At 40.6% G+C, this 144179-nt stretch overlaps 1 protein-coding gene across 4 annotated transcripts; it reads right to left on the bottom strand.

Moving 5' to 3' along the window:
* Nucleotides 1-57992: 57992 nt before the first annotated feature.
* TECRL (trans-2,3-enoyl-CoA reductase like) lies at nt 57993-117178 on the bottom strand. Of its 4 annotated transcripts, none has more exons than XM_039710593.1 (12): nt 116899-117177; nt 103624-103675; nt 84470-84514; nt 83077-83165; nt 71114-71229; nt 68994-69099; nt 67837-67909; nt 66018-66061; nt 62373-62430; nt 61417-61502; nt 60953-60998; nt 57993-59852 (listed from the first exon to the last, which is right to left on the bottom strand). In XM_039710593.1, exons 1-12 carry the CDS (start codon nt 117130-117132, stop codon nt 59725-59727), a joined length of 1077 nt encoding a protein of 358 aa, XP_039566527.1. In that variant the 5' UTR covers nt 117133-117177; the 3' UTR covers nt 57993-59724. The 4 variants fall into 4 exon arrangements, with proteins under 4 accessions (XP_039566527.1, XP_039566526.1, XP_039566528.1 ...); XM_039710592.1 differs by having other exon boundaries at nt 83062-83165; XM_039710594.1 differs by lacking the exon at nt 68994-69099 and having other exon boundaries at nt 67833-67909; nt 83062-83165; nt 116899-117178.
* Nucleotides 117179-144179: the final 27001 nt, after the last annotated feature.

Below are 144179 nucleotides of genomic sequence, written 5' to 3' on the forward strand. Positions count from 1 at the left end.
GAATTGTGCACCCCGTGCTGTCATCTGAGGAGAAGGACTCGATTTCATGGTATCTCTGGCAATGTAAAGTAACAGTGGTTCAGAGATATTTGTTCAATCTCCTCTTGGTGTGGATATGCATATCTTTTCTGGCATCAGGGAATTCACCTGTTATCATTTCAGACCATGTCATCAACCAGAACTCTGCCTTTTCTCTTCCCTGATTTTCAGGTTTTCCAGCCTGAATGCTGAATCCAAGGCAATTTCTTGTCTAGCCACAGCAGCTTTTTGTCAGCAGTGTGCTTCCTCCTAATCCATGATTCTGTAGGTATTGTGAAAGCGAGGAATGAGCCTTTATTCCAGTGGTAGCAGACAGCACTGCTACTTAATTCTTCCCTCCCAAAGCACCTCCCAGCTGGCTGGGGCCCTGCTGCAAGGGATGAGCTGAGCTCTGCCTCACCCACTGCTGTTGCACAGGCTTAGCACAAGCTCTCGTCTGCCCTTGGGGACCTTGGCTCTGTCACTGCATTATAGGGATATAGGGATTATAGCTCTAGAGCTACTGCCATGCCAATTATCAGACTGGAATCTGTCTAAAGGCAGTGGATCTTGGATTTCATATCAACAGTAAAGGTCTAAAACTGTCACTGTATCCTGCATAGTGTGTCCAAACTGTGATCTTGTGGAATGGACTTGGAAACCAAGACCTTATGATACCTGCATTGAGTGCAGTGTAAAAGCATATTGTGTTAATCCTTTTCTTTTTGTTCTATGTCTTATGGTCGTCCTTGAAACCTTGCAGGAGGTGTTATCTAACTGAAATATGAGAGCTTGCTACACTGCACTGGGCTCTTTAGAAAGCTTTTCCCATTTCATAATTTAAATGTATGTTTGTTCCTCTTTAATTGAAAAGTTGTTGGGAGTGAAAGGTTTGTGTGTCTGAAGTGTTTGAAGGCTGCTTTGACTTTTGGTTGCCGAGGAAACTGTTTTAATGTAGAATTGTATTCCAGTGACTTCAGTCTCTGTTCTGTTGTGGTTCACGCATTCCTTGGGATGAGCACTGTTTCAGTGGGAAAATGTTTCAAAGTAGTTTAGTCCCATCTGGGTTTGGCATATCTAAAAAGTGGTGATGGGGCTTCAAAATTCAGCTGGCACTGAAATTTCTAGGCCAGTCCTGTGTTCCATATGGATCCAGGACTGGAATGGGCACCAAAGCTGCTGACTTGTGACTTTGGAATACATGCAACCACCATGTTACCCTGTATTCTGACTCATATCCTCAACTTCTTGTATTACTCTTTTGCCTGTGGAGTACAAATGGAGTATGCACCACCAATGTCATGGTTTACTGAGTGGTGATTACGTGATTATAATGGAGAATTTTCACATTAAAGCCCCTATGAAGATGGGAAAACTGCTTTGTACAGGAACTGATGAAATCTTACATGAAGAAGGCAGAGGAGGTGATGGGTCTACAGGTCTTCAATCCTTGTCCCTCTCATGCCCAAGGTGCTGGAAAAGAGAATCCATCCAATCCATCTCTTAGAATCCCATGTTGAGCTAGGATGCCTCTTTGCTCTCCTTTCAGGCCACTGTGTTGTCCCCAGAGATGGGTGACATTGGTGCACAGGATCTTCCACCCATAATTTAGAGCTGAGCCATCAATGTGTAGAATACGGATTTGCTGAAGTCCTTGGAAATATTAGCTTGACTCTGGTCAAATCTTGGGATTTTTAGGAATGCAGCCTCTGTCTTGGCTGCTATTCTCATTGTTCCTGAAGCTGGGATAAAAAAAATCCAGGTAACTTGACTGGACTCCTCCAGCAGCAGGGCCTCTTAAAGCTGTCAGAACTTCACAGCAAATAGATGCTGCTGCTGCTCAGGGGCAGGAGGACACAATTAAACCCAGTTCTGCAGGGAGGGCATTTCCTTTTCACAGGCAGGTATCAGAATGTTGAGTGGTACTTCTTCTTACCCCCACCGCAGCATTTAGCAGACTATCTGGAATGGTGTGGGAAGCCCATTGTAGTTCAGGCACTGGGCTGAGGAAATAGAGAGGAGGGGGAAAACTCTTCTCTCTCAGCAGCTCAGGCATCTGCCAGCCAGAAGCAGCTTCAGATCATGCAAGTTGCAGAAGTGCCTTTCACCAAGAGTTCTCTCCCATGTCAGGAAAAGACATCTGCAGTAGTGGTTATGGAGAAAATAGCTTATAAAAAAAGTGCATTTTCTCCTGGAGGCACATCCTTATATACCTTTTATGTGGAGCACGAATGTGTTAGCACAGAGGAAGAACTCACTTCAATAGCAGGTTCTGCTGCGCAGCAAAAGGCCACAGCTGCACGGACGTGAGCCTCCAGCCTAGAAGGGGAATTGCACATCAGCTTTGGAGGCTAATAAAGGCATGACCTTCTTGCTTAATGAAAGAAAAATTTCCCAGGAGATGCTGCTCCCTGCTGGCTGTTTTACATCTTCCCAGCCACAGGCCACAGTCCAGCCCCTCCTTGGCAATCAGCAGCCCTTGTGCTGTTACCCGAGCACCAGCTGTGGGAGGGAGGAGGTCTGGCTGGATGTGAAGCTCTAGGTGAATGATCAGGAAATATCTGTCAGGCAAAGGGGTCAATAAAAAAGTATTTTATTGCAAAGGAAGCATAGGACATGAGGAAGTTTAGGAAAGAGAATTCTCGAAGGTGGTTGGGAGATGTGGGTGATGAGCCCTGTGTAGCCAAATGTTTTAAATGTCTTGGAGTTTGTGCCATCAGAAGCGATGCAAGGAGGCTTCAGGACATCTGGGCTATTTTTTCAGTCCTAGTAAAACATAATAATTACTACATTGAATAAGTTTTGAAGGTTCAAGGGCTGAGCTGGACCGTAGGATTGAGTCATTTGGAGAAACCTATATGAAACTGATATACTCATTTTGATTTCATCGCAGTCCAAATAGTTCCTGAAAGTGAATTGATTTCTGGGCTGCTATTTTGGAAGTAGTGGGTGAGAAAAATCTTGACTAATGTCAAAACATCCCATTTTGAATCTGCAAAGACTCCATTTGGGTGGAGTTTTTTTGTTTGGTTGGTTTTTATTGGGGTTTTTTTTATTTTTTTTAATGGCATCATCGTTATAATGCAATGTATAAATGCAATCTAATTTATTTCATAGCACAATGTTAGATCAGTCCAAAGCAATTATTTTTCCCCTAAAATGTCATGTTTAATTTTGCCTGTTAATGAATTTAGAATTGGAAATCTCAAAGCTGTTGATGAAACCAAATGTTCATCATTTTTTTTGGACAGCTTTGTTCAGGTGCTCTACATTTGGCTGTGGTAGAGTCACTACATAGCACAGACTGCAGCGTCTTCTTCCTACCCTGAATCTTCACTGGTTGGGGTGAAATCACTTCAGAAAAGAAAGGCTTTTTTCTATGTAAACTGTGAAGTGGAAAGGAGTAGTAATTGTCATCAAGTTTTCCAGGGTTTACTACAGTACTAATTCAGGCCATGTATCTTGTAACAGGCATTAACAACAACTGTATATATAATAAGTTTGACACATTTGAGTTCTAAAAACCTTAAACTCCAGGGATTCAAGCCAACTTCATTAAAACGGTGGAAGAGAACGTTAGCAAGTCATTTTAAATGGTGTTGGCATATATACACCTTCTGACTTGAATCACTTACTGTTGTCCCAGTAATTCAGTCTGGGTTTTCTGGCACACTGTGTGAATGTAAGGAGTAAGTGGTAGAGTTCCCTTAGACTCCCACTGATGCTTTGGCTGCTACCTTTGTAGTACTCCCTCTGTGTATGTGTGAATTTATTTTTATTTATTTATTTATAATCCTTTATATGTTGGGAAAAGCTTGAATTTTTTCATATGCAAAGCATTATGGAGCACAAGCTCAATTTTTAATTCTTATGTCTTTTTAGGTATTTTACATCTTGGTTGCTATGGTAGGTAGTAGGCCTTAAATAATTCTGCTGTCTGGATGTGTATAATCGTCTGTCTAACAGTTTTTGAAGCTGGTGGCCAATTTCAATTATACTTTGAAGAGAAGCAGAGGTGTCAGAGGGACTGCACTCCTACAAGTTTTTAAGGATTAGTGGCTCATAGAGGAGCCACAGTCAAGGAAAGCTAACCCTTTGTTAGACAGCAGGAAGAGAATACAGAAGCAACTCTTGTAAACCTGGTTTACTAGTTCCTCAAATTCAAATTACTAGCTCATTCAAATTATTTGTTTAAACCTGAAATACACCTAATTTATACAGAGAGCAGTGTGTCTACACGTATTTGTCTGTTATACACATACATAATGTTCACTGAAATCCTTCCAGAAATTAATTGTACTCTCCCTTGCTCAAAGCAGAACCTCAGCTCCATCTGGTGGCTCTGTGATTGGCAAGGCAAAACTAATGAAATAGGTCTTCTCTGTGATTTTGCATTTTGTCTAGTGAAAAAACATAAGCATAAAACCAAGCACACAGATAAGTGTTAGCTCCCTCGAGATAGATTTTATCTAGAACAGAGAAAGCCCTTATCTTTTGATTCCTTTCTTTAAGGAGGGTTGTTTTTCTGAACTTAGTGCCTTTAGAGATCAGGGGGCTTTTTCTTCAATCATGAGCTAAAAACTATTCAGAAAGAAGGGGAAAAATCTCCCTCTACCTCACCTCCATCTCTTGAGAGCAGAAGGTAAGGCTTTATGAGAAAGGTCAGATATTATATCTGAGTTGCAATGTCTTCCTGATTTATAGCTCTTGTCACGTGACCCCTGGAACAAAGCTTCTAGCCAGCTCTAAAACCAGAAATACTTATGGACTGGTACAGCTAATTCTTCACTAATAACACATTTTGATAAAAGTCAATGCTAAGAAAATGTATTTTCTTCTTTCATGGCTTGTTCTCTGCTTATACTAGAAAGGCATTGGACCTAGATTTTCTGTTTTGTAGTTGATTTGTAGTAAGAAATTATTTTTATTCCAAGTGGGATAACAAAAAAATAATTCTGAAATTAATTTTTCATCAACAATTAGTGTTAAATCTGGCAGAGTTTTGGTTTTTATTTTGGTCATATGGTTTTAAAAGAAAAAATTAGGGCAATGCTAAAAATAAAAAGAAATTGTTCTGTTCAAACAATAGGCCAGGCTTCACATTTTCAGTAAAATAAGTGATGTAAGTGGATGAAACATCTTTTTGGTGAAAAATAAAATGGCTTGTGGCAGTGAGCTGTGCTGTCTCTGATTTTGCATGAACATGAGGACCTGGAAGTAAGGCAATGAGAATTAATATAGGCATGCATAAGGTCAGCTGAAAATTAACTCCTTTGCTCGTTTTCCATTATGAATTGATACAACAGCACTACTGAAACTCTGGGCTAGCTCATGTAATTTAAATACATTCTAAATTGAAAAAATTTGTTTTAAAAATGTTAAAATTAAGCAACTTGGTTCCCTCTGCCTTCCACTGTCTTCTGAACCTGACTAAAACTCAATGACTGTTTGGATAGGCTCAGAAACATGCCTTTAAATTTTAATAATGTGGCTGATGGATAATTCTTTACCCCCTTTTGGCAATTAGCAGAAGTGATGGATCATTGTTTAGCTTTCAGTTCTTGTTTTGTGTATTGCATGTGGCCATGAAAGTGGAAAACCTTACACTTAAGGTTCTGATGAGGAGGAGGAGATTGTGACCTAGTCTGATGGAGGAGGAAAGGCAAATCCAACTCCTTCAGTAGGTACTTGCTGAGAGAAGAAGCTAGGCCCAGTACTGTGGTATAGAAACAGTAATCCAAGACTGGAATTCATTATTCCTTGTACTGCCTTTGTCCTTTGGCACAGCCTGTCTCTATTTTGCAGCAGCATCCCCAATGCTCTTAGTGCTGCAAGCAGTGAGCAAACCTGAACCTACTCAGAGGAAGAATGGAGAAGGGTGGGTCGAGGCATTGTGAAGGGCAGCAAATACAGCCAGGTAGAAGGAACATATGAGTCAAGAGCTTGAGTAAAACCAGCACATCTTGCAGGCAATTTTAATCTTTAAGATTCACATTTGCTACAGAGGTGCCTTCACTGAGGTTTATGGTCTCCATGTGCTCCTGGCTTATGTTGCACTTACCCATCGCTAGGCATTTGGCAGTGGAGCAGTTGCACATTCTCTCCTTTTCATGCATTGCACTTCTCCATGTGTAGGGAAGAGTTTTATATAGCCACAAAGAGTTTTATATGCCTTGGTGACATTTAATCTACATACTCTCCTCTACTTCTCTGTTTTCCTAATGAACAAGCTGTAGGCTGCATATTTTGCATACATTAATGCTTTGTCACTTCGAACTCGAAGCAGAAGACTGTTCCAGGCAGAAATACCATCTTCTTCCTGTCACAAGTCTTAATACAGGAGAATATAAACAAACCACAGCATTTGGAACCTTTTAACCAGTTTTAAGCAGCACAGGGTGTTTTCCTGTCTCATCTGTTTATAATAATGCTTAAGATCTTAAATGAGAACTGTTTCTCCATGTGGGAAGCACAGAGTTCATTAATAATAAAATACAGCTTTTTCTTAAGCTGTGTACAGTCATGATGGACTATGGCCAGGAAATGTTCATCCCTCTTACCAGGAACTGGTGCAAAAATCACCAGATATGACCAACCACAGTGGTTGTGTCAAAAGGGAAATTTAATCTCTGCTTCCAAAAATAAGAACATACACACATAGGAAAATGTAATAAATTGCTTAAGACTGAGGCTAACTGAAACAAATGTGTAGTTTCTTTGGTAGTTTACTGCTAGGCAGTTAATGTAAATGGTGTGCTCCAGAGAAGGGATATGTGCAAAATGATTAAGCAAAGCCCATGTGACAAACCTATTCCCCCATTTCAGCCACTTGCGCCTTTAAGTGGATGCTGAATGCGTGTTTGAAGGATAGCATCTGCAAGATAATATTTTCCCGAGAACAAACAAACAGTCTTGTTGGGGAGCAAAGCTGTTCAGTGTTTTCTATTCCACTCATGAAATGGAAGTGAACTTTTCTGGCATTTATAGGAAGAAACAAGCCCAGAGGACACAAGAGAGCAATCATACTTGCACATGTTTGTGTTCACTTTCAGGTGCAGTGGGGGATTGTGGTATAAGAAGGCCAGATATTGATCTGGGGAGCACAGTCTTCTCAGGACAGGCTGAAAGGATACACAAAAAAAGGCATCAGAGCCCATGGGGATCCCTTGGCTTTCCCCCACTTTTGAGCAGCTCCACTTCTGCCTCAGTGCATAAGATACAAACCCTCCCTGTGCTTGTGTGCACATTTTCAATGTGGCATTAAGGAACAAGGCTCTCTGTGTACAGAGGCAGGATTTTTTGAGGGAGTATCCCATGCTGCCTCAAAAAGGGCACTGACTTACAAGTTCACCATCACACATCCCCACTGAGACCCTGAAATGTCAGATCTTTAAGGATACAGTAGACCTAAAATATTTGTTTTAGAAGGAAAGTGGTCTTGCCCTACTGATCTGTAAGGAGCATGGAAAGGATGATGACTTGACAGGTAGATAAACACAAAACATACACCTCTCACAGACCCTTAGTGATCATCAAACCTTTTTTTAGTGGTAGGAAAGCCTTTTGGGGGGTTTGGCTTGGGGTTTGGATTTGGTTTGGGGTTTGTTGCAGGTATTGTGCAGGGAGAAGGATTAATTTGTTTTGTGCAAGCAGAGAAGTGGGCAACAAAAAGCCCAGAACTATGTGTTCATAGCAGCACTGCATGTCTGTATTCTTTTCTATGGAAATTGCAGTGTTTGGAAGCATTCCCTTACAGCAACTCACTAATAATTACTAGCTAGGGATCACGGGGTCCCTCTGGCAGAGGAAGAAGTATTCACTTTCTTGTGTAGTAGTTAGCTAAAACCTGACCTTTTGATCTTAGTTTGACCAAAAAGGATAAAATCAATCATAAAATGAAAATATATTCCCAAATCAAAGCAGGTTTCCTAATTGGCAACTTTCTGCACTGCAGTAACAGCTTTCAACATGCTTGATGCAATTTTTACATGTTGCAATTTGGTCTGTGGAGTACTAGTGATTGTACGTGAGGTGACATTGATTTTAGGCTTATTTTTCTCCTTTGCTGTTTTTCTCAGTCACCTGCTATGGTGTCTGAATCTACACACACAAAATGAAGTGTCTCAGCCATGGCACTGGCACTGCCCCTGAGCTTTCCTCCTTTGATGTTAAGAGAGCCTGCAGAGCCAGGCTCCTGGCTAAGCCTCAGAAGGAAGCTGCTTAATGCAGGCTATCTGAATAGCCTTTTGCTGCCCCTTGTCACCACTTGTAAGGCTTTCTTGAAGTCACAAGTTTACTTAACAATGACATTTTTAGAGGAATCTTTAGCAAAGACCCAGTGGAATTCAGATTGGGAACGTCTCTGAATACGTTGACTTAAATACATTGTAGTTTTATGTAGATATAGAGGACAGTTGTAGTGGTAGTTTGGGGATGTCTGTCTCACTGGTTGTCTGCTCTGTGAAGCTGTTTGCACTGCACTGGGTCAGAACAAGAAATATGACAGTTGGTGTAATGAAAACATCGGGAGCGCTCATGAGGGCTGGCTGACCTTTCCGTCTGAGCTGTGGGTCTGCAGCAGGTTCCATTAGAAACAAATGTCCAAGGAACTGTTTAAAATAAGTGGTCAATTATTTTAAGTGACAGCAGTATCCCTCTGCTTCATAGGCAGCCTCACACAGATACTTCCTGGTCCATAGAAAATTTTTAAGGATCACAGAAATATCAATACTGGCACAAGGAAGATAACTTTCCACTGTGGTGAAAAATTTACATGCTTTCCCTAGCATTAATTTAATCAAAATATTAGACACGCCAAGTTGGTAATTTGACCTTGGCTTCTGAAAAATTTTGGATGACCCTAAAGAAAGCTTGGGCCAAAGAAGATAGACCAGACAATCAAATTTATCTAAACTGAGCTTTTGAATTATATTCATTTGTACTGTGCTTATTGAAAAGCTGCATTTTTACTGCCCTTCCTGGAACAGATTGTTATTTCTGGCATCAAAATTGGTGTTATCATCAATGTCTGATCACTTTGTCTGTGTGTGGCAGCCCCATTCCTCTTCTCGTGGTCTGCCACAAGCATTGCTCTACTCAGAGACCCTGGAAGGGCAGGACTTGGTGCACAGTTGTAAGAGCAGAGACTCCCTCTCAAGGAGCTTCTGATTAAGATCTCGAGGCAAAGTGCTGTTTAATTTAAGGAAAGATAATACCCAGAGGTGATATATTCAGTCACAGCTTAATTGAAATCAAAGAGCAGGCAAAAAGGTGAGGGAGACAGCAGACAAAAGGTTAAGCAGAGCACCTTGTATCACATGTTCAGCTGTTGATTGTGGAGCATAAGCCAAAAATCAAGTTTTATTGTGTGCCCTACAGTGATTTCTGTGTTCAAAATGAAATCAGTAAAACAGGCACTTGTTTATCTCCATAAGTTATTGCAGCATGTGTGACAAGAAAATAAAGAAGTCATGAAATATTATTAGTGCTTTCTTTTTATTGATTACTGTGTTTCTTTAGCTGCAGGAAATACTGGAGAAAATTTATGGCTCCAACATTTAGTTTAAAAATTAGTGTAATTGTTAAGCTGTGGAATTATGAACATCTGCTTGTCGAACAGTTACAAAAAGACAACCTTTACAAAAAGCACCTAATATTCTGCCTGCATCAGGACACTTTCACACAATAACAAGAGCTGATCAGCAAGAGTAATAATCTGCTTTAAAGAGGAAATGTAGATGACAGTAAATAAGAACTGTTGAAACAGGCAGTGCAAGGCACATAATGAGGGTGTTTCAAAGAGATTTGCAGTAAATACAGGGGTTTTTTTAATAACATGATGTTTACAAGTTCCTCTCACTTTTTACTCCTGAGTCTATCACAGTAATTCCACTGGCTTAGATGACACAGTAATCAAGTCAAGCCTGATGAGAGTTAGATTTCTATTTTAAATCACAGTCACTTCATCCTCCTAGCCCACTTTTGCTGGAAAATGTTTCCTCCACAGAATGCTGTGCCCTTCTTTCAGAAGAGTTAAATAGTGTTGGCAGTGGCTTTTCAAATAAGCCATTGGTTTAAATCAGCCTTTGTGGCTGACACTTTATCTGTCCATAAATTTTTAAGCTACCATTACAGCACTGAGATATTTTTAGGGGTGTGATGCCTCACTTTGCCCCATCCAAAGTATCTTCCCTTTGCATGAGTTCCATCTGCCCAATTCAGAAGAAACTATTTAAAAGAAAATATTTTTAAAGGTTGTTTCTTGTTTATTGTAAGATATTTCTGTTCCAAAGTCATCTTTCATCTAATGATTACATCAAAGCATTTTGTAAGCCCTGATCCTTTAGCTTTCTCAGTAGTCTCAAGGTATTTTGAGAGAAAGGTTTTGCATAGCTCAGAGTTGAAACTTACTTCTTAAAAGCAGAGAGCAAGGTGACACGCAGCTTGGGCCAGAACTAAAAAGACAAGTGATGGCTGGCTGAAACTGTGAAAGGAAGCTGATATGGAAAATGGAATAGATGAGTGCTTCACATGCAATTGAGACCTCCCTCTCTTTCAACTTCATCTTATTTTGTCCATAAAGCTCTGGAGAAAATAAAGAACTGGGCACTGAGCAGAGATTGCAGAAAACATTGTAGAGCTTCAAAATGGAGGTGTAGATGAATAACAGCAGGGCTGAATCTAAGGTCAGAGCCAGCTTATGGGAAACCAAGGGATTGGAATGCTCCATCACAGCCAGCAGATATACTGGATGAGCAGAACCACAGCTGAGGTGTGTGGTCCTTGAAAGTCCTCCATGTAGCTGAGAATTGAGAAATCAACAGCACACAGGAGAACTGCTGAGGATCTGGTAAGGCAAGCCAGCCAGGAAGGGAAAAAGCAAGTAACCATGCTTCATCAGAAGGGACGTGGCCAACAAAGCCATCCAGTTCTGGCCAATACCTTTTTCTACTGGTACAGAAGTGCTGAAAAACAGTTATTCAGTGTTAGCTATAACTCTCTGAGATGTTTACACATGCTCTTTATTTCACACTAAGAAATGGTCAGCAGGAGAACTGCTGAGTAAGGCAAGCTAGCCAGGAAGGGAAAAAACAAGTAACCATCCTTCATCAGAAGGGACGTGGCCAACAAAGCCATCCAGTTCTGGACAATACCTTTTTCTACTGGTACAGGAGTGCTGAAAAACAGTTATTCAGTGTTAGCTATAACTCTCTGAGATGTTTACACATGCTCTTTATTTCACACTAAGAAATGGTCAAAAGAATATTATTGGAGCATTTCACTGCAGAAAAATTGAATGAGTCTTTGCAAGAAAGAATGGGCAGGTATGACCTTAGGTGTAACAAATACCATCCAGTGAAACACCTGTTCCTGATTTTCAGAAGTGTTTAGCACCACCACCAGGGATTATGGTTTAAAGAACTCTGTAGAGTGGCTTGGTACTCCTTGGGAAAAATCTGTTTCCCTACCATCATGAAGAGACGTGCACAGGATGAGCTGGCACAACATGCTCTGACCCACTACAACACAGACATGTGTTGTAGTGGGTCAGAGCATGTTGTGCCAGCTGTAACAGTAACTAGCTGTCAGTCCTTAAAGATGATGCTGAAATCAATCAGGAAAAGGATATGGAGCCTGGGAAAATAATGGCCAAATTTGTTTAACATACTTTACAACAATGGTTATGTCACATAATTTTAAGTAAACCTTGTTCGTTAGAGGCTGAGTCTCTGCATCCAGTGCAGTAGAAGCCTGAAGGAATCACAAAGAATTTGTCTAATTGCTTGGTACTCCTTGGGAAAAATCTGTTTCCCTACCATCATGAAGAGACGTGCACAGGATGAGCTGGCACAACATGCTCTGACCCACTACAACACAGACATGTGTTGTAGTGGGTCAGAGCATGTTGTGCCAGCTGTAACAGCAACTAGCTGTTACAGCTGGCACAGCTGTCAGTCCTTAAAGATGATGCTGAAATCAATCAGGAAAAGGATATGGAGCCTGGGAAAATAATGGCCAAATTTGTTTAACATACTTTACAACAATGGTTATGTCACATAATTTTAAGTAAACCTTGTTCGTTAGAGGCTGAGTCTCTGCATCCAGTGCAGTAGAAGCCTGAAGGAATCACAAAGAATTTGTCTAATTGGCATCATGGAGGAAGGCTGCTGAAGCATGGGGAACGACCAGATCTTCCGCACCAGTAATGATCTTATTGCCATAGTTACAGCTGTCTGACTCTCCCGCTCCCTGAAAGGCGACAAATCACATTAAAAATATTTGCAAAACCTTGAAAGTCTCACCTAGGGTACAAGTAGTTGAACAGCTGCCTTAAAAGCCAGTTCTGCCTGTAGTCATGCCCAATCCTGCTTCAGCTGTGGGGGAAGCCCTCATTGTCTGTAAAACCAAAATATCTGTACACTCCTTAATCTCGGCACTGGCACCCCAGGGACTCCTTCAGCTTTGTGGATGCTGAGCAGGCTGAGCCCTATGGAGGGCTATGAGGTAAAGTAGAAGTTTCTCATGAGCCATCCTGCCTACAGAAGGGAATAAGTATAATTCTTGCAAACCTGTTCAGATCAGGAGCCTGGGTTAGGACAGGGGCACTGTGATGAGATGGAGTTGGTGTTGACTTGTCTTGGCAAGGCTGAAATGTCTTTTTTTTTCTGTGAGATGACAGTGTTGATTCCAGCCACCTGTGAAATTTAAGCCATCTTTCATTTCCCATCAGGAAACTGTGCTCTACCTGAACAGGGGTACAACAGCACAGGGTGTGAGAGCCAGAGCAAGGACGCTCTTGTCTAAAGAGCCTCAACTCCTCTTCTGTGAATTAAAGAATAGAAGGCTCAAAAGAATATGGTTACTAACCCACTATGGCACTTTTAATGCCAGGTCATATTCCAACCCTTGAGATTTGTAACCCCTTTTTTTCCCTCTTCATCTTTCTATTAGCAAGCAACAGTATCTTCTTTTTCCCATTTTTCCATTTTCAGCCCCTCTTGTCTCCAACTGGGTGGTAAACAGGGTGGCCTGACTGAGTCAGGTGCCTCACAGGTATTAAGATGAATTTTCCTTTCCAAAGCACTTTGTCTCAATTTCCTGGCTTGTTAGGATCTGTGTGGTGGTTTGGGTAGTTTCAGCATACTCTGTAATCCACTGTCTGTCTTTTTCCATGGAAAATGTGAGGATGTCTTTGTCAGGAATGCACAGCAACTAGACTGCTGGGCATTCTTGCGTGTATCTTCTTATTTTGTAAGCTGACTTGATAAATTAAGAATGGGTTTCACACAAACACACTTCCAAGGCATCACTTAGTACAATTAATGGGATGGGAAGGGTCTTTTTATCAAGCACACTGTCTTTGTGTTCATCTACCATCTCCTTTTAAGGACTCATTTAAGGTGAGTCTGGAAAGTGTTCAAGGTTTGAGGAGAAGCATCCATTTGAATTTTTTAATTGAGTCCAGGAGAGCAAAAGCAGCAAGCAGACTTGAAACTCTGGAAGGGGAAAAATATGTCAGTGGGTCTGAGACAAGCCTTGTTGTAATGGGGCACAGGTTTGGAGAGAGGCAGGGCACATCTTTTTCTGACAGTTTGCTGTGACTTTTGTGATGGTGTCAGTGAGCCTCTCTCTCCCTCTCAAGCACTTAATTTTGCCTGTGGACTATTGCTGTGCAGGGCTCTGAGGGCACAGCAGCTTGCAGAGGGGGAATTTTTCTGTATCTCATGGGAAATGTAGTCCACTTAGAAGCCCTCAACTTGGAGAGAAACCCTGACACAGAAATACCCATGGGGAGCAAAACAGTACTGCCAGTTAAGTATCAGTGGCACCTGACACTGTTCAACTTCCCATTAAAAAAAAAAAAAAAAAAAAAAAAAACAAACCTCTTTTTTGTGAAAAATGCTTTTCTACATATATTTTCAAAGCCTTTACGTACATCTTTTGCACAATTGAACCTGATTATTCAGCAGTGTGGAAGGGATGAACTCTGCATCTGCCCAACATGCTCCACACTAACTGCATTAAGCTCGCCTGCTTGGCTATATGAATGAATGCTTTGAACTGTCACCTGTAGCCAATTTCATAATGGCCATTAATAACATCTAAAAGTACATGTATATTGAAAAAGGAGGAAGCAAGCTCTCCTTTAGGTGATTGAGCAGCTGCATTATATCTGCATTGTCTTGGCAAAGTTACTACGTTCCAGTGAAACTGGGGGTTGGGATTTTTTTGCTTGTTGAGTGAATTGACAAAGATTGTATCAGGCATTACTTAGAAGGCATTGGATCAACAAATACAAGGACTCATACTGTATTATGCCTTTCACAAGTTGTTTGAACAATGGGTCAATTCTCAGTTATCAAGAGTTTGCAATGAGAGAGCAGGCTGTGGTCTTTGATATGGTTTTTAAGTTGACCCCTACTGACTCAACTGTGCATGCAGAGGATGTCTGCAAAAATCTTCCATTTTAAGTTATAACCAAGCTGTAGGAAATAAAACCTTCATGCCAAATATATTAAATATAAAAGAATACTTTCTTTTACTTAATCTTGCCCAGCAAGTTAAAATAAAATAAAATAAACATGTATCCTTTGATGTACCAGTAATTCATGTAACGTGATAATTACTCAGTGTGCAATCATTACATTTCCAATAGCACTCATTACCCCAACAGCTCTCAGGCATTTCTGTAGCAACACTTGGCTTGTAGCTATAATGATATCATTTTGCAAGTTTCTGAAGGCATTTTTTTTGCTCCGACAAGCATTGATTGCATTTCATTTACCTTTTTGCCTCTGCTATTGTTTATTGGCAAGAGTTTATCAATTATCTGAGTCAAGATCCCAACAAAAACTACAGTTTCACCCACTAAAAATCAATAAGGAAACTCAATAACTCTTTCCAAAACCCAATAAGGAAGCAGCAAATAAAGTGTTCACAGCAGATATGTGCACAGGGCTTTGGTTGAATAGTTTATCTGATCAAAAATTATAGTTTTTGTTGACTTTAACTACCTACCAAATGTAGCCTTTGCAGTAGCAACTGGAAACAATTTGTTCCTGCCTTGCCCTTTTGCTTTTGTTTCAAAATACTGAAATAAAGGTAGTGTTTTCAAAGAGAAAGTATTTCAATAGTTTAGAAAACATATCTTGAAATAAAGGTTATGAAAATGTGAAAGTACTAGTATTTTTGAAGGTTAAAACTATGTTAAAACCAAGCCACAATATTGTGTGCAGGGACAGGAAGGAAGAACTGGCAATGTTATGCTGCTCAGCTCAGACCAAAGCAAACACCCTTTGCTTCCACCTCCAAGTGACCTCAATGGACATGCATTCCTCATGTTTAAAATGGGAATCCACCTGCAGTATATTTCTGGGGACATGGGCTAAAGCTCAATTGTTCATTTCATGATGAGGCTAATGTAGTGACCTTCATGGCAGAAAGCAATAAGAAATTATTTTGTATTTTAGTTTGGTGTGAAAAATTCAAGAGGAATATATCTGATGATGAGCTAGCTAATTCTAATGCAGAAGCAGTAGGTGTTTTCAGCAGAGCTATAGCAGGATCAGTTTCCAAATGCCTTTTAGATATGGGTAATAATTCTTGCTCTTTTATGCTACTGTGGCAGCTAGAGGCTTCCAGCCAAGCCAGGATCTGGTATCCTGTGTGATGCTGTAGTGTTTGTGCACACACTTCAAGACATTCCTGTCCCAGAAGACATGCTAAAATAAGCAGATAAGACAAAAATACTGGGAGAAAGGAAATATTTTTTATTTTTGCTTGTTCAACTGATGAAGATAAGGGAGAAGTTAAGAGATACTTCCTGATTACCCGTGAAGTTGCAAGCACAGCCCTGAGGCAAACACTAGTACCTTCATTTCCAGTAGGATACTTTAATCTTGTATTATCCTTCATGTGCACAGGAACCAGAACACAGCAGTTGGGAAGCATTGCACTTCTCATATTTTGAAATGGTCCAGAGCAAGCAGCCATTTTTGGCATAACAAAACTGCTTAAGGCTTGTCAACAATTAACATCGTGTTTAGAATGGAAAACATATATTTTTAAAATCTGCTTCACCCTGATCAGATTAGAAAATAGTGTCAAGGCAATTAAAGGAAAATAAAGAAGGATGAAACTGATCTCAGAGTAATGGAAAAATAATTATCAGTGTGCCAGCCGATGGCATGCTGTCCCTGCAGGATGCCAGAAGAGAAATATCTATTTTCAAAGTGCTTTTTAGGCCTCATCCTACATCATGCTCAGCTTGCTTAGTTCCCATGCAATGGTGATAGAAACTAGAGGCCCCCAGGACCTCAACATCTGCCCTGAGCATCTTGCAGGATCAGCCCACCATGGACAAGAGCTGTTTGTGCACTGGCAATGAGAGCAACACAAAGGAGTTGAAAACACAACAAAGGAAAATAAAATGTGTTGGAAAATTTCCTTGTTAAAGATGATGGGTTTTAATTGTGATTTATTAACACGGTTGCTGCCATGTTTCCAGTGATTGTCTGCTGTTTTGGAAAATTGTCTCCTTGGATGTGCTGACACAGTTGTGTCTGTTTATGGTGAGAGATCTCCACAAAACAGTTCAGGAGCTGGGAGACTGCTGGTATACTGGAAATTGTGTTCAGAGGGTGTTTCTCCAGAACTTGGAGAAAAGCCCTCTGAATTTCAGTGAGGAGATTATCATGAAGAGACTTTGAAACCTTGTCCTCCTGCTCACAATAAGTTACTCCTAGGAAGAGGAATTGAAAATAAAACTCGGATTTTAATGAAAACTTTGGGAATGTTTACATTTGCTTTCATGGCCTTTGGTTTACAAACTCTTGCAACAGCAAAGGTTATGTACTGAGAGCTAGCAGAGATGCAGTTTCTCATGGCAGAGGAAAAAAAATAGCAAATTCCATTAAGCTGTTAGATTTTATTCTGCCTTGCTGCTAGTTAGCAAAGGTAAATGTATTGTGAAGATCAGGGTCACAGCAGCCATATGCTCTGGCCTGTGACATGAGTGCATATCAAATGGTTCTGAAGTTTTCCCTTTCTTGGCTCAACAGACAATGGCAGCAGGAGAGCTCATGCCTCACCCTCCTGCTCTAAATGTTCGTAGACCTTTCTAAGTGCAGCCAAGGAGAGGACTTTCTTAATCAACCTCACTGGTGATCTGACTGAAGGTCTTTAGCAAGGTTTATTATTTTCTTCATATTTGGCCTGAGTTGGTGAGATGGGTAATTAATTATAGTTTATCCATTTGTCAGGATGATTAAAGCAGCTCTGCTGTGTAGTTTGACCTTCAAGTAACTGGAGAATTCTTTTCACTTAACACTACCCTACCATTGCATGAAATTTGTGCAGCCTCTTGGAAAATATTAGTATTTTCCTCAACATTTTTCTGTATATTTTGTGTTCTTCTAGTACGATTTTTTTTTTATCTAGAAAATACACAGAATCATTCTCACTAGTATTGGAAGAATTTCTGAGGCCCACAAGAACATTCATATTGAATATTGTGAGCAGTCTTGTAGGTTTATTAGCTTTTCTACAGATCTACGTCCCTTTTATTGAAACTAATATATAAAACTTCCCTGCCTCTTAGTGATTTATTCTCTCTTTCTTTACTGAAGCTAAAGATAAATCTTTTGTGATCCTACTCTCAAAGGTTTTATTGAAAACCACACTTTTTCTTATAGAGGCTCCTGAGAAAACCAGTTTAAATGCCTCCCAGCGTGGTGGAGGGTACTGAGGTTTTTGTACTGAGACTCCAGACTGATGCTGGATTGGGTATTTCTCCAATCTGGTTTCTGCTGAAAAATAAACTAAAGATATCTTTCAGATTTTGATGTCTTTACCATTACTTGGCTTGAAAAGTCTCTCCATTCCTTCCTCTTTCCAAATTATCTCTTTCAACTGGTCCAACTAGGTGATTCCAGCAGATATTCCTGTTTCTGTCTTGGGAAGGATTTGTGATCTTGGATCCTAAATTGTAGTGGTACAGAACTGGCAGCATGATGGAGGACAGGAAGCCTGAAACTTGGCAACTTTCCTTCTGGTGTCCTCTGGAGAAGTGCCTGCTATTTACTCCCTGGTGGCTTTTCTCACAGCACCATTGTCTGTTAGTTCACCACATGTCAAAGGAAAATTCTCTAATATAAAATACAATAGTGCCTGGTGTCGATACTGTAATTGTGTATTCATATTCATAGATCACTTCAGAAAACTCCAATACTTGCCAGAGTAGAGAAGCTGTGAGCAAAGATTCCATAAGTCATGAGATTGCCTTAAAATCCCGAGACTCCAGGGTGTGTGGATGTGTATTTCTCTTGGGTATTTCTTTAGGGTTTATATTTTGCAAGCTTTTCCCTGTCAGCTGAAAAGCAAGTGACTTATGAATAAAAGAAAAGCTGAGAATTTCCTTCATGTTAGAGGGCTTCAGGAGCCACAACTTGAGCATGAAATGTCACTGGGTTTGTAATGAAATCATAGGAGCTGGCAGGACTGCCAGCTTTCTCTCCTTTGCCTACTTCTTAAAAACAAAACCCTTTAAAGCTGGACTACTGTTCCTATAATAATTGTAATTAAATATTACTGTCCTTTAATACATACCTCCTATTCTGTGACCTTGTGTAATTATTTTGCATTAAACATATGATTAACAGGAGACAGAAGTGCTTGATAATGATAAATAGCTGAGCATTTGGTGTATGTCAGGTGTGAGTCCACCTCTTTTTTGTGTTGATGTTTTTTAGCTGCAGTTGCATATCTGCAATCAAGTAAATACTTTGAGGAAACTTTGGCATTATTCCTTCCAAAATGGGTTTTTCTCAGCAGCCCAAACTTTGGTAATTTAAAACCAAACATATGCATTGTCCACACATTTCAAGAAGCAGCTGTATTAAAACCTTTTGGATGAGATTTTAATGAATGGCTGTGTTCTCTCACTGAATCAGTGCAGGGAGTAAATTTTTAATGACTCATTAACAAAGTTAATAGTTTTGAAAATCATTACAGTGCAATTCCATTATTTTGTTTCTTTTTGCAGTGGGACTAATGCTCCATGCATCATAGTAATGTTTTTCTTTGGTGCTTCCAACAAAAGTTGTTCTGACTCAGAGCTTTATCTAGGAAATGTGTTATGAAAATGGCAGTTTTGAAATACTCCAAGATGCTCACGATTTGGATTTAGGATCACAATACACCTACTTGAGGTCCAGACACTACAGCCTATATGGGACCCTTTAGAAGGAGATACATACCTAATGTGTTTTTCCAAAAGTATTTGAGTAGCTTAACATCTTGATTTAAGTATGAATCAGAGGCCAAATTTCTATAAGCACTCTATATTAACCCTATAAGCTGCCTAGATTTTTTTTCCTTCCTTCACTGTTTGAAATGTTTCAGATAGTCCTAGGTCTGCTTTCATATGCCCACTGACCAGCAGCCTTAGCCTGGAATAATAAGAGATTTATGCACAATACTGTGTGTATGCACAATTCTAACTACAGGCAACGCTTCCTACTGGCTATATTTTATGTACAGGCATAACTTTTATAGGAGCCTTTTTGCTACAGCTGTCGCCATGAAAATCATTCTGTTTCATTCAGTCCAGATCGACTACTTTGAGCGGATAAAAAAATACCTAAAATTATTTTCTGTAATTTATCTCCTAGTCAAATGCCTGTATAGTCCATTGCCTGCTGAGTGAAGAGAATTTATAATAAATGTTAGCTAACAAGCTTCTTCCTTGCTAACTAGAGCATTAAATTCATTGACAAATGTTGTCATGAGTTGGTTTGTGAGGAAATAAATGGAGTTCAGAAGTAAGGAGAAGAAATATGACGCCACAGAAAGGGACCTGGAGAAATTTGAAAGCTTAACACTTGTCAGCATTAGAGAAGATCTTTGTCCTGACAAAACTATACAGAAAAATATTTAATAAAATGATTAATTGAGGTAGTATGGTCCCCCAAATCACACTGAAAAGTAAATAGGGGTTCAGAGATAGCAAAGGGGGTGAATTTAAAACTAAAACTGTGATTCCCATTGATTTGAGAGCAATTCATGGCACTAAATAAGGTAAATACAGCTGATCTTACTGTTTGTGAACATTACCTCCCATAGAGCTCAAGACCAGGCTACCCAAGGTGTCTGAAAGCATCAGGAGATTATGTTTACTGTTTTACAGACAATGCCAGTACTGAAACCTGCACTCAGGAAAACTTGCAGCTCGAGCCTAGATGTAAAATAATCATAAGCAGAAGTGACTTCCCCTCTTGCCTATCCAGCCCCAGACGAGCATTTTGTAATTTTGACCCTTACAAAATCATTGAAATTAAGGAACCTCTTCGCCTGCAGCACAGATTTCTAGTGAGACCTTAAGGTGCTGTTCTGGGAACATTATATTTCTGAAAGAATCTAAATTTTAAGACACATCATCCCCATTTTACCTGTTCCCTGCTTGTCTTCATATGGATCTGTGTTATTGTGGGGACTGTGATCCAGGAGATCTTTATGGATTATATTTTCTTAATCTCCAGGCAATAGACCCTGTAATAGCCTCATTCTTGAGGCTATTATAATTTTTTATTATTTATGGGGCTATTATAATTGTTTTGCAGGGACTAAGGCCTGCTGTCATAAGAGTGAACTGGGCTACTAGCAGAAATTAAGTGCTTTCAAGGAGAGGACAACAGGGAATCAGGGTTTTATGAACCACCATGGTTCCTACCTACTCAAAAACTGCTTGCAGATCCCACAATTTTAGTTAAAAATGGCACATTACCCATGTGTCACCTATCCTATCTTATTCCTGCTCCTGGTGCTCCCCAAGTTTGTTCCCCTTTGACAAGGACACAGATTTCTTTATCAGTCTCATGGTGGCTGTGCCTAAAACTCAGGGCTGGCACTGCCTGTGCCAGGAGCTGGCATGACTGAACAGGTTTTCAGGTAGTCTGGTTTCAAAGGAAAAAATTCATTTTTTACATTTGAAGTGTCCCCTGATTTTAAGGAAAAGAAGGAGATCCATGGAAAAAGAGTAACCATCTTCAGGGATTAGACCTTGCTAAGCAGCACAAAGAAAGGGAACCAAGATTTTTGGGCACCAGCCTGGAACCATGAGGCCTGGCTGTTTCTGCAGGTGCTCTGTATCTTTTAACAGATTGTTGCTGTATTATTGTAGGTGCTGATACAAGTTGTAGTCAATCTTTGCAAGCTCTCATAAAATTTGGATTTAGGTGCACACATGTTTAGGTCAATACAGAGTGAGAACAAGCAGCATTTGAAAGGGAGGCTGCTTTATATGTGCTGCCTGTCACTGGATATTTAATTCAAGGGAAAATTCAGCGCTTTGTCCTCACCAGAAATCAGTAAACTATACTGTACACTAGAATTTCAGTGTAGAACAGCTCTTAGAAATGGCAGTACTGAAAAATAAAATGAACTGATATCATCAGTGGCTCATTCAGCACTGCAGTATTTTTAATGGTACTTATTGATAATTTATAGATTCTAATTGGTAATTTCCACTTTTAATTATCTTACATTTAGTTACAGCAAATGCTCCCTTTATTCTTTAATGTAAATAAATTCATGTGAGCATGTGTTTAATGGCCTCTTTCATATTTTCTTTTTAACCAACACTGGAATTTATTCTGCTCCAGATAAGCACCTCCATATTTTGTGGTAGTTTACTTATCTATTTTTCTTCTGAAAATATCACAGACAAGATAAATGGATTGGCACCAATTTGATACTTGGGTAATTAATGTCAAAGCTATTTCTAAACCATTAGTATGTTACACATGGCATTTTATCTTTGTTTAGGAAAAAAGATGCACTAAGTACAGATGCTACCTATAAATTAAGAAAACTTATTTTATTTTGATTGCCTCCAAAAGTAATGTCCTCACCCATAAGTGCTCAGTGTTAAGCTTTTTTATTTTAAATCCACTTTTACTCATTAGTTTGAGGTGATTGTCTGCTAAATAACAATACACTACAGAAACACTGATTTATGTTTTGTTTTAAAAAAACCAAACACCACCACTGCTCAAAATGCAATGTTATTCCTGCACACCCCCAGCAGCTGAGGGCACGGAACAATTTGAGACTCCAATTCCAGTATCAAATTTTGTATATGTCATTTCTGAATGAAGATATTTCATCCCAGAAAAAACTGAAGTAAAAAAGTCCTTTAGTGCTCTTTTCACTGATTTAAGTTACATATGTGATTTTATGCCTGTATACAGCCTGGGTAAAGGTTTGGGTCTGGGTCCCACAGGACCTTCCATTTTACCAGCTGTAATTTCTACTGAAAAAAAGCAAAATTTCCAGCCAGTTCATGCAGAACAAATTTCAGTGCTGACTATGTAGCTGATCAGTGGATGTCACGATGGTCAGGAAGAAGTCACACACTGCAAAAGGTGTGGGAGGGAGTGATTCTGAGCGATACAAACTGTAAAACAGACACACACAGCCACTGTGTGCAGTGTGTCACCTGCAGAGCAATAAAGCAGGAAAATGGAACTATGAATTACTGTGGGGAGGGAAAGATGGTCAATAGTGTGATATTAATGAGATTCATGGTATGGATTTCCATTTGCAGCCACAGTGCTGCTGAGAGAGAAGCAGTAACAACTGTGATGCACCTCATGGAGGTTAGATCTTGTGTGCTGTCTATTTAAAAACAAGTTTTGCACCCCAAGTCAGTTCTTGGTAGCTACAAAGTTATCCAACAGCCCAAAGAGACCCTAGTCCTTGATTAGCTGGGAAATTGAACCTGGAGTCATGGCCATGGCAAACCAATGCTATGGTTTGGAATAGCACACTGTATTTTGACTTCTACCCTTAAATATTCGTTTTTCCTTCTGTATTGTGTCTAAAAATACTTTCATATTTAACTCTAGGGGATTAAAATGGCTTAATTCTTGAAAGTGTTCTCCTAGCAGCAGCCAGGGAGATTGGAGAAGAGTGCCAAGTAACTTGAAGACATATAATTAGCACTGTCAAGCACATTTCCCCAAGGATAGGCCTCTTTAAAAGCCTTGATTTCCAGGAATCCCTACGGAAATCAACTTGTGTGTCCCAAGTACTTTTGCAGATTAGGCTGCTTATGTTGTCAGTGAGGTATCCTTGTGCAAATTTGAAATGTTGGTAGATGTATATCAGGTTTCTGCAGGGATCTTGCATGGTGACTCCTGTGGACATTGGCCATTCAAAGAATGCACTGACAACAAAAAATGTTTCAGTTTGTCCCACAGTCCTTCTGCATGTGGCATCTCATGTCACAGTAACTGAGAAAATTTTTCAATTAAATACAAATAATTTTGCAAAATGAGAGCTAGTGAGAAAGAAAACTGAGCACAAGATAGAAAATGCCATGACAGAATTAATACAGTCATCTGTTCATCACTGTTTGAAGACTATGCCAAGTTTTTATTTTGATTTGTATCAGATGGATCAACACTGTTTCCAAAAATAAAATCATCATCTTTTTGGGTTTTTTTACTTTTTTTCATTTTCTGTCCAGGACACATAATCAATATCTATAAATGTCTTCATTTTTAACATTCCAATGTGATTTTTTAAAAAAAAAATACTTTTAGCTAAGTCTTAAGAGGCAAAACACTTATTTTTTTAATGATCACCTTAAGGCATGTTGATCTTCCTCTCTGCTCAGCACTTGGAGTGAAACCTTCATCTGATAGGAAAGCAAAGAGGTGTAAATCAGTGAACAAGGTGTACCTTTATCTTATACCTCTATGCAGGAACCTCTTTATTCCTGGGTAGGAAATTCTGGAACTGCATTTTCACTACCTTTCTTGATCTAAAATTTTAGGTTTTTCATTTAAAAACTGGCAACCAAAACATATTTACCTCACTCTATGTGTTCCTGCTTTTGGTAGGAATCATACAATTGTAGTAGAATAGTTTAGGACTTCCCTGCCATGGGCACAGACTCCTGTCACTCACTACATCAGTTTACTTAAAGCTGTGTCCAATTTGACTTTGAACAATTCCAATAATGAGACACCCACAATTTCTCCAGGCAACCTGTTTCAGTCTCTTCCCCTTCATTGTAAAAAATTTCTTTACATCCAGTCTAACTTTATGCCTTTTCAGACATGGAGGTTTTGAATCTTTGTATTTGCATTGTAAACTTGAGCACATTTAATTAAAATAAGAACAAAAGCATATAAGCATTTCCAATTACTTGGGTGTCATTAATCTTTGGATTAATTCTCTTTGAGCAGCTGTAATTTCCATGTGATGCTATCAAATAGTTGTCTGGGGTGTTGCTCCTAAGTAGGGCTCTGCTGCAGGAGTGTGGTAGATGTGAGCTGGAGCACAGATCATTGTTTGGCTTGATGAGCAAAACCTGAGTCGTGCTTGGCATGCTGGGGTGAGGAAAACAGGGTGAAGAGCATGTTCTTACTGCATTGTGGAATATAAAAACAGAGAAAATAAGAATTGAGAGAGCATGAACATGTGCATGTCTGCAGGTGTACTTGTGTTCACAGACCTCTAACTCTAGAACAATTTGTTCTTTGTCATCTGGATATGGGTATTCAGGAGATGTAGGAAACACCATTCAGCTGTGAGACAGCCTCAGTTCACTGCACCTCAGCAGAGCACTTGACCTATCTACTTTTAAACTGAGTTGCTTTTTCCTGTCCTCCTTCTGTTTGCACTTTCCACTTTGAATGCATCATTAAAAATTCCTTGGAACAGAGAGAGCCTGTTTCTCCCTGGCATGTCAGGTCATTTTTAATTCATGCCATAAGAACATTTGGGGAAGCATTTGCCTGAGAAGGAACTGCAAACACATGTGAATCCTCTAGTTACTCAATAGGTTAACTAGTTTTCTTTGCTGTCCTGTGTTCTGTCAATATTTGAAGTTTCCATTTGGTTCAGTTTCTGCTTGGGGATTATCCTCAGTGTAAAAGAAGGAGAATGGACTACAGAGTTGCAGCATTTCTGGTTGATATTTTCTTCTTGGAGGGGCAGTACTTTGATGTGAATTACTTGTAAAAGGCAGGATTGTGACAGTATGCCTTAGGGCTGGCTATAAGACTGGAATGAATGAGAGCATATATGCATTAGCTGTGTGAAACACTACGGCCCTGAAGTCTATGCTTGTGTGTTAGTACAAGATATACAGCAGGGTTTCTTGGATGAGGAATCACTGAGGTTATGGACAGGGAGCTCTTGTGTGTATTGATAGCTGGCTCTGGAGTTGTCTTTGGACCTCCTGGCTTGCACTCTGCAAGAAATTCCACGTACTGCTTTATCCGGCATGGGACCTGTGACACCTCTGAGGCTATAAATGCAAACATAAAGGAAAAGCAGGGTGGAACAGTTCTGTGCTGTAATTTGCTGGTCTTTTTGCTGTAAGGGCTGGTGACAGGTCAGCTTGAGGGTAATCCTTTCCTCTTTCCACTATGTGTGTCCAAAGGCAGTCCTTAGCAGTGATAGTCCTTCTTTTGTGAAAAATTAATTTACTCTTGCCAGTCCCACCCTATGGGTTCTGCAAGTGGCATTTCCTGGCAGTATCTTTTGGGATCTTTGGGGAGGTCAGGTGCCACAAAAGAATGCATTCAAATAGTAAAATTAAAGATCAAATCATCAATGGGCATTTCCTTTTTTTTTTTTTTAATAACACTTAAGTGCAAACACAGACTGTGCTACAGAGGTTTGGGTCTGAAGTATGAGAGGACACATATGTACATCTGTGTGTATGTGCCTCGTAAAGGAATCAGGTCAGCTCATCTCTGGTGGGCACAGTTTTGTTCCAGCTCACATTCCAACAACCTTCAAAACAGACTATGAAGTTCTAGGCCAAGAAATAAAAAGGGGGACTTGAACACTTTTAATTTCTAATTTGATCTGACTTTTTGGTGCATGTGGATGTATGACATTGTGTTATTCTACGTGTGAGCTGATCAAAGAAATGCTAGATCCCTTACTGTCATTCATGGAGCACAGGATTTCAGGATGCAACTTGACACCTTCTGGGAGTGAAGGTGGGTCTCTGCAGCAGATGGGAATCAAGCTGTAATTTTGATTTCCCCATCCTGGGCCATCAGCCCAAAACGAGAAGGGAACTGCTGCAGGCAAAGGCTGCAGGGCCACATGTTTGCTGAATTAAAAAGGACTGGAGGAGAGATCAGCTGGGGCAGAATGACCCTGCTTTAAACCTCCACACACTTCTTGAGGGGATTGAGTAATGCTTTGTGCGTGACTGAGGCCCCTGTACAGTCTTGTTCAGAGTTTTAAACTTTGATGTGTATTTGCACAGGATCCTGATGAACTTGTATAGAGCCCTATTGTAAGAAATGTGGTTTGGCTAAAATTCTAGTACTGTACCAGATCATAGCTGATCACAACACAAAAAAAGCAAAAAAAGATATGGAACCTTTTTAGAAATAGGTAGTTTTGATCAAGAAGAGATTAAAATATACATTTAAAAGCATTTCATTTCTCAGTTTACAGAAATCTTTTTGAATGGCTTTCAAACAGGCAACAAAATTGAAACAAAAGTCATGTTTACAGGAGATGTATGATTCCAGAAGTAATTATAGAGAGTGTTACTAAGACAGAGCACCTAAAACAATGCAACTTAATTATCCCAAGATAGATGTATAACAAATCCTCTCAAGATTAATTAAGGTCAACAAACGCATTGAAAAGACTCACAGAGGGAAAGGGAAAAGGAAAAAATGGGAAGGTTCTCTAGTCATTAATCCAATTTTAAACCTGAAGGATTGTATAGAAACAAACTCAATAAGAGAGGAAGACAGAAAGCAGAAGAATGATTTACCCATGGAGCACAAAAGTTGCAACTTAGAGTTTGAAGGTTTGGTTTGGAGTCACTTTGATGACAGTCAGAATGAACTATTTCTACCCTTAACTCTACAAGAAATGAAAATGCAGGTATTATTAGCATCTTTAAAAAGACACAACTTTTGGGGCTAAAAATGCAATGTAATACAGTCTGAAAACAGATCAATGTTAGTAATCCTGTTTGTCTGTTGCCATGGCTGTCCTTTGCTCTCCTGCAGTCTGTCCATGGTAGTGCCACGAGCTGTAGTATCCCCTCTCTCCTATCCCTTCTCCACCAAGCATGCCTGGAGATGTGGAAGCTCCTTTTTGTCATTCAGGTCAGAGCTGCATGTTGGCTAAGAGCTTGTGTCTCAGCAGGGGCAGCCACCAGGATTGTTGAGTGAAGTTCCCAGCATTGTGGGGTTCAGGGTCATCTTGGACAAGTGTGTGGCAGCCAGTCCCCTCTACATCTTGGGGGTTTTTGCCCTGTAAATTAACAGTCATGCTATTTGCCATTTCTTACATGCAGGGTGTATGCCCAACCATGCACTGTGTGTAGGTGCCAAATCTCTTCACTCAGTTGCTTGGCTATAAATATTAACAGGGCAGAACACTTGACTTGTGACCTAAGATGGGCATTAACTCAACAGGTTCTCTGCTGATAGCATTAGAATATTAACTCCTTTAGAAGCTTGACCTTTTAATCACATACACTTTTAGAGGTTAAATAATAACCTTTTGATGGGTAGAAGAGACTTGAGATGGTCTAGGTTTTAAAATTCCCTGTGGTGTCTTCAGTGGCAAGTTTCATTCAGCTGAGAATGAAATCCTCACCTGCCCTGGCTGACAATGAAATTCTTTTGTCAAATTAGAGGACATTTGATTGTGTGCTAAAGTGGACAGAAGCTCTGTAGGATAAAGCAATCTGAAAACATCAGTAAGGTACTGGATTTATCAATGTAATGTCACTGGACAGTTGCGAAAACTCTCACCTGAGTTAATGAGTTGGAAAAAGAAGTACAAGACTGTAGAAAAGCATTTTGATAGGCTGCATTGTGCTTAATGATGTTATATTTGGAATTTGGGAAGGTCACAATCTGATACAAACTTTTAGTGACACTTACAAGGATTTGTGCTTCTAAATCCCCATCAACACACCTCAATGGCATCTGGTCCCATTAAAAAAATGCTGTAACTCTCAAAACTCAACTAAGCAGGGAAATTTCCCAGGAATGATCTGAGGATCTCATTACAACTATTTATACTTTGAGCTTAAAGGACACATTTTTGAAAGGCATTTTTTACCATTTATGAGCTTCCATTGTTCAGATAAGAGCTGCAAAACCAGAGGCTCTTGCAGTCATCACCAGTTTGCTTACCCAAGAGCACAGTAGTGCAGCCTGTGTTTTTTGCAGTAACAGACTCCACATTTTATATATGCAAAATAAGAAACGTGTCAAAACAAGGGTTTTCCACTAGAATAGTGCAGGTTCAGAAAGCAGAAACTTCATGGGCACATATGCAATTTGATGCCCTTTTCAACTGGAGGGATTGGAAGCAAATAGTTTGTTCATATCATTTAAGTAACTGAATTTTTCTCTCAGTTTGTTAAAAAATGTAATTTTCATGCTGTTTCATTTAATTCCATTGATAATTTCTTACTGTAACATTCTTTTTAAGCTAAAATGTTCTTTATTTTCTCTTACATTGCTTCAATGTTCATTTTAAGCATCCTCTTAAACAAAAAAGATTCATCTATATGAAAACACAGCCTTTTGGTATTTCACAAGTTTTGTGAGTATTTTTAAGTATTTTTAAGGTTCACAAGAAACATCAACTCTTGTGCTATTTTGCAATACAAATGCATTTCAAAATTACATAAGATCCCACTGAACAGAAATATTTTCTTAACAGTTCTAGTTGATAAATTGCTTTTGGACTGTTACAAGTACTGACAGGATGTATTATTACTTCTACTGGGTGGTATTTTTTCATTTTGTCTTCAGTCTGAGTTCTATCTAGAATGTGTTTAAGTACTCATTATATTGATCTTGTATCACTGGCTCATTTTTAAAAAAAAAAATAGTTAAGCATTATTCACTTTTCAGTGATCATGACCACACACTGTATATGAAGGAGGGGGGTCAATGTCTTTCCAAAGAGGGACTTTATGCAATTCTTATTCAGGTTATCCTAGCATAGCACTTTGCTATTTGGTTTTTGTGGTTTGTTCATTGTAGTTTTGGTTTGGCTTTTTTTTTTTCCCTCTGGGTGGCCTGTTAATCACAAACAAAACAGCTATTCCCATTAGTCAGCCACGTGGGCTTTCTGGGTTTGTTTGCGGAGGGTTTGGTAGGTTACTCACTTTCCTTAGAAAGGGCTGGGTTTTGTAATTCATCTACATGACCTCTTAGGATAGCTGCGGTAGATATGGAAATTGGGTGTTTCAAAGCAAGTTTAGGCAGCACAGCCAACATCCTGAGTTGACATCCATGGTTTCTGGCTGTTTGGATGTGTGCATACTTGGAGTGCTCTGCAGCCCACAGTCAGCTCAAAGCCACAAACACCATCCCAATGCCTTCATCTGCAGATGGTGTTTGCCCAGTCCTGAGGACATGACTCTTAATTTCAGTTTTCTTCTACTGCAAACCCCTTGCAGTATTTTGTGAATCACACTTTTGTCTTAGATAAACCTACTCAAATGTCTTTAGTTTCTCAGTGAGGCATGTGATTTACATGCTGACCAGTGCTAGTAATTCTTTTGTACCCTCTCAGATCAAAGATAATCAGGAAAGCACTGAGGCAGAGTGGAGATGCAGTGCTTTACATGAAGCAGCTGAGCAGAACCAACTCTAACAGGCAGACAACCACTAAATCTCGGTTGGTAGGTTGTTGGCAGGTTGGCCAAGGCTAAAGACATAAAAATAACTTTCTTCTGGACTGCTCACACATGACATGTTGATGGTGACAACTGAGTATTAGCAGTTTCAGAACAGCTTGATTTCAGAATCGCATTTTGAAATTTAGTGTTTATGCAGTAATTGTGACTGAAGACTTCTGGAGTGATTTAGACTTGTGGTGAGCAAGAACACATGCTGCCTCAATGGTTGATGAGAAGGAAACCTATGTAAGGTGTGCTCCAAGTGTACTTTCGACACTACTTTTGCAATCCTTGTAATATGTGAATATATTTTGGTGCTTTTATTAACTGCAATTAGCAAGAAAGGATGAATCTGCTCTCCTCCGTGATTCTCAGAATGGGAAGAAATGTTGCAGGTTTGTTTTCTCTCAAACTAGTTCAGAGCAATGCAACCAGCCAGGCTTTTAGTGAAATGTGTAGCTAAATGCCCAAGCTTCTTTAGATAACCCTTCCCCTGTATTCCTGCTGGTAACTCATCCCTAAGGCTCCTGTGTGTAATGGTAGGACACAGAAGAGGGAAAAGAGTAGCTGTGAATGTAACTGTTATCCCTGCTTCACAGAGTATTTGCAATACACCTCTCTGCTGTCAAAAACCAAGTACCAGAGATTATATGCTCCCCAGTTACTGGAAAATTGTTTTCCTATTTATTTTATGCTCTGGGTGCTGTTAGGACTCAGTATCAGTACTCTGCATTAAAGACAAAGGCTAAAGAAAGATATAGTATTTTGCTGGACCTGTCTCCTCTGCTAACAAAAGAGGAAAACCGGAGAGCATTGCTCATATAAAGTCCACAGAACACCGTGTCTCTTATTCCTGAGGCTCTGCATAGGAGCAACCTGAGTGTAAAAAAAGCCACCCAAAAACTGAAATGTTAAAATAAGCATTTCTAATGGTGTTGTTATGGGATCATTTGCTGTTGCAATGACACTCCATCAGCAGGTCTGAAAAAAGTGAAGGATTCCTTGGCCATGCTGGTCCAGATCTTTTATGATACATTTTCCACTGCAGATGGTCATGTCAGAGCTGGAGGCAATCAGGACAAAGGAAAAAAAAGTGCTACCCCCTTCCCACCCTGCCCCTCCCCAAATTATAGTTTCCAAGGCTACAAAACTGAGAAATAAAATCAAAGGCATGACTGTCATTTGGTGTCACTGAAAATGTTTTGCTAAGTGTTCCAGTAAAGATGATACAGTAATGGTGTCACATTGTGCATTTATGTGTCACAATGCTTTTTACAGTAGCTATAGACTTTCAGATGCACTCCTTGATAATCCAGCAATTTTATCATCAGGGAGTGATAACCTCTCAGATATGAAAGCTGATGTCAGCGTCTTCTGCCACTTTGATCTGCGCGAGCTGATGCCTTGAAAATTAATGAGAATACTACATGTGAAATCAAAATCAATCTACTGTGCATTCTTTCCTCTCTCTGCCTTTCCAGGAGAGCTGGCAGGGGGAGGGGGTCGGTGAGAGACATGCGTTATCAAATCTGAAGCATGGCAGAGTATAAAGGCTGTAATCTCATCTCAGGATTCTTATGGCTTTAATAAACTCTTCATGCTTCATTCTTGCAGTTTACTGCATCATAGGGGCCCCTCTGTGAAATTGCAGCCATAAATTTTCCCTTCTGCTGGACAGATTTTACTCCCTTGCTTTGGTATATATGTCATCCTACTTTCAACAGCTGAGACATGACAAAACTGATTAAATATTTGTATTACCTTTTCAAAATATACAGAGAAAAGTAATTTCTTAGATGGAGAGAAGGAAGGCAAAAAATGTTGAGTATAGTTCATGAGGACTTCTTGGTGTTTACAAAAAAGTAGAATTTAACTTCTGTCACCTCTTGGGATGAAAATTCCTTGTCACTTGATCTGAGATTGGCAAAATATCTCTATTACCATTGGCATTTGGCAAAAGGCATTAGTCAATCATCCAAAAAAGCATTATTGTCCTGCCATCTGCTCCCACATCTGCTTAAGTCCTGATGGTCCCCAAGAAACTGTCTGCCATTAGCAGTGATCCCTAAAAATAAGTCTTTTTTACTATGAGCAAGTGAGCTAAGTAGACCATGTTCTCCCTTAAGATGCTCATCTGGCTGTGATTGCACATTAATTATGTTTGGGGCTGACAGTTGTAAATTGCAGTAAATGTTTTCTGGCCTCTGCTGGAGGAGTATGTGGGGTGGAGCTTGTTCCATCTCTTCCTCGCCCAGGCATAGCCTCAGCTCACCCTGCTGCTGGCAGAGCTTCCTCCTGGGCTACATGTACAGCCCGCTGGGGCCAGCTGATGTGGCACAAGGCTGGCAGCAGCAATTGCTGTTGAATTGAGCCCAGCTAGGTGTGACACCTTTGTGTTCCTGCTGCTGTCACCCATTCCCAGGAGGCAGGCACTGAGGGCTACGATTTCCTCAGCAGCAGGGCTAGAGCAGAGATGGTTTCAGTGTTCTGCAATGATGGCATGTCTGTGCTTCCTGTTTTCCAGCAGGGAAAGCATCCCCAGGGCTGCCAAGGCAGGGAAATTGCAGAGTGCAGTTGGAGTCAATACTGCTGGCAAGCACCCATGCCAGCAGTTTGGTGCACACAAGTGAGCGAGCATCAAATCACCAGTCTGAACTGGAAGAAGGCATCTCTGGGCACTCTGTGCATGCATTTAGATTGTAATCTGCTCTACATGGAAACTGTACTTACATCTAGGAGTAAAGTTTTGTGTGTTTGGTCTTCATTGCGTGCTGTTTTCAGTGTTAAAATGGTGTGACAGTGTGGCACTAGTAAAATATTTCCTTTATGCTTTGACAACTAGGAAACAAACTAACCAGAACAATTTTTTGGGGGGTTGAGATGATCAGAGACATATCCTTTTGCATGGACCTTAAGAGCTTCATCTCCATTTTCCTAAAATTCTCCAGTAAGCTGCAGAAAAGGTATAATGCATCACAAAAGTTTTCTATCAAGAAAAACTGCTTAATACTAAAACTTTAAAGTTAAAAGCACTGCCCTTACATTTCTTTTTTTTCAGGGACTTGTGTTTGAATTAATCATGACAAATATATAGAAGGCTCTTTTACTGATAATGAAAAATAAATTTAAAACACCCTGGTCCCTTCGCATAAATGTCACAAAGTTTGAAAATGCAAGTCTAGAGCACCAAAACTCAAAGGTCTTCAAATTAAGAACCAATTTTAAATTTGCAGTTATCATGCTGTTTTCAGCAGGGAGCAAGTGTAAAAGAATGCAGTGCATGAATTGAAAAAGCAGTGAAGATTTATGTGCCTGCATTACCATTGCAAAAGAATATTTTCCTTCTTCATTTTTAATGGCTCATGTAATGTCTGAAGTTTCCAAAGGAAAGGAAGAAAAGATACTAAGCCTTAAATATGAAGACAAGCATGGAAAATAAACATTTCATAGTTGAGGAGGCATGTAAGATGGATGGGAAGGAAGATGGATAGACCATAAGTAGAGTTTCTTCTGGCCTTATTTCCCCTTGTCCTACAAATCTGCTCACTCATTCTCTTCATCCACATCCATGCTGGGACCCACTGGTCTGTAGGACACTGCTGCTATTTGCAACCCAGAGTGCTGAGGATGGAACATAAAGCCTCCTACAATGTTTATGCCAGTGTATGTATATGAAGGAAAGGCCTTGAGGACCCTTACAGAGTTTCACTCATGTTTTGCCTAACAGGCTGTAACAAAAAACAAAAAAAGTGATTGATATGGAATGAGAATATGGAACACCATATTCTCATTCTCAGTAGATAGAAAAAAAATTGTGGTATTTAGGAAAACTGTTTTCTTAGGAATTCATAGAGCTGGACAGGAAATTGTTATCCAAAAGATATTTTAGTGGAAAATATGGTTCCTGCTGAATTGTTAATGGTGTTTTATTTCCAGTGGCAAAGCTGAAAAGTCCATTATAGGTCACTTTCAATACTTGAACTTTAGGGATCTGTGGATCTATGAATAAGAAGGGTGTACATTCTGGTAACTTGTATTTCCAACCCTTTCCATCTCCTCTAGACAGAGTCTCCGAAGCACTGGCATTTCCAATGTGCACTGTGCTAAAATGCATACAACTGAGCTGTACCTCACAGCCTGAGACCAAAATAGATCTAGTGCTTTAGGGAAGGTGTAGTTCATAGCAGAATCTTGGGCCATAAGCAGGGCAAAGAACTACAACTTCCAGAAGCTACCTTGGGGATCTCAAGTGAAGAAGCAGCCACTGCAGCATTGTTCTGTCAGTTTCAGCCAGACAAGGACTACACTGATGAACCTTCACATCTCATTGCAAGGTCTATTTGCTCAAGGCTTTCCTTGAAGGAAAGAGGTTATATGCTGAACTGATTTGACAAGAAAAGCATCAATGTCAGTTCTGCAATCCTTGATGAACTCATAATGTTTTAAATTGAAATACATTTGTTCAGAGCCTGCCATGTGTATATATATCCATCAGAGAGGAAAATGAAGTGCAATGCTATTTCTGATCCACCAGCAGCTGTACAGAGGCTGCTGCTTTGTGTCAAATGTGCTGCTTAACCAGGTGGAACAGGGGCAACAAAAGTTTTCACAGCCATACCCTCCTTCCATTGTCCTGCTGTATTGATTGCTGTATTCCAAAGGTATTGATTTCATAGTCAAAACTTGCCTGAGCATTGGAAATTTTCAAAGATATCCAGGACAGCTCATCACCCAGCTTCCACACCAAGCCCTACACATTTCAGTATTAAGATGTGAGTCTACTCAGTCAGTTAAGATTCTGTTTCTTGCTGGTTTATTCAGTCCCTGTAATTGCACATGCAGGAATAGAGCAGGATTCCAGAACAAGTCAGTGCAGGATCCAAGGGAGAAATTAATGCATATCTGCTAAGCAGGAGGGTGTCCAGGAGAACATATTAGCCCATTTACTCCCCAGTACTCTGATTAGACCTGTTTCAGTGAGATTTGTGATCTGTGCTATGTCCTAGGGTATCAGAGGATTCAGTCAGTGCAAAGCAATTCTTGCTCACAGGAAACATGGCACTGTCTGTGGTTTTGAGCTGGCTATCTCAAGAACCAAAGGCAGGATACAGACTTGGTAGCAGTGTTTGGATTGTCTCCTGTCGTTGTCATGCATTGTCCCTGTCACTTGGCATTTGCTAGTTTTCTGTTCATTGTGCTTGCTCAGCTACTTCATAAGTTCTCGTAACAAAGCTACAAGAAACAGGTTAAGCTACATATTAATGTTTCAGTGCAACTGCAATTTGATAACAATAAACAGAAGCTTTTATGAGGCTGTAAATGTCTCTTCCATTTATAAATATTGTACTATAACTGCAGGCTCTAGGGTTATCAGGCAGTCAAACCTTTCATCAAAGCCAAATAGTTCCTAAAGTACCACTCTCAAAAATCTTTTGCAGGCATTAATGTTTCATTAGTTCTCTCAAATGAGTCTCCTTGGGAATCTGTATAGCAAGTAAAATCTATCTCTAACCCATGGAAAAATTAACTGCATTTTTAATTTCCTTCTTTAGAATTTACTCCACATGGCTTGTGGTGGTACATAGCTGGCGTTCCAAATGTACTCAGCTTAAAGGGTAGCAGTAAAATTAATAACATATGTACAAGTGTACATTATACCAATGCACTCCCACCCTGCAGCCAGGATCCTTTCTGCCCATCCAGCTCTCCATCTACCCCTTGCTCTTCCATGGAGCAGAGCTTCCTGCCTTTGCTTAGCCAAGCCAAATTTATGGAAACTGCTCTGAAGTTGCACCCACAGTGCAACAACCAAGAAAGCACTGTCCAAGTATTTGATTGATTCACAGTTTCTGAGGGCAGCAGGGACCACTGTGACTTCCATAAATCCACATTGTTTCTACCCAATGTATTTGAAACAAATTGTGCCAGCAGCACACACAGCCTGTGTATTCACTGTTCCTTTCTACCTCCAGCCTTGTAGAGTACATATCCTCAATTCCTGCTCAGTGTTTAAATGTGCCTAATTGGCAACCTGTTGTTACTGCATGTTGGCATGGAGCTTTATAATTGGTGTGAAAGAAAATTATTAGGGCATTTGTAATGGCTTTATCTCAGTTCCTATCTAGCCTTCCAAGCAGGGCTGAATTTTGTGCAGCTTAAACAGGAAACTTTTAATATAAAGCACAGATTTCATCATAATTGAATTCACAAGTAACAGACAGTGTTTCCTCTGCAAGAAGGTTTTTGGGGGACAGTCAAGGCCTGAACTCCTCAGTAGATGTGCTTTTTAATCATTTGTGGTCTTACAAGGCTTCCTAGGGGTAGAAACAAAAGGAGCTGCCTGCATGCTGCCCTTGTTGGGATGTTGGGGTTTAGCACAGCAGGTGCTGGAGGGAGGACAGAGTTGAGGGAAAGGCAGGAGCACATCAGGAAGGTGCATCTCTGGGTGCCTGGCTGCAGGTGTGGGAGTGGGCAAGAGCCCATGAAGTCCCAAGATGCATATCCCTGTCCACATTTTTGGTTTGAATAGGGTTGTAGCTCAAAGCACAGGGAACTGAGCTGTTCCTTACTTGGCCATGCCCTGCTCAGTGTGACCTTGGCTCTACCAGTTCAAGAACTTTGGGTTTTGGGATTAAATGAACTGCTAGCATTGGGAAGAAGTGTGACTCTGTCTTTGAGAGTGAGCTTGAACATGGTTATACCTGATGTCAGCATGTCTGTAGATTGCTTCAAAATGTCTACATTCATCTCATTCCTCTCATATCTCTGTTATTGAACCAATTGAAAGTGTGTTTACTGATACCCAAAAGTATTGGGAAAGAGGGAGTCAGCAACAAAATGGTCAGACATCTGACAGGTCCCCCAGGAACCTGATTGGACTGTTTAGTCTACAGTATCTGTTTCTGTGGTCTGGAGGAAACTGTTTAATCTCTGACTAAAAAAAACCAAAACTAAATCTAAAATTACAGAATTAGTAGAATGAAAAATAGTAATGGGCACAATCCCATTATATGGGTGCCATGAGACTGTGTGGTGCCATAGCTTGAACTGCCCCTATAGCACCACCAGCACAAGGCTCTACATCCAGGAATGCACACCATGGCTCCTACTGAGTAGATGGGGTGGAGTGTCTCACAGAATGGTGTCTCAGGGAAGGAGCTGAGCACTGCAAGAGTCACAGCCAACAGAATGTGAGGCCATGACTTCTGCAAACATCTGCCTGTGACAAACCATTATAATAAGGTACAGGGGTGTTTTCCTGAGCCATGTGCTGGAAGCATTTGTCCTGCAATGTCACATGATCATTTGCAGTGAGTACAGAGTCCCAGTTTGTGAATTGTCTCCCCAAGCTTTCCCTCTTTCTTTTGCTCACATTTGATGAAGTTGCTGTCTGTGCCAGTGACAAGACAACATGTAAATACCTTGCAGAAGAGTTATTTGTCATTAATGCAGGCAGTTTGAAGTCCTAATCAAAAAACATTTGCAGGAAAAACTTTTTAATGAGAATGGCATTAAAGAATTTAATTTAAAACACGTGAAGGGATTCTTCTTTGTGCATACCTCTTACTTCTCAACTTTCCAGCTCTTTTTCTGTCCACTAAAGGGTTAAAAAGAAAAAAGTAAGGCAATTTGGGGTTCATTGATTTCACATTAAGTCTTTGCCACTTAGCTCCTTACAAACAAGAGCTACAAAAACTTCTCCCTTCTCAAGGAGAAGTGCAGCAGGGATTTTTGATACCAGAAATCTCCAGGGGGAAAAACAGCATCATGAAAATAATTGGCTGGAAAATGAAGCTGGCCAAAACGAGTATATAAATAAAGTGGAAATGTTTAACAGGGAAGGAACAGCTAACCTCAAGCTGGGGTGAATGATCTTTCTGTGACATCTCTCTAGAGCAACTCCTAGTGCTCAGTCAGGAATTACGGGGTCGATGCAGAGATTATTCGGTATTGATCTTTGGCCTGGCTTTATGCAGAGCACAAGCCTGTAAAATTACAATGATTCTTGCAAATTTATTAAAATGGCTTAAAATTTATTAATCACTTTGGAAATGGAGGTCATGGACTCTGAACTAGAATAATACACTTCCAGTTTGCTGAGAAGTTTGTGCAACACGATGGTTCAATTACCCTGTGTGCAGGTTTCTCAGCTAAACTGCAGCCAGACCACATTTGCCATCTGTCCTTTCCTAAGTAAATGGGGTTTCCAGCCCTCCCCAAATTCACACTGTACCCCACCATCACCAATTGTTCTCATCAGTGAGGTATATCTGCAAATTTTTACAAGGTTGTTTAAATATATTATTATCATCAGAATCAAAATGTGCCAGGCATGAGAAATGGGAGACATTAGAAAAAGCCATGGGCACACATTACTGTGCAGGGGGGGTGCTTTCTTATCTACACAGTAATAATGGCTGTGCTGTCGTATCCCATTGCTCCTGATAAAGGAAGAGGTCATTGTTGTACATATTTTTTGACAGAATGAGGTCGCTGATGTTATCTCTGATTAGTTGAGTAATGGTCATGACAGATTCTTAGTTGTCTTACCTTAGAAATGGCAGTCTGCTTTCCTATCCTGGCTGACCTTTTTTTCTTAAAGGGAACTGTACTTGCAAAGCAGCTGCAGAAGCTGAGAACTGTTGGGAGCTTTCCCCTCTCTCCTTCTGCAAGGGTGGTGTGAAGAAAAGGGGAAGAAACTTTGGCAGAAACAAGCACCCCTGTTTGTCTTGCAGCACGCATGAAGGATATCATCCCTGTGGAGGAAATTCCTCCATCTCAGCTGTGGCAGACTGTTGCCCCTCAGATGAGGAAGGAGAGCTCCTTGCAAGGTTATTCTATTAGATCATCTGCTGTGCCCTCAACAGCATCTCAGCCCTGTGCCCTGCTAGCAAGCATAATAGTGTGACTAAAACACCTCTTAACATTTAACAGCCCCATTAATTTTCCATTGATGCACCACACAGACTAAAGGATTTGCACCCCTGACCTTGGGCATCTAACACATAAAATATTAGATTATGTTTTTGCAACTCTTTTGTACACTCCCAGTCTTTCAGTGCTAAGAGCACAGACAAGTATAACCAGCTTAGTCAGACAACATAAAAATTTAAACTTTTCTGGCATAGACAAGGCTAGAGACACAGGAGAAATTCAATGTCCTTGTCTTGTTTAATAAGTCTGCAAGCTTGAAAGTCTTATTAAGCATTCAGAAAACAGAACGTGACACACTTAAAGAAAGTTTGTGGAAAATACCTTTTCTTTTTCTTTGTTTTTAATTCCTGTTGAAGTCTCCTTGAAAAATGAGAACTGAGAACAGAATTCTCATTTTTTGTGCCTTACATTAATTTGGATTGAATGTGAATGTTTTCTTTTCCTCTTCATGCAGTTAGCAAGCAAATGAAAAACATATTTTGTTTGAAAAACCTTTAGGGAGTGAATAGAAATGAAATTATTCTAAACAACCACTGCATTAAAGAAGTAATATAAATGAGGTTCTGTTTTCCTGTGGAACTTCTCTTGAATTTGACTTGAAATGCAATGAGCTAGGTCAGAGACACACCCTATAAGGGACAGTTAAATTATAGGGAGTAGAAAAGAATGTTAGAGCTAGAGCTGACCTGTATCCGTTCTCTGGATCACGCTTCCTCCCTGCCCACCATACTTGGATAAATTCAGAGCATTTAGTGCATGTTCTTAGCTACTCTCTAAAGCAGCTCATGGAAAATAATAAATCCCTAAGACTTTATGAGGACAAACTTCAGTGAGATAGGTGGCTGCCTTCCTAGAAAACTCCTTCAAACACTTCTTACTTTATTTCCAGCAGGAACAAGGATGAGATATAGATGCAGGGGGTCCGGAGAGAAGGAACAAACTCTCAGGTGCAGCTTGGTGCTCTGTTTCTGAGCATGTGTGCCACATGCAGCATCTCTCAGGAGCTGGTAGGAGGGCAGGGAGGCTCTGACCCTCTGCAGTGTCTGTGCTGGCTGGTGTCAGTCCCAACCACCTACGGGGCCATCAGGGCTTGCAAGGCACTGTGAAGGTCAGATGCTGCAGGTTTTTTGAGGCTTGTTCTAAGCAACAACACCTCGTTTTTTTTAAATTAAGTGACTCCTCATTTTGCATCCTGTTAGGATGCTAACTAAAAGAGCTCCAGTTCATCATCCTCTACTTTCCCCTACAATGAAAACAATGAATGACAGCTTTGTAGAAAAAGAGAGGGGTCAGTCTGGGATGGAGAAAAACAATCTAAAGTTAGAACCACAAGGAGAAAGAAAAAATAATATTTTCTGAGGTTGTTATCAAGGAAAGTTAATAAAGCTCTAATGAATATTAATTGATATCCATATAGACTGCTAACTTCTGTGGTTTTGCTGACATGGCGAGCAATCAGTATTTAAATGTCTAGTATTTCTTTTGATTTGCCACAATTAATGTTTCATGGAGTGTACATGAGTCTATAAATTAAAGCACTTAATTACAAGTTGTTCTTCTTGCGGGTTTCTTTGTAAAGACTGAATGGCAAACAGAGCTGCAAGGGCATGACATACTCGGAATCAGGATGCTGCTATAAATATGGGTAGATGATGCTGAGTTATTTCCTTTTAAATCTCTTCATATCCTGAATGGAAACATGGCTTTAGATGAAAATGCTCATTATACAAATTAGATGGATGTTATTATTGAACACATTAATCATTTTTTCTCCAAATGCTCGCTTTACAAATGTAATTATTTTTAATCATACTGGTTCCACTAAATTAGAGATTTGGTTTCCTTTTACACTCAAATTCAAGGTCTCTGTATTTAAAAGCACATTATTTTTTTATAGATTATTTCCTGTCATTTTACTTCAAAAGCATCTGATAAAATTTAAGTAAATGTGATTAAATAGCACAGGAAAGTTGCCATGGTATTTTTCTTCCTTTCAGCATTATAAAGTCACTGGTTTCTCTGTGGCAGGTTTAAGGCTTCACAAGAGGGTAGGTGTGTAATTAACCTGATTTCTTAATGAGTGTATTGAAAACATATTTTCTTGCAGTTCAGTGACTGATAGTAAGCTATGAGTATTTAGCCCTGGCAGAAGATCAGGACAGAGCTTGTATGACAATCATACACCACCTATAGCTTATTCTGAAGTCTCATAAGGTATTGTAGACCTTGGTGACTCCTCAAAAACAAGTATAAATTCTATCCCATACTTAAAAAAATCCCAAATCCTCAAACCCATGGGATATTTTACGATCTGCTTTTCCCCTGGTCATTTGCAGCAGAAAAAGCAACCCAGCATCTTGTGTTATCAACTACCATCTGCCAAAATTTCACTGTCTGAGCTTTTCAGCTGCTTTATGAGGAACAATTTAATTCCACAATGAAGACTGTGCAGGCTCACAACCAGATCCAGTCATTTGCAGTACTGCCTCTCTGTTAGTGTGTATAATTAATATGGACTTTGAGACATTAAGCAACAAATTCTGTAACTGGAAGATATTTCATGTGCAGATTAGGAAGTAACCATCTGCCACATTCTTTATGTAGTGCTGTGGTTTGTTTTAGAAAGAGAAGAAAAATCCCAACATAGTCACTGTTTTGCAAAGACCATGTATGTTCCCAAGAGAACCTGGCTTTGCCTTTGCTGGAAATGTACTTTAGTTACAAGTGTAAATATACACTCTCTACACACATTTTCTACAGCAATTTTGCTAATATTTTAAGGAATCATACTTCTGCCTCTCCACAATTTGTCTTCTAAAGGGATCATGCAAAAATACAGATGAAGAAAAGAGATTAATTGATGGGCAATTGTAGTTTGTGATGAGGCAGAGATGAATATTTGTATTAGTTAAAGAAAGCATAGGCTTTCATAAACAGGTAAAAGAGAGCATACACTAAAAACAATTAATAAACACTGCTTACTTCATTGCGTTAACAATTTACCACATCTTGAAAAATTGCATGGAAGATTGCTTTTTTCATTCTTTATACAACAGGTTGCTGAGCACAGTATCATAGCATTGACGGTTTATGGTTTCAAAGGCACCTGAAAGGCATTGAAAATTGGCAAAACATCTATACCAGTTTTGTAAAAATGAGCAAACATCTGTCATAAAGCAGAATCAGGAAAAAAAATATATTGAAGACATTGGTAGAAAATGTAGCTGTGGTAGCTGCTACATGCAGTGGCCCACTTGTAGCCTGATGGATGCACGGGTGCACAGTGCAGGAAGGTGGGAGGAAGTCCCAGGGGAGCTGGGGTTCTCTGCCTATGTCGTCATCAATGTTCTTCTGCAAGGGCCTCTTCCTGTCAGCTCAGAGTTAGAAATTCACTCCATAGATGTTTGAATTGATCCACAATTGTGCAAATTGTGCATGTAATTCCTGTTTCAATTTTAAAGCTCTTACTAAGATGATTCTCTTAGATTTACACATGAAGTTTAAGGAGGCAGGGAGCTGTGTTTTGCTGAGTTGTGCTTGTCTGACAGAGTTCTGTGAGAACTATTTCTCCTTTGAACTTCGTTTTGCAGTGTAAAGCTCATTTTTATTCTGTCTGCTCCATAGTGGACTCATCCTCTCCTTGTAGTTCTAAATATAAAACCACATGGTGAATGACCACAGAAATCCAGTGCCACAGACTGTCAGGGCAGGAATTACCTCACCAGCACTCTTGGACCTCGCTGACACATTAAAGATCTGGCGACTCCAGGCATGGTGGGATGGATTTAGTTTGGTTTTCTCTGGGTTTTGTGTCAGTGTTGGCTTGTCAGAGGCTGATGGAGGTGACTCAGCCACATCTGTTCCTTCTGTTGGAGGCAGCTAATATATTTCTCTATTAGCTTTCCCAGTTTTGTGAACGTTTTCAGGAATTTACTGTCTTTAAGACCTCTGCCTTTTTGTCAAACGTAATGGAAATATTCGCATTTACTGGGGAGGATGTAGATGTGCACACACAAAGAGGGTGATTACAGAGCCTTTGTTTCCTTAGGGAAACTAGATAAAAAGTGTCCACTGCATTCCCGATCCCCATCAGTACACACCAGTGAGCTTGTTTTTCTTGAAATGTTTTTAATTGTGTCACAGTTTTAAGAGAAACTGAGTGATGAGATTCTGTAGTAAATGGGCTGGGGCTTTTTTTTTAAGTCTTCAGAATCCTTGACATATAACCTTTTGCTTATATAAAACACTTCAGCTGTTCATTCATAGGTTTAACTATGCTGAAGACTATTCAGTGGAAAGAAATCTTATTATCTTCAGCTTAATATTTCATTATCTGGCACAATATGAGGATATTAGACTTTGATTGCTGGTTCTCTTCAGAGATTACAGCATTTAAATTCTTATTCCCATCTGCATTTTAAACTTCATCATTTTTTTAAACTGGTCACATTTATGTTGCATTTAAATCTTGTCTTTCAAGTTTTCAGGTTCAAAAGTTTAGGTGGAAAATATTCAAATTAGGTTTGTCCTAAATTTCCCAAACTATTCTGATGTTCACTCACTCATTTCACATCCTAACAATATTCTGACAGGATAATGGACATCAAGGAATTTCAATGGTCACTCACCACACACCAACATCACACATCTGACCAAAAAAATCTCTTCAAGAAGAATATTATGACCTTATGCACCTAAACCTTTTACAAAACTATTAATCTGTGACAATGTCACCCAAAGTTACAGTAAATAAGCTACTGAGGTAGTTTTATGGGTCACAGTAATGTATCTGTTTGGAATCTGTTGTACTCAGACAGGCATATACATTTGTTGTAAATGGATCTTCAATCTCTGTGAATCATTTTATTCTTTTTATACACACTATAAAATTGCCATTTTTATGGCCAGGCTTGATGTATGATATGGCTGAAGAGCTGTATGAGTTAATTAAAGAATAAAGGGCTGTCCCTTCTGCTCTATATTTCTGTTCATGACATTAGTATCTGAGAACCACTGTTTTGTACCACACAGAGGTTTTGATATTAAGGGAACCATAGAGGTTGAGGTATGCATACTCTTATACTGTGTGGGGCATGTGATTGGGTCCAAAATGCAGGGGCTTTGTATCACCAAGGCAGGCATGTGCCCTGCTGAGGCACAGAATCACTAGGTTGGAAGAGACTTTCAAGATCATTGAGTCCAGCCCATGCCTTGACACCTCAACTAAACCATGGCACTGAGTGCCACATCCAATCTTTTTTTTAAACACATCCAGGGATGGTGACTCCACCACCTCCCCAGGTAGACCATGTCTTTATCACTCTTTCTGTAAAAAAACTTTGTACTAATATCCAACCTATATTTCCCTTGGCACAACTCAAGGCTGTGTTCTCTCATTCTGTCAGCTGCTGCCTGGTGAAAGAGACCAACCCCCACCTGACCACAGCCACCTTTCAGGGAGCTGTAGAGAGTGATAAGGTCACCCCTGAGTCTCCTTTTCTCCAGGCTAAACACCCGCAGCTCCCTCAGTTGTTCCCCTCAAACAGGGTTTGTGTTCCAAGCCCCTCACCAGCCTCGTTGCCTCCTCTGGCCATGTTCCAGCCTCTCAATGTCCTTCCCAAACTGAGGGCCCAGAACTGGACACAGCACTCAAGGTGTGGCCTCACCAGTGCTGAGTACAGGGGAAAGGTGACCTCCCTGCTCCTGCTGGCCACACTGTTCCTGACAGGGGCCAGGATGCCTTTGGCCTTCTTGGCCACCAGAGCACACTGCTGGCTCATGTTCAGCTGGCTGTCACCAGCACCCCCAGATCCCTTTCTTCCTGGGCACTGGCAGCCACACTGTCCCCAGCCTGTAACTCTGCAGGGGGTTACTGTGGCCAAAATGCAGGACTTGTCACTTGGACTTATTAAACTTTTTATTCCTGAGTTCCTTCAAAACCTCGTTGCTCATCCAGGCTGGACATTTGCCTTGTTGACTCATCTTTCAGCACACAGGGACAGACTGTTCCTGGGCCCTCAAGATCTCTGTTTTGAAGCACGCCCACTTTTCCTGGACTCCTTTGTATTTAAGGACTTCTTCCTAAGGAACTCTCTGAATAAGTCTCCTAAACAGGCCAAAGTCTGCTCTCCAGAAGTCCAGTGTACAAATCTTAGGGATGTTCCTCCTCATTTCACCAAATATTGAGAACTCTATAATTTCATGGTCATTGTGCCCCAATTGGACTCCAACCACCACATCTCCCACCAGCCCATCTCTGTTTGCAAACAACAGGTCTAGCACAGTCCCTCCCCTGGTGGGCTCGCTCACCAGCTGTGACAAAAAGTTATCTTTCACAGACTCTGAGAACTTCCTGGACTGCCTCTTTTCCACTGTGTTCAGTTCCCAGCAGATGTCTAGTGGGTTAAGCACAAGGGCTGGTGATCCTGAAACATTCTCCAGCTGCTTACAGAATAGGTTGTCCACCTCTTCTTCAAGGTTGGGTGGATGCTAACAGACTCCAGTAGGATGTCAACTTTGTTGGCCTTCCCTTAATTCTTACCCATAGGCATCCCTATATTTCTTTGAAAGCTTTAATAGCATCCCAGAACACAAAGCAGAGTAGCTTTTGTAGATGATAATCCCACCAAGAAAATGAATGTGGAAAAATAGGACAGCAAAGGATCAATTAAATTCTGTCTGCTGCCATCACAAATGGCCGTGCTGTCTCATCCCAGTTAGGCACACAGCAGAGCTCAGTCACATCTCTCTCAGCCTCTGCTTTTCTAAGCTCAGTTAGACAAACCCACAGTTCACTCTTGAGAGATAAACTCACTATTTCTTCAATCGTCCTTCACCTGTGTCCACTTGAGTTTGTATTTTTGCACAGAGCAGGCAAACACTGCCCCCTAAACTTCAGTCAGGGTTTCCCCAGGTTGCCTTCTGTGGAAGATCATACTCTCATCTCCTGGAAGGAGAAAATCAGGACCAGCAAATGTCTTATATTGCATCAGCCTTTGGAGGTGAATGTGTGTACCCAAACACCTGACTCTGGACTTTGCACTGACCAGGTATTTCCCAGTCAGCAGCTCTTGTCTCATACCAGACCAAAGATGAACAAAAATCCCACAGTAAGGGAGCATCGTCCTGGAAGGAGAAAATCAGGACCACCAAAATGTCTTATATTTCATCAGCCTTTGGAGGTGAATGTGTGTACCCAAACACCTGACTCTGGACTTTGCACTGACCAGGTATTTCCCAGTCAGTAGCTCTTGTCTCATACCAGACCAAAGATGAACAAAAATCCCACAGTAAGGGAGCATCTTCAATTTCAATTCTTTCCCTTTGAATTCTGGCTGTTGTGCATTAAATAAGATATTTTCTTCCTTTGTAACCATGTGATAGAAGTTCCCATAAGCACTTTCCTTCATCAAGAGAATATTATTTAGACAGCCAAAAGGAAGGTAATTGTAGCATAGGATGATCACTAGGAAGAGAAAAGAATGCCTCCTTATATTTACATTTTAGAAAGCATGAAATTCTGTTTCACTTACTCGTCATTATCCAGTATGAGCTAAGACATTTGCAGAATATGTGCTCTTCAAAACAGTTTTAAAAGATAAAGTATTCTGATTGCTCTGAAGTGTAGAACAATATTTTTCTCCATATTAGTGTTAGAGAAAAATAGCACAAAAATGTCAGGAACTATAACTCATTGCTCTTTTTTCACATAACTTAATCATGTGCCTTCATTTTGAAGCCCGCATCCAAAAAAGCAAATTCACTTTGAACGACATCTTTAAGAAATCATCCTTCTTCTGTATGGTCTATATTACTGCTGGGCCCCTTCTGTCTTAGTTTTTTTTCTTCCTGCAAATGCTATTGTAGATGCAGATCTTTAATATCACATTGATACCTAGGCTTTCTCCTTGAGATCACTTTATTGTAAGAGAAGAGGAACAGTCTTTACCTGTCACCATGACAGGCAGATACAACCTTTCACTCCCATGAGGCACTGGTTTGCTGCAGGCAGGCTAGAAAACCACACTTAAAGAAATGAACCCTTGAGATGGCAAAACACTGCAAGAAAGGTTTCAAGAGCCATGCAGGTTATAAGTCTTTAAAAGGTACATGGATCTGTCATATTCCTTCCCAGAAACCAATTTTGTCTGCACAAATATGACATACAACTATCATTCCTCTCACATATTAGGCTTATCATCTCCTTGCCCTTTACAGCCTTCCTCACGTCCTCTGTTAGCTCTAATAAAAGCTAATCCATAAGAAAAGGCTCAAAAGACTAAGCAGACCAAGCTCAATTAGTTCTTTGATTAACTTAATAATTGAGCAATAAAGCCACAGAGTCAGACCTTCTTCAGCTGAAAGGGATGACACTCAGTAAGGTAGAGCTGCCCAACATGTGTTTCTGCACAATTTTATTTATTTCATAGTTTTTGTAACTTAATGAATGCATGCAGGGGTCAGGGGTGTATACCTTGGTTAGCAGCAGGCAGGCTGCCCACAGCTGTGCCCCAAACCTCTCTTGGGCTCGTGACCCTTTCCCTGACACCACACTTCCATTTGTAAGGTTTGGTAAAGGGGTAGTCTGGGTGTAACATGGGCTTTTATTAGGAACACCAGAAGATGAGCAGCCAGACCCAGGCATTAACTTTTAAATCTGCTTTTAAACCTGTGGTGAGAATGTCCCTCTGCAGTGTACTGCAAAAATGCCATTCTTTTTGAGACAGCTCTGTAAAAAAGCATTGTATTAAAGAGGGTGAGAAAATCAAGGATTTGGGCTGGTCCAGGAAATGTGCTGAAACACCAGTGTTTGGGAGTAAAATCCAGATGTCTGTTCCTGCAGGGGGTAATCCATCCTTCTTGGCCCAGTGTGCAGTGTGTGGGTTTTTCCATGCGTGTTCCTGCACTGAGATATCCACATACACAAGACACCATAGGTGTTTGGAGATGAGACAGAGCAAGATATTTATGAGGACTCTTAAAAGAACTCAGACTGGTTTTCAGAAATTTTCTCCTGAAATTGAATATTCAGAAAATTCTCTTACAATAAATGTATGCCCATCTGTGATATTCACAGCTTGTTTTAGCTTTATGATGCTAGAGGCAGACCTCTAATCTCAGCTGGTGCATTCTCACTGAAGAAATGGCCCTATAAAAGATAATGGGTAATTAATATAATAAAAAAATCCTCTGTAATGACTGGGGATATCAGAACTTGGCTCATATTTCCTTTTGGGACCCTGGAAATAAAATTTTATATTTCCCAGCAAAAAAAAAGTCTGATCTTTGTATTTTTAGTATACGCAACAGCAAATAGTACACTACCACAGTTTTGTAACATGCTGGCTGGAACTTAATTTCTTCCTTTACTAGTAGAGGAAGGAAGATCTGAAACATCCTCAAAGTCTAACAAGATGCTAATATGCTAAAAAGAGCCTTTGAATGAGCTTGTTTTAGTCAAAATATTGCAAGTGTGTTAATTCTAAGACCTCTAATGACACTAAAAACACTCATTGACAAATGCTTCATTTTCTCTTAATAACACTTGCTTTAATGTTGCTGTAAATGATATCAACTTTGCCACAATGATACAGCGCTAGCATTAAAATCTAAATTCAATGGTTATTTGTAGTTTAAATTTTGCATTTTCATTTGATCCCATATGCTTTTGACAATGCTGGATTGATTTAGAGCCAGCTGATTACGGAACACTGAATTAAAGCAGAATCTCAGGTACATTACAGAGGTGAAAGAGCAGTTAGATCCTATGCAACACCTGAGCTAATGTCTCTTTTCTAATTGAGTGATAGTCAGCCAGTTTGCAGTGCCAGCAAGTATGGTTAAATCAAATTGACTTTTAGTGTTAGACCAATGGTGCTAATAGACTGGGTTCACTGTCTATAATGGATATGGAAAGACAAATACATTAAAAGCAAAGGTCATTCTTATCTTTTGCTCTTGGCAGAAAAGACTTAACTGTACAAAGTTCGTTTCCCCTCCAAGAAATTATCGTTCCTACAGTTTATCTCAAATGAGTTGGTAATGAAAATCTAGAAGGATTTTTTCTTTCCATGTCATCCTCCATAACTCAAGACTTATCAACCCTGGATGCACCTGGATGCATTATTTGCCTTTTCTCCTCATGCTCATATGGGAGTAAGGGATTGTTTTCCTTTTTATTTTTGCTTACAGAATCTATTATAATGATCTCCTGATCTTTGAGTCAAGTGCTAATGTATCTACTAATAAGCAGCAGTGGGTGTATGTATGGGAAACAGGAAGAGGCTGTGAGTTTCCTGGAGGAACAGAGCATGTGGTGGGAAATATGGACCATTGCTTCTTTCAGCAGTCAGAAAGAGAAATAGGCATCTTGGTGAACTTGAGACACTATTCCCCTGCTGAGCTCATGAACTTTTTACCAGTGCTGAAAGAATGTCTTTTCCATGCCGCTGAATACTGTGAGCAGGGGAAGAGTTTTGATTCTGCTTTCAGCATTGAATTTCAGGCACTGGGGGCTGCAGGAGTCTTAGCCCATTGATTTGTGTGGGCCTTGCAGTCTGCTTGGGGTTAAGTATGTGTGTGACTGTGTTGGCTCAGGATGGCAACCAGAGAGCTCTGAAAGCTCATGAATTGCAGATTAATAACAATGCAGGTAGCAGTTAGGGTACAGAATAGCTTTCTTCAGAACAGTGAAAATTATGCATGTTTACAATGAGGTTTTGAAGCTCTGATGATGAGGCGAGATGAAGGGAGTTGCATTTCAGTAAGGACTTCAACAAAAGACAGCAACAATATCTTATGCTAAGTAAGAAAAATATTTTGTCAGTAAATAGCAGGATCCACTATTGTCTAATGTTGGCAATGTGTGATTTGTGATGTTATGTTGTATGCAAGACTTTCTGACCCACAACAGGCTGCTGAGAGCCATCTGGGCAGTGCCATCCCCAACACCAAGTCACAAATGCAGAAGGAGAAATTGTCCTGAGAGTCTGAGCTAATGAGGGAATCTATATGGGATGCTCTTCAAATCCTGACAGCACCCACAGGGTGGGACAGGAAAGAGTTCTCTTACTTCTGTTTTAGAGCCCTCTGATATGCCATACCTGATGGCCAAATTCAGTGGCAATTCATCATTCTCTCCCTCAGTGCTGCCTTACCAAAGGGCTTCTCTCCTGTCTCAGACTCCATCGTTTGCTTTGCTGGAGGGCGCACATGGAGGGAGTAACTTATGCATGTTGACACCATTTTTTTCTAATAGTTTTATTTTATCCACCAATAGTGCTGACTATTTGTATTAATTTGAATGATTAGTAATTTTTAAATGCAACTTTCATACTCTGCCTCATGAATTCTAGTGATTCTACCATGCTGTAAATAAACATTTTGACACTGGAAGAACTAAACTTTTGCTAAAACATTTTTGACATTCATAAAAGTAAAATTTTAGTATGGTTTTCATGGTTTCACTATAGACCAGGTACAAAATTCTGTTCCACAATACATTTTGAGTGCGCAACTAACATTCCTTACTTGATTTAGGGAGGACAGAATAACAAGCAAGCTGAATAGCAAAAGACTGGAGTTTCTAGCAAGTTGAAAATTCCATGGTTTGTTTTCCACTAATACCAAGAGAGATAAAGTTAATCTGAAAGTACACAGAAATTCACATTTACAAAATCTGGTCTCCACAAGGCCGTGAAATCCTTAATTTGTTTATTTCTCCCAGAAGAATATAAATCACTGTTGCATCGCCCAAATGTTTGTGAGTTTATCGAAAGGAGCATTTATTCAGCATTCATTCCACTCTGTCATTAAATCCTCTGGATTATATGGCTGTTGTTGTCTTTTAAATTCCTGATAAATATGTTGCTGACAGCCAGCTGTTCTTTCCAATGCATCATAACCAACCATCCTAGAGTAGATCATTAGTCTGCTTGCATCCATCTATTTTATTTATGCCATTCAGGGAGATTACAATGGCCATCTGCAACTGTGGGCACTTTTTGTTTTGGAGGAATGCGCCATCAGTGGCACAGGAATGTGAGGGATAGGGCAGAGTTTCAAGGATTTCACTCTCCTGGAGTGAAAAGGCTTGCCTGCTGGGTAGAGGGACACTTTGGTGTCTCTGGTGGCTTCAGCCCTTTTTCCCCTAAGGCAGTTTTGGAGCCCATGAGAAGCCCCTTGGGGCTAAACCCCCAGCCAAGGCATGGGGAAATGCCTGGCCCATCACACCACCTGGTTATCCCTGGGAGCAAAAAATTTGTGTGTACAAAAATTCCCAGTTATGGCAAAGACTTTTCCCTCTCATACTCCAGTGCCACATTACATAGTCTATTGTTCTGTAGAATGTAGAATGTTCTTCTATTGTTAAATAGAAGATCAGAGCTCTCCAGATTTTCCCCCTTGGCAGCAAGATGAATTTTCCTGCTGCTCTTTTGACTTTTCAGTGGTCTGAAGCATCGGGTTTGGTTCACTCGCAGTTCAAGCTGTCAAACTCCCATGGACAGAGCAGTTAGGGTTTGTTTCTGCTGGGGAAATCGAACAGTGCGTTTTCCAGTTTGCAGCATTCAGCCCATATGTTTTTTTTCACAGAAAACAAGGGAATGCAACCCCTTGCACTTGTAATTTTCAGTAATTAGCAAGGAAATGATGCTTGCTTTTAGAGAAAGAAGCATACTGAGAAACTCATTCCCAAAAAGAAGATTTGGAAAGGAGGTTCACATTGGGAAGTAGTACATTTTTATTCCTGGTGTAAACATAAATATTCAATACTTCTTGCAAATCAAAAATCAGAAGGAGAAAAGCAGTGATCTTTGGATTGACTGAACTTTTTTTTTCCTAGCTTATGCTGAAATGCTTAATATTTCATCTGTGTGTGACATGCAAGTAACCTGATAGATTGGTTGTATTAATTGAAAAAAAAAAAAAAAACCTAACCCAAAAAAATCCTAGCTGAGACATTTTATTTTCAAAGAACAGATGGCTTTCTTTACTTACAGCTGTAGAATATTTTGCTGCAACATAAAGGCATATAGTATACTCTCTGGGGATGAAGGAAAATGAGATGGAGAGAAAACGTTGCAGGGAAAATCATTAGAAGCTCTAGAAATAATAGAAATACCAGGCCTGACTTTTGGTACCACTAACCTTTGTTGGCTTCGGATGACAAGTCCTACTTGAGATCAGACATCAGCAGGACCCCTACTTGCCCTGAGTTTCCCACCCTCCTCCCCATGAGGACAGCAGCAAGAGAAGCCCCATCTGCAGACATTTCTTGTGGCAGGGGACATTTTTTATGTTTTCTCTACCAGCCTGCCTGGCTTAACCTTTTGACCATCCTTCAGCTGCCTCTTAATGTGACCATTTTATCAACCACTGCAGTTAAAATGGCAGTCAGTTTAGGCAGCTCTGTCTGCTGCTGCTTGAAATTTTATGTATTATGACCTTCTTTGTGCCCTTAATTTCTGCTGGAGATGCTCATCTCCTTGCACTGTAACCAATGAATCAATTTTATTTTCTCTGAAAGAGAGAGAATTTTTTTTTTTCTGTTGAAACTGGGGGGGGGGGGGGGGGGGGGGGGGGGAGGCATGGTGCAAAGCAAAATTCCTCCCCCTCTTCCTTATCTCAAATAAGAAAACTCCTGCAGTTTTTCTCTCTTTGTAACTGCCTATTGATTGTGTATGTCAACTGTACATTTGTGGGCGCTGAAGGATTTGATTTTATTTCTGTTTGTTCAATGATATCTAAAAAGTGACTGCTTGAAGAACTGCTGAGAATTGGGGGTCTTGTCCGCAGGTTTTATACTGCATTATTTGCATCTAATTATATCAGAATGGTGTAATTACACAAGATATTTCCTTGTTTAGGTATTCTTTTTGGATGATACATGCATCTGCAGTCCCAAGGCCCCAGAAGTGCCATAGGCAAGATTGCCCCATACTGCCTCACGCATGGCCAGATTTAGTGCTCTTGCATGAACTGTTTGCCAGTAAATAACAGTAGCTCATTTTTCTGAGTGTTTGATGGCAGTGGCTGCTGTCCTCACTTCTGTTGGTCTGGGCAGTCCTCTGCCACCAAGAGCGAGTCAGATGTGTGCCTGAATGAAACAGGCTGGGAAGGACTAAAAGAATTGCCTAAGGATGAGAAGCAAACATCAATTACTAGCTCAAGGATGAAAATGTGTTTGGTAGGCTACTTATTTAGATGGCTAAGCACATCTTGCATTTGGCTGCAGCATCCTGGCCTTGCACTTATCATATCTGTGACATATATATCACTTGTCATATCTGTGACACTCGAGCAGTCCAAAGAGGGCTTGTGAAACTTCTCAAACTGCTTGTCAGGGCCATCAGCAAAGGAACTCTGAGAGGAAGTGACTGAGATGGGCTTTGGTCCATCACGGATTCAGAACCATCAGCATCGAGGTGGGGCAGTCTGTGGGGACTTTACCTCCTGTGTATGACTGCTGAATGCCCTCTGCGAAGCTCACACACTCTCACACCCTCAATCAAAGTCTTGTGTGTGCCCTAAGGATCTGGCTATCAGGCCAGATATCCGGGTGTGATTCCTGGGGTGTCCTGGGAAGGGTCCAGAGCTGGACTTGATGATTCTGATGGGTCCCTTCCAACACAGCATATTCTATGATTCTGTGCTCCAGCAGCAGGTCATGCAGTAATTCCCTGTGTAACTTTCATCACTAAATGCAAGTCTGTCATGTGTGTGAGTGAAAATTATTCTAAAATTGATATTTCCTAGCCAGGTGCAAAAGGATTTGAGGTACAATTTCCAGCAAATATTTGCATGTGATCAAATACATTATCTCTTTATTTCATTCTAGATCCATAATCAAGACCACCTGTATTAGATTTCAGGAAATCTTTATTGCACTGCCTTTTCCTGGGAGTGGTGCCCAAGGTGCTGAGCCCTGAGCAGAAGCCTGAGTGAAGTAGTGTTCTCAAATTACCATAGCCCTGTTCTGTTTCTCCCTGTATTTGTAAAAGCACAATATCTATCTTCCTTTTACCTGCTAGAGCCTGCTAAATGGGAAAATGTGTCAAACATGGGGGGGAGTGTTGCTGTTTCTATTGTTACAGATTTACAATTTCATAACAAGATACTAATGCAAACCCAGAGGAATTAAACCTCTGCTTTTGCAGAGAGAAGTGCCTGAGTAGCTCCAGCCCTTCAGAGGTTTAGAGCAAAGAAAGCAAGAAGCATTTTGAAGCTAGGGCTCAGATAGTGCCAGGTATTGCAGCTCACTGCTTCAAGATTTAGCTCTGTGCTTGCAACTGGATTAAGGTGGGATGTTTGCAAGTCTCTGAATATAGATAAACATTGTGCTTCACATTGGAAGGATATCTAAAAATGGCAGCAAATTATTAGTGTATATATGGGACAACAGGGCTGGAATTGGTTAACAATATGCAAAAGACTCTACATCCTCAGTGTTTTGAAATGAAGGGTTTTTCCTGTGACATAATTGTGTATATCAAAGCTCTAAAAGCTAAGTAATTAAGAGTTTGAATGACAGGCTTACAAGTCCAATGCAAAGCACCCTCTGCAAAGTGATAATGTAAGCCAGAGGGTGGAAGAGTACAGTGTGTGTTTATATGTGACAAAAATTCCCTGTTGGTTCAAGAATAGGTGCTTTGTTTTTTATTAGATACAATATTGGAGATGTGTCATCTTTAATCCATTTCTGTCAAGCTCGGTTGTCAGAAAGAGTGAAATTTCTTTCAAAAAAGACATAGCTGCTAATCCCTAAAAGCACAGTGCAACCACATTCTGGTCCTTCCAGATCTCTAATCAATGTCTCCTTTTGCAAAGATGCCCTAGAACCTTGGAAATGGCCTCATAATATTAATAGAAAAAATGAACAGTATCATTTTTTCCCTATTCTAACCTTGAGGGGAGAGACACCTTTTAAAATATTTGTTTCTTTTGTAACTTTGTGTTACAGTTTCATCAATCAACTGAAAGCTAATCAACTTTTCAGTATGAATTAGAACTTTAAAAATTATTGATGTGGTGGTCTGTTTTCTTTGGAGCCTCTCTTTAAAAGAGTCCCCATATGGTGAAACCTGCAATTTTGAAACAAAAGCCTTTTCCCATTGAGTATGACCAGGTACTCAGAATACTGAAAGGAATCAGTCATAGAGCTGTATTACTTTTTCACTTTTTCATAATATTATGTGTTAGGAAAAAAATGGCTAACAATCAGATTTCTTTGACAAAAGATGTGAAGTTTGCTTTTTTAAATATGAATTCATTAGTATTATTGAATAGCCTTATCATATTTCTTTTAACTATAAATGATTTCCTCCTACTTGGTTCCTGAGTTTTCAAAGGCTTCAGAAGTTACATAAAAGCAGGTACACGATAGAAGACTGGGCATTGTGGAGGTGTTAATACGTGGCAGATTTTTTTTTTTAACCTAAGCATACGTATTTCAGGACCCATTATCTTTTCTTTTGATAACGTGGTTTTAGATTGACTATTATGTTCCAAGGAAATTCAACACAGATTATTTCAGTCACACAGTCACCAAGACTGGACAACTGTTCGTCCAGTTGGACACGACAATTAAAAAAAATGTGTTCTCAAATGTCCTCTCAGGGAAGAACTGGGTGAAAGGTAGTCTCTGCTGTGCTACACAAATGAATAACCAACCACCAGGACCATGATAAGGGCATGGAACAGCTCAGCTCTTGGAGCTGATACCTGCAGAAAGAGTTTTGAATCAGAGTCACGGGTGGCTGAAGGATGTGCAGAGGTCATTAACATAAACATTCTTCTGTGATGCTAAACGTGTGTGATGTGAAAATCACCTTTAATTGTAGCTCTACAGCAGCCTCTGTGCACTCACCTATGATAAAACAGACCTTTCATAAAAAAATATTGTTCATACAGGTACTAATCTGTGTTCAGTGACAGCACAACTCTTCATCTACATTTATTTATTGAACACTGGGATAGGCATAGAGTATGTTTCTCTAAAAGCTTCCATGAATGTTAATGACAAGGAATATCACTTGTAGACAGCACTTGTGCCTAGGAAAATATAGAAAAGGAAAGCCAATAAAGCATCATGTGAAAATATTAGCTTGCTGAAAAGCTTTTTATGGTTTGAATTAATTTTTAGTTCAGCAACACTTGTTAAACCTATAAATAGATAAATAGTCTCTTGCCTTCCTATAGCTTTTTTCCTCTTACAGTGTGCTTCAGAAGTCTTGACATTCAGTGATTTTTATTTTATTATATTTAGTTAACACTGCAGGCTCTCTTTCAGAGAACTGCTTTGATAACAGGCTGTTTTATCTCAGTTCCTAGTGTGATAAAAGCCAATTTGGAGTCACTTACTTTATACAAAACAATGCAAAGTACAAGATATTTTGATGATAATAGCAACTTTAAAAAAAGATGACCATCTGCCTTTATTCACTTCTGCTTTCAGTGTCCTTTTGAGCTCCACTTTCCCTATGGAAAGATGAAATCACAGGGATCATTTTCCTGTCAGCTGCGAAGATGTGGTAACCATCTTACAAGACAAACATATGGCTGGGTCTTAAGGGCTTTTTCAAACCAGGAATCCAAATATAGGCTGCCAAGTTGTGTTCAGAAGCATCTGCCACGTCAGTTCCCCATCACAACGCCTCCCTGCACCACCAGAAAGCCTGAGCTGGTGCCTGCTCTTTTCCAGGTTGGCATTTTATGGCAAGAGCCAGCCCCAAAAATGTAGAGCTGTGTATCTGAAGGCTTTACTTTAACCTCCTTAATCTGCATGTTTTAGGAATAATTTGGGACAGATGAGACTCATCCATGCAGAGAGTTCCAACAAAATCCCAGTTGTAAGCTGCAGGGTGAGCATGGAAAGACCTGGAAGTTGAGTAATCTCTCCGTGTGGAACGGGGTTTATTTTGAGATACACTTCAGTCCCAGTGGCAATGCCATTCATACAGCCCTTATTGGGCAGGCCAGGAAGGATCTATGCATACTCCATCTGATTTGGTTTACTTTTCCTGACCAAACTCTTGTCTAGTCCCTGTATCTTGCTTTATTTGCGGTCTCTTGGTTCTGATGGCTTCCCTCCTGGGGAGGGTTAAGCAGGAATTTTCCCATACATGGGTCTGTAGCATCTCCTCATGGCTAACCAGAACATGTTTCCAGTTTCAACCACTTGATTTTCCTGCTGTCCCATGCTCCTGCCTCCTCCCTTTTGTGAGGAATGTTGTAATTTGCCTCTGTGAGCTGTTATGGCTCTCATTGGAGGTTGATTCCCTTTGACCTTGAAACATGGTGGGATTCTGGTAGTGGGGTGGCCTTGCCCATGCCTTCCTTCTGCTGGTGGCTCTGGGAAGTGAGGTCTGCACTTAGGGGAAAACACAGATGAAGGAATTTGCAGCTGACCACTTACTTCCCTATCAGCCCCTCACAGAAGAAAGACCTGGATACGTAGAGCTTAATAAGGCATTTTTCTGCAGGTAACCAGCACAATTATGAGAAACTTTCTCATTAAAATTTTTGTGTGAAGACAACTGTTTTGATTGAAAATGCGTATGGTGCTTGAGGGCTAAAATCACTGTTGGTGTTTTTATATAGTAATACTTTTTTTAACTGTATGGGTTTCTTCTCTTTGCTTGGATTTTTTGGTAGTCTATAAGCAAGGTCTCCGAAATATTTATCAAAACAAAGACTGGTGATTTTTATAAACTTTTTTGTTTTGAAGAACAATATGCTTCCCATTCCAGGAAGTTAACTTACATTTTCTAATTGCATGGAACTTGCCTTGAAAATCAGAGGAAGATATGTAGGAAGGTAAAGGTGCAGAAAGTTAGATTTATTGCTATTTGTGAGGCCATTTAACACTGTTCAGAGCAGTTTTAGCTCATCAACACCCCACTGGTGAAACTCAAAAATATCTATCATATTTATCTGAGACAGCCTTCTGCAATGTATCTTCATTTGTTCTTACCTACTGTTTGCTCTCACCCTTTACTTTACTTTTTACCTTACTTTAAAACTTCAGTCATTTACTTCAGGAGCCAAAACTCTTTTCCCCCTTATCCCACATATTGAACAACCAACTAATAAACAGGGAGTTAATTCCAGAAGCATTTCTTCCACCTAAGCTAACTGTTAAACAGGAACCGTGTTCCAAGCAATTGGAATCCCACTGGAAACATGCCTTGAATGGACTTAAAGCTGCAGCCATTGTAATCAAAGGATTAATAGATAAGTAATTGATTTTAAAAAGTCACTCTCCTACATGGACTATTTTAAAACTTTAAGATTGCAAAAATAAGACATTTAATAAACACAAAGGGAAAAGAATTTCAGTAGCTGGATTAAAAAACAAAACAGACAACCGCCTTTATTCACACATCTAACATTGTGTAGAAATAAAGAGTTTTAAAAATATTGTGGTTAAGTATTTGATTAAAGAGTACAGAAAATAATTTTTCAAAAATAGATCTTTATTAGCAGTCTGGGTCAGAGAACTGGATATTCACTTTGATTAGGGTTTTCTGTTGAGAGGAATAAAAATTTTATTTCACAGGTTACAAGTTAAAAAAATATGGAAAGTGATGTATTTGCATTACAAAGATGGAACTGAGTTACAGTGGCTAATAGGATAAGTGTTGCAAGTTAGACATTAGAAGAGGGATGTGAACCCAATTTACCAGGCAAATTAACTTTGTTAGAACACTTTAGCTGGAGCAAAGATAACAGCACCTTTAGGAGACAAACTGCCTGCCATGCTGGTGTACTCCAGTATTTCTCTAATGATTATAAAATTCTTTAGGCAAGATTTTTTTCACTGGCCTAAGGGCACCAGAAGTTATTGATAAATGTGCAACAGAAATAAAATGAAAGCTGGACTCAATGCCCTAACTCTTCATATCCTAATACCCACTGAAACAGCTCTGGTTCTTTTGCTTTGACTTACTAAAATTGTGCTCCTGCATGACACAGGTGCCACTGATTTGCAAAGACAGCTACTCAGTAGTTCCAGGGCTTGAATAACAATAATCCCTTAAAAAATAATGTCCTGGAAAGCAAAGTAGCAGATAGAGCCTGGCCAAGCTGAAGTGGAGCTGAAGCCTGTCAGCAGTGTCCACCTGAGGCAGTTCAGATATGGGCTGAAATGCATTTGGCATCTCTTTCCTGTTTGATAATGAGCTGTACCCTGTTTCACCTTGTGCCCAAGGATTTCACACTGCTTCATGCAAGGTGAATGGTGTCTGGATGCAGTCACTGAACTTAACTTAAGGGGATCTTAACACACTTGTTAGTGCAGAAGGTTTTCTGCTATTTCCAGACTGTTCCGTGTGAGAAAGGGAAGTGAGCCTCAATGATGTACCCAAGGTTATGCCTTAAATTAGTTACAAGATGGGAAGCGGTCACAAACAGTCCCCTTGTGGGATTGTGGGGTTGATCTGCCTACCTAAAAAAGAAAGAAAGGCAGTCCTCTTTGCAGTGAGCAATTTAAGCCAATTTGTATTAAACAATTTGCTATGAGATTTGATTTTAAAAAAAAAAGAAAAACTTAGTGAAGCTAGACTAAACAGTGTTCACAGCATAGTAGTCATCCTTTGATGTGATGCTTTAGAGGAGCTGAGGCAGAATGTTCTTTTTCTGTGCAGTTTAATAAAAATAAGGCTGTGAAACATCTTATGATGAAAAAATCCAACACTCTTCTCAACATCTAACACTGAACCTTAAAATTACCATACCTGAATGTGGCAGACAAGTTGTGCTCATTAATTTTAGCAGCATCTGTGCCCATTTACACCAGCTAAATATCTAGCATTCAATATAAGCAATTTTCTTGTCCCTTTTCAATTAGCTCCATTACAGAAAATCTAATTAAATCATATCTTTTAGCAGGAACCAAGAATTCAAGAGCTAAATTTTTGCATTTAATTAAAATCTCTTCACCTTGAACTGTTAATTTCCTGAAAAAGATATCCAATAGTTTTTCCTCTGATCCACTTAGCTCCTGTATGAAATGGCTCATTTACTCTGAGGTGGCTCTTGAAGAGTGCACTCGGGCTCCAGCTCTGGTGACAATCTCAGAAGATGATGGGAATCATAGCTGCTTTTCTCCGCACTTCTGGATAAAATCTCTTCAGATACAGCTTGTGTTTCTTCTGGGCCCACAGAGACATCTGAATGACCATCAGGAAAGCAAAGATGCCAACTAGCAGGGAAAAAGATTTAAAGAAAAGGATCATGTGTGTTCTTTCAGTGCCTGTTTCTGGAAATGCAGTAGGGTTTATGGAAATATTTGCAGTCTTTTCTGTGGTCAGACACAACACAGCAGTTCCTCTCAGCCTGGCAGTTGCTGATATCCCATAGCCCAAGGCTCAGCCTCCACCTCAGAATTCACACAGATGACCTTCACATTTGTTAGACACACCCTGTACCACCTCTGACTTCACCATAAATCCATATATCACAAGGCTTCCTTGGCCAGGTGCTGTCTCAACCCATGGCCTCTCTTAACCATGTTTCTAGTTTGCTTCTGAACTACAACACTTCTTTGTTTCTACCTCTGGCTGCCAACCATGACAGGGAGCTGTGCTCCAACTCCCTGCTGTATAGAGGGAGAGCTCGGTCCTAAAGCAAGTAGGAAATAGCTGCCTGATCCAGCAAATAGGCACCAAATAGGGGATAATTTTACTGCATTTGCATTTTGCAAATTCATTATCCTTTGATTAATGTGGTTGTGGTTAATCAGGAACATCCATTTGGTATCCAGTCAAGCTACATCTGGGACAATTACAGCAAAGATGAGTGTGCTGCATATGTTTCTGCTCCTGCCACTGTAGGGACAGCCCTACATTGTCCCCAGACTTTCAGATAATTTTCATACCAAAGCCTAAAACACAAGAACATTTCATCTTTTTAAACAAAATTTTGATTTAATTTTTGCATCATGCAGTTTAACCCACTTTTGAAATTTGTTTCTTTTCCATTTGTAAGCCATGTGGTGCTACTTCTTACAACTAGTTTTTATAGGTTTCTGTTTTGAAATGGAAAAATAATTTTAAAAGTTAATGTGTTGGAGACCTCAGTCCCAGGGACCATATTTTTGTGAGTGTTTAGGTCTTCTAAGGATGCAGCAGAGTACTGAGCAAGAGTCACAAATTCCACTAAGCCGGCTGCTCTTACGAGCATCATATGGCAAATTTGATGGCAAAATTTCATATGCTATAAACTTTTTTGGCAAATCTTAGATTTCTAGAATTCTCTTCCACAAACACTTTAAATGCTGCCTTCTTTCTGTTTCAAACTTACCTGGCAGAGTTTGTGTCATCACTGTGAAACTAATCCAAGACCCAGCCTGTTGCAAAGAAAAAGGCACTGTTAGTTCTATATTTTATGTAAAGCAAAATGGCAGGTTTTCAAAAGCTCCCCATGGAAAAAGAGTGTGGTACTTGTACTGGAAATGGGAGAGGAAAAATAGTAAGAAATTAACCCCCCAGTGTGATGGGTGGGGAGAAGAGATGGGTGGTAAATCTTTAGATCATTGGGGAGACTGTAGTGGAAGGAAATATAGACAGAAGTCCGTGTGATAGTGATGTGAGGGAAGAAGAGAGTCTGGTAGAGAAACATTTGTGGGAGCAAGGAGACTGTGACATAAGAAGCATGAGGATAGATGTGCAGAGGAAAATGTGTGGAGGTGTTGCAGATTTTCTGCAGACAAAGGCTGAAGCAGTAACCACCTACCCCTTGCACATAAGCAGAAGAAAGTCATGTACCTCATATGTATAGTTGGGACAGGATACCAGCAGGAAGAGCCACGTAAAGGGATTGTAGGTTGGACTTGGAAAACAGGTTCTATTTTCTTGTGAAAGGGAAAAAAAAAGAGTGGGGAAAATCAGAACCAGTTTCAGTACAGGGAGAGGGGAACTGAGCCTTATCACAGCCTGACTATGTAACAGCAATCCCCTGGGCCAATGCTATCAGGGTACCTGTTAGAAAAGTTTCAGTGAAATCTTTTGAGCTCTATTTATCCCACTAAGAAAGAGCTTAAATCAATTTTTTGGCTCTTGCTGCTTTTAAGCTGAATTGAGCCCCTTGCAAGAAATAACATAAGTGGTTTCCTAACCACAGTGCATGAAAACATTCCAGAATAGAAACTGACTTCTGTGTGTGAAGTTGATCATACTGTGGTCTTTTCTTTAATAGGGTGTTTAGTGGGGAAATTACACTATTAGTGTTTGAAAACATATTTCACTTTCCGGTATATATTGTATAACCTTTATTCTCATTACATAAAAATGCAGAAACCCCAACCTTTTAAGAGCATATATATACACTGTGTAAGTATTCATGAGTCTGTCTCTGTGTATTTGAATATATGCATGTACATCTTTGCCGGAGATGAATGTGTCTAGAAACTCTGCAATATAGTTAGGAAGTTTTTGAGACTTATTTAAAATTAAATGCATTGATGTCAGTCACCAGCATGTTTTAAAGAACTTCAGCACTTAAATCCATATTTAAATTGCAGTTGTGTCTAATTAAGATAAATTTGCTATAAGTTTTAAACAACAGCAGTGTTGCTAATGTTCCCTTGTCACAAGATTTTGAAGGTGTTAGGCCAATGGCATGGTTACTACTTCATCTTTCTTTATTCAGTGGATATAGGTACATAAATTACTGTACAGCAGCAGAAGATGGATAGGTTAAGGAACAGGAAACAAAGACACACCTGAATTGGTTTGGTGAGCTAAAGCTACATTGATAAAGTGATTTCCAGCTTCACACATCTGCAAGACATTAAAAACATATTTTCAGTCATATGCCTAAAAGGCTGTGGCAGCTGTGCACAGTGCATAACCAGAACCCTCCCCATTACAACTCAGTCTCTGTATCCAGGAAATATGTATTCCAAAAAACAGCCTGAGATCTCTGTCACACACACAAGTGTCCAGTGAACACTGCGGGTTCAGCCTGGGGTGAAAGGCCCTGGCACATCTCCACAGAGCTCTGTGCAGCCTGGCCTTCGGGGGGCTCCCATGCTCAGCACGTGCAGTGTTTGGGCCTGGAGAGATCAGGGAGATTCCCTGGCTCTAAGGAATTCATCAAGATGCTCTTCTTGATTTTTTTCTGGATTTAATCCAAGCTGCAAAGGAGTAGGTGAAAAGCTGACCTCTGGTTTTGTAAAGATGTCACTAGTTATTATCCCTACACCTCTTCCTACACACACTTTCAAAGGTGTTCAGCAGAACAGGAAGGAAAAAAGGGTGATTAAAAAAGCAGTAGTCTCTATAAGGCAGACTGGTTGAATGGACAGTAGTCAGGGACTGATAAAGAAGGGAGCCAGTACTGTTCCTGGTTCTGGAACTCTCTGGTTATGCCATTTCCAGCCATAATCAACTTCTCAAAGCTGGTCTCTAACATGTAGGTATTTCAAACCTTTGGTAGAGGTACCATTTCTCTCCATTTGGTTATACAGCCTGTAGCACGGGCTGATTTCAGATTTGCTTCAGGCTTTCAGTACTTCATCAGCTACGACTGCTGAAGAATGAAAATCAATATTTGCCCATATTTAAAATGGGAACTGGTAGGAAAATCAGTTTAAATTCCTGAAGAAGATAACCTGTCATCACAACTATGTAATTTTATAGTTTTCATTTTCCCCCTACTCTGTGAAGAAAACCAAAATGGTGTCTACAGTTCAAGCTCAGGCTGAATTGAACTTTTTTATTAATTTCTGGGTTTGCAGACTGATTTGGCCTCTCAAATTGAAAAAATGCAATGTTAAAAATGTACATTTTCTTATATAATTTATCATTCTATATTTTGCAAGGGTCAAAAATGTTTAAGAAATTAAAATAAAAAGGAAAATGTTAAAACCTAGAGATGTTAACAGTGTGAAGTCACAAAATTAATGCAAAAAAGGAAGAGCTTCAACTGTCATATTAAGTCAATTCTGAAAGTCATCCATAACAAATTTTTGTTAAAGCTGATTGAAAGAAATATGTAATTTCATTTTATATTGAAATGTGCTATTACCTGAAAGAACATTGTAGATAGAAGAATTGCCGAAGAATTTTTCCCTTTTTGGCAGAGATTTTTGTGGGGTTTGTTTGGAAGATTTAAATCAGGTTTATTCATATATAGATCTGTTATAAGCTGTTGTTCTGCAAGGGTAGGTAGTTCAAGTCCTGCTGTCCTTTTAAATTATTTTAATTCCAACTAACTGACAATCCTCTACTATAAATACCAGATGTAAAACACTAAATAGCCAGAAAATTAAATTCCATTATAAAATACCATATCAGAAGCTATAACTCTAAGCATAGCAATGGACATAATTTTAATTTACATACTTCCAATTATGAGCTGGGAACATGATTTGTTTTTTCTGATTGCTATTATTTTAAAGAAATAGATTTTATGGTTAGAAATGGTTTTGTAAAATACTATAGCTAATGAGATGTCTATAGTACTGTAGAGCAAGAGATAGTCACACACTATAATTAACCCCTACTAATTCTAAGTAAAACAAGCTAAAGGCATTTCTGCAGGGATTTTTATTGGCTTACCTTTGACTCTACAGCTGCATTCTGCTGTGATTAACTCTTATGTCTCTCTTTAGACATGTGACTGTTAATGTTCTACATTGATAACCACTGCTAAATTTAAGCTGGTCCTCAGTTTATCATATATAAAATATGTGGCACAGGGAAAGAACAGAGAAAAAGCTGAAGCTATTTACAATTATAAAATATTGAAGCCTACACACTGTTTCCCCTCTTTATATTCCAAGTATACCCTATGAGAAAAACATCTCTGCAAAGCTTAATTTCTCTAAACATGAGAATCTTGCAGTAAGACCTGCAGAAGCTCTTCATATTATTCAGTACTGTTGTTTACAGCAGCTGCAGATGTATACACTTCAATCAGTGTATACAAATCTATGTGATAAAGGCAAGACTTAAAGAGGGTTAAAAAAGAAAGAAATCTTCCAAATATTTTATTCATATGTTTTAGAAACCTGTGAAAACAGCTCAAATTATTTTATTTTGTATGTTGATGTTTTAAATTCTTTGTCTGGGAATCTGCCAACACAAGATCTCAAAAGGAACAGGTCTTGAGTTTCCATGGGTAGGGAGTTCTCAAAAGAGCTGTAAGAATTCAGAGCCTAGACCAGGTGCTGATGCAGATCTTAAGGCGATTGACATATTTTATAGCAAACACCACCAACAGGACTCATCTCTTTTCTTGATGACAGCATTTTCCTTGCAGGGCACATTCCACTGATGCAGGGAAGGATGTTTCAAAGGAAAAGGAGGCTTTCTTTAAGCAGAGACTTTGATGAGGACTAGTTTTTCTGGCAGCACTGAATATTCAGGCAAGCAGCTTGCTTGGATTCAAACACCCCCTGAGCCTGGGAAGGGTGCACACAACAAGTTTCTGGGTGTACTCCTGGCTGCCAGTGCCACAGCCTCCTGTCTCTGCAGTACTGGGCTGTTGCTTTTGGCTCTAGAGCATCATGGAGTGTGTGAACTTCTTCACAGAGGTATTTTTCTTGTCTTTGCTCTACCTTATTAGAGCAAGAAAAACTGAGAACTGCATGGGCAGAGACAAATACTGCCAAAACTGTGACCTTCAAGGGTCCCATTTGACAAAAGCATTTAAATATTGCTAACGAGTTTTTGGATGTTTTTCTGAATAGTGTTTGCCTGAAGGAGCTTAGACATATTATTGTCCCATCACCCTGTCATGTTTCTGGAAACTGATCTGTATCTGATTTTCAAAGAGGATGCTTTGGCTCTGCCTCAGCAGTTCCAGAGGACAGAGAGGATATACATTTCCATGATAACTTCTTACCAAGCCTCTGTCTCACTATAAAGTTATGTTCAAACAGCAGCTTGTGTAGTCTCAGCCATCCTTCATCAGCTACTCTTTCCCTTGGTTTATCCCAATCTGGAAGTGTTTATTTATATTGTTTTTAATAGCTGTCGATGTAAGTTATTCAGGGTACACTGAACTATTGCAAAGTCTGCTTGGTACATAATTCTTCAGTGTTTTAAAAATGACAAGGTTCAGTCTGTCTAAATATTAGTGTTCTAACACAATTACCAGTAGTAAAAATGCTAATGATGTTCTCACATCTCTCAGATAAAGTACTGCAGTTTAAACTCTGTGTACCTAAATATTAGTAGGACACTTCCTGACTGAGAAGCCTTAATAGATTAGTGCTAAATCCAGTCAAAGTACACAAAGCTGTGGACATGGACTTATATATATGTATACACACAAATGCACAGAAGCATTACTGCATTTTGCTAAATTGTGACTTGATCCTATTCCATAATCATAAATAAAACTTCATTTTTGTACATACCAGAAAAGCAAGAGCAGCGTAAGAAACTTGTTTGTGGCCAAATGCTAGAAAACAGAATGAAATTATAAATTGCATTTTACGGTATGCACATGGTTTGCTATGGATGAAATTAATCTAGTGCTGAGGAGCAGAAATGCTTCTTTCCTGACAGGCTCTGCAGAAATTGGATATTACCACACACAATATGAAGACAATACAACCAGTAACAGCACTCTAGAAATGCCAGTTTTACACCACTGATTTCAAGGCAGTTTTCACCCAACTTTTTTTAGTATTTGCCAGCTTGATATATCCAACTGTTTTGTCAAAGCAGCTGGTGGTGGTGAATACCTTGAAAAGGCAAGGAGGGGAGTGGAATGGAGTGAAGGTCAGTGTCAAAATCAGGGTGAGAATTGCAGCCTTATCCATAGACCCTTCTATTTCCATGAGCAGAAAACTCAATGCATAACCTATCCATTACCTTCTTTTTACTTTACTGGTGAGGCAATAGTGAGGCTTTACTACACAGCCACTACCTGCTTCACAGTCATGCAAGAAATACATTTAATACTTGTAAATTTTACCTACCGTCTGGCTGCCCCCTCCTTTTTCTGCTTGTCCCCAAACCAGTGTAGGGCTCTACCATGTTCATGTCCAAAGGTTTACAGCTCCCAAGCAAACCTTGGTCATAGCTGGGGGACACAAACCATGTGTACATACCTCATATGCCTTGGCTATGTCTCAACAAGGCTTTACTTTTGAGAGCTCCTTTTTCCTGGCTGGCACAGGACCCCTCTGGACCATGTGTACATACCTCACTTGCCTTGGCTATGTCTCATCAAGTTTTACTTTTGAGAGCTCCTTTTTCCTGGCTGGCACAGGACCCCTCTGTTGTGCCAATGGCATTTTAAGGCAGTGGCAAGCAATTAGAAATATTTCTTCTGGATGCTTCCTCTTTTGTGTCTTGAACAAAGAGTTCCCCTATAAAGAAGCTGCACTTATTGATTTGATAGCCCAGGCTGCTAAAAACTGTGTCTAGGGAGGTTTCTGCATTGTTTGCAGCATTGTTGTTAAAGCCACACCAAATCCAACTGTCATTCAATGAATCACATAATTTTGAAGTAGAGCTTTTGTGCTAGTTTGAAAGAAAAACAAGTGTCATCTAGGAGAAATTTTTGATTGGAAAAACTTAGCAATTTAACTAAGTGTAAATAAAGATGGCAAAGCAAATGCTTTTTCCCTGAAGTTCATATATAAATCTGAGATACAGAGGAAAGCAAAGGCTAAGGTACAACAAGTAGCAGAAAATAAAACCTCTGCCAATTATTCTCAAAAGAAGCAAAAGCGCAGAGGGCAAACATTAAAAAAAATCATGAAGAAACAGCAGTGCAACAATAAAATATGATGAGAGGGAATGAAACAATTTATGAAATCCAAAAATTAAAAAAAAAGTCTTCATGTTACCAGCAGTATGTGATGGATTTTTACTGGTTTCTCAGGGGAAAAAAAAAAAAAACACCACTAATTTTCATGAAAAGGATGTATCTTTAGCAAATAAATATCTCCTCCAAGAAAATACAACCAACTCTATTTCTCTTTTCCCTTCTTTAACACAAATATTGTGAAGATGAGCAAACTATATTGATCTTTGTGTTTTCTCTGCTTGTCCAAAATGTCCTGTTTGTAAACTGGACAGCAACTGACCATTGCTGAACAGGCACAAAGAATCAGTCATATGATTTCATGAGAGACCCATTTCTTGATTTTGGAGAACTTCAGGTTACACGGCAAAGAGTTTTTCAAAGGGAGTTTGTCAGTTTTGTGTCCTACCCATACCTACATGGCGGCGTGTACCGGGGGTGGTTGATGTAGTATGCGATCCAGGATGTGAATCCCCAGTAAAAGGCACAGCCCTGGAACAGACAGATCATTTTTTTGAAAGAGCAATAAGGAAGTGAAAACTGTAATTTTCAAAGTATAAATTCTGCCAAGTGCAAAACCTGGGTGACCACTGAAAGGCTTTGCAGTTGCTTGTGAGTCTTAGAATACATATCTTTCTAAGTTGCTGTGAAGTCAGTAAAAAAATTTGGGACACAGTGTAGATTTTTTTTGTGTGTGTGTGTGTTGAATGTGTTTTGTTCCTGTTGTAGGAATTGGCACTCATCTTCTCCTTTTACTGCAGAAGATTACATTTCTATGAGCAGTGCTATTAAAAGACTAGGGCTGGTTAACACAGCTGAGCTGTTACTGTACCTGAAATTCAGCATTTCCAAGCAAGATAGAGCAAGACAAACAGAACACTGAACCAGACAAAACAAGAAAGAGTAAAAGTGAAGCCCTATATCGTAGCCATGTGTTAATCTCCTTCACCAAAATCCTAAATGTTTAAAGGGACGGTCTTTACGTCACACTGAATGGGATGGAGGGGTGATACAAAGTGGCCAAGATAGAGTGTGTAAAATAAAATAAAAGAAGGCCTGTGAGTAATGACACATTGTTGAAATTCAGGAGGCTTTGGAAGAGAGAAGGTCTGGCCAGCTCAGTATCTTCCTGCCTGGGGCCTCCATCTATAGAAAGAGAATGGTTTTTTCCTACTTGTAATTTGATTTTCACTCTCTAGCACAAGGCTGCTTCTTGCTCTGTATTTATACTGCACCAAGGAAGCAGTGTATGATTTCTGTCAACACTGCTAGATGTTGCAGCAGCAGCTATCACCATAAAATAGTATTCAGTCTGAAAAATATCCTGGACTTGACAATCAGCCCCTTGGGTGAATGAGTCGAGGTGGACATTTACATGCAGGAGCAAAAATGGACATTGATTTCAATTTATGTCCTTGGGGACATGGTCCTGAAATCCGTCCTGTTATCTGTATTTTCACTAAACATAATTCCTGGAGCTACAAAATAAATTAATTTTTATTTCCCTATCTTCTTCCAAGGACTTCTTTGGTATGAGGATATTCTCTCTTACACAAGATGATAAAAATATTGTCACCTTTATCATATTTTTCAGAGGAGTGTGCCCTTCCGAAAACTTGTGAACAAATAATGTCTCCAGAAGATGTCGGATGTAGTGTAAACAGTGACAGAAGCAGGCTAAGCTGCAAGAGGAAAAAAAAAGGAAATTAAGGTAAGTGAAAGATTGTTTTTATTACTTCACCGTTAATGTCATGAAAGGAATAAGAACTAATATTCCAAAACTGCAGTCACATTAAAATTGTGGGATTTAAGATACTGTCTTAATTGAAGCATCTGGAACCAAAGATTGATGGAATCATTTTCAGTGTTAGACAAAGTTGCTTGCATTTTGCAGGGAAGCAACTTATTTTTACTAGCCTTGAAATAAAAAGAGCTCCTCGAGCTGTGAATGTGATACATAGTCCTGACAAGGCATTTAGACAGGACAGCCAGGCGTCTGATGCGCCTTTCCAAAAGATGTCTCCCACATTTTAAGGCCACCTTAATGCTCCTGTAGGATGTGTCTGACATTTAAAAACATTCTGAATATCTTCTGAATGGTTTCCTTGTCCTTTGCCAACTCAAGTAGCTGCATGGAGGTAGTTTGTGTTTCATTTCCTTGTGGACGCAAAATGAGATTTTGTTGCAAGTTAATCCATTCTGATGGCTTTTTCGTTGCCTGTTATAAAGAAATGAGGCAATTGTGGTAGAAATTATTATATTGATTCTCTTTTGAGGAAGATTATGAAACAATAACAGGCATTGCTGATTTGCTTCCGAGAATGAGCTGCAGCTCCCAGTGATTGAGTTTCAGAAACAAATGTCAGGAGTGATTCCTGATGGCATTTTATCTTGGTTACATTTACTGTACTACCATAGCCCCTCTTGCTGCAAACCAATTATAAGACATAAATGAAAAGCATTTTTCAGCATGTGAATTCTCAAATAATTTTATTATGCATTGTGTATGGTAGCTAAAGTCAAAGATTAAACAATTTCAAAGTAATTAAACCAGAGAGAGTTGAGCTAAGAGAATTTCGAACAATTAACGACTTATCCAAAGCCTGGAGCAAATTTCCAGCTTTGCTGGAAATTTTAAAATTAATTTGGCTTAGGATGGGGACCTCAGATGAACCTGTTAAGGAGTGGTCACTGGCAGGATTCTGCACAACCCTTGCCCACATAAAAGAAGGCAAAGGCATTGCAGGTTCTTCTGTGCTGCCAAAAATTCTCTCCTTTTAAGTGTATGCACAAGAGAAGGAAGACAAGTATCTTGCAGCTCTGGATTTGAATTCAATTATTCTGTGTTCTCATTCCCAGCTCCACTAACTCCCTTAATGTCTCTCCAAGTGCCTGTTCCTCCATCTGTAAATGGCATTATTACACTCACTGTATTTCTCTGCTGTGTACCAGTTCCCCTGATTCTGCAATCACAGTGTGGAAAAAATGTGGGGGAAAGTTGTTCAGTATTTGAGCCTCCTAGGTGCCTGTGTACCCTCCTATAAATGGTCCAGTTTATGCAGGTGACAGGCTTTCCTTGATCACTTGTCACCCTTCTGCCAGGCACTAATCACCCAGAATGGGGACAACTCCACTGAAGGAAAGCTCCTTTAAGTGTGAAAGTTCCCAGTCTGCCTGGTGCATTCTACCACCGTTCTGTGGAGATGCTTCTGTCGAGTTTCTTGACCTAGTTCATGACATGCACACCTGTTGAACTTCCTCCTTCCTGGGCCTAGGTGAGAGCTGGTGTGGGGGTAGGTAACTTCCATGCTGGATGCTGATGCTGCTCATCTCAAGTGCAGGAATGTGCTTTAAGGCAACTGGGAGTGGGGCACCTGAAGTCTTGTCTTCTCTGTCAAGCATGACTTTGGGTTCTATCCATTGTGATTATTATTTCACTTTCTGATTTGATGTCAAAGTATTTAGGGAAAACACTGCATCTCCATGGTTACCAGGTGCAGTGACCATTACTGGGATCCCATTTTTTGTCAAGCTTACAAGTGCTGCTAAAATGACGCACAGGTATTGGTAATAACTGAATCTGACACCAGGCAGGCAGCCTCACACCCCCTGTAACTTCCTGAGCTCTGGAAATGCAGTCTCCATCCCCTTGGTTTCTCATGATCTGGGAAAATAATTCCCACAAGTGTCACTTACTGAACCACTGGGTGGCGGAAGTTCTTCCTGCTTTCCACTTGATCATAAATAGTCGAGAGGCGAATGTAGAAGAGCAGATATATGAGAAGAGGCCCGGTGTATTCTGTTAGAAAAAACTAGAAATGAAAAATAAAATAGCTGTGGCAGAGTAGAAAATTATATCAGGAAAGCTGTGAGAAAAAGAATACCCCTATCCACAACCCCTATTCATCCTTCAAATGACTTTTGGCTTCATTTTCAGAACTTAAATGACACATAAGGGATTCTTCTACAGTCTCTTTAGCAAAGGAGTAAAATCCATCTAGGAAATGAGAGACAGGTTTCTGTGCAGAACATTAACCCAGTCAGGAATGCTTCATGGAAGGTGGTCAAAAGCAGAGTTATCTTCTCTTTATATTTTTGGCTGTGCCATCAGGTGCCTATTTGGCATCTAAATAACACTGAAAAACAAGGCCAAGAAACTGAAGGCAGCTTGCTTTCTGCCAGTGCTTTTTGCAATTAAGTGGTACATCAGTTAAAAGTAAACCAGGCATGACAGAAACAAACACAGCTTTGAATCCTGGTAGCTTGCAGAGTCATCTGGAAGGGAGGCTATCATTGCTGAAATTGGATGGAGGATGGAAGAGCAGGACCAGCCTGCATGGTGCTTTGAGCTCTTTTTTGGTTACTGTGTGGTTCTCCTCCCTGTGCAGGCACCAGCAGAAATAGCCTGTGGTGGGCAGACTGGACAACTTACCCTACTGTGACAAAAACAAAGAAGAAATCATTTCATCTCACCATTGTCACCCCTGCTAGGCACAGAGAGCTGAGAGAAGGGGCAGGGAGAGAAGGCAGAGTCATGCAGATGACATGAGCCACCCTCAGTTTTGAGGTATGACTTTGGTTGGGTACAGTCTCTATTGCTTTTTGTTGGGGAACATTCTTAAGCCACACACAGATGGAAGAAATAAAATGACATTAGAGTGATGAGAGATCTGGATTTGATCACCTGTCACTGACCACTGGACTGAATCCCAGAATAAAATGGAAGTAGTGTAGTCCTACACATTTACAAGGACTGGCAAATCGTATCTCAAGTGCCTATCATTGCTTCAGGGAGAAAGATTTATAGCTGTTGGGTTATTTGGCTTTGTGGTGTTTATTGGCACTGCTGTAGAATTGTAATGAATAAACACCTGTGGTTTAAGGAAGCAACACTGACTTTAGACCACCTTTTATAGAACTAGTATTTAGCCCCCCAGGGCTGTTCTTCTAATCACTCTTTGTAAGAACATTGAAAGAGAAAGGTTTTCCTGCAGGAATATCTGGCAATTAGGTTCCCTTTTCCTATGTTACAGGGGGAAACCTTTTGAAATGTAATTCATTCATAAGAGGACAGTCTCCAAAAGTAAGAACAGACTTAAGTGTTCTCTACCAGGGGAACATCAAATTCCCTTTTGTTCCAAGTGACATCATGACTCCTGTGCTCCATTTAGACTCTGCATGATCCCAAAAGCAGGTGTGTGTTTGTGTGTGTGTAAAAATATTCAATCCAGGAGTCCAAGAGCACTCATTGTGGAATACCTCACAGCCAAGGGCATATTAGAATTTTCTCCTGATAGCAGTTGTATGGGTCTGTTCCAAAATGTGAGCCCACTGTGTTTGGCACTCTGCAAATGCTGTAAGGGATGGCCTCTGCTATTTAAGCCTAACACACTAAATCTGGACTATGGTGTGTAGAGGACAGAGGGGCAAGGTAGTGTGGTCTGAGCAGGTCAGGGGAAGAGCCTGGAATGAGCTGCTTTGTTCAGTGTAGATTTTTCTCTTTGCCATGAGCTGCACCACAAAGTACATCCATAGCTGCCAGCTTTCAACATCTGTTTGGCACAAGCACATTACAAAGCTGCCAGGAAGAGTTTGGCAGGACTTAGCACCAAGTTGTGTTTACTTGTCATTGCACCAAGTGCTCCCCCCTCATGCCCTGACTGATTTCAGATGTTGAAAGAAGGAGAGTTTCAAGATTTAGTAAAAAAATCCAGTCTCTTTTTAAAAGCCAAAGCGCCAGACACAAGAGAACTGAATCCTTGTGATGAGGTTTGATGTAGGAAGAGGGAATGCATGGGTGCAACTCAGAGCAGCAGTTGAGAGCACTCACAGCAGCTCTTGAGCTGGGGTTTGTGGAGGGGAGCAGCATCAGGATGCTCAGGGTGGGGACAGGGTTCAGTCTTGTGTGCGTGTCAGTCACATCACCCACGTGGAGGCAGGTGGTGCAGGTCAGCCATGAGATTTGCAATCACACTGGGCACTGTCTGGAGACAGGACTGTGTTTGCCTTTGTCATAACTGAGTCACATTGGCACATAGTTAAATCAGTAGCATTGTGTTTTAGAGGATGAAGCTCTATTTTCTGCAGTAGTTTTTGCTGTAGTTTACTTTAATTTAGATAACTTTCAGACTCTTTCCTTCTGTTGCATCTCCCATGCTGTGATCACTGCTCTCATTCTCTGGCCTACTGATTTTAAATTTGTCATAAATGAAAAACGAGTTTCAGAAAGGCAGGCAGAGAAACTGCTAAAAATTCCCATGAATTCAAGCAGGTGAACAGGAAAGCAGCCTTAAATTAACACAACATTACAATTATTGGTTCTACCCACTGGCAATAAAGGGCAAGCACCATTCTTTTAATATTGATTCTCAATGATTATGTGCAATTAAGCCTAACTAGTATCTTCACACTCATCCTATAGCTGACTAATTGCTGGGCTTGGGGAGTTACTTCTTGTGTCAAGGATCAGTTCAACCCATCATCTTTATAGGTGCTCAAAATAGTAATCCCTGTTGACACATTCTGCAAAAATACTAATCACATTTTTAAACAAAGGCCTGAAAGTAATAACATTGTAGCTTGTTGTTTCTGAAAAAAAGGAAATATAATTTAATTTTTTAAGTGATCATTTAAAACACAGAGCGCATTTACCCTGTGTAAATGTAAAAAGAAAAAAGAAAAACAAACAAACAAAACCACCAAACCCCAATATTTAGAAGAAAATTATTTTTTCTTTACCATCTTGTGGTCCTGCCTAGATTATTTTGATGTATTGGGTGCAACCAAATATGGTGGTCAATAATAAGCACAAATACATTTTCCTGGAGGAGCAGTATTTCTCTATAACAATGAGCATATCTCAATAGGATTTAACTGTTGAGCTCATCATTAACTACCTGAAGAAAGAAAACAGGAGATTGCCTTTTTCTTTCCACATCTGTACACTCTTCTTCATTTCTTGCACAGTGTCCAGTTCTCTTCCTTCCTTCTCTCCTCTCCAGTGTCTGACATTATATACTCTGTAGACCTCTTATTCTCAGTAACATAGAGAAAGTGCTCTTAAATGAAAGTATTCTGGAATCAAAACTCTCCCTAGCATGGTCAGCATACAGGGTGCTAAAATCACGCTTCTTTAACCATCTGAGTCATTAGTCCTCAGAGATCTGATTCAGTAACACCTAAACTGGAAATATCTACTACATAAACATCAAAACTGAGATCCAAAACCAGTCAAAAGAGAGCTAAGTAGAAGTTTCCATTATCCAAGAGATGGTGGAACAAAAGATAAAACCATACAGGAGAGCTAATCTGCAAAACAGCAAAGCATCTCATCTTTCATAAACCAAATTGTACCTGCTTTTCTTATCTCTTATTCAGCTCATTGTGCCAGGAACACCTTGCTGAACAGAGTAATAGCCAGGAATTCAAATCCCAGACCTTGTGAGGTATATTTAGGGAGGTATGAATGCTGCAGAGGTGAAAGGAGTTCTTTAAAGTTATTGGAAGGATTTTCTGGATGTTAGGGCTGACATAGTGACTGACACTGTCCCAACAGGTCTGCCAAAGAGAGAGGAAAGGATTTTGATGTGAGTTAAAGTACCATGTGTACTGGCTGGGAAAAGGCAGAACAGGACAAAAGGAAGTTGTAAACACAGGCAGTGGAGGGAATCTGAAAAAAGTCCAACCAAATTTTTATAAATGAACAGCCCACATATTAGTATCTTCACATGAGGGCATAGCTAATTCCTCTCTGCAGTGTTTATGACCTGCCCTTTCTGTAACATCACACAACACGCCCTATCTTGTTGCCTTTTGGCATAGTCTCACATTATCTCATTTATGACAAGCAGCAGAGCTGAGGAGAGGCCATACAACCTCTTCCGCACTGATCCCTTTCCTGCAACTCTTTCCATGCCATGTAGGGCCAGTTTCCCAGTCACCAGTGCTGCTTGTGATGCTTTCTCTTCCCCTGCCCACGGGATGTCAGGATGGAAGCAGAGGGCATGGGATGAGGGTGATGCCTGCAGCCAGGACAATGACTTTGGGTTGCTGTCTGTAGTCCTCAGCCCAGCAAGAGATGCAAAACAGCTCAATCATGTCCTGGGTAACTCTGATGGAGAAGCAGCTGCAGTATATAAATTATCTAATGGACACGGCTTAGTTTCTCTGATAAATGTGACACAAAGGCAGTAACTGCAGGTCTGAGCCAAGGTCTGCCTGGCACAGTACATACTGCACAAAGAGGAGGCTCTCCTGCAATCAGACAGACAGACAGACCGACAGACCATTGCTGTGTGTGAGTGTACAGAGCACAGCTGGGATTTCAGAGAAACCCAAGAGAAACAGGCAGTTAAATCCTCCCAAGTCCCCAGATCACTCTAAACTTAGCATATAACTGCCTTAGACTCCTTTTACAATCCCAGCCCTAAGTACTCTTGAGCTAATGATCATTAAGAAACATTATTAATTTCTAGTTTAATTTCTACTTCATACATTTTGTTACCTCATTAAAGGCCATATAGTTACCTGGGGATGATAATGGCATAATTTTAGCACTTCCCCTAAATCTTCACCTTTGTAAAAGTTTTGTATTTTCATGTTTGCAAAAATCCACAACAGCAACAATTTTGCATCAGGTAATACAGTTCTTAAGAGCTGCTTGAATATTCAATTACTTTTTGTTCCAGTTCTCATAAAACTGACTAATCCATTCCACAAAACCTAAATTGTGCATGCAGAGGCACCTGAAACTTCCCTCGTCTGGCCGATTTTGTAGGGACCCAGTGTCTATGAGTATTTCAGGCTGCTGCTCAGTATTTACTGCAAATACCAGAGATAGGGATGGATTTGCTGTAGGATTTTGTAGGCAAATTGCAGCTGACTCTGTCCAGTTTCAGGAGCTGGGGAGTGAACAGCGATGGAGGCTGTTTGTCCCTGAGTCAGGCCAGTGAAATAAGGGAGGTGAAATCCCAACTTCCTCCTGTCTCTTCTCCTAAGACTGACCTGGGGCATCAGACCACTTCTTTCCATGGTCAACATTCTTCCCTGAGACTATAAGTCATTTCAGGTTTCTCACTCAAAATGGAAAATTATTGAAAATTAACAAATGTTATTCTTATGCACACACAAACATGTATGTTGTATATGTTTGTACCAATACACATTCAGTGAAGAATCCAAGTTCTGTTTGTAACCAAACACCAATGTGAGTTCAGATTTGCTGCCAAATCTTTCCAGGTCTTTGACAGCCTTTTGAAATCTGCCTTATAATGTGCATCATTTTAAAATGTGTATTTGTCATCTGCTATCTAGATAGGAAAACAAAATAATGCTTTTTAAACACCTAGTTATTGTAAATAACCTTATCTGTGCTTTTCATCCAGAAGCCTCAAAGCACTTTGCAAAGTGGAAAATACTGTTACTTTCTTACCAATGTTTTGGAAGCTGAAATACAGAGAAATTCAGTGACTTGTCAAGGGCAGTGACTTGGGTGAAGGGACACCTGGTCCTCTCAAACACTGGTTCAGTCTCTGTTTCACTGTGCTGAACACTGGTTCACCCTGTGGTTCACTCTTTTCTGTGCTCTCCTCACACCCTGGATGGGGTCAGGCAAAATTCCCCATACAAAATAATTGTGCCAGGCTGATGCATTCTAGAGGGACTAACACTGCTCAAATTTGCATAGATTGACAAAATGTCAACCTCCTTAGTTACTCTGAATACAAATAGGAAAATGTCCACATTTACCAGCTCTGTGCATCATGCAGCTCTTTGTTCCTTAAGTAGCAGGAAGGCTTTAAGTATAAAGTTATGTATAACTGGAAGAAACATATTGTTCTATTTATGTTTACTGAATTCCCTCTACCTTTTTTTTCCTCTCAAAGGGGTAAAAACTCAAGGGCATTCCTATAAATACTAGGCATAGGTCTTTCAGTCTTTGCTGTGCTTAAGAGTAACTAGAACCCTCAGAATTAATTTTTCTAATAGCTCCCTAATTCCCTTTGGCAACTGAAAAATTGACACTCTGGCATGGCTCATTGTGAGCTAGTGGCATTTGTTGCTGAGACCAGAGAAACTATTGCAACACTGTTTGCATCATTAGAAGCAGCATGTGAGGAATCCAAATCAGCCAGCTGGGCAGTTTCAGAGATCTGCTCTTCTCTTATCAGTTCACTTCATGCTGCCACTGGGCAGTAACAAAGAGCCAGAAGTACATGTGGCCCAAGGAAAGGCACAAACAATATAAAACCGTGGCAAGAAATCAGGCAAAGGCAAGCTGTTCTCTTCTGATAACCCTGGAGGCTGAAAAATATTAGACTTAATTAAATGAGAAATAAGAGCAGTCTTGTGTGTGTAGTTTGCCTTTGTGAGAGGTCACAGTGTTTTTAAAAGTTCTCAGCTTTTGACTGGGATCAGCTCAAGACTTGGCCAACTGTACCAAGGTGGAGCAACACTTAATGTGTGTTCAAGCAGAAACCTCTGCCAAGTACAAATTGTTAGCTGTAAAACAGAGGTGCTTTGCATCACAAATAATTGTAGCTGGAAAACGTGCTGTCAAGGAAATAGTGACTTCTTTTTTTTCCTGGAGATCATCTTCTATACCAAATTATCTATTGATCCAAGAGGCTTAACAATGAAAACCTGTTTGACAATTTCTCTGTCTTTGGTAGCTACTCTTAGGGCACCCACAGATCCATGCAGAATCAAACTTTTTGTTTCTTTGGCACTTCTGCAAAGTTTTTCAGGTAACCACAATTCCCTGAATGTGTTATTCAATTTGTAGGGTCCTAGTCCTACGACTAATTCTGTCTGAATTGGCCACAAAATATGGAAACCCTGATATGTATCTCCTGAGAACCATATTCAGTGATATTCTCCTCTGCATCAAACAGATTCTCATCTCTCTCTCTTACCTGGACCTCAAATTCCTTCCTAAGCTGTGATAATATGAGTTTCCTTACATTTGTCATCTTTACAATGTCTCACTAGTTTGCTGGGATTCCCAGTTCTCACACTTCTTCAGACTCCTGAGATCCTCTCTTTTTCCTTCTGTTGTAATTCTGCCTGTACTTTTACACCCCACTGAGAGGTTATAAACTTTTACTGAAGACTCTTCTTCTTCTTCTTCTTCTTCTTCTTCTTCTGTTCCCAAATCAGGGAAAATATCTTAAGTTGTTGCCCAAGGGGAGTCCAAGCCTAACCTCAGTGTAGAGAAAGTGGAGAAAATGAGTCTGCAGAAGTTTGGCTGTTTTTTATTCCAAACCCATCAATATGCAAATTGCTTCCTATCGCAATCATCCCACAGACTTCTTGGGACTGTTCCACATTTACAGGACCAGTGGATTGAGATGTGCCAGACAGTCAGAGCAAACTGCTGCTCCCCTGTTCACCAACAGGACTAAAAGCTTTGATGCAAGATGAGAGAACCACACTGACCAAAATGCAGCTTTCCCCTTGAGAGAACAACAGCACCTCCTCCCACTGCCTCCACCTGCTGCGCACAACCACAGAGCTTCACGCACAGATCCCTTCAGATCCCTTTTTCCTGGCTCCTTGTTCATTTCCCACAATGTCTAACTTGGTGATAAATGTGCTTGCCAGCCAGGAGAGAACAGATCTATTAGTGAAAAATGTGGATTTTTCAGACTTCAAAGATGATCCTGGGTTTAAAGACGTATTAGTCTCCACATTTCTAAATTGAGTAGAATCTTTTTCATTGGAAAATTTGAAGTGGAACAGTTCTCCTGCCAGCTTTACTATTTTAAGATCCTCAGGAGTCAAAGTATTTAAGCAATCCCTAATTTTAAATCACGGTAGCAAAAAATATTTACTGAAGTACTGTGTTTCAGGGTTATTCTTCTGAAATTCATAGGCTTGGTCATAATTTTTTTTCCAGTTCTATGCTGTTTTCTCAGTTCTATTTGGATCCTTTTGGTAGCTGGCCCAGGTAGCAACAGGACAACAGAAGCTGATAAATCAGAAATTGCAATCTTTGCTCAAATAAGGAAAGCTTTACCAGCAGTGTAAATCTGAGGCAGAAGAATGGATTTTTTTCCTGTTTTTTTTTCTTTTCACTACAGCAGCAGTGTGTATTCCTAGCAGTTAAACACCAGCAATGTTTCAAAAAGTCACCATGCCACATTGCAATTATGTAAAAAGAGGTGTCTGTCAAACATGCTTAGGCCCAAAATTGCATAGAGATTAGAAATAAAAGCCATCACTCCAGTGGTGGGAATTTCAAACAACCCTGGGGGTAAAATCTTTACAGGGCCATATAGAACAAATCTATAAACTGAGCTCCCATTAGTATCTCTGCAGCATCAGTCAGCAAACCTCAACTATGCCCTCCAGGCAGGGTAAAGAAATTGGTAAGCCTTGTGCAGAAGTAAATTATGTGTTTCAGGTAATATTTGTTTTATATAAAAGAAGGGAGAGTAGAGCAAGAGTTCTAACAAATTTCATGGTACTAAGAAACAGGTTTTGTTTTGTCCCTGAATTATATTCTGGAAATCAGCCTTGAGGGCCTCCTTTCTTCTAAAAGAGCCAGCTGAGCTTGAACATTTACTTTTATCCCAGAAAAGGACCTCATTTCTCAAAAGAGACTGACAAAAAATTGTTCCAGTGGAGGAGAATCACAAATCCCTCGCCCCAGTTTGTCCCCCTCCCTCCATCAGAGCAATCCAGCCTCTAGAACTTGTTGGAAACTGATCAGCCAATCTCAGACCTGTGGGGAAGTGTGAGCCCAAGGGAAGTCTGGCCTTTCACAGCACAGAACACCAAAAATATTTTGGTCACTGTACAACAATGTTCTAGGAAAGCTGAGGAGGAGAAGGAGACATCCTTCCTACAAGGTGACAGCCTCTGCAGAGGAACTAAGTAGGCAACAGGAGAAAACAAACCCTTGAGCTGCCAAGGTGGAGTGTGACAAGTATTGTAAATCTGAGGCTGTCCATGCTCCAAAAGGGAAGGTGAAGTTTCTTGATTTTCCCAGACTTATTGATACACAAACTCTGGGAACAGACAGCAGCATCACCTTTTATTTTACAACATGTTTGGAAAGGGTGCTGCTCCCAGGAGGCTGAGGTCAATTCTCCTTTCCCATTTTAAAAACCAGAAGTCATTGTCTTGGTGTAAATTTCCAGCACTGGTCCCAGTTCTAGGTCCTCAAGTGTGATCTCCAGTGGGGTGACAGAGCTCCAGAAAACCCAACTCTGTGCTGAGGGCTCCCCTAGACAGACCCATGCCCAATGCATGGACCTCTGGAGAACCAACACATCTCCATGCTCTTCTGGATCTATTTTTGGAGTCAATGTGGCCCTTTGTACCTTAGCTATCATTTTGCTGACAATATAAGAATATTTTTATTCTGTGCTTTGTTTATTTAAATGTCAAACCTTTAAATCAGAAGCCTCCCTCACTGTGTGCATAAATCTGGTCGAGCAAAAAGGGGGATGGGAGCACAGGAGATCTAGACAGTAAAAATGGCAGTAAACTACACATCCTGTGTACAAATGCATTTCTAATTGCTGTTGTTAGAATACACTCTTCTGTGAACCTTTTCTCTATTGCTATAGACTAGCTATAACATAAAATTCTCTTGACTGTTTAAATGACGTGGCTAGGAAGAAGATTTCTCCCACTGAGAATGGAGACAATTTAGGATATGGATCAGAATGGGATAAGATGAATATTCAGAAACTCACAGAGTCAACTTTTTGCATGCAGATTAACTCATAAAAAATGTCACTGCCTGCAGTACCTACTCCTGGTCATAACTGCAGTATTTATAATGGGATATTAAGCTTTAGTTATGTTACTGTCTTAGGCTACATAAACCACCAGGAAAAGAGAGAATAAATAAGGTTCTTGCAGATTACTTAATTGTAGCAAACAGGAAGCTGCAGTAATCACAATTTTGCTTTGCAAGGAAATTCCATGGTTGAGAGGTGGTGGAATGGATTCGTGAAGGAATCGGGACTAGCATTAATTAGTCTGGTCCCAGTAGGCCATTAATCAAGAGGGGGTAAAGCCTCAGTAAACTCACAGACCTCTACTCAAAACAGGTAGGTCACATAGTGGGAAATGCTCTAACTCCACTGAAGTAAACTGCTGGTGACCCCCTGGGGATTTGGATCCTTTCAGAGCTGGGAAGGATGGACACGGGTCATGTTCTTCCTCACAGGGACTAAAAGCTGCCAGAATTTGTGCTGCTCAGGAGAGGGAGAAGTGCATGTGATCTTGTGCAGCTGGGATGGATATGTGACCTTATAGAGCTGATCCAGAGGCTGACTTTTCCCAGGTCAAGGGTTACTGTTGTGGCACTAACCTTCCCCTTGAGTGTATGTTTCAACAGATAAGGAACTGTAAAGTAGCATGTCCATTCCAAGTGTCTTGTAGGAATGCTTCCTAGCCTGTAGTGACCTGTTGGAGAGAGGAACTGGGACTATCACCTGCAAGCTGTTCAAACACCTGACATTCAAAAGCTCCATCCTTGTAGGCACAGCCAAGGAAGGACAGTGGCTTGTAGTCCCCCCATGTCAACAGGGTGGGATCTGTGGGCTGCTTAATAATTTGGCCAACAGCCATGATGCCAGTTAGCAAAAAACTGACTTGTTTCATTGAAGGAATTGCAAGCAATCAGAGGTTTGCTTTCCATTGCCATAAGTAGTTTTATCATAGCTTTTATGGCTTTCAGGAACTGTAGGTCTGCCTTACCTGTGTTTCTCACTGCAGAAATTGGGAATCTCATTGCCCAGTGTACAGATGTGGGCTGTGTGTTACTTCAGCTAGTGCTCTACATGCAAACTGCAGCAAAAACTTGGTCAGAGTGATTGTGACACTCCTCTCAGCTCCTCCACAAGTTCCTGCTGCAGGAAATTGGAAAGGTCCCTTCTTCTCCCATTCCTTCACTGTCCTTTCAAACCCGTCTTCTGTCTTTGGGCTGTGAAAGGATTTATTCACTTCTCACTTTCCCAAAGGAGCCTGTAGGGTTAGAGTTCCCTATATCCCATTTGGGTGGAATGTGCTGCCCCTCTCTCAGCACCCTGACCTTCCAGCAGCTGCTTATAGGAAAATAACTAAAGTCAAACCAGGTCTACGTACATACATAAGACAGGTACTATTGTCATGGAAAATGCTTTTGTTTTACAAGGAGATTCAAAAGTTTTTACTCTTGAGCCTGGCTGGACATCTTCTGCCTAGAATCCTTGGCCTCTGCTTGAACAAAGAGTAAGGTATTTCCATCTAATTATTTTCCTGCATTAGTAACAGGATTACTGGAGATCCATTTTTTTCTTTATAATATCCTTCCACTTTCAAAGCTGAGGAGTCTTTCAGAAAATTAATGTATTTGGCTACAGTTCTGCACAGGCATATGAGCCCAAGATAAGCTATAACTGTTTTTTAAAATTGGGTTTTTTCCTCAGGCAATATTTTTATGTTCCCCTTCTAATCTTTAATTGGAAGTCAGAGTTAGCATATTGATAACTTGGCTCAGTCTCCATTTAATTCTGTTTTGAGTGCTGATAATCTAATTACACCATTTTACATAAGGAAGCACAGGCTGAGGAAGTTGAAGTAATTTGATGCCAAAACATATGGCCCATTAAGATGTATCATGCTGACTGTTACAAGGACATACTTACTGTGGTCCAACCAACCTGCTGACCCAGGTCTGTAAAATACAGTGTAATGATGGAGGAAACAGCAAGGCTTTGGATGCTGGTGGAATCCTTCAGAAAGGGCCCGTCTGCAATGACGAAAGTGGGAGAGGTGATGGCATGAGCAGCAGGACCCTCTTGGGGGCTGAGCACACTGCTGAGGCTGCCCTGCTGGTGCTCCAGATGTAGGTACAGCTTGGATTCTGATTTACTTTGGTGACTTGGTACTTATTCTCCAGGTTAGCAACCCAGAGCTCTTCCATGAAAGTTATTCCTTTCCCATTTTAACAAAAGTATGAGCTGCTGTGACAGAGGGCAGCAATGTGTGACAGTTGTACTCTGCTGGTTCTGTTAATGTGCCCCATCAGAGACAGGCCATGCCATCACACAGACAGCTCCACAGAGCACCTCTTGTTCTGGCTAGCTGGACTAATGGCAAAGTCTGTGTTACACAGCCTCTCCCTCACTGACATATTTTGCTGAAGCATTTGCATTCTCAGGCTGTGCCTGATGATGAATGCAACTTCTTGGGCAAAGGCTCACGGTCCAAGATTTCTTTGCTAGCTGTCTGACCTAGGTAGACCATGTGTATCTGAGCATTACCTTACTGTTTGCATATTCTGAGGCATCTGCTTCAGTCCTAATGGATCTGGAGTGTGCAGGCAGACACATGAAATAACAATATTTGGTTTTCTTTTTTTCTTTTTTTTTAATATAGACAGTGAGCTGGCTATTGGAAAAATCCAACAGCCATTGGCACAGGATGTTGCCATGGCTGCAACACTTCTTTGCTCTTTTCCTTATGTATGGTCTCCCTTTCAATATACGTTTGTTGACTGTTTACATCAGTGAGGGTGCTAGATTCTATCATGTGTTGATGGAATTTAGCACCTATCAGCCTCACTTTCTATGGCTTTGCAATTCTACACATCCACAGACCAAACACCAAAGAACCTCTGGCAGCTTTATCTTCCACTGCCCTGTCCACCAAGAACTTGTGGACTGACACAGAGGCTGCATCTTCTGGTGAGGCGGTGAGCAAATATTAAAACAGGAAATGCAGTGAGGGAAGGAAGGAGTGAAGGGGCTTAAAACTGCCTTTTCTTCATAGTGTGATCATGCACTGTATTCTGGAACATTTCACTCAGTGGTTATGAAAGCCATTAGGTTCCTTTACTAATGAGAAAAACTAGTACGGTAAAAATTGATGTCAGGTGATGAGAATGTACTGACAGTTCACCCAATAACACGTATAGAGAGAGCAATGCTGTGAGGAGGAGAATCTGCCAGAGGATTAGTAACACATTAGGTGGATTAGTAATTAGTAATACATTAGGTGGATTAGTAATTAGCAATACATTAGGTGGCTGTATTCAGCCATATGAATACTCACTGCGTTCTAGTTGCAGGCCAACACGGGATGGGTACCACTGAGGACCTGTTCCAATCACAAAGCATGGCTGTTAATTTCATGATAGAAAAGCTAAATTTCTGTAAATTTCTGGGGTGGTTTTTTTTTCAACTGATAGCTACAAATGTGAGATGGAAGAAAATATATCTTTCTTTTGGTCTTATCTATACAAGGAGTATACAAGAGAGCTGGGAGGAGCACACAATACACATTAGAGCACAAATCCCTTCTCCCATTTCAGTGCTAGAAGGGCCAGTCTCGATGCTGAATGCTCCATCAGCACAGCTTGTGTGTGCAACACTGGGAAATATAGAGAGGATACTGTTTATTACTGTATTTGCCAAAACTCAGTACTAAATGTATCAGACTCGCCCTTCCTTCTAAAAATATGCCTGTGCTAGAGTCTGGTCCAGGACTTTGTGTTTCCCATTTGGGAATGTAAAACCTCACTAGGGATGTGCAGCTGGTATTAGTGCTCAGCTACAGATTAATCAGGGAAATAGAGGCACAGAAAGAAGCACATGGATAGCTAATACTGGGTGACTTATGACTTCCTTGATAGGAGGAATCAATTTGAGGATGTTTCCTAGAAGTAGATTATTAAATTCTGTAGCTTAAAGGTCATTCCAAAATGCACAATAGCGGTTGGCTATTGTTATTGGATTCCCTTTGGTGATTTGGAACAGAGACCTGTCAGGTTGGTCAAACAGGTGTGGATATCCAGGTGCTTTTGCTTCCCTTGGTGTCAGAGTGAGCAGGGAATTGCCACTGGCACACTGCAGAGGGGATCGTGGCTGTTCAAGTTGTTGACTTGGCCACCTCTTTAGTTCCTCTGTGCAGAAGGCTGTGCTTCTACAGCTGTGCTGCTGAATGGACAATACAAACACTCCTCCTTTGCATCACAAGGACAAGTAACTTTGCTTAACCCATACACACACTTTGGTTTGCTGTTGAAGGTTTTTTAGGCTGAGCACATTTCTGGGCTCAGCTGAAGCAATGTGGTGAGAACTTCCATAGTCCATGGTGTTGACTGACATTTGGGGGAAGCAAAGATTGCCAGAGACAAGTGAGGAACCTGTGGTAATATCACCACCTCCAGCCATTTCCACCACATTTTTCTTTATTTCCTTTGACACACCTGAGGACAGTTGATAGCGTGAAGGAGATTTGCTTTGTCTTTTCAATTCAAAGCCTATGTGAAATTGCTCAGATTTTTTTTTAGATGTATCTTACAACTCTTAGCGATCCTGTATTTAAGGTAAAAATATTCCCCTACCTCTAAATGGAAAAAATTATTTGCAGTGACTGTGATCAAACATAGAAACATTTGCCCCAAGAAGCTGTGGGATCTCCTTCCCTGGGCATAGTCAGGCCTTGTCTAGGGATGACCTTGAACAGTCTTATAGGGCTTTAAAGTTGGCCCTGTTCTGAGCAGGAACCTGGATCTGGAGATGAGCTCTGGAGGTTGTTTCTACCTAACTTATTTCAGGGTGGTGAGGAGAGCTTGTTCACTCCACCAGCTGCCAGCTGGAGGGGAAGGTGTGCACTGTGCAGTGACACTCAGCACATAGCTGGAGGGGAAGGAGCTGTACACGGTGTGCACTGTGCAGTGACACTCAGCACACTCATTTCAAAAGCACTTGATCTGACTTTTGTAGGCAAGAACAGGCATTAGATGAACCCATGAACCAGGGCTAATAGCAGGAGGTGAGACATCCATCAAGTAAGTTGCAAACATTTTTTTCAAGGTACCACAACAATCCATGGCTATTAAAGATAACAAAGGGAAGATAGAGAAGGAGCAGCTGTCTGACTTGTCAGGGAAGATATGATTTGCTCCAGGACAGCAGATATCAATAGTTATTTGGGAGCCTGAAATGCAATGTATTTGTGTTAAATTGGAATCTTCCCCCCAGCTCCCCCCTTCATATTACAGTATGTTTCAATAAAAGTCAATTTACCCAATCCTGTGGCAATGCTCTTTTAGGTATGGCTCATAATCTTCACAAGGGCAAAGAGAGGTTGTGCATTTAAGCACGTCATCCCACATTTCCAGTGCTTTAGCCTCAGTACACCATTATGTTCAAACACACTCAAAGATTTAGACAGATGGAAGTGTGCCTTTGCTGCTGCTCCTCTGCAGTGACCTTGTTATTACATCAGTGTGCCTCTGGTTTCCAGGCCATGCTTGGAAAGCTGTGTGTATTCTGGAAGGATCTAGAATTAGCTGTTCCTTCCCTGCTCTCACTCCTGGTAGGGGGCCACTAGCTAATGTCAAGTGGAAATGCTAAACGGAGTGTGGGACAAAGTCCAAACACAATTCTATGTTGGTTCAAGTGAGATCACCAAAGCTTCCCACTTTCTGTATTCACTGTCAGCGAGGCTGCTCCCAAGTGTTAGCTGTCCAGGGTCCTGCAGAAAACAGGATTGCTTTCTGGGGAGAAGTGTGACCCCACAAGGAGTCTGCTCTCCTAGCTTGATAAGGCTCCTTTCAGGTAGGAAATTTCACACATTCCTAGGCGTTCTGCTCACCACTTGGTAACAGTCAGACAAAGGGACCTGGCCCCACCTGTCACCACTTATTTGCCTTCCTCCTATGACTATTTTCCACAGGAAGCCTCCAAAAATCTCACTAGAACAGCTCTGGATTTCTATTTGGCAGTATGGGAAGCTATTCCAATCCAGCCTGCCTATGGCAGACACACATTCCTCTCATTCCTGTAGCAGGAAAGCTCTCTTTTCTTTAGATAGAGAAAATAAACCAAATCGAGGGACTAATTATCACCTGTATTAATTCTTGCTAACGCCTGTCAGAATGAAGGGTTGATGGCTCTCTTGGATATCCAGAGCCAGGGCTGTCTGGCAGAGGAGCTTCACCTGGCATCAGCAGGAGTGCAGAAGTGCATGTGGAGAGTCCTGCTCCCAGACAGGGTAAACACACACACTCACTCAGGGCAGAGGCACAGCTGCAGCTGTGGGCAGCACCTGAGGGCTTCTCTGCACTGCCACACCTGGCAGAGCTCCCCTTGCTTCCAATCTAAAGCTGAAGGGTTTCTCTTTTGCCGGGTTGTTTTGGGGGGTTTTTAGCAGTGTATAATTTCCATTTTTTTCTTATTAATGTTTTCCATTGCTGCCTCCTGCAGAGATTAATGGCAAGCCAAGACCACGGGTGACAGAAGTTTATCTTGTGACTCCTGTTGCATCAAAGATCAGGCATATATTAATATTTACTTTCTGACATTGTGACGGTGCATCAGAGCTCAGCCACAGCAGGTCACAGTCTCTGTATAATCCTTGTGGTTAGCAGAGCTGTTCAGCTCCCTTATGCAGGGTTTATGGGTTTGGATGTGTATTTCACACTTGGAACAAAGTTGTAAAAATAACATTTCAGCTCACTTATATCCTAGACTGGCTTTGACTTGGAAAAGCAGCCATAGACTGTCCAGAGAGTAAGGGTGGTCATGGTGGTTCAAACCACAGGTCTGTTTAGCCAATTTTACATCTTCTAATGTTTAGTCAATATTGTGGTTCCTCCACATCTATTGCATTTCTGTAATTTATGCAAAACAGCTTTGGCTCCTCTCCTTGCAGCATCATTGGGCAGCTGTTGAAATGTCTTCCTACTTTTCCATTTCTCTTTCATTGCTTCTACTCTGCTGACTTATCCTCCTCAGGAAGGCTGTTTGCCTCAGACCCCAATATGATCACTCCCCAACCACAGGCATGTTGGCACCTCAAACCTTTGCCCATTCCTCAGCTGAAAAGTCATTCACAAATTCCTTGAATTTAAGTGACATCAACTTCATTGTCCTTCACTGTGTAACTTGATTTAGCTGAGGATATCCCTGATCATGCCAGGGGGAGCTGGACTAGATGATCTCTGTTTGTCCATTTCAAACCAAGCTGTTCTGCAGTTCTGTGAGTTATTAAAGATATAAACATAACACACATTCTGTGTGTTACAATTCTGTTATGATTCAGGGAAAGTTATATCTATGTGTACAGGCTTCCATTAGTCTGGAAGTGTAAGCAATTATGACAGGTCTTAAACCTTTGAACATATTCCATCTTCTCTATCAGGAATTTGTTCCAACTTTGCGTTAAAAAAAACATAAATTTATTTTAAAAATACTTAAAATATTTTAATTCTAAGATGTTTAAGGCATGGTAATTTTTCCAAACAGGATGGTATTTGCTTGGAAAGCAACTCAATGTTTACCTTTAATAACCTCTTTTAAAAAATGGATCTGAGGAAAAATATTTAAATTTGTGTGGGATATTTGTTGTACCTGTCCATATTTAAAATAGAAATTAAAATACAAGCAAACTGACAGGACACATAAAAACTGACAGCCACCTTTAATTTTCCCATAGCCAACTATGGAATTACCTATTAATACTGGCTATAAAAAGGAGATGTAGTGCTGTCAAACAACCATACAAATACCAGCTAAAATGACAGCCTCAGTGCCATGCCCAGCTGCAAATACCACTGCACAAAAATGCACAGAACCAAATTCCACTGGTCTTGCTGCCCACATGGTGGGGTTTTTTCACTGTCTGTATACTAGAATCCCAGAAAATGAATCAGCTAATCAGACAATCCTAGGAAGCATGAACAGCAAGAAAAGCCCCTATGCAGCTTTAACACTGTCCAAGGGTACTCTATCCACATGACTCAAGCTGACCTTAATGTGTGCTCCACCACTTAAATGTCACAAAATGCTTTGAAAATTTAACAGCTAAGAAATTGAAGTACTTTGTACTTTCCAATAGTTGTGAAATTGAAGGAATTGACCTAATTTTTATTAAGTTTCATAAGGAATCTTCTACAAAAAAATTAGTGTCCTGTCTGCTCTGCATTAAATTGCACAAACAAATGCCCATTTGTCGCAAAGTATTTATGAAGTTATGTGAGCCTGTATGAGAACAAAGATAACATGATGAACTCCCTTGCTGAGGAATTCGGTGTGTTGCTCAGAATGCAGACCTGCGAAAACTATTCTACTGGGGAGAAAGGAGTCTAAGAAATGCAAAACACAACTGACAGACACAATTTGGAGATAATTAGCAGATTGACTTTCCATCATCAGCTAATTTTATTACCAGTTAAATTGTTTGCTTCTCATTGTATTTCACCACCCATGCATCTCTAATAACAAATAGCCTTAATAATTACAAACAATACCTGCTGTGATATGAATAGGGTGATATGAACAACAAAATTACTATAATCAATCATCAGCAGCATGTTGCTTAAATTTGCAGAAATAGTGGAAATTCCAAGGAACCGCGGTGGCACCAACCTCCCTTTTCTGATCACAAAAATGTTGTGCATGAGCTGAGAAGTGTAACAGCACCTGCTCGTGTGAGCTGAGCATGGCTGAAATGCATCCCACCACCTTAACCAGATGGCAGTTTTGGTGCCCATGCAGCAATAAGAAGAGTTTGCTAGGAAAGATTCACATTTTAGTATGTGTGAGTGTGCTGGCTTTGTGCATAATTTATAGAGACAGGCAGATGATCCTAAAACTTGCTGAGGTCTTTTCAGAACAATAAACACTGAGCAAATACAGCTGTCCCTTGTCTGTGTCCTCAGACAGTGGTCGTGCTGTTGTCTCCCTTGGCTGCAGCTGCCCTGAGTGTTCCCAGGAACACTTCAGAGAAAACAAGGATAGAGACATCACCATGCTAGCAACCACAGCCTTTGCAGGGCTGAAGTTTGCCTACTTCTGCTTCACTGAGCTGACAGCAGGAAAAACAGGATGCTGAAATGACTTGAAGCTATTGCTTTCTGCTTTTATTTGGAAAAAAAAAAAAGGCTGTGTGATTTATTGTGCTAACATTGCACTCAAGTGATTCCTGAGCATGATGGCAGAAAGCAAAGCACACCAAAGAAACCACAGTAAAACTAAGCTCGGCCACAAGATCAAGAGAGAAAGTATCTGAAGTGATTACTTACTGTGCTTGCCTCCAGTGTAATAAATGGCAGCTGCTGAGAGCAGCAATCTGAACAACCAGCCCACTTGAAGGATTGCAGCTCTCAGCAGCAAGCCTGGGGCAAGCAGGGCCACAGCACCTCTTCACATGGCCCCTCTCAAAAGGCCCTCTTTGGCTGCGGGCCAGGAGATGCTTTGACACACTAAGTGCCAGCACAGTCACCTGGGTCTATTTTCCAGGGCCAGTGCAGAGACCAGCTCTGGCCAGGCCCCCTCCAGGTACACTCAGCTGACACCAGACTGAGCCCTGAGCCCAGCAGGGCTCACAAGGGTCAGGCTACCAATTGTGTGCTGCTTCCACCTCTTGCTAAGTCTTTGGGGCACAGCTGACCTTGGGAGGGCACTTTCTGGATCCAGGATCATTCAGCTAGGCTGTGTTTTCCTGGTAGAGGGACCTTTGAGAGGGTGTATCAGCATATTTAAAGAGCAGGACCAGATCTTGAGCTAGATCCATGTTTTTATGGGAAATTAGTAGAAAGAGTAGATCCAGTGGTCAGTAAAATCTCAGCAGAGTGAGAATCAATTTCAACCCCTGAAATGGATGTTGTTTTTAATGGTTCCATAGCTGGGGATAAATCCCTTTTCTTTGTCAGCTTTTTTTCTCTGAATATTCTCTCTGATTTGTTTCATTTGTAGGCTTTCCAGGGAAGATCTTTGGCCATGTGTTTTACAAAGACACCTTGAACTCTGGTTGCTATGGGGACACAAAAATACACTTTCTTAATGGCATGTGGAATTTGAAAAATTAGCTATTTGATCATAAGCATCCATTTCTCTGGTTTTTGCAATACATGAATTCATCAAGCTACAACCACAGTGCTGGCTGAGGAAGAGCAGGCAGTGAGCGCTGAGCTCCAGACACACTGGCCAAGAGCAGCAGTGCTAAGGACAGGGTCTGGCCCAGAGGCAGGACAGCATGCACTTCCCACAGACTTCCAAGCAAGTCTTCCCAGCCTGACTGACTATCTGGCTAAATGCTTCTGGTTTACCTGTTCATTTCATTATTCCCATTGGCCTTAAGTGTTTAAAATCTGTGACCACCTATTTTCCTTGCATAAAGTCATATCATAGTCACCCTGGCAGCTCCACTGAAGCTTCACAGAGACTGGTCCAGAAGGTTTCTCAGAGCATACCTAATGTCTCTATAGCACAAGGCACATAATTCCTGCACCCATTCCCCTTAAAAAAACGGTCAGAATTTTGCCTTGTTTTCCCAGGATCTGGCAAAAAAAGGGATAGCCCTATCCATATGTCTGTTCCTGGGATCAGTTCAGCTGCTGTGACTGTGCCCAGATGTGAAGCTCCAGCCTGTGGGACTCTGCATTGCACCTTGAGTCACAAATTTACTTGACTGCATTTTAATTTAAGAAACTTATATAAATGCCTGAACTTGCTGAGGAACAGAAAACTCCCCCTATGCCCTTTTTTTTTTCTCCACTGAAAAAAAATTTAAGTCTCATACTTCAGCTATATTCTGATCAGGCAATAATGGACAAATTTCTTAAGAGTCAGCATAGTTTTTCTTAATGGAGATTGATTCTTATTAGTGGTAAACAAAATATTATTTGTCATTTGGATGTCAATTTATGTCACTGAGAGATTAACTTTTCAATATTCCTTCTGAAACAGTCTGCAAATGAAAGCAGCTGTAGAATTTCAGACAAGCAAAAAAGCATCAGGGGAAAAAAAAAAAATAAAGCATGCAACATTTAGATGCATATGTTAATATTTTTTTACATTGTTTTTCCTTTGCACTTCCAAAAAATCAAGGAGAAAAGGGAAAAGCCAGCCCTGTGCATTTCCATTTTCCATGTAGCCTGCTGCAGAAAGCATAATTAATTTTGATCTTTCTGAGTGAATTTGCATTTAAATTAATGTGCGTGGGCAAAGGAAGGGAAAGTGAACGAGGCTCACCTTCTATTTCATTAATAACAGCCACAGACCAGAATACAAAGAAACAAGAAAATAGGTGCTCTGACAAGCCTGGAGCTGGAAGGAGCTTTCCTGTGGGGGACTGCCCGTCATCAGTGCAGGGGGGTGAGGAGGTGCTGGGCATATGGGGCTGCACAGGGACAGCAGCGTGACCCCCATGGGGCAGTGCCACTGCAGGGCTGGCCCGCGCCCTGCCCTCACTGTGGCACAGCCACACGCTGCAGGGTGGCAGGGGGTGCAGCTGGGCTCTGCCTGATGGCTTTGGGCAGTCTTTGGGCCAGCCCTCCCAGGGAGGGCTGTGTCTGTCACCTGTGTGCTGTAACAGTGCTGGGTTTGCTTCGTGTTCGCAGACAGTCGTGTTCTGGCTCTGAAATGCCTGCCCAAATTAAAAGAGAGATGAGTAATTTATGCCAAGTGAGGATCTGTATTCTGGTAGTTATCTCTGCCTTTCAGTCTCCCATATCCACAAGTCTGGAAAAGGGTAACAAAGATAATAGTTCAGGTACCAGGGACTGTGAGAACTTGAGCAGGAATCTCTTCCTAAATATAAGCTCTATCAGTGAAGCCTTCACACGAAGGGCAAACACAAACCTGAGAAACTGCACATTAAGAAACACACATCTGCCAAACCATGTGATTCAGGGCTGAAAAAGATCCTTTCTTTTCTATCTTCTTGTCCATAATTTGGCATGGGATTTCTAAAAACACAGCTTAATATTTGATGGTTTATGGAATCACTTGCTCTCTATCTCAACCCATAAATGCTCAACTATCTCTGCTGGTGTGGAGTTGCCAGCCCTGACAAGGTTTTCACTGGCAGCAAAGCAGAGCATTTAAATACAGGTATCTGTCCAACCTCGTGGTCTCAGGAAACACAGGCAGTAAGCTATTAAGGCCTGTTTTAAAATGTTCCTTTTAAAACCTTTGTTCACGCTCATCCCGTGCCAGGTTCTGAGGGAACAAACGGTGCTGTGCCTTGCAGTGTCATAGATATGCTGTGCTTCAGGACACTGATAACACAGGGCACTGCTCCCTCACTGCAGAAAGCTCTGGTGTGGCTACTGCTGCAATCAGCACGGCTGCTGAGTACATTGAGATAGCAGCTCTCCACAGAGCTGCAAGAGGAACAGAGAGCAGGGAACTGGTGAGGTCAGTGTTTCAACCCAGTGCTGTTTGCACGCTGCCTGAACGCACTCCGGTGCCAGCAAAGGTTACAGCAGGACTGGGGCCCTGCTGGTTTTATATTCCAGCATCAGAAAGTACACAGTGGTCCAGCAATCACAGCTGATACAGGAAAGATGGCTCAAAAGCTCATTTGTGCCTTCCCTGCTGATGTACTGGGAAGAATCCTACCCCAGGCTCTAGCTGTTTCTTTAAAAGCATTCCACAGTCAATTAGCTAATAAAGTATGCTAATTAAGTATAATTTTCTTTCAATATTGACTGTCCAGGGGATATTGCTCTCTCTAGCCACTAAGCTAATCAGGATGCTTTCTCTTACTGACCCCCAAAGCAATGTGGGTTTTGTATCTAATGGCCACACCAATGCCATCAACAATTAAACGAGCACATTTGAATTGACACAATTTCGTCCTGAGAACAAATTAACTTCTCATAAATTCATTGGTAAATTCACCACACTGAAAATTAATCCCCACTAAGAACAGGGCTAAACTGTAATTTCTCCAGGAGCAGTGAGAAAAAGGCAGCAGGGACCTGCCCTGCTCTGGCAGCTGATCAGAAACCAGCATGGGAGACAGAGGCTGTCATGTTCCCATGTCCTTCCTGGGAGAAGCTTATTAGAACAGACCTGCCCTGCTCTGGCAGCTGATCAGACACTTCTCCCATGTCCTTCCTGGGAGAAGCTTATTAGAACTGGTTTAATTCCCCCATCCCACCACTTTATTTAGATTGTAGAAAGACTTTTGTGCCCCAGAAGCACTGCTATGAAGCTTGTGGGTACCTTATCACTCTCTACAACTCCCTAAAGGAGGAGGTAGGAGGGCAGGGGACAGGCTCTTCTCTGAGGCAGCCAGCGTCAGGATGAGGGGACATATCCTCAAGCTGAGCCAGGGGAGGTTCAGGCTGGACATCAGGAGGAATTCCTTCATGGAAAGTGTTCTAGACATTAGAATGGACTGCCCAGGAAGGTGCAGAGAGTCACCATCCCTGGAGGTGTTCAGGAAAAAACAGAACATGGCACTCAGTGCTGTGGTCTAGTTGAAGAGGTGGTGATCAGTCAAGGTGTTCAGGAAACAACAGATCATGGCACTCAGTGCTGTGGTCTATTGAAGAGGTGGTGATCAGTCAAAGGTTGGGTGCAATGATCTCAGAGGCCTTTTCCAACCTAAAAGTTGATCAGCAAAGTACTTTTCCACAGCTTTACAGACACAGTCCATAAGGCACTTGATTGTGGTGATACTGCTTGATGAGTTCTCATTCTCATATCTGAGGGATGATGTTTCATCCCAATCTATACAGCAAACGCTTTGTGGCCTTTGAGCACCTCTACTGCTTCCCCTCTGTAAATGTGACAGACACAGCTCATCCAGACTGTTTGTGCACTCTGAACTTGCAGTCTAATGGCAGAACATAAAAAAAATATTGCTTTCTACTAGCATGTATTTAAACCAGAGCAACATACATTGTTCCAGTATAACTCACACATCATTTGTTTCAGCAGTCAGTAATTTTCAACAGCAAATATATTCAATATCATTGCAATAGGGGACAATTTAGAAAGAACTAAAACTCTGGTACATTATTTTTACTGTGAATCATTTGTTCACCTTCTTGTCTTTGATGCATTGCTTTCATTAACTTGAAACAGTTGCAAATACCAAATTTTGTTTGAAAGCTTTCTTATTTTAGTTGTTCTTAGGGTTTCTTTCCCACCATGCACAAATAAGAAAATAAAGACAGAAATAGGCTACAAATATGAGCTTGTGTCTAAACAAACACAAAACAAACCACTATCATAGGGTGAAGTTTTCCACACGAAGTTCTGAGCAGCTGCCCTTGCTCTTGTGCTCACCTGACCCTACCCCTGGAATTGCAGCTGCTTGTTACATCACAGCTCTTGGACCCACAGAGGGGAGGAGCTGAAACAGCACATCCAGGGAACCCATGAGGAAGAGAAGACCTGGGGGAAAGTCTGAACTTAGAAGCTGAAGCTGCTGCCTCTTCTCTAGCCTGTCTAGCAGAGATGACACCATAGGACTTGTCATTTATGTCTCTTGTTCTCACAGGTTTTTCAAGGACGCAGGTTCCTCTCACTCTGGCAAGGCAGATTCACTTCCTCTCCTGTTATCCAGTGCCTGTTGGCTGTCTTTCACAAGAATTCCTGGGACATTTCATACGCATCCATTCCGAGCAGCTCTTTGTAAGAGAAGCTGTTTCACTAAAGCCACGTGCCAAATTAGGTGTACAAAAGTGCAGGGACTCCTGTGAAAAACCTGGTGTAGATACAGAGCACATCTACAGCCTCAGGTGACCCTGACCCTGCCTTAATCAACAGACATCTGTCTTATTAGTGGACATGAGATTCTTTTCACACACTGATGAAGGCCCACTGGGACTTTTAGCATCCTGAGTTCCTTGAATGAACGTGAAGCCCACGAGTCTGCTGGTGAACCCCAGGTTAACACTGGAAATGAGTCTGTTCTTCAGACAAAAAACATTAATATCTGAGTTTAAATTGAGTAGTTTTAAAGCCAAAACTAGTTTGGCATCTTCTCTTAACAATTGAGTAGGCTTTAATTCCTCAAAACTGGATATTACTGGGGCCTGGATTACATCTATAGGGCCTCCTACTCTATTTTTTCAGTTGCACCATAGGCACTAATATAAGACACATTGTAAATAATAATAGGCAATTCTGGTAAACAAATTTGGATGTTTTTCATCTAGATCTGTCAATTAAATCTACTGTAAAATCAAGAAAAGCAAAGAATCTAGCTATGAAATTTCCTTTCCTTAATGAGGCATTTAAATAGCATCTCACATTTGTTCTCCAATTGTTTACATAGGATGTCATTTGTGATGCATTGTTGGAGCCCTGTAAATCTCAGCTGGGAACAATATCCCAGAGAGCAGAGGGGGACAGTTCTGCTTCAAGCTACATCTCAATAGATTTTCTGCCTTTTCTTTTATTATGTTACTCATCTGAAATGATATCTGTAATCCTGCTAATGAAATGCAATAACATCAGATGCAGCAGCTGTCAAAAAAAAAAAAAAGAGAAATAATGTGAATTTTCATTAAACTTCTTGAGTTGATCTTCACTTTTTCCATTGCTGATTTAAATATTGCTAATTTTCTGAAGGTCATCTTACTTCTATAAGGCTTTAATGAATCTTGACTTTTGTGTTTTAGACACCTTACTCCCTCTGGTTCAATAGGTCATTAAACATATATTTAAGTCGTTCTTTGTCCCAAGTGTTTCTTATGGGATCACAGCCAAAAGAGACAAAAGATCCCAAGGTGGATGAAAGGCAGGTTAATTATTCTTATTTTATAGATGAGAAAATGAAGCTTAAAAGGAAGAAAGTGTCTAGCACACAACTAACCCCTGTCAATAGCATGACTCCCATTGGTCAAGTCTTAAAGACCTAAGTCTTAAACATCCCATTAATTTCAGTGTTAGTCAGGAGACTTCAAAAGTCCCAGGGGGCCTTCTGGCTTTTATGATTCTCTTTTGAAGACCAGAATGCTTTAAACATCTGTCTCTGAAAGTCTTGTTTAAAGTTCCCCTGCTTCTAAATCAGCTCGGTGTGCCAAACCTCCACCATGGTTTCCAAATTCAATGATAAAATATTTTTGCAACTGTGTATGTATTTCAGAAAGCAAAACATCACAGATACCTGATCAGATGCTTTTCAGACTGCTGTAGTATCTTTTTCTCCACAACTTATAACGAGATTCAAGTGCTCAGCAGACAAATGAACTGCAGATACCTGGTCTGGTGCTCACTCTGACTTTGTTATCTCAGCTGCCCAGCTAGAAATGTCCAAATGCAAAATCTGGGCCTTAGCAGTGTCAAGAGACATGAGTCAGGCTTGAATGGGAGTCTTACGACCACAGCTGAGGATGCACAATAGTGTCTGTGAAGTGCACAGAACCTTCTGGAGGGTGTATGCCATGGGCTCCTTGAATTGTCTCTCCCTTCTGGAACATGGCCAGAATAATTTCTTCTGTAATTCCAATACAGAATGGTGTGTGGGGTGTGTGGTGCCTGAGTATAAGGTAAACCTTCATTCACTCTGAAGATTAAAATCATGAGGTTAACTCAGTTTGGCTTCTCCTTTCTTTTAACAGTGTTAGGTCAATGATGGCATTCTCATTTCCTGACTGGCTGTTGCAAAGTAATGAAAAAAATTCCCAGCTTTCAGAAAGGCTTCAATTATTTTGACAGCCAAGCCATCAATTCAGGTCACAGGAATTCGTATCAGCAGACAGACTCCTGTATTTTGTATAGAGAGATTTGCACAGATATAACACAAATAAGCTGAGAGCAGGTCATCCTGCTGATGCTTCTCCCTACACAGGATAGAAATGAAGCTACTGGACAGTCTGGTTTTGTGACTAAAGCCCCATCCTGAGGCAAGAATCTGATGGTGCTGCACAGGCAGGAAGCAATTTACTCATGGATGAGATCTCTGATTGTGAGCTGGGAAGGAAAAGGGTAGCAACCAGTTTGTGCTTTCTGGCAGGAGCTGTTGCTTACTTTGTGCTTAGAGCTGGGAAGCAAAAAGTAAAGAATTTCAGAAGATACCAGCCTCACTGTGGCAGTAACAAGAAATTCAAGGAGTTTCTAATAAACTGGGTTGTATTGACAGGCATAGAGAAGTAAAAAGATCTTGGAATTGTGAATTGTGTCATTTGAGGGATACTGAAATTCATCAGGAGCTGGCGTCCTATTGATCTGTTGTGTGACTAAGACAAAAGAAAAATAAATTATAAATATAGGATGAAATAAATACCATGTTTCCTCCTAATCTAGTAATTTCCATTTACAAAGTCAACACAGATGAATGAGCAATTTACACTGATGAAATCACCGTACTTCTTAGGGCCCATTTGAAATAACTGCCCATCCCCAGCGATTCTCCTTCATTGTGTGGTTTCCAATTGAGTTGTTATGAATGCAGAGAGGGGAGAATTTATGGAAAACAATAGCTGGATGTGACTGCCAACCCAATGTACTCTGAGAATCCATACTGAGGAGGTAATGCTGGGCCTCTGAGCTCTGCAGTCAGACACTGCACAGTGGGATATTGTCTGTCCTTTGGAAAACTCCTTCATATATGGATTCTGGGCTAGTGTGAACTACTTAGGACACAATCAGGGAGGAAGGAGTTTGAGATCTGATAAAAGCTATAGACTTTGTAGCTGCCTTTCTGTCCAGGGAGTGTGTCCAGCTCAAGGTGACTCGTGGTGGGATCAGATCATTGCCCTCTTTCAAATATTTTGTCTTTCTCAAAGTCTGATCTCCTAATATAGGACAGAAGAAAGATCCCTCTGGAAGGCTCTGTGCCCTAGATATAACTTATTTGGGTTTCTTTGGTTTGTGAAACACATGGCTGATTGACAGGCCAAGACTATGAAGTCAACTTTGCTGAGCCATAAATAGCATAATTCAGCTTCTCTGAGTCCCCAGCAGATGTATTCATCAGGCACATGAGTCTCTCCAGGCATCAAAATTGACAGATTTCATTAACTTTCCGCAACCTGAGAATCCAGCTGTAATAGACAGTGTGGAGGAATCAGAGGAGCTGCAGGTTCTCAGCAAGACTGTGTTATCAGACAGTCCTGATTATACAGAGCCGGTAGGCAAGGACTGGCTTAGCAGTCACCGCTCTCCCTGGTACTGCTCTTAATGACTAATCCCCACAGCATCCTTCCTCACCTCTCTGAGCCTTGCAGTTTAACATCACAGCCAGCCTCCAGAAGGGAATTACGTGATGCAGTACAGTCATCCTTTCCAGCAACAGCTCTGCATCTCGCTCTTGTGTGCCAGCACAGGCCTGGCAAAAACCAGTTATTTCTGGTGCCCTTGCTATTGAAATCTAGGTGCATCTGACTGCTCAGGTGTCATGAAAACAAGAAAAGTTTCACATTCAGGGCATGAAAATCCTTAGCAGCCTTTTTAGAAAGGAGGAAAGAAAGAGGACTTCCTCCACTAAAGAATTATTTTTAGTACTTCTTGTGCCTCGACCTGTGCTCACAAAGCCTGCCTTGTGATTTTTAAGTAATGAGAGATTCTCCTCCTTGCTCTTCACCCTGTCAGCTCGACTTCCCCTGTTGCATTTTGAAGATCTGCTTCAGGGTTCTGGGTGAACAAGGACCTGTTGATTTTAAAATGCTGCTTTCCTTGCAGCTGCTGAGCACTGCCTGAGCTGAGCACTTGTGGGGATGGGATCTGCAGGGCTGCCAGTTCTCCTGTGGCTTCTGGGACACATGCAGGATGACAGCAGTGGGTAAAACCTGGCAGATGACTCCTAACACTGCCCTATTGTAAGGAGGAGGCTGAAAGAGAGATTGGTCCCATCATGAAGAAGGACTTACACTTTTTCCTTGTCCTCTCTCTAGAGAAAAACAACAGAAAATATTCCAGCAGCATTGCAGGGAACACGGCTCCCAGGATCACTATAGAAATACCTATAAGGAGCAGTTATAAGATGGTACAGCAGGGTTCTAAAGTTTCATATTGTTCAGAAATTATGCTGTTTATTCTTGAGTGCCATCTACTGACAATTCCTGTCTTTATGATTTGCTTTCATTGATATTGGTTGTTTTAAATGCCCTATTTAACGTCTGTTAGTTTAGGTGTTCCTTATTCCTTGAGCCCTTTATTCCCCCTGCGGACCAGGATGCCCTTGACAAGATATTTTCAGTTATCTCTTGGACTTCCCTTTTTCCTTTCACCCATCACCTTCCCTGCCTGCTCCTTCTGCCTAGAGGGTAATTTCTGGCCTTCCTATGCTCACCCTTCTGGCTTCAAAATGTAGCTGCAGTTGTGCTGTCCCTCTTGAGCAGCAGGTTGCCTCTATCAGTTTGTTACAGCACTGCTGAGATCTTATTTCCCCATTTCCCTTCAGTTCTTCCTCTTCTTTCAAGAGCTTTTTCAGCAACTTTCATGCAGTAACCTTGAAAAAATTTAATGATCACTGACTCCACTATATTATATATTACATGTTCTAGAAGTATTTTATTTTAGTTATGTGATACTTGAATTAGCATTATTATTACAGTTTTTCATTTTCTATCTGTAAGATCTCCTCCCCCAGCAGTCCAATACATTTTGCAAAGATAAAAATAAATTAAAGGTGAAAAGTTATTGCCAAGGACAAGAGCTCAGGAAGTTTAGCCTGCAAGATATTTCTTTCTCCATCAAAAATATCATCTGTATAGATCAAGAAAGTGCCAGGTAGCTAACTCATTATAAGCAGCTAAGAAAATGGGTCAAGAGACTTTTTTTCTTATACACTCCATTTTTGGCTTGGTTACATCTCTGCCAGCTAGCCAAAGGAATGAGAAAAATTCTGGTAAATCTCCTAATGCATTGCACCATTTTGATTGAGACCCATGCTCAGACAGCTCAGCACAGTGGCCAGTGGCACCCTGACACTCAGCTGCCACTCAATCTCAGGCAGGAAACATCAGGCTGTAGAAGTGTAGACATTTGTCCACAGCATGCTTATACTGTGGAATTCCTTCCCAGAGGATTTTGCTGAGGTCAGAACTGTAAGTAGGTTTAAAAAGGATTAGACAGATCCATGGTGGGCAGGTGTGATGTTTGCTATTAAGCATGACAGCCTGGCTCCAACATCTGTTACAGAAAGCCCCTGTGGAGCTGATGGCTGGAGGGGGCTGCAGCAGGGAATCTGCTGCTCTGGGCTGGCCCCAGTTGGTGCTGCCCATCCCTCCCACGGGCTGTGGCTACAGCAGCCAGGGGATGATTAAAAACAGCTTCAATCTGGGCAAAGCCTTTGAATTCCCATGAAAATAGCACTTTGTCTTAAATGGTTATTCTCCACTAAGATCCCTGAATCTCCAGCGATAAAACTGGGACTGCCCTCCTGAACTCAAAGCCATAAAATGCTCTTTCTTCTTTCAGTAGAGACAGTTTTGCTGAAGTGAGGGATGAGGACTATTTCAGTATTTGTTCCTGGACTTCTAAATCCATATTCTGCCTTTTGTATAAACACATATCCAAACTAATATTTGACTAACTTAGAAACTACTTATCAGTAAGATGGCAAGTGTCACTTGCATCCCATTTCTTTTATTTTAATGACTAACAGCTTGTGCTGCAATTCATAATTCAGTCTCTTTCCTCCTTTCTTGAATCAGGGAGCAAAACCTGATCAGTGACAGAGATGATTCTTGTGAAATTGCTGCACAGGGGTTCCTCTCACTGAAGGGCTGACAAGATACCAGCTGAGGAGAAAGCTTAATTGCATGGGTGATCAAAGGAGAATGTATGAAGACAGGGAGACTGCAAGGGGGTGTGCGTAGGAGAGTGTTTTAATGAGAGATTATAGGGGAACATGTGAGTCTGGCACACACAAAATGACAGAAATGAATGCATGAGCCAGTACAAAATAGCATGCTAACCAAAGGCATCCACAGATCAGCTTCAGCCCCTTCCCAGCCCTTGCCTAAGAGAACTGTATTTTATTTGCTGTCATCCCACTAACTACACAAAGAGAAAAAAGTGAAAGTTTGATTTTTGCAACTGGGAAAGGAGGAGGGGGGGAACCTCATGAGACAACAACATCCAGGCTGAACTGGAAAAGAGAGATCAAAGCAATGAGCTGAACTGAGAGGAAGGGACACAGGATGCCGATGTGGTGTACTCCTGGGAATGGGATGAATTAACATAAAAAAATGAGAATTTAAAAAGCATTGAAGGCACTTGCCAGGCCTTCCATGTGCTGTAACACACTGCACAGACAGAGGTTTGGTTCATGATGTATACTGATGTATACTGTGCTTTGTTGTATGCTTACTGTCTTACTTTATACTCAGCTCCACTTACATCAGTGGGGGTACTTGAGGAGTAAGATGCCTCTTAATATCCAAACAGGTGCCATTAAAATGGCTTATGCACAATCTCACATCATTTTAGCCCAAATCCATTAAAAACCTCATTACAGTTACATTGGCATAAACCTCTGTGCCAGTGTTCTCCAACTGATTTAAACTGCATCAATATAAATCCAGTTTCAATTGATTTAAGAGATTCTAGGCAGAAGTGCACTGCATTTGACAAACTAATGGGAGGACATACCCTTATTGAAATACTAAAACTTCTGCACTCGATCTTTTCATATTCAGCAGCGTGGCTTTTGAACTTTTGCCATTTTGTATTTTACAAGCCCTTACAGGGAGGGAAAATAAGTAACTTTGGAGCAGTCAGGTTAATAGCCTTTCACTTCATCAACTGAACCCATGTGCAACCACAGATGCCTTAAGCTTTGCTGTTTTATAAAATTATAAGGACACAGGAGAAGCATAATGCTTTTTCTACTTACCCTACTCTGAACTCAAGCATATTAGTGGCTGACAGCCCTTTTTTTTTTCTGTAAAAGGCATGTAGTCTTTAGGGTTTTTTGTAAAAGTAATGAAAGCTCAGTATCTAAGATGCCACCCACTAGATCAGGTTGCTCAGCACCCCATTCATTGAACCCTTCCAGGGACATGACATCCACAGCTTCTCTGGGCAGCCTGTGCCAGTGCTTTGCCATCCTCACCATAAAGAATTTCTTCTATAATCTAACCTAAATCCAGATGTTATTTAGTCACTCTGAGTTCACATTCCCCACTACAGCAGCTTTATGGTCCACATGGTCTGTTTATGGCCACCATGAAGCAGTCTATTGTTACTGAAGTTTATCCAATATAACACTGGGAGAAGAAATGCAGTGCTGGCCTTGAAATGACACGATGTAATGTTAAAAACAAGATAAAAACTACTGCCCCTCATGTGCTGGCAGTGCTAAATTATGCAGTTGTCTCCATCCAGCCCCCCCTATCTGCAACAACTACAATAGAACCTTAGTTCAAACACCATTCTTATTGAGCTCTGGAGCTGTCAGGCCAGTCTCAGCTTTTGTGTGAGATTCCTGAAAAATAAATTTGACAATTTCTCTAAGCAAAAGGCCTCTAACCATGTCTCCAGCCTGGTAACCATAGTACTTACATGCTTTGTGAAATTTGTGTTTCACATCAAGAATGGTAGATGCTGGAGGTACCTGGAAAAGAAAGCAAAAGGCATGCAGATTAATTCTTCTTTCTTCTTCATTTTGGGATCCCTGCTCAACCCCACCAATGAAGAGATGCTTAAATTTGTCTCCAAGTCCTTCGGGCTAAAATGGAAAAAATCAGCAAATTTGTTTTCACACAAACATTGGTTTGTTATTAAGGATTGGTATGTTATTAAGGTTGGTATGTTACTAAGGATTGTCCAAATTTGAATTATACATCACCTGGACCACCTCTGCTTGGTCAATGGAGGGGTAAAATTACAAGGGTCAAGAGGGGAAGCTGCTGTCCCTGCTTGATGCAATAATTGCCCCCTAGATCAAACCAGTGGGAAAGCTTGAAGGATTTAGCATTAAAGTTAGGTTCAACATGCTGAGGTCCATGTCCTGGAGACATGAAAGGGTTCTCTGGAGAAGGCAGCAGCAAAAGTGGTAGGTTCTGTCCTTTCTACCTGAAATGACTTTGCTTCTGCACGCTTTTGTTCATGTGCACTGAAGCAATTCAGGTGTCACAGTTTATAGGGCAGTCTGGAGGCTTTTTAGGCTCTGTTTTATTATGTATATTGATTTCGTAATATACTTTGTACAAATTACCTGAGAAACACATTTAGAATTTACTAGAGCAAAATGCTTGGATTTGCCTTTTGTTTACAAGGAAAGACAATGGGACTTTTGAGGAAGCAGCATGTTGAGCTATTTATTAGTGGATTGTGACAAAAACCATGCAAACAAATAGAGAAGAACATAAGAAATTCTCCTACTAGAGATCATTTAGCACCTTAACATAGCTGTTTTGTTGAAAAGACTGAATTTGGAGAAATACTGATGCAACAAAATAAAATTGCTGACTCTAAAGCAACAAATCAGTGCAGAAAGTTTACTCATGTAATTTGACACCCCACACAAATACACAGTGTATGTGGTTTTAGTACTTATGAGTAACCCAACTTGCTTCCAGTAATATGAACAGGCAGAGAGCTCAATACAGATTTCAGTGATCTAAAGATGTAAAATGACACCTTTGCTAAAAGGTAGTAAAGCACAGATCTTTTCTAAGTTTTTTCTTGGGTTTAGATGAGAATACTTTATTTTCCACAGTTACAGAGGGTTTCACTGGGCATTTACAGAAACTGCTGTAGATGAATCTCCACTTAAATCCTGACTTGTCTCTCTAATGTGCCTGCTAAACAATGCCAACCCCACCCAAATCAAAGCCTAGGCTCCTTGAAACCAAGGATACCCTTTTTCCCTGTCCCCAACACTCATGTTGACCCATACCATGCTGAACTGTACTAGGCCAGGCAAGAGACTCTGCCCTTGGAGACCCTTTTCTTCCTAGCTACAGGAAACAATAGAAGAAGCCATTTTTTCTTTCTTTGTTTAAAAAGGAAAGAAAATATTTTATCTGTGTTTATTGAACTTGAGCCATTCCGTGCAACACCCAGTAGAACATCACATCTCCCATAGTCTCCATGTATTTTTCCTATCATCTGTGCAACATCTATGGACTTGGGAGCGTTATGTACTCAAAACCTCTAAAAATGTCTGAAATTGCTTTCTCACACTTTGTAATCTCACACCTGTGGGGCCTGTAGCCCAGAATCCACCAGATGCAAGCTGTTAGCTGGCAACGCCTATTCAGTATACAAGCCTGCAGAACAAAATCTGTCATGTGTCCTAGCACGGGGCAGATGTGCAGGTACTCAGAGCTGGCATTGCCAGCTGAAGCATGGGAATCGTTTTTTCCACTTTGATGGAGGATGAGCTGGCTTTCTAAATGCAGTGTAAGCCACATTGCTGCAGGGCCTGCATCCCTACAGATCAGCTCCTACTGTGACAGGTTCTGGGATAGAGTAGCTAGGGCCAGCCCATGGTCTGCAGAGTTGATCAACCCATTTAGGCAAAGAAAGCTGAAAAACTGTAAAGCTTAGCATGCTTAAAGAGCAGTGCTTGCTCAAAACAGAGCCAGGTCTCCATCTCCAGCTCTCCTGAGTATGTTTTGACTTCAGGGCAGAGCTGCCCTCAATCTGTTCAAAATGTCTAGCCGAGCCCTTGTTAGCAACTCTACCTTTACATCCCTCTCCTTTTTTTCATCCTGAGACAATCAGTGTTTTCTCCCCTCCAAATCCTGCTATGGCAACAAGGGGGTTCACATCACCTAACTTCAGCTATTTAAAAAATGAATCCAAGCTCATGTTTTAGGTCCACCTGTGGAGCCACCCACATGCCTCAGGTGTTGAAAAGCTTCCAGGTGCCTGCAGTGTCCTGCTGCAACCCAGGAGCCAGTGAGTGTGGCCCTGGGGCGTGATGAGCAGCACCACACAGCACTCACAGCTGGAAGGGCTGTGCCCTGTACATCCCTGAGCGAGGCAGAGCTCATTAACAGGACACTGCTGTGCCTGGCTACGTCCGAGCTGCTTTAGGCAGAGCTGGTTTAAGCCCTGCCTGCCCATAGCCAGAGATGGGCTGGGCTGGTGAGTCGCAGTCTGGTGGCTCCACGCAGGCTGCGGGGACCCCGGGAAGGCACAGAGCTCACATCCAGCCAGGAGGGCAGCAGGACACCTGTTTTATAGGAGTCAGCTGCCTTTGAGAAGGACCCTTCCACTCAAGACAAAGTACATGCGTGGCCAGCTGAAGAATAACACTAATACTTTCCCCCTTCAGAATGGGCTGTGACATAGAAGAATCGCAGCGTCGTTTCCCAGGCAGAATAATGAGGTTATAGCCACAAAAGAATAAAATACATTTTTTTATGATCTTGATAATTCTGTGTCCTTTTCTAAAGACCTCATAAAACAACCAATGAAGTTATAGTTTCCAATATTGATCAATGAGAAGATGGATGCTGAGACACCAGCTTACTACTAAGAGTGTCCTCTTTGTAGACCATTAATTATCTTTTGTTCTTTTCATTGTACATCAATACAAGCTAAGGAATTGTAAGGACTGGGAAAGCATCTGCTCTTATTACCCTTTGTGCCAACTGAATAAAACACCCTGGAATATTTCACTGTAATTATTAGTCTTACTCTCTTTTCATTCTTTTGAATTATGTCTGAAAGTGTTTTAACCCTTTCTTTCCTCTATTTCAGCACTTTACAAATATGCAAATGCAAAGCAGAGCGAGAGACCACCCTTAGTTTGTTAAAGCAGGATGGATTTCTGCTCTTATTTGGTATGTATCTTCTACAGCCTGATGGTCAAGCCAGCTTTTCCCTACAACAACTTCACTTGTAGTCTAAAACCTGATTTAAAGTGTAGTCAACTTTACAGTAAGTGACTGTCATGTGTGAGGGTCAAGACTACTTTCTTTTGAAAAAAATGTTATGAATAAATGCATATTTTACAGCTGCGGATTGCAGTCATTACACTTTTCATTCAGAAAAGTATGGTTTCAAAATGTCAAATCCTGATTTCCCTGTACTTTCACAGCCAGAAAACTTTTACTTTTCCATTTGAAGCAAATGGAAGTAAACTTTTCATTTACAATTCAAGAATTAAAGGACCTTCTGGGTCATCCATACCAGTTCTATTCTTCGTTCAGACACCAATGCACAAAGCATCACATTTCTTTTCAAGATTTAAAATACCATATTAGTATTTTATACTAGGGCTGAAGGAAGAGCACTAAGTGGAAGATATTAAGGAAGCTTAACACTGCTTTTGTGAGTGCAAGGTAATCAGATAGTTATCCACTTTCATAACTATTTCACATTTATAAGTCAAGGAATTATGCCAAATCTGGTGATCTGTATGTAATTGCATCACACAGTTCTTGCATTAAAGAATTATTGTAGGGGTCAGAGGTCAGCAGAATATCAATAAGAATTTGAATAATAGAATTTCAGCAAATAAGTAATCTTCCATTCAACATTTTTCTCTGAATACTTTTTTCTCTTTGTGACATGTCAGTACCACTGCACTGCTGAGTCACCTACTTTGTAACAGGCATTTTCCATAATGGCAGAAATTCAGAAATTCTGCCACTCCAGTTGCTCATTAAGCACTGCCCCTTCTTCAGCCAGAGTAAATTTGTTCAAAAGGGTGACATCAGTTTATTGCAGCTGAGGATCTGGCTGCAAAACAGATAACTAGCTAATGGGAAAGCCAGGTAATTTCCAAATTCATCATTCAACAAATACTTCATCATTTCTGCTTTAGCACCCTGTCCTTGTTTTGAAACTCTGCTGTATTATAAAAAAACAGCAGCATTCCACAAAAAGTTAATTAGAAAAACACCTGTTCTAGCTGATCTCTGTGCTTTGTGAATTTGGCTTCTAGATCAGATTGGCTCTTTCTTATTGTAGTTTTCAGTCAGAATTAAAAACTGAGCACTGTTCTGCTTTAACCTTTCCCAGCGTGTCCCACACAGCCCTCTTGGTGAACCAGTGTGCTGGTCATGCCCAAAGAGATATAAATAAATGAGCTCACCATGGAAATGACGTAGAGATACCTACATATAGACAAGTGCTATCAGCAGCTGCACAAAAGCTTTATCTAGAATCCAGTATTTTGCTCAGCAGGCTGCAGTGAAGTGGCTACCAAACAGCTGGCTCTGACCTCAGCCCAGCCCTTCCAGAAGCAGGAGATATTCCAAATTCTGGTTTGAGCTGAGGTAGTTTCCAGCACATGTACGTAAGTAGAGGGCTGCCTCACTGAGCAATCTTCCAGATTATTTATTATCTGGTCACATGAACCTTGGCATATGAGATAATCTGACTGACTAACATTTCCAGTGATTATGGGCCAAATTAGCTAAGAATACACATAACCACATGCTTGCTGCGTGCAGTCATGTCAATTTACACCAGCCAAGTTTGGCTCTAAAGATGATTAATTGTTTTTGTACTGCTAGCTGGGTATTTCTATTTTAAAAAAAATAATCCTCTCTCTTTGCAAGAAATTGCCTGAAAAAGTGTCAGACTCCAAAAAGAGCTTTTTCTCTCTCTACTAAAGATGGGAGGGGAAGTAAAGAGAATGTAATTCATTAGCAGAGAGAAGGTGTGCAGAATTCAACATGCACACCTATTTCTGAGCAAATCTGACTAGATTGGTGCATCCCCATGCTCTGTGACCTTTTATTAAGGGGAGTTGAGTAAGGTTACTGTTCACCTCAGCAGCTGAACGGCAGAACCTGTCAGGAAGCCTCTGTCACAACACTTTTCTACCAGGGAAATGGAATTGTTCTCTCAAAACTCTGGATGTGTAAATTTATGTTGATTTCAAACTTTAAAAATGGAATAGAAATTTATAAAAAAATCTGCTTCTGGCACATGCTGGAAAATAATTTTTTTGTGTTATATTCATTACTTTTTATTTCTCATCTGTATCAAACTTTCATTATTTCTGCATTATTTTATGACACATCTATCATGATAGAGCAAAATAATATAACACATGGCTCTCATGTCATTGAAAATAATCCAATAGGAAATAATATGCAAATAAATGCACTATTAAGTTGTAAAATAAATTGAACTTGAAATATTTATTGTGTCATAACAGATTGAAATATTTCAAAACTAATTTGTAATGTAATCTTTCCCAAATTCTTCTTCATCAAAAATTCAAGACTCATTTTTTCCACTGTCATTTTCAAAGAAAACAACATTTGGGATATGCACTTAAAAACAAAATAGTTGTCAAAAATAATGTAATATAAACCACAAATAATAAAATAAACTTTTTAAAAATTATAATATTTTATTAGAAATAAATATAGTGTTGGTTTATTGAACAAAGTATAAATAATAAAGAATAATAAGCAGTAATTTTGACCCCGACTTCTCAGCAATAAAGTGAGGCTTAGGGTGGTGTTTATGTTTTTTGTTGGGATTTTGATTGCCAGTTCTAGCACAAATAAAGCATATTGCTTAGCTGTGGAACCTCTGAATTTGTCTTCCCTTTTCTATCAAATAGCTGTATAGATTTTTGTTTGCTTTTTTATATCTACACACACTGCTAAAATTAAAAATCAAGAAGTGCACCCAAGAAATTCAACCAATATTTAGCACAAGCTGGGGGACTGCATGAAGTAAAAGAAAACAAAAGAAAAAAGAAATCAACCAATTCAAAAGAAAATTCGTAGAAGAATGTATTTTGGCAAAACAAGTGATTCTATGAGTAGCAGGGCTAATAAAGCAGGTCTGTGGAGGGGAGTTGGAAGCTGAGAAGCAGCAGAAAGGAATGGGAAATGAGGGTGATATATGAGAACAACCAGGCAGCATCAGGTCTGTTAGAAACCCAAGTACTTTTCATTATTCAGTACCAAGTGCAACAAAGTGATGCTTGCTGTACTTGTGGAAGAGGTCCTCTGATTGCCACAATTTGTTCTTTTGAAGCACAAGGAAGAAAAGCTTGCATTTTAAGGACTTTTCTAAATCCAAAATTGCTTAAACACAGGCAGATACAATAATAGCATTAGCATGTACTGCTGGGTATTTACAGACCCATGACTGCATGGCTCAAGTGTTCTGTGAAGAATCACACATTGGATTTCAGAAAGAACCTGAAGCATGATCTGATGGAGCTATAAATCATATGCAGGAGTATTTTAATGCTAATAATGCCTATAAGAGATGCCATTATGCACCTAACTTTCCATCATGGGCTGTGCTGTTAACTATTAGACTAATAAAACACCTACTGCTCCCCATGGTCTTGTATTGCTCCAGTACATTTATAATTTGCAATAATCTCTGAATTATCTCTGATACAATAAGGCAAATGTGTGGCTGGGGTAAAATGTCATAACTTTGGTGGGAAAGAGGGCATTTTCACACTGGCTGGGAACCTGTCTCTACAGATGCAATTTTGGCAATATTCACTGCTCTGGTGGCATAGCTGGCTTTTGCTGCTGGCCAGAATGCTCAGAAAGAGTTGGAGCACCACCAGTGTCTCACAAATTCTCTCTTGTTTTTGCTCAACTTTGAATGCAACTTTATTTTTTTTAATATTTATTATATTTGCTTCTTTATTTCTTCCCCCAGGCTTAGACTTTTTTATCTAAAATAAGAGATGCATAAAATCTGTCATTTAAAGGCACTTCTAAGCTTTGATTGGTATCAGCTGAAGCATTAGTCATCTGTTGCAGCTTCTGTAATTCTTTAAATTATCCCTTTGCAAATGCTAAATGCCCTAAAGTTACCAGCTTCTCCCCTCCCCAGTCTCTCTCTTCTAGAAAAATCAAAGGCCATTTCTCCAGGTATTCCATTTAAAAAGCCATCTCACAGCAAGCAAAAAGTAATATGTATAGTTGCCTCTTTCATCTGAAACCATCCGTAGCTATATTGACATTAAAATTATGTGAATTTCTAGCAGAGCAGGAAGAAATAAGTGTTGTGCATTGCTACAACAGAATTTGAATATATTTACCTACTTTACCAAGTATAAGTAATAACTGAGGAAGAAAATACTACTGTCATCACTTCCAGCACTGTGGCTGGGCATAAGATTCAATGCCTACAGGCAAGAAAAGACACATATTTTATAAATGTATTTTTTCTCAGTGTCCCCCAGCAGGGGCCAGATCCCCGTTGTGCTGGATGCTGTGAAAACATACAGTGAAAGACACAAGACACCATGAAATCCTCCTTCCAAAAGGAAGTAAGAAAAGAGGATTTCCACAGCAATGAGCCTACATCCAGCTGTTTTTGTGTCTGTGTTCCTTCAGCCATTTTGCTGTGGGAATTGCTGCTATGTGGGACTCAGCATCCATGGAAGCCCCCTGCTTTGGCACAGCTGGTTATTCAGCCCCTTTTGGCATCCCTGGCATCAGAGGTGGCACACCATTAATGATAGATTGCTTGAATGAGAAAAATTATGATAAAAATCCTGTGCATGAAATGAGACCCGTGTGGATGGTCACAGGTTCTGCTTGTTCTCTGCAGAGAAAAATATACAGACCTCTGAAGTGAAATATTAGAAGTGAAAGATTTAGGGGGAAAATACTTAAAATGACCATGAAACTATTAATCTCTTTCCTGGGAAAGGACTTCTTTACTTTTCTTCCCTAGAATGAGGCTAATGGGAAGAACCTGGCATTAGAGGCAGTGTTCTGGTACTGCAGAGTTCCTTTGCAGGGTTTCATTGCCTACTTTAATGACTGCACTCGCTTACCTAAAATGAATGTGGTATGTCTAACCTCCAAGCCATGATGTGAGAAGTTATTTTTATTTGCTAGAGCTGACTGTGCAAAAGAGATGAGTGTTCTCCTCGGCTGTTCACTTTCTGTGACAGAGCTGCAACCCACAGGCAAGAGAAAGAGATTTCTGATACCAGAGACAGCATTTTTGCATGCAAATGGCTTTGCTGATATGCCAGTGGAAATTCATTGCATTGTTATGCCATAGCATACAGGTACAAAGACACTGCTGCTTCAGGTGCTTTTCAATAAACAAAACAGAAACAAACAAACCAAAAAAAAAAAACCTATAGCTCCTTCAGAGAAAAACAGGCCTTTCAGAGCAATCAGAATAAGCCCTGATTCATCTTTGCAAAGGATGTAGAGATATACACACTGTAATATTTAACTGCAGGAAGTGTTGAGTATGTACAAGTGACTGAGTTGATACATAGATTTGTGTGCAAGGGCATTTTAATTCCTTAAAAATAACAATATTCCCATGACATTCATTGTAGGCATTGCACAGCAAACAGTGCCTACAGCTCACAAACACACAGCTAGAAGTTCCTCCATCATGTACTGTGAGCCATAAATGTCCAATTTTGGGTTTTACAAAGACATTTCAGTGGGAGAAGGCACTGCGTAGAGGATGGAGAGCTGGCTTCAGGATCAGTAGGAAAGTAGCCTCCAATATCTTTGCAACACAACAAGGAAAGAGGCTCTTCCTGCACATCTGAAGAAGCAAGCTCTCCTCTGCAGGCCTTAGGAAGTGTTCTGAAAAGGGGGGTCACTGCACAGCAGCCAAAACCTGAGTTTGCACCTCTGTTTACAGCTTAACTTGCAAAATCGTACAGCACAAAACTACTGAGCTCTGAGGCTTTTGATGGGAAAAAGCTTTCTCTGCTGGTTTCTCCAGAGGTGATTTATTCTGTAAAAACTGTACTGTGTAACATTTCCTGCCTTAAAAGCAACTCATGCAAAGTTAATTACATTGCACCATGTTTGTGGGGAAATACATTTTACTACAAGTTAATTTGAAGAAAAAAATATTATACAATGAATGCTATAAAAGAAACAGTTATGAGTTGCTTTAACAGCATATATAAATCAAATCACTGCACATCAATAACTTTTAAACCAACCTACATCAGGTTTTCGGAACAATGTATGAGGGAAACAGTTTTTGAGTAGCCATGTATTTTTCATAAGTTGTGGGTGGCAAAAAAATGTGGGTTATTTGTTAAAAAGTACAAAAAGGAATTGTTTTCTTTCATTTATAAGACTTGATGATTTTTGCGTGTTCTGCTGTTTTCTGTGGCTTTTTGCAAGCAACACAGAAGCCAAAATCCTTAGACATTTTGTGATGCTATTTAATTGAAAGTATTTCTTACAAGTAATCTTTAATCAAATGCTTTCCTCTTTACACAGAGATAGGAATTTCATCCATACAAATGAATAAATTGTGAGGAAAGGGAAAAGGGAAAAAAGGGACTTTTGATTATCTAGGCTCACCTGCTTTTTTACACTGGCCAAAGAAGAGATTTTTTCCTTGCTAAATACTTCTTTCACTCACTGAGCAAGAAATGTGTATGATTCATGTTTCAGCTACAGAATATCTTCACACAAATGCAGTATTGCTGTGCATGTTAAAGAGCTGAACATTGGCCCACAAGTCATTCAACTCTTGCTTACCATGCCTTGACTATAAAAATATGGGTCAAATTTCTTGGCTAAATTTTCTTAATTGTGGCTTTCAGGCACCAGCTCATGTAAAGCCTTTGGATGCTTGGGTAAAAACCTTTCTGCTCAGGGACATCCTCTCCTGGGTCTGCCTCTCTGGGAAGTGGGGAAAACAGGAAAGAAAACCCAGGGTGCTGTCCTGCAAAGTGGCCCAGACCCCTGGACTGTTGTCCTGTCATGGGCACTGTGTGGAGCAGCAGGCTGTCTGTAAACCTCCTCAGAACTTCAGTGCCTTGTCCCAAGACACCTCCTCTGATCATTTATATACTGCTTTTAAGGACAGTTGTAGCCTAAATTTAAATAACTTTCCCTCCTTGGAGAGTTCCCCCAGTTTGGCGACATTTTGTAGAATAACTGAAAAAAAAAACCACCCTGAAGTTGGTTTGTGATTCCTCCCCATCCTCCAAAATCAGAAGCCTCCTCTCCATGTCAAATCACCTCAGAATAAATTTCAAGAGCAAATCTGGGGGAAAGATCTCACACTGCTATTATTTCTTTTCTAAATTCTTTAAGTAACTCACTGGAAAAGCTCATGTGCACCAAACTGCTTGCATAATGTCATATCCATACCACAGAAAGTTCCCAGAACAGGTTGACAATATTAAATAAAAGAAATTGTACTCCTATAAAGAATTTCATGTTCACAGTGTGCATGTGCAAAATAAACTGCCAGTGTTGCTGACTCGTGTGAATTTAAGTTTTGCAAGATTAAGTAATTTTCCTCCAAACCCAGCTCCTGCAGGAGATGACTATGGCACCAAAATGTCTGGGATTTTTCACTTCTTCTGCTTCCTTTCATTATTTTTTTCTGCCTTTTCCTAGTTGTGGGAAAGCCTGCAACAGGGTGTGAACGTGTTTCTGTTCCTTGAAGTTAAAGACAATCAATAACTTATAATAACCACTTAATATACGTGACTGATCCTTCCCAAAAGTATAAGATAGGAAAGAAAACTAAATGAAATAATGCTATTTTTCCATTTCTAAATGGAGAATTAATTCAGAGAATTAATTGTGCTAGATTCAAAACTTTTGGATTGATGCCAACTGATTTCTCAAGATGACACAGCCAAACACACCTTTTATAAATTCCTGATACTGTATTGAGGAAGGAAATTATTTCTTGCTAAATTCCAGAACTAGTTAAATGTACCATAATTCTGAAGACTTTACAGAGCTCCCACTACTCTGAATGGGATTCATAGGCACATGCAAGGATCTCAGAGAAACTCAGCCTCTTTGAATCAGCTCCTGGTGTTTAACCACAGAGCATTAAGCATTGAATCACTCCGCCTGAGTTTCTGTTGGGTGGAGAAAGAAAGGGTTCTTCTCTCTACCATTATAATAAAAATTTCCCCTTTAGATGTATTAGTCTGAGAATATTATAAACTCATTTGCTAAATCATAATATTCTGAACCACTAGCAATAGGCAATAAGAGTCTAAATACATGCATTTTAAAATCTATGGTTCCTATTCTGGCAAGCAGTAATTACATGCAAACCCAAGAAATTAAGTTAATCATAACTATCTCAGAAACAGAAAACGGGCATTAGGATTCTCTTGTTGGGCCTTTACCAGTTATATTTAATTAAACAGAAAATTATGCACAATCCAGTACACCAGCCTCTTGTTTGCTCTAACAACCAACTGAAATTAAGTTCACCAATACTAACAAGTGTCCATGGAAGCAAGGAACTCAATTTCTGTAACTTCAGGGTTGACTTAGGGATTATCACAGCAATTAAAATAAACAGCCAGGTGAATGAGCATTCAGAAACCAAATTCTTTAGGCAGTCTTGGAAATCTCAGCCTTTTACTATACTTCTACCAATTCCTTGGTACTGTGCCAAAAATATTTTTTTTAAAAGCCCATACTGCTGGCCATGTAAATTGAACATATATTTCTGTTTCTGAGCAGAGACTTATAGCTGTTATTGCTACCCTGTGTGTATTTTACCTCTGAATAAAGATTACTTAGCAATCACCACTCAAGTCTCTCTTTTCACTACTACAGGGGTAGAGTCCATGGTTTGGAGGAGGTGTAGAAAATCTTCAGGGTCAGAAAAACTGAAAATAAAGATTAAAACACATGTCTGGTATCATCCCAGCAGCATGCAGCATGGAAGGATTCCTGAAATGTGGCTCTTTGCCTAATGTTGTTTCTGTACTATACGTATTTTAATGACATTATAGAAAAGCTCAAGACAAGAAACATATTTGTCTTTCTTTTGATCAAAACCTATTTCTAAATGTATGTAGATAAGCTAACAACTGTGTAAATATCACTCAGTAAAGTAATGTGAACACTACCATCAAAATTGTTATTAATAGTCATCCTATTTGACCATTTTGTGCATGTTTCCTCTTTGGCTAGGTGTAGAAAAACTAGCAAAAAATATTTTGCCCCATTCAGAATTAACAAATGAGACATTTACCTTTAACTAGGCACACAAATTGCAAAAACACCCTTTAATAGACCAAGAACACTGGAAATCTGGTAGCATTCCACCCTGCATATTTCAAAGGCATTAAACATTTGAAGCAAACTTATCTACCTGTTCCAGCTGTTGCCAATGAGGAAAAGGGAATTTTTTTCTACAAAAACAGTAAGTCCCAAAACTCCACTAATTTACTGAAAATTCCATAGGCTAAATAGATTAGGATTCCCATTTTCATGGCATGAAAGAGACCAACTATTTCACCGAGGGACAATGAATTATGAAAACTGTGATCAAAATATTTATTAAGCACTTTTACCTGTTATTTGTGGGTTCATGAACTTCCGTCCTACCCAGTCCTCTCATCCTACTTATGCAATTTGGCTGTAGTTTATATTTTTTTACTCACATTATTAAAACAAACAAACCAAACAAAATTTCAAAGCACCTCTTTTAGCTGAGACCCTTTGTTTAAAATTAAATTTTTTACAAGTGCCAGGTCAAATCTAATAAGCAGGGAACAGTTGAGTACATTTAGGCACCAGTACATTTATGTACTCATAGCATTGCAGAGATGGTAGGCTTTACAAATGTATTAAAAATGAGTATCCATTCTGAAACAAATGTTTAAGTATCGTGCTCTGAAATAGACACTGTGATCTAAGTGTCAAGAGTCAGCCTAAGGACGTAGCTTTGAGCCCACAGAGCTGCCAAGAGGTCTAAAACAAACCAGTGCAGGATTGTTTGTAAAAATCCTGGAGAAGACCAGCCCAGGGTTATGACTCAGAAGGAATTCTTAGTGTCTCCCAGAGAAGGGAATGAAAGTACTTCTACAGAATAAGAACACAGAGTCCCTGAACTGGCACCGTGTGAGCCGGGCGCAGCCCCAGCGTGCTGGGATAGTACACTCACCTTGTCCACAATGCAGATCTGCTTCTTGCTTTGCACATCAACAATCTCTACTTCAAAGTAGGTGATTTTTGAATGTTTGAGCGCTGGTGATGGTTTGATTTGGCCAGCAGAGAGCACCAGCTGAGATAAGTTGAAAAAAGAGCGTGAGTCATTGTGAGACATGGACAGAGCTCCTCCATCGGCTGCAAGATCCCTCCTGTGCTCTGGAGCTCTGGGATTCTGCCTCTTGAGCATGGTGTGACCCAGCAGCAGCGATCGTCATATCAGCAGGGGACAGTTCCAGGGGGAAATGTTTCCTCCCTGCAGCAGTTAAATACAGCCACAGACCCAAGAGACACAAAAGGTCAAGTGGCATTCCATTTTAAGTGTACTGTCTTATTTAGCAGGAGTGAAAACAATGGCTCTGTAATCCATGTCTATATTTAATCTGCTATCGTGATGTTCTGTGTTGATGATGCTGCTGCTTTCTTATTTTCTTTTTTTCATTTCTTTTTTTTTTCATTTTTTTCAGCGTTTGAAACAAGACATCCTGAAATTCCCTATTAGCAGATATCAGAACTGAAATTCCAGAGCCCCAGAGGGGCAACCAGAAATGAATGCAGTAAATTCCACTGTTACCTACAGAGACAGATGTTTAAAATGGCCATGTACACACACATGTAAGGTATAAATGTCACTTATTCTAGAATCATCACCATCAGATGCCATCTATTCTAGAAATATCTACTAACAAAATACACGACTTCATCAGCAAAATTTAGGGGATACTTGCAAATATCTGCTTAACTTTAGCACCATGGATTTTCTGGTATTTAATGGAGTAGAGTTTTCCTTACAGTTCTGCCAGGGAAAATCAACTGAAGGAATGGAAATTATAACCTTAAAGGCATTCGTTCAGGGCTTGGATCATTTCACTATTTTCTTATTGCTTCCTGACAATTTTTACAGTGCAAGTCTGCAACAAAACAAAAGCAGCTTTAATGGTAAGAATAAAGACTACATAAAACAACAAATTTTCTCTTTAACAGCTTCCCCAAGCCTTGTTTAAACTTCATTTCTCCATGTATGGCTTTTTAACAGGATTTAACAGAACTAGCAGCACTTTTCCATCCAGAAATTTTCCCTAAATTTCCCTGGGCTGCCTAGGATTACAGTGTTAGAAGGGCACCATGAGTTTCTGCAGACAGCTCTTTCCCCAGAGTAAATTCTCCATTCTCCAATTTTGCATTTCTCCATGGTAAAATCTCAGAAAAATGACAATCACTATTACAAAAATCATATGTGTTTGTTACACTGAGGAAATTAATTAAGAGGAAAAAAGCTTCCACAAGGTAAAAGTCAACACACAATTAATACCCACTCTGGGGATGCAGGGTGGAAACAGAACAGGTCTCTTTTCTCTGATTCTGCTATAACTTAGAGAAAATATAGTGGTTCTTTAGCCATAGTTCTTACTAAAGGACCCAACTCCAACTCATATTTAATATGCTTTATGCCCACATGACATAACAAATTTTGAAGTAGCCTAGACTGAGAGAAAAGTGCCCGCTGCTTGGTGATGCAGTCATGCAGCCTTGGAATGCCTTCCCTGGATTTGTTAATGGAAAGCCCTGACTGGAGGAATACAGGTGTACAACAATATTGATCCCCTACTACAAGAAAAGGCAGGATTAAATTTTGACTATACTGAAATCAGTTAGTGTCTTGCCATTGGTGCAGAACAAGTCAGCATTTACAGGAAAAAAGCAGTTAGACTTGATTATATCATATCAAAGAAGTTCACCTGTCTCCAAGGTTAAATGAAAGGGTTTCAAGGAACCGGCACCTTGGTGGAGTCAATATAGCAAGCAGAAATTTTTGCAAAAGCTAGTCACAACAGGGAAAATGGCAAATTATTGTCTTACTGTAAGGGGCTTGCTAAAAACAGCCACCTAAAGACCACAGAACACACAGGTCCTAAAATCCAAGTGTGAGATACACTTATTTGAACAGGCTACTCTAAAGAAACTGCACAATCTGCTTTACAAGGGATGAGATAAACTGATATAATATTCCCTTTTAGCTGTAAGATTTATATGAATAAGTGAGCTGTAATAGTATATATTAATAAATTTCTAAATTTATTTCAATACAAAACCCATAAAGAATAATATTGATCATCAAGGCTAATTTCTGTGTATATAAAGGAACTGGTGTTACAGTCATTACTGCAAGTATATTTATAACATTTAAAAGGATAACATCTGAGCTGCTGCTTCTGAGAAAAAAAAAGCTTTTGATTTATTGCAGACATTTAAATGATCAGAATTTTATTACTGACCAATGAACACTTGGATATCTGAACCAATTCCAGGAAAATGCTTACAAAAATATACTCCCATTTTTTGCAATCCAAGCTAATCATTTGAAATTTTAATATTCTGAGGACCAACCATCTTAGCAGACCCAAACACTTTGCTGACATTAATTAGGAGACCTTCCCTAAAGGTGGCTGGCCCTTTCCTCCCTCTATTGTATTATGGATTTAGGATCAGACTGCAGCAAACATAATGCTTGCATATAACAAGGATGAGAGCTACTCTACTAAAAATAAGCAGGGATCGAGTTACCACTGATAACCCAATCTCTAAAAGGGAGATGAATAAAAACAGTGATGGTTTTGCCATTGTTGTGCTGCACTTTCTTGAAATGGCATCAATGGGTTTGGATGTTCCAGCTCAATGTGAAGCCATCCAGCCCATTCTGTGTGGAAGTGCACATAGAAGGGAAACATTAATTACTGGGCAGAAGGCACAACTTTCCTTTCAATGCCATTATTGTGCCTCGTCTCAGCCCTCAGCACTGGAGATGGGCAGTCCCAGCACATGGGGACAAGTGATCAGCCCTATGGTGAGATGTATTGATCCTCATTACATGACCATAAGGTGCTGTCCCCAAAGCTGTGGCAGGGCTAGCAGCCAGCAGACACCCAGCCCCTGACCTCAGCTTCATTCTGGGACTCTGAGAGGAGTCAAAGAGCACTCAGCAAGAATTAAATCATGTCTGACAGCTTCAACTCACACTGAAGTTCAGGCCATATAAGGGGCTGATATTTTTGAGGGGCTGCAAGAATGGGCATCACTCTTCTCAAAGTGTGTCTCTGCCTCCTCTCGTCCCTTGGCACACAGCTCACATGAGCTGTTTTGGAGACAGGCAGGCACTTGGTTAAGCCTTCCTTCTGAAATACACTTTTTCAAGGAGGCAGAGAATGCCTGCCCCCAAATCACACAACCTGGCCATCATCTCTGGTTAATAGAACTGCTCATATTTTCAGAAAAAAGTTACACCTGTAAAGGATTATTTTCACCCTTCTAATCGATATCTGGAAACAAGCATCAGCCTGTGCTGGTCATGACAAAATAGGTAACAAACCACTGGTCAGGGGCTAAGACTTGGCATTCAGTTTCTGCTTGTAACACTGATTTCCTGTGAGGTGTTGGGGAGCTGCTGGTTCTCCTGCTTTTCCCTTCCTATTCCACATGCCACCCCTGTGTGAGGCTCTCTTGCACTGTGCATTTTGCAGACAGCCTGGCACAAAGGGATTTCAAAAGATCTCAGCTGGGGCCTTGAGGCACTTCTGAAGTTCCTTTTCATCTCTGGTGATGTTTTGAACTCCTCCTTCCCCAGTGAATTGGTCATCTCCTTTCAGCCTGCAGAATGTCAGCTGCTAAGTCAGCAGCAGAGCGTCACCTCTGTCAGCCCAGAGGCTTGTCAGCAGCCCCTCACATGTCACTTTTTTATCCCACGTTTGGAATGCTTGGCAGGACTGGGGTTATTCCTTTCCCACAGACACAGAACTCCAGAGCCCAAGGAACGTGGGGTTCAGAACCACAGGTCATGAAATCTAAAACAAAGGAGATTGCCAAGGTCACCCTTACCTTAGTGTGCCATTTGTCTTGCAGGGGAGGGAGATCTGAACCAGGGTGTTCACATGGCCCTTGGCCTCACACCTTTCTCAGCAGCTGTGCAGCCCTTACGCCTGGTACTGTGCTTGATTGGTATTGTGCTTGCTCTAACCACCACTGTTAGGATCTCCCTATTGGATTTTGTGTTCTAAGGGCCAGGCAGGAGTGTGGAGCTGTTCTTCCAGTGTCTTTTTATTGAGCTGTCCAAGGAAGGATTTAAGAACCTGATCTAATTTATTCATTTGGAAGAACACTGACAATAATTTGTGTGTCTGGCTTCTGGCTTCATCTGGCAGAGAGTTTAGAAGTAGTTTTACCAGATTGTTTGGTAATACATTTAAATGTTTGGTTTGATTCTGATATCCATAACAACTAAATAACAACTAGAATGAATTTCTGAAGCATTGCAGAAATGTAAGCATTAGTCTGGCTGCTAGGGAAAAAAAAACAACAAAAAAAATGACCAACAAAAACCACTATGCATGAGCCTCTGGCATTTCTTTGTCTGTACACACCTACCTCAGAAGTCACAAAATCAATTTGAGACACTCTATCTTCATGCTTGCACACAAAAATGCCACTTAGAGGCAGCTCCACAGCATTCTTACTAAAACTACTCAGGTCATTTCATTTTCTCTCTTGAAGCTAAGTCTCTTAAATAAGCAGTGGACAAGAGAAAGACACAGAAGAAGAGTGTCCTGACTCCAAACAATTTTTAAATAATTTTAAATAATGCTGAAGTCGGGACTAAACCCCACCAGCTAGGGGACAGGCTAAAAGTGATATACACCCATGTTCCTCCTCTTCAGCTACACTGGCAGGGCTCCTCAGCAGAGGATGACATCCTTGCTGACCCTGTGAGCTGTGCAATGGAAACATTACACGGCCACAAGCCTCAGGCCTCATCCTTCAGAGGCTCTGAGAAGGGAGAGTCAAAGGAGCAGCTTGCAAGCAGAGCCATTGGATTTCCAGTGCCCACCTTGCCCCTGCAGGAGCTTTTTCCACTGACCAGACCAATGATGTTTTGTCAGCTGTTTAAAATCTCACTGTGGTAGCCTGGCTTTATCCTTCTGGCTTTGGAAACTGAAAATATTGACTTTAAACTTTGGTGTGGGTGGTGCCAATTAGAAGCAAATTCACAGCACAAATCAAATCCAAAGGCAGTGTTTGTTTTATCCCCCACAGACATCCACCAGAGACACGAGGGAAATAAGCAAAGTTAGAATACAGGATAGTAATTCTATCAGCAAGCAGTACACAGTGAAACCTCCACCCCCAGCCCCTGTAGCACACAAACACACACCTACTTCTCTACCAAAATAAGTACAGCCTGATACAGAGCTCAAATCTGATGATGAGCAGGATATATCATAACAGGCAGCTGCTGGACTGTAGTATGGAAGAAGCCCAAGAAGATGCTCCTGGTGATGAAGAGATGCAAACGAATGGTCAAAACTGACCAGGTTTTAAGGTCACTAACAATAAATAGCTGTGAAGTTTCAATTCTTCTTTACATGAAAACAGTGGAAATTGTGCTAGTCCATTATTTGAGGCATGAGGTCTTCTCCTCTATGCATCTGGAAATACATTGCTAGTGAAAAGTCTTTTTTTTTAAACTTATATATTTTGTCATTCTTTTTCACTCAGGTAAATGTGTAGCCCTTTCAAACACACAGGAACATCTGAAATCTTGACTTCAAAAGGCCTAAGGAAAAGGTTTTTTTTCTTAATTTCAAAACAGAGTCTATGATTTTTAAGCTAATCTTGGCATTTTTCAGAAAGACAGGGAGATCAACACACTCCCTATTTAAGTCCTTGTACAGTCAGTATGTTTTGTACCCCATTGTTTCTTTGAGGCAAAGATTAGAAAACAGCATTAGAAATTGGACAAAAAAATGTCACCCAAACTTGTCCAAGAACTACTTTTAAGGAAAACTCCACTGACCTTTACCTGCAGAATTTTCCCTACAGCATTACACTCATCCTTTAGCATGTCCTCAAGCTGCTTTTGCCTTTCAGTGGCAATAAGTGCTTTCATATATTTGCCTTAATGTAGTGTGACTCCCCTTACTGCATCATCAATTCTGCCTAATAAAATGGCACTTCAATTAACAGAGGTTAGAAACTGGCTGGCAAATATCTGGCTTTGTTTCAGCTTTTCACAACAGGCTTTGTGCACCTGAGGAAAGCCACTGGGATGAGCTCCCTGTCAATCTCAGCCCAGCAGCAGAGCCATCAAGCAAGGCAGCATCTGGGTGGGTGAGACTCCTCAAAGCATGGGCAGACAGCAAGTTTCCATGGATTTCATTGTGGCTTTATGACATTGTGTCACTTTACAGAATAAAGAGAAAGGGCTGAGCAGATTAATGAAGGACAGGTGCCGATACCCTGTACTTTGCAGCAGTGAAGCTTACTCCATGCCCTCACTTAATTTCAGCTGAGTACAGGTATTACTGACAGCATTTTTTTAAATCCCCTCTGAGAACATACCCTGATGAGATAATGGATTGTAATTTCACAGGATAAGATCAAGTAACCACATTATTGGAAGCTGATCAGCCACTAAGTAAGGATAATGAAAAGAAATACAGTAAGGCAAAGCCATTTTTCACAAATGGCAGCAGTACAGAACTGGCAAATCCATGTTCTTACAGCTGAGATTAGGTGCATCTTTCATTTGGGCAAAGTTATTACATGCAAGATGAAGTTGGAGTCACTTGGAGTAGTTTCAGGAAAAAAAAAAAGTTGTTCAAATATGCATTTTTCAGTGACAGTGAAGCAGTAAAAACCATTTACTCATTTGGATGAAAAGATTTTGAGGTTCAGAACAATCTGGTCTCTTTAATAATTTCTGACCAGTAGGAGGGAAGAACAGCCTTGATTAGAACACCTACAGATTCCTAAAGAAGCTATTTCGACGTTAACATATTCAAAAGCTCTTGTTTGCTAATGTAGAATGTATAAAATCCTGAAAGCTCAGTAACTGCCACAAAATATAATCACACTCTTTCAGACAGTTCTATCCAGAGATATGTTTGAAAGTTTATAATGACAAAAAGAAACCTAACTCCAATTTACAATCCTTCTTTATTGTCTGAAGTTCTTGGGGTGATTGGTCTTTCATTGCTTTTGAAATGTTACATGGTATTTCTCCTTATACAAGAAGCCAAACTGTTCTCAGTCTTTTTCATTTCAGGGCTTCATTAATTAGGTTTCTGAAACATCTGTCAGCATAACCTCCTTCTTTCACAAACTTTCAAGTTCCCAGAAAAGTTCCCATTTATTATGACATTTTTAATACTCAGTCTCAGTCCCTGAGCTAAATTATCAGTCTTTTTTTACATTCATTTTGTGACTAAAAAATATTCTTGTGACACTTTTCTTTCAAAGCTGAATAATTTCGAGAAACAGTAGAATTACTGGAAACTGGAATTAGACAAGTAAACAAAAAAAGGACCTTATTTATTTAATTAAAGCACTTGTTCAGTGCTAGGTTTTTTTAGACTTGAAATGTTTGAAAAATGTTTCTATGAAGCAAAATCTAGGGGCAGGGATGGGAGGAAAAAGCAAGCATGCTCACCAGAATGAAATGTGATTTTTTTCTTCTTTAATTCTTTGTCTTTTTAAGGCTCTTCTGCCTCCAGACTACCACCATTCCCAGTAACAACACTGATAAAAAAAGTGATCTTACCCCAATTTGAGTATTGTGCTAGTGCTTTCTGTTTTGGCCATAATTTCTGAGAAACCTGCATCAGAGCCACACTCTCCTCACCAGTGCAGAAAATCTATCCTATTTAAGGCACTGCAAGAAACCCATTCCTTATTTACACTTCAGAAGCAGAAAGAAGCCTCACCTGTGGACAGACCACTTTGTCTGCTGGGGCAAGGGGCTGGTCCAGCATGGGAAGCAGTGCTGAGCCAGGCAGTTCTGCTGGCAGCAGGATGAGGTGGAAATACCACTGACCTATGCCACAAACAGAGCAGGTTCATGTGCTCAGGATTACCACCTCATCAAACCTGCCGTCCTCTCAGCACCTGGAGACACCATGTGCCCTGAAATAAAATCTGCCTTTCAGCAGGAAGCCCAGGGGGTGCTGACAGAACCACAGAAAGTGGTGGCTCCATGGGGAGCTCAGTAGCACAGCCACGTGTGTCATGCTGACCCTCTCATAAGCCAGTTCTGCTCATGCCTAAACATGATAGCTGCCCACAGGCATAATGAGTCTCAGCACAACATCAGGGCATCCTCCCATGCACGAGAGGATGGAGCCCGTGTGAGCTCAAGGCTTCCCCCTTCTTCCATTGTTGACTACCAGAGAGAAATACAGACACAAACGAGTGCATTTCATCTCTGAAATGGTATTATACCACACAGCAACCTGGAACAAGTTGAAAAGACCAGGATGTTAAGCTTGAGCTCCAAGGAAAATGGTACTGTTAGCTCCAGAAATGCCTCTGTGGCTTCTTGTGAAACACCTGCACTCCTAGAGAATAAAGCATTTTCCACCTGGCTCATTTTTGCTGGCATAAATGAGCCACATTTTGTTTTATCACACCAACTTTGGCACAGAAGCATTTTAATGTAAAAATGCTCTTCTGTCCAGCCCAGTTGGCAAGGAAGAATGCACTAAATTGTGTGAGCTTTGAATGCACAGGTTTCCCTTGCCCTGTAGCAAGTCAAAAGCAGAGAGGCTCGATGCAGCTTATATTAGCTAGCATGTGACTCTAACTCAGTGATAAGGAGTTTGGCTCCAGAGGCAAGCAAAGCAAAAGATTGCCATGGTGGACTCTAAAACCTTGACAGAACTGATATGGGAGCTTGGGCAGCACTTGTTGCTTGGCACATGAGGACAGCAGCTCATCACCCAACACTTCTGGAGTCTGAGCTCCAGCTGAGCAGCTCTCAGTCAGGAGTGACTGCAACAGCCTGCAAGCAATGGCAGGACAACCACCACGTGGTAACGTCCAGCTGTCAAAATTATCTTTGCTTTTAAAATAAATAAATAAATAAATAAAAAGCTGATGCTGTGCCTGGGCTGACAGCTGTCTCTGCAAGGCATTGCTGCAATTCCCAAATTTCCATAGCCATCTCGGGGGCAAGGTCATAGAGATAGACATGACAAGGAGAGCCCTGACATTTAACAGCCTGGGAAGCAGCACTGGAGGATTATAGGTAAGATACCAACATGCTTCACCACGAGATGAGTTCCTGTAGCAGAAATCAATCCATTCCCCAAACAGCTTCAAAAATGCTGCAAAATAAAGCCCCTGGTTAGAAACAATGCTCTCTCTCTACATCCAGCTGTAGGAAGTACTCTAAAAGGCTGAAGGTGCAGTTCATGTACAAAGGGTAAAATTAAAGAAGATTCAGTGTCACATCTGCAGTTTTCCAGGGCTAGAAATAAAATGGTGGGATGGGAATATCCACAGCTGCCTAGTGGGAATTGATGCAGTTATTTTAAGTATGACAATTTGATGAGATACATAAATTTTTGTTTGTTTGCTTGTTTTGATTTTTTTTGTTGTTGTTGCTGTGGTTTTTTGTATTAATAAGAACTGTGGCTTACCTGTGCTATCTTGCAGCAGGAGGCTGGAGTATGTCAGCATTTGAAAGGACAGGGTGTTGTGAGTTGAGCAGGGTCACAGGCTCTGTGTGTGTGACAGCCCCACTGTGCCTTCACAGTGTCCCTCTTCTTTCTCTGCAGAGCTGCAGACAGCTGTGGCCATCCCTGCCGTACAGAAAACACTGCTCAGGCTGCTTTCTGATGCAACTGTCCCCTGAGACCAGACCACATACAAGCAGCAGAGATGCTGTACCTGGGTCCATCAAGTTTCCAGGTTTTTGTGCCTGAGTGTGTCAGCCCCAGGAACAGCTGGCTGTGCCTGCAAGTTTCTTTTCTGATTAGGAACCTGCTTTGCTGTTTTTAATACACAAGATCTGGGAGCGTCATTTAAAAAAAAAAAGCTGATTTTGCATGCAAAATCACAACAGCCAAGAACAGACAATGAAAGAAACTTTTTTTAAAAGACTTGATCACTGTCTTTGTAGGTTTAGGTATTAAAGTCTCAGATTTCTAACTGAATATTTGAATTCACAGCATTAGAGCAAAGCTGACTGACCACTGGTGTCAGCTTGTTGTAAGCAAGCTAAGCACAGGACACTACCTACCTAGAGAAAACCACAAATTCCACCTCAAAATATTTCTTTCAGAGCATTCCCTTAGCAGACTAATACCCATTTAAACTTAATTACTTGGTTCTTCATCAAGAACAAAAATACAGCTTTAATGAACAGGGCCAGAAAAATTAATGTCTCTTGATGTTACTTCCAGAAAACATTTCTGTTTTCAGCTAGCTGTCACTCTCAAGGGTGAAAAAGCCTCTGTCAGAACATGAACATAGCAGCCTTCTATCTTTCTTTTGCACAGCTTACCACAAGGCAAGGATAAAATAATTTCTACTTGTTCTGCTTTTATCATTTATATTATAACTACCACAGCACTCCATTTTAAAACACTCCTAAACAGAGGGGGGTTTTCAAGAACAGCAGAGGCCCCAGGAATGCTACACAGAGCCCAGCAGGTCCCCTCTTGTAGGTGATGCACAGGCTGGAGTCCCTGCCATTGGCACACTCACACTGGGAGACAGGCTGGGCTCCCCAGGCCACACCTCGAGTTAGCACTGCTGAGAGGCTGATAAAGAAATAGTCAGACATCTTCACTGGCCAAATCCTTAAAGGTTGTTTTTTAATAGTGTTCTGTGTGTTGCTGAAGGGCAAGTTCTGAGCCAAAAGTTAATGGTTTCCTACTTGATGCCCTTTGGACTTTGAGAGACAAGCATTTCAGAATCAGTAGTTTCTCTCATGAATACACTTTCCCAGCTCTCTCTTGCAAAATACAGCTCAGAAAGGCAAAATATTCAACAGCAGCATGTGCCTCATTTTCAAAGCTCTGTCAGCTTTGTCTCGGAGAAGCTGAAGCACAGTTTACATCTCTCCCTCCTGAAATCCAACAACTGATGGAAACAACGCAGGACAATATAAAAGTGCCAGTGAAGCATCTGTAACTACTTAAAAAGGACAGAACAAGCAGAAAGTCATTAGTAAGACTACTGAAACCCACAAATTAAATTATATATTTCTCCCCTGAGGAAAATGGGAGGTTGAGCATCACAAACTATTCCAGAGGAAAAAAGACCATCTGGGCAGAATTTTGAAAATCACAGTAAGTGCATTAGCATGGACTGGGCATTTGGCCAGGGAATTTACCAAAAACTGAAGGCCTCAGGGGGCTCAGTGGACAGCGACCTGGAGGCTGAGCTCTAAAACAACACAAACTGAGATTAAACTCTTTGCAGCAACCAGAAGAGACTTGGGTTTGGCTGAAAAACCAAAATGCTTGTGTCCTTGATTAAAACCAAATTAAGCACTTAAAAAATGAAATATTGTGAAACCTAAAAGAGATACTAACATTTTATAGGATAAAAAGTTTAAAGAGTTTTCAGTTTAGTTAGTTCATCCAGATGATTTTGGCCTATAAATTAATAAAATACAGCTATTCACACCATCCAGCATAGGAAACTGCATTTTATACCTTTCCTACATACACAGTGAACAGAAGGAAAACCAAGGCACCTGAATCAGACCTGAGGGAAAAAAACCTGTTCCTTTTCCATGGAACTGCACACCTAGGGTTGGGCTCTTTAAATATCCTTCTAGATGCCCACCACCAGAAACTCAGAAGGAATGAAAGCTGCTTCCTGCTCTGCTGTAGTGAGTAGGAAGAATTTCACTGCATGGGTGAAATCCTGGGACTAGCAGACATCTCAGAAGAGGCAGGTAAAGATCCCACCAAGCTGTACATAATCTGAAACTGCACCTTAGATTTCAGCTACAAAAAAATCTTCCTGTAGCTTAGGACTCCTGTTGCGCTTAAGTTACTACCCCATTCTCACATGAGCACCTGCTACCAGAGAGGGAAGGACAAGGTCAGACTTCCAACATCAAGAATTGAGACAAGCTTTTTATTATGGAAACATCTGCGCCAATCTGTTAACCCCAGCACATTTATTGACACTCCTTAGGGGGTAACCAAGATCAAGATCTGGGTTTTCCCCACACACAGTCCAATTAACAGCAGATACAAATATAAAATCACAACCTACTTTGAGAATTGATTTTTGAAGATGGATATTTATCATTTTTCTGCAAAGTGAATGGCTAGGTTAAGTTTAATTCATGTTTATTAAGGTCCACAAAAGTTCCTGTATGAGAGACAAATACAATTATCTTTACCATGAGAATAAATGCATAATGAAATGCTGGCTTTCCCTTGTTAAAATAATATACTTCACAATAAGCATAGATTTGGCAAAGCAATGTTCCCCTGCCACACAGCACATGTTTAATGGAGTTACTCCTCAGCTGTTACTGAACTGAGCCAAAATGAGATAAGCTGAGTTTGTAAGCACTCCTAGTCTATTAAAATGGAAACCTCCACTGAAGAAAAATGCTTTACAGTTTCAATCTAAAAACTATGTCAGCTTATTGAAAAGACAATCATTCTATCTTCTCTCAAAGTAATTAGACCAGAAAGTAATCACAGAAGGGAATTAAGTATTTGTGGTCAGATTTCCCATCAGGATCACTCAGACCAGCTGTATTCATACAACCTCATATCTTTCCCTTTGCCTTGTCACATGCTGGCCAGCAGCAGCTCTGGCACAGGTATATTGAAACAATGCCAATGGCACTTGAATGCCCTGCAACTAATATGCAAGGCTCTAATTTACATACTTAAAAAATTCTAGGAAGGTAATGAAAAGCCATTTTCTTAACAAAACAAACTATTTTCTCTGGTCTGAACAAATTATCCTATTATTACACAGCCTACATGAACACAGATGGGAAGATTTTTTAGTTCCATAAAAAAACTTTAGACTTTTTTGCATGGAAAACCATGTCACTGGAACAGTATGAGCTGCAAAGTGGCACTTTAATAGTCAATAAAGACAGAAAAAAAGACACTGCTTTCTACCTCGTAGCTAGCAGGTTTTCAAAATTATGGAATTCATCTGTCACACTCCACTTAGCATATCTATATCGTTTCACCAAGTAATGCCACCATCAGATAGTTATTTTAATAGTAAACAGGTAAATGAATAGTGTAAAGAGTGATAGAATGGGGAGGAAAAAGATACCAGAGAATTAAGTTAAGACTTCTTTTCTTTTTCTCTGACACTGCAGAGTGAAGATTCCTTTGGCTCATTTTAAAAGGGGAGGAATGTAAAAAGAGAGAGAGAAAGAGACATATTTAACAAGGCAATTTAATACAGGAGAAATCTTCAAGTTTGTTTCAGGGGCCCATCGCTAGTGATGCTTGCAAGGTGCTTCCAAAGGTTAAACAGAACCATTTACATAAAGCAAACTGTGGTCCAAACTTAAGAGAGGCTTGAGACTCATCCCTAAAAATTCAAAGCCTTCATCTTTTCAGTCTTGGCTGGTCTGCCAAGCAGTTCTCAGGGTTCTTGAGCAGGCTGGCTGTGCCACTGTGCCCTCAGTGCCTCCTGAGTGGGCAGCACACACAGGACTGCTCCACAACAGGGACTGGGAACCTGTGGAAATGTGGGCTGCTCTTTACCCCAGCTCACACTTGCTAGCACAGCTGAAGCTGTCAGGAGATTTTAGTAGCCCTGAGTTTTGCTCCAACAAGTTGTTTCCCTCAATTCATCCGGCTCCAGCGTGAGTTTGGGCTCGAGAGGCAGCACAAAACACAACTGCATCCTGGCAGCTCAGGGCTGTAACATTTCATGGCTTGTTTTTAAGCTGCCTTCAGTTGCTCCTTTGCAAAGCAGGGGGACTGGGGGAGGAAGGGGAACAAAGAAAGAACTTTTGCACACAGGGCATGTTTTCTAATGCAAAGCCCCAGCACCCTCTGATACGTGCAGCCCACCCGTAAAATCTGCCCCCTTATAAATTGCTGCTGCTCACATACTGCCACATTTATTAACCACCCCACCAGAAAAGAACCCCGTTCTTCCAGCCTTCCCATTATTTTTCATAAAATACAGTGTACAAATGCACAAGAGATTATCTGAATTTTGCAGAGATCTTTTGTTCATTATTTACTAGAAGACGATAGCATACATTCAGGGAATATAAAAATGTTTTATTCACTATCTTCAGCTGACTCTTATTTTTCCTTTATCCTAGTAATAGCATTAATACATTTGTACACATTCTCAATGTAGCATGTCACATTCCACCTGCAGATATGTCTTTTTGCCTTTGAAATATCTATGAACTGCATTAAATAATCACTGTAAGCCATCTTCTGTTGATAACTTTATCATTTTACTGCCCTGAATTATTCATACAAAGCCAACACCATATTGCTATATTATTACAGGAAAGCAATTAAGGTGGAATGTACAGTTTCAGGGAAATGGAAATCCCTCTATTCTGTTGCACAAAGCAGATTGTTTGCGCCTTTTACTTAGGTCAGTGTCAGACAGCATCAGAGTTATTTGGGTGTACGTGTGTGGGAGGGGATGGTTGTTTAGTAGTGTTACCAGTTGCAGAGAGGAATAAAGACAGGTTTCTTAGCCCCAGTGCCTGGCTCCAACAGAGCACTTGTCATTAACACACATAAAAAAGTTGAGTGCAATTTTACCCCTGGCCACAGCTGGTGAAACAGAGGTGTGGCAGAGCCTGCCTCCGGTTATGCTCACAGCTCCTGCCTGCTGCAAGGCACCTACAGCTCCCAAATGCTGGCTCAGCACACAAACTGGTCTGCCACACAACTACACCGGCAAACAAAAGCCCAGCCTCATCCCAGCAGCTGGAAGTGGCTGATTTTAAAAATGCAGCAACTGGTTTCAGGTGCCTTAACAGCTGTGTATTGCTTTCATGTACCTGTGAAAGCCACTGATCCCTTAACACCAGCCTGGAAATTAAACTCTACACTGTGACTTACTTCATGGAGGAATCTGAGTCCATCTGAGCACCAGTCCTTTATCTGTTTGAAACCTGATTTAGTAAAGACATACTTATTTCCTTCACAGGACACTCCTTATATGAGATAAGACTATCCAATAATTGTTGGCCTTTCTTTTTTCCATTTAACAACTCCTGGAACACTGAATAAAGACCTCTCCAATCTAAAATACATATCAGAATCATGGATGTAGTTGATTTATGAAACCAACTGGGAAATTTGTATAGACCATTTATGTTTAGACCAGATTTAATGCAAACGTGCCAGAACAGAAAACAGGAGCTGTCCCCACACAATCTCCCACAGCTGTCATTATGTCCTGGAACAGCTAGCCTGTGATAAAAATGTATCCTGGGTGGTACTGACAGGAAAGGGAAACACACCACAGGGAGACATCTCCCCAGCTGTGAAACACAACAGGGAAAAAAATTAAGCAAAAATAAGAGCAGGGCTCAAATATTGAGAGAAAAAAAAAAAAAGTCACTCTCCCTTGAACAGCAATTCTTCCTGTTTTGCTGCTATCCTCCACATCAGCAACTATGCCTTCTCACAGGGACCACAACACAAACTGGGACTGCATAGTCAAGTAAAAATACCAAAACATGCAGCTGTTACATGATGAAATGTGGAAAGTGAAGTGAAGCCTGCTCCCTCTGCCCAGTGCTGAGCAGCACACAGATGAAACCACAGCCCAACATGAACAGCAAAATGGTGAGGCTGAGCCTCTGTCCAGCATGTCCTTGAGGTCTACAAGACATCTCCAGCCTCTCTGGAAATCCTGCCCACTCAGCACTGTAAAGTATTGGGCAGAGAGGAAACATCCCTGTAAGCAACAATTAGGAAAGAAAAATAAACCCTCCTGCCTTTAGGTAGCTCTGTCCTCCTGCTAACATGTCCTTTCTTATCAACTGGAAACAGCCCTCATGGATGTACAGCGCAGAAAAATCACCTCTAGGTTTGCAAGAAACCAGTTGAGGGTTGATGGAAAGAAAAAAAAATCCTTTCTGTCAAGTCTCTTTCTCTGTCATTTGCACAATGAGACAATGGTCGAACAGGCACTATTTGCTTATTCACACTCAGCAACCCAGAGCATAAAACAAACCAGGGAGCTGGCAGGTTAGCTGAACATAACATGCTGTGTAATTTATTATACACAGCTCCCTAATGAGCTGTGAAATAAATTCAGATGTGGCCATTTTAGCAAATTCAGAATAATCTGTCTCTCAAATACCTGAGCTACTGATTCACAGTTTGTTCAGAAATGGAAATGTCACTCCCTTAGCCTGTTGCTACTGGTTTGAATGTAAGGGGAGCAGCAACAATTCTGTATCTCTTCTTTACATCACAGAGGTACCGGAATGCTCCAGACAAACTTGAGTTTTCTCCTACCTGAGAGTGCACAGTCTCTTTGCACCACCCTCACTGCAGGGAGGACATTTTCCAAGAATTTGAGACAGCTCAGAAAACATCTTAATCTGAGAATTTAGCCAAGGACTATCCTGGCTACTCTTCCACATAGTTATCATCACTTTTCTCCATTTAGCCAGAAAAACAGCTCTCTATTAAGCATACCTTGGTATGAGATTTTGGGTTAGAGTTGTTTGTTGATTTTGGTTATGGGTTTTTCTTTTCAAAAGAGAGAGAGGAGCAGATACACATTAAAGGTAGAAAAAATATGTAGTGGGTTTGTATGACCCTCAAACATACATGATGGCATGCAAAAGGTAAGATGCACGTATTTGAGCCCAAGGCTGCAAGCAACTATAAATTTACCACACTATAAATTTCTCAACCTTCAAGACACTCATATTCTGTCACACCCAGTTTTAAGTCTCAGGCAAAGGTGATTTTCAGACTATTATATTTCATTAGCAAGAAGCTTTTTGGATACTCATTTACAATTTTCCCTTCCTTAATTAAGTCCAACTACTTCTAGTTACACCTTTGTGTGCTTCATTAAATCATTTAATTTCCTCCTTGGTATTTAATAGCCTTCAGTTATTTGCAGACCGCTGGGCCCTGTTCTCACCCTTTAGGTTGGCTAGTGGCCAAAACTTAACTAGCCAGCTCAGGTCCTCAGCTGGCATAAATCACTTCAGAACTTTTAGTCTTTCTCATGCTGTACAAGTTGTTCATTCCAAGTCAACGATCTGCTCATCAATTTTTTCTCTTTCAGCTCTGACCTCTCCCTGCTGATAACACAATGCCCAGACTCAGCACAACGTTCAAGAAAGGAGTGCACCAGGGTTCTTGTGTAAAGGCAACCCAGATTGCCACTGGCTTTTTCTAAGCAGGTTGCAAGCCAATGTCTAATTCTGGTCTGCTCTCCAGACCACACATTCTGTCTCCTTCAGTATTTTCTTTCCATGCTGTGTAAGTGTGGATGGGTCTGATAAAAAATCATTGGGAAAAATACAATTTCATAAAACTCAGCTCACTTCCATGTATAATTTTTTTCCCACTCCAATGCTTTTGTCTGTCTTTTTGAATCACAGACTCTCAGGTGTGTTTATCTCATTCAGTAAAATGTAAGCCCCTAGCAAATCTCCTTGGAGTGTGCACCATTTAAGTGTTTGGGATTAACTACCTCTGAAATGCAATGGCATAACCTACTCAAACCTGCTTACCAGGAGAGATGTAGGGGACACCTGTGATGCTTACAGATGGCTACAGTGCAGAAGTCAAGGAACAAAGCTAAAGTCCTCCAATATGAATTATTATCTAGTAGTGCTAGAGCTGCTGTGCAAACAGAAAACGAGTCCTTGGCTATGGTGCTTGGAGCACATGTAATTCAAAGAATTGCAGGCCTGCCTGGGAGTAATTTTACTGCTTGCTACTGAAGGAGCTATGCCTGCTGCATAGTGCTGTCATGAGGTGCAGAACTGATCTCTCTAATTTGATGTATTGTCCTCAGTAATTTCCCAGCGACTTCAGTTGAATAGCTGACAGAAGGAAATAGCTTCAGGCTTCTGTGTCTCAGAGGACTCAGCTTCCCTCACAGCCCAAGGCAGATGTTGCTGTTTCTGCTGCTCCAGGGACTGTGCTTCTGAGTTCTGCTTCTAAGCATAAATGCAGTCCCAGAGTCCAGAGTGCTCAGGGGTCACTGTGTGCCAGGCAGCTCCTCAGAAACCAAACCAATAACAAACAGGCTGTGGATGTGGAGCGTGACAAATGGGCGTGCTATGAGCAGCCGTGGCTCCTCTCAACAAAGAAGGCAGGCTCACAGTGCTGGTAAAAGACAGGAAAGGCGTTTAACACCCAGCTTTTCTATTGCCTAAGTAGAGTGATTATTTTCCTCCAGAAAGAAAATAATCACGACTGGGGTATTGCAAAATAGTGTGCGCTGAACACAAATGCCAGGAAATGGTTTTCGACAGAACTGACACAGCTGAGCTAGTGTTTAGCAAACAGGTCAGTAGCTGGGGCTATCCCAGAGGGCCCCAAATGTCAACATGGCCAAGTAATTTCTGTGTGAGATGAAGGGAATTACATCCTGCCCATTCGCTCAGAATAGCAACATAAGGGACAGTGGCGTGACTGCCAGCTTCTGGAAAGATGACTGGAGTTGCTTCTTGCCCTTCCACCCTAAAATGGAACACCTTTTGTATCCCATAAGGTATATACATCTATCCCACAGAGCAACAACAGGATGATGAGCTGAGAATTACCTGAGTAATACCTGAGAATTACCTGAGTGCTGGTTAACAAAATAAAAACTGTCTTCTAAGACACCCTGGAAATAACGCTAGCAAAAAAACAGCCCTTCATGCTCACCAAAGAGCAGTCAGGGAATCAGATGTTTGGATTTGCTAATTAGACAATTCCTTGCTATGTCTTCCTAAACAACCAAAATTAATCACGACTGCTTTAGAAAATCTTGTTCTTTACCTTCAGATACATCAGGCTGAACACTCTCAACTTCTCAAAGCAGACTGATTAACACATTAGAAACTGCAGACTATGAGAAAGCTGTTTCCAAAGCATTCCTTCTCGAGACCAAGACTGGCCACATTATTTAAAGCTGCTCTGGGGCTGCTCTAAGCTGCACCACACACACAGGATCTTAACACAGACAGTACCAGTGCAGGAAACCAGCAGGTCCCAGACAGATATGCTCTGTACCTTCCTTCCATATGGGCTGCGTATTTTTTTCTTTCATTATTGGATGCTAGTAATATTGTAATGAGTGCTAGCATTTGTCTCATCAGTGATCTCACAGGTCAGTTCTGCTCTCAGCCACTAAATGTTTGGCCCTGATCTGTGCCAAATGTGGGTACAGCCACAGTGATCCAGAAATTAATGCTGTTACTAACTCTTGACAGGAACATCTCCCTTCCCATATAAACACCATTTTTCACCAGATGTGACACATCCTAGAGCTTTGGGATGTCTTTCTAACCCAAGGAAAATCCACACAGAGCTGTAATTTTACTTCAGGTCCTTAGAGTAGCATAAAGTAAGCTGTATGTAGCAAAGCCCAGCCAAATTTCAGTATACATGAAAGATTATTGATATAAGACAATAAGAGAGAAGTCAATACAGGAAAAAGTTGAAATCTGTGTAGTTTACCTAGCAAGTTATAGGAAAAGAAAGTGGCAAGTAAGGCGGAAAAGACAAAACTAGATCTGAGTCACGAGTCAAGCTCTCATCAGGAGTTCTGACAAGCTAGTGCACTGCAAATTATCCTGGACTTTAAAAGCTACAGTTTGAAACGAGACCATTTTTAAACTAATTAAATACAGGAAAAACTAACTCTATTTTCTGTTACAGAGGTCTTTCTTCCTAGGAGGGTATCTTTCCTTTGTTTTCCATCACTTAAACTGTTTTAATTCTGCGGCTGACAAAACCAAGTCCCATTATGGCACAGACTACTTTTCTCCAAAGTTATCCTGGTCTGTAAATCAGATCTACAGAGATATTAAGCACAAATCTTGTAAGTTTTGAGATTTTCAAGACTTCCTGGAAAAATTCACCTCTTGGACTTATCTCTTGGTTATGCAAAACCACGTTGATCCCAAACAGTGCTGACTTCTTCCCAGTCTATCTAGGTGTTAGTGACAAGCTGTTTGCCTTCAATTTTAGAGAAGCTGTACCTCAAGACCCTATCTAATTTGGATGCAACCACTTCAAAAAAAGAAATGTGAGAGGGCATTATCAAATGTCTCCTGCAATGCCTGTTTTAATTAAGCTGTGTTGAATTAACCGCACTTTGAGTTTCCTCTGCCTTTGTTTGCTGGGTATGAATCATCTTCATCATTTCTGATTTCATTCTTTTGCTGATGGAAAAGATAGCAGGAAAGGATTCCTCAGGATTGATTAACTAAGCTCTCACCCCATTGCCCTTGGTAAGTTTAAAGAGAACTGGAGGTTATAATCATCTTTACCACTGCACAATGCAGAGCCACACAGATTTCCATCTTTCACTTTACCATGACTTTGCACTTACAGGAGCACTTAGCTGTGCTAAAGCAACCATCCCCTCTCTCTCCAAGACAGTTCTGGATAGATCTGGAGCACACTATGCTGTGGAGCCCCCTTTGGTGAGCATGGCTTTGTGAAAGTGCTTGTTGTGGTGCAGAGTACCTGACCTCAATTATATGGGGGTTGAAATCAGTGCTTCATCCTGCATAACTTTAGGCTCTTCTTCAGGTTGGATTACAAGGAGAGAAAAACAATCCCACAGCCATAATGGCACTTATTTTTTGTCAGAAGCAGAATTAAAACAGTTTAAGGGATGGAAAACAAAAGAAAGATCCCCCTAGGAAGGAAGATTTCTCCTACAGAAAATATATTTCACTGTTTTCTTTTGTTGAGCTTGCCTTAGTGATACTAAAGAGATGGTCTGATGGATCTGATGGAGCATTGATTCCATCTCCTGGTTGCCAGCTGGAAGTCTGAATTGGAATAAGATTTTATTGCCACAGTAAAGCTTTTTAAGTCTCCTTCTTCTAAGCAGTAAAGCAGAACAGAAAGGAATTACAAAGAATAAACACACGAACTGTGGATTTTTTCCCAGAGTTTAAAGGTGAAGTTGTACAAATATCAGAAACTAATTAAGCTGACTGTGTGATATTTAGTTATCTTAGATCCTGGGAGAAAAAAATTGATTTCTGTTGCACTGAATTAAATTACATTTTCACACTGATTGACACAAGCTGACTTTGCTTCTACTTGTCTTACAAAATTACCCATTATCTGACTTTATTTCTTGAAACTGGGCTGCTGACCTTCTGCAGTGATGCTATTTTAGCACTGTATTGATGAACAAACACTTTGTCTACGGGTAACATTGGTCTGAAAGGCCTTATATACATCTTACCTCGCTTGTTCAGCTAAGTGCAGGTTTGAAAAGGACATTATTTTTCCTAAGTGAAACAGTATTTTTAACCTGTGCAAGAATGCAGTGCTGCTACCAGCTTCCACACACAGAACCTGTTGTGTCAGAGCGTGAATGCAAGCAACAAAAGCTTTTTTCCTCCCTGAACTACAATCAGCTTCTAAAACAAAGTCAGTGCCTGGAAACCAAGCACTGCCACATGTTTGAGCTGCATCTGTCCCAGCTAATACCAAATACCCATCTTCAGGAAGATGAGCCTCCATCCCCCAGCTGGTCTGGTGCAGGAAGGATGCTGAGCTGCATGCTGGCCCTCGACCAGCAGTGGGACATGTGTGCAATGTCAGGGGGGGACAGTACCTGCTTTAGCCCACTGCCCGCCCTGCTCTTTCCATGACCTTTTCCACAGTAGGCTGGTTCAAGCATGAATTAAACTGCTGTACAAATGTAGGTACAAAATGCTTCAAATTATGACTGCTCATCTGACTAAACCTCCAAATTCAAGGATGTGACATCTGCTGCTTGGCAGTGGTGCCACAGTGCAAGTATTTGATCTCTCATTGACAGGTCAGCTGGTGCTCTCATCCTCTGAATGCTGACTGCACCAGCAGTCCACATCCCTCCTACACCACAAAAAGAGAGGATGCTTGTACTTGTGGATTAACAGGGAAAGGCAAGGAGGATGTGGTACACTGCTTTTAAGTGAACCAAGAAGATGGTCCCAAATAAATGGAAGAAGCACAAAAACATTTTTGGATTATACTAAACCTGCTTTCTTACTCTGAGAGAATTTATTATTTGCTTGGGTTGGGGGGAAATAGGAAGGTTAATCTGAAAATGTTGTGTTGCTACTTTCTATTTTGGTGCCCTTGATAATGGATGATCTTCCTTTGATCTTGTAAAACAATTTTGAGAATCCCCTTGATTCCTACAGAAAGCAGGCAGACCTGGAACTGTCCAAGGACTCCAGTTCAAACAATTTTTTGAATGCCTGACTCCTTCCACTCATTCATGCTTCTCATGGATTCCTGATGATATCTGTAATGGAAATTGCATGTGACATGTCTTTCACACTCATGGGCTTATCAAGGTAAAGCTGACAAGTTCTCTTTTCTCAGCCTCTGACTCTACATGACAACCTGTAGTAAGCCTTGGCAACTTCCAGACAGATGACTACTTCTGTTTGGCACAAGAGCAGAGACGCTTTGTTGCGGCGATAAAGTGCGTGTCACTGACTGCTGGGGTTAAGTGCTGCTCAAAATACACCAAAAGCAGTGGGCAACTGGCACAGGAAATTATGAAAGGGAGAAAAGGAACTTCACAGACCCAAGGACTCTGAAAAACTTGGTCACTTTTCTGGGAGAACAGCTCAAATTGAAGTCAGTGGTCAAGCTTTGGATGATAGACAAAGATGAACTCACATAGATTTCTTAGGATACAGCCCTGTGCTCTGTCTACCTGCTTCCCAATTTTTTAGGTCGTTTTTCTAAGCACTGTGAATAATTTGGACACAGAAATCTGTGCTGAGAATCTCTGAGACAGCAATTCAAGAGTTACATTATGTAAAGGTTGTCTAAAAACCTTCCTGTGTATTTGGGTTATTGTTTCTAAGCACTGTAGGAAGAGGTTAAAAGGCTTTATTCATTTTTGGGTGTTTCTTTTTCATAAAAACTTGTCCTTCCTATCCCATCTTTATCTCAAATAATGTTCATTAAGGCACAGTTCCCCTTCCTTTATGAAGGCTGAAGTAGATGCTCTCTTAGATATTATTTGAAGAAAATCTGGATTCACCGAGTGTTATGACAAAGACTTCTTATTCATTTGCTTCATTCTTTCATTGTGGGCAGTTTACATCAAATTACTGTAAAGATATTTCCTTTGTTACCAAAAATTACTCCAGTACCTTCTTGCACAGAAGTGTACAGAAACAAAAATCCTAATTTGTAAGACTAAAGTTTTAAGACCCACTAGCAAATGTGAGATGTTTGCAGATGGTGTTGATAAAAAGCAAAAGTGCCAGGATAAGCAGAAAGGATAGAAATAAATGAGGTAGAAAGGACATTCTAACAATACCAAAATAGCCTTCAAAGATCAAGAGGTTGCAGCTGAGACAAATGAGTAATGGTGGAAGCACAAGCTGCTGATGCAAAACCAGAAGAGAAATGATGGCTACAGAGGTGGCACTGGCCTTCCCCTAAATTCACCAGCTTACATGGCCTCTGTTAGAGCGGATTTAGCCTGCAATCTGTTGTTTTTATTCCCATGCCAACATTAGCTCTAGGGCAGAGGTGGACACTGACTTTTCAGGTGGGGCACAGGGACAGTGGTCACAGAGCAAAGCCAGCAGTGTTTCTCCTGCCCTACGCTACCCTGCAGCCCACCAGGTGCTCACTCTTATTCTGCACAGCCTGCTTCAGAAGTAGTACTCAAGGACTAAATTTCCACTTAATTTAATTGAGAAAGGCTGTAGGGCTTTACTGCTATCATTGTTTAGCAGTTATTTTTCCTGAAGCTGCAATTATCACTGCCAATGCAATTCAGTGGGTAATGGAGGAAGTCAGGACAGTGTACGCTTCACAACCTCCTAGGTGCTACCTACCCATGACACTTATTTATGAGGCTCCCACTCTGCCCTCCGTTTTTTCAGGAAAAATAAAAAACATGAACTCTCCCTGGTTTAAACATCCAGCTCATCTTTTACCCGTGCATTTGAAAGAGTAGGGAAGGAGTGCTGGGGGAGGAGGGGAAGAAAGTCACTAAGTTAAACAAGGATAATTAGAGAACAAAGGCAAGAAGTCTACCCTTGCTAATTCAGCCCTTGAAGAGCTGATGAAGCATCAAAGAGACAGTTAAAGTCATGGCCGGGAAAGAATTTTAGCTACTCCACTGTGAACCAGATAAAGTTTTTGTATGAAATGGTGGTGGGATTTAGGCTTTGGTAAATACAAAGGTCACTTGGCACTCATTAATTTGTACTGAGGTATTTCCAGTTTCCCCCTTGAGGTTCCCCTTCAGAACCTGGATCCCAGCCCTTGAACAGCAGGTGCTCCTATGACAGTCAGCCACTCTCTACACATTTCACCCCAGTCCCTGAAATTTTTTAACTTCAGGCTGTGGTCATTTACATTTTTCCATTAAGATACTGCCCATAAAGAGCTGATAAATGTTTCAATGCTTTCTTCATGAAGTCATAAAATCCAACAGACCAGCAAGTTGTTTCTACCTGTGGTCTGCAGCCATCTGCAGCATTCACTGATGTATGTATAATCATGCAGAGAGAAGTGGCATATGTGACAACATTTAATACGCATTACTAAACTCAAATAGACCACAGGAGAATGTTACTTTGATACGAAATTGAATCATAATTTTATTACTCAAAGGACGTAAACTAATTTCCACCTACAGTTTACCAAACAGAAGGCATAGTTGTTTAGTTTCAATAGCAATTCATTATTTCTTTTGAACTGAAAGGACAAAAGAAAACCCTGGAGCACCCATGAACACATGCAATGAGCAAACCTGCTACAAACCTTCTAGAAGGAAGAATAAAATATTAGGCAAGGAAAATTTGTCCCCCTTGCAAGGTAAGGCTCAGCAGGACAAAGGTAAGTTTTTTACCAAACTTACTGAAGTAATGAATTATCCAGGCAAACTTCTGGGATTAAAATTGCAAAATACAGGGCTTTCTTGATGTAATTATTTTGTATGCCCTGCTTATTCCTACTCAATACTACAGTGTTAGATTTCTTTAATCAATTAAACAGGTACATTCATGATGCAGAACAAATTAAGTGGAACAACTTTGGACAGCATTTGCATGTGGATTTTTCTTGTTTTCAGCCTCCAGTGTGCTATGCAAGTGTGCCATCAAGTGGTACAGAGAGAAAGAGCTCGGCAAAGAACTGATCCTCCACCTCAAAGACGGGAGACCGAGTGTCCCCTGAAATGCCATAAATAACCAGGGACAAATATTCCCACCGTAAAAGGAGATGGGAAAGAGCTGTATGGCTGGGGCTGCTGGCTACAGGGGCAAATGTCTGTGAATTCAAAAGCCTCTGAGGCTCTTGTAACAGCCTTGTATAAAGCCTGACATTTCTTAAGTCTGCCAAGGACCCTAATTACCACCCAGTGAGGTGTGTGCCCACACCAGAGAGCAAAGCAGCCCTTGAATGACCCTTCTGAAGAACTGGTGAGCAGCATGGCTTGCTCAGACAGATAATGCTGATTGCAGTGCAGCTCAGATGAGCCCAGAGGGGAAACTGTCACTGCCATCTGGGACCTGCTGGCAGTGCCTGGCTGGGGAAAGACCTCTTGTGGTGACACCAGGAGATTCTCCATCCTCGTCCTTGCACGGCTTTAAGCCACGCTGGAGCTGATGAGTTTGGCTTTGATTGGGGTCAAGGACTAGGGATTAATTTAGGTACATAAAGAAACCTTTTTCGGTGATTTCTGAGCATTCCATAACCCTTCCATCACCAAACCACCTCAGCATCTCAAACCTGAATGCCATTTAACTATGAAAAAAATGTTTTACTACTTTGTTTTGGGGAGTTTGTTTTACATCCAGGTAATTTGAGCACATACAAGAAAATAGCATACTTCATGAGCTACTAAGGCACCTGTAACTCAGTAAAATCACCAGGCTCTTGCTTTTGGTAGAATTTGGTCTGAAGTCTGCTGCTGACAGGTCTGTGTCAAATAAGGGCCATCAGAGCTGCGGGCAGTGCCAGAAGCACCATCACATAGGTACTCATGATCTAGCTGTATTTGCTACAAGCCCTGTGTTTAGCCTGCAAAAATGAATGAAAATGCTCCAATTTATAGAAAGCAATGATGTATTATTAAACAGAGAAGCTTTCGAGCATCTCTGTTTATGTGTGCAAACCTCCCTCAGGGAAAGCAGGCCGAGTTCAGTGAGACTAATGGTCTCTGTGGAATAGACAGAGCTACTGTGCAAAGGTTCAGAGCTAATGGTGTTAGAAATCTCAGTGGCAGACAAGTATCTCACAGCAGTAGGATGCAAGCTGCCCACCCCTCTTCACTGTCTTAAAAATTATGAAGTTGACTTAGATGGCATTTTAATTGAATTTACCTTTTGCTTTCATCTGCTTTTCACGTTTTCTTACTACAACTTGTAAGACTTCTCAATTTCAAGTCTTCAAATTGATTTTCTCATAATTAATTGGACAATTAACTGTAACTTAGTAATTATTTATGAAGTATGCTCATTATGCAAATACCTACAGATCTGAAATATATCCACACTCAATGAATTTAATAAGAAGGCATCACGGTGGATATTACAGAATTGTTCTTCACTTGCACCAAGTATTTGCAAATCAAATGTTAGAATTATATTTGTTTTTGCAGTCACCACAGATTTTTGAAATGCATTGTAGAATGTGCTGTCATCACAGATCAGTATGCAACAGCCTAATTAATGCTGAAAGGCCTGTAGAACTTCCCTTTCATATATCCCATGTCTCACCCATGAGCCACAACTGGACTGTGTGCATCCCTAGAGCACCTGAGGGCCAGTTGTGCTTTGTGCTTCTTGGATTCTGCCATTGGATCAGACTGATGCCGAGGCTGCTGTGCAGCACCCTGTCATCTTAGATTAAATTCATGGCAAAAGCTAATCACTGAAAGAGCAAGTACAAAAGGAGGAGCAATTTTACTGTTAATCACCTTGACCTGGGTGGTTCCTGTTTCCATGCTTCATTCTTCTGTCTTCCCTCTTCATTCATTTATCCACTGATCCAGAGTACATTAATGTTTCATATAGAGAACCAAGGAACCATAAATGTCAGTTCTTGGTCACATTTCAGCATCCCCACTCCTATACCCATAATGAGTGACTTCTTTTGAATTACAGTCAGTTCTGCCCCTCTCCCTTTTCTCCCTTCTTTTTTTTTTTTCTTTCTGCTGCTGCTGTTTTCATCCCCTCTACCATGAGCCACTTAAAGGAAGGTGAAAACAGTAAAATGGAAAACTTTCGGAGGTGTA

This window comes from Passer montanus, unplaced genomic scaffold (genome assembly GCF_014805655.1).
Source record: "Passer montanus isolate IOZ18808 unplaced genomic scaffold, ASM1480565v1 scaffold23, whole genome shotgun sequence".
Taxonomy (NCBI): domain Eukaryota; kingdom Metazoa; phylum Chordata; class Aves; order Passeriformes; family Passeridae; genus Passer; species Passer montanus.

Excerpts from the sequence above, each read along its gene's own strand:
- TECRL (XM_039710592.1), bottom strand. The coding sequence starts at position 117,132 with ATGCTCAAGAGGCAGAATCCCAGAGCTCCAGAGCACAGGAGGGATCTT. Across the intron at positions 103,676-116,898 it reads AGATCTGCATTGTGGACAAG|GTACCTCCAGCATCTACCAT; the intron begins GTGAGTGTACTA and ends TTTCTTTTCCAG. Across the intron at positions 60,999-61,416 it reads GTCCCAACTATACATATGAG|GCTGGGTCTTGGATTAGTTT; the intron begins GTACATGACTTT and ends TCTTTGCAACAG.